Raw genomic sequence first — 121,506 nt, 5'->3', positions numbered from 1 at the left:
TGGTAAGTGGAGCTGATAAAATGGACAGTGAGTCTAGAAACAGGAAGGTGGTTTTAATGTTATGGCTGATCGGTGTATGTGTTGTTTATTTAATTTAATTTGTTATTTTACTGGGTCCATAATGACTACTGTAGCTTAAACACTCAACAGTCATACAATCCTAAAACCATTTCCATAAACCTAAATGTAAATATACACTATAATGAGTAAACACATTACTAAGGAACATAACATTTTAAAAATAATGATTATCCTAAACGGTGTGGATGTAACACTACACGCACTATAAGTAAAACAGTTGTTTTATTAAAGGTTTAATCTGCTTCCTTAAAACTAAGCAAATATGTGCAGAGCCTTACACAGCTCACAAGATCATCCTGGAATATTCATGTATAAAGCATTTCAATTTTCCAGAAGTGTGTGCTGACATTATAGTCTCTACTTTTAGGTAAAATTTGATTCTAAATCAATCTTATTGCTAGCTTCCCTCCTTAAATTACAATGTTGAGCTACATGGTCATTACAGGTTGTTAGCATCAGTTATGTTCACATCCTGAATGAAGACAAACGTGTGTGTGTGTGTGTGTGTGTGTGTGTGTATTGATTTCAAAATGCTTCTTTGTTAAATTCTGTCTGAATTAAATACATTTTTAAATATTATTAAATGTACTGATTAGTTATGCAGTTAATTGTGAATTCAGATCAGTGCCACACAATGCTCATTATGCAAAAAGAACATGATTAGAACTTAGTGAACTCAGGGTTTTCAGCTATGGGATTCAGTAGATTTCTGTGAAACTGCCAAACAAGTTTCTGTAACAAATGTGACACTTTTGAGGCATTAAACATCTGTGTAGTTACTTTTCTAGAGCACAATGTTTGTAAAAAGACCAAGGGAGTTTCTGTATCTGCATACACAGTGGTATGATGTTTTTGACAGTGCATCCCTACACATCTGATGAGTTCCCATATAAAAGCTAAGAAATACCTCCCCCTAGAGTTTTCATTATCAATAATGAATGAATTCTGTACCGTTACATTTCACAAACTTGCAGACATTGGCCGCTCAGGTGGCGCAGCGGTAAAATACACTAGCACACCAGAGCTGGGATTTCATATACATCATATTGAATCTCAGCTCTGTCATCTGGCTGGGCTGGGCGGCCACATGAACAACGATTGGCTGTTCTTCAGGGTGGGATGAGCCAGACCAGGGTTCCTCGCAACTGATGCATTTACGACCTCTGTTGGCTGATTGATGGCGCATGTGCAGAGTCGGGGAATAATGCTGATCAGGGTGTGGCTCTCCGTGCACAAGGCTGATCCACATATGAACTCGCCTCGTGCAGGTGAAAAGATGCAGTCGGTACTGCACACGTGTCGGAGGGGGCGTGTGTCAGTTGCAGAGCTCCTCAGTCAGCAGTGGAGGGTTGTATCGGTAGAGGTGAAGCGTAACGCGTAATCAGGGTAATTGGATACGACCAGATTAGGGAAGAAAATTGGGGGAAAAACTGGAGAAAAAGAGAGAGAGAAAAAACTTGCTGACTAACAGTCCATCAGCCTATTTTATGATTTCCATGGTGTGTATCAGTAATGTAAATTGTGCACACCTTGACATTTTTTTTTTTTAAAGAAAGGGCATCCAAGTGGCGCTGTGATATATTTCGCCAACCCACTACTGCTGAGATTCAGGGTTCGAATACCCAGTGGTGCTATCAGGCATCTACATACACACGATTGACTATAACTGGTTGTCCAGGGTGTGTATGTTGCATTGCACCCAGTGATTCCAGGGAGGTCTGACCCAGCAGTTTGAATACCACTGTACTAACAGATACATGCACAACTTATTAACACATGTATGCAGTAGATCACCGATTAATTCTGTTTTCAGACAAGCTGTGAAGCACAAATTCATTATTTTGGGAAAAGTGCCAAAATGGACGTGACGGTAGGAGTGTCTGTGTGAGTTCATACTGAGTCCTTTCTTTCTTTTTACAGGTAGTGTTGTGAATCTGTTTTTTTTTTTAATGTTTCAGTACTTACAGGTGTGAAGACTATGTAGAACAAAGTAGTTATATGTACTGTAAAAAATGGATGAAGTTTGGACACCCCTGGTCAATTTCCATGTTTTGTTCATTTTTTAGCCTAGTGAGTAAAGCTTTGGGCTATCAATCGGAAGATTGTCAGTTCAAATCCAGACTCCGCTATGCAGCCACTTTTGGCCCTTAACCCTGTTTGCTCCAATGACTGACCCTGCACTCTGACCCCAGCTTCCATACAAGCTGTGATATGTGGAAAAGCATTTTATTGTACTGTACACATGTGTATGTTATATATGACAAATAAAAGGTGTTCTTCTTCTAAATAAGTGAACAGATTTTCTGATGGCAACATTGTGCACACAATGCAAAATTACTGTTTATTTGCTGACCTTATTGGGAGGGGGAGATAAAACATACATTGTAACGTGGCAAATTTTATAGCACATTTAATATATATGTTTAATCCAAGTGTATTAAATTCAACAAATAAATAATATTTATGCACTAAAATGATCCATAATAAGCAATTTAGTTTGTTCTGTCAAGATATTTTAAAAAAAAATCAACACAACCAGGGGTGTCTAACCTTTGAATAAGGCTGTATATACATGATTCTGGATAAATGTTACACTTGATTTTCTCCTATGTGAATGTAAAATTGACATTTTGTAAAGTTAATAAAGTATAAATATTTGAATGTTTAAGAAGTATTTTGTGTTGTGAACATTTTTGACCTTTCTGTGTTTCAAAAAAAATAAAAAGAGTATTTTGAAAACATGGCTTGTCTGTTACTTCCAGTTTTCACTATTACTTCCATGTTTGGAGTATTTGAATTTGTAGTGAGAGGTGACTTTTGGGGAAGTTGTGACCTGATTTAGCAGTTTAGAGAAATAGATGTACATACAGGGTTGGAATGCTGCACCTTATTTTCACACTTTGTGTCTCGTACCTTAATTGTATCCTGAAAAGATTTATACCACAAGCATTTCCACCTATTAGAAGCATCCAGTCAAACTTACTTTCTGTCACTTTTTCTTCCTTGTTCTTGGTTTTTTAGTTACAAATGTATGTTCTTGCACTAAAAGTTGCGATTTAGTGAGGTAAACTTGAAGCATCTATACTGTTGTTTTGAAGGAACTGGCATATTTACTTATCATGACTAAAGCATGTTTTTAAAGTTTTCTTTTATTGATCATGGTCTTAATGACAAGTGGTCCTACCAACTATAAACAAATAACCTCAGCCCACTATAGAGTTTCATATAGTCATTTTTCCCAAAAGCAGGGCAGTGGTAGCCTAATGATTAAGGTACTGGACTAGCAATCAGAAGATCAATAATTCAACCCCCACCACTGCCAAGTTGCCACTCTGGCCCCTGAGCAAGGACCTTAACCCTTAATTGCTTGGATTGTATTTGGTCACAATTGTAAGTCACTTTGAATATAGGCATCTATATAGTGCTGTGAGTGTAAATTAGATGGGAAACGTGCATCCTTTCTACCTCCACAATCATTATGTATGTAATTAGCAGCCAGATATGTATTTCTACTTTGAAAAATGAACAATTTTAACAGGGGGTCAAAACATTTTTCCAGACTGTGTGCCACAGTAAAAACACAATATTTTGGCACCCAGGTGGATATTCCGCTTGCACACCAGCACCGAGTTTCTGAACCTCTCGGTTCTAAACTCTGTGTTGCCTCCGGTCGGCTGGGCGAAATCTAGTGGGCATAATTGGCAGTGCCTGCAGCAGATACTAATTGGCCACCGTATCTCAGGGTGGGTCTTCATACTCTGTGTAAGGACCCTGACTGGCGGAAGAGACGCCTGTGCAGGAGCAGGGGCGAGAAGAGGAGGGCTGTGTACGTGTCGGAAGAGGCGTGTACAGCGACGTGCTCTCCCCGGATGCAATCTGGTATCTCTGGTAGCAGCGGAAGACAAAATTGAGTGCGCTAAATCGGGAGGAAAATGGGGAGAAAATGCATTAAAAAAACACAATATTTTAATGGACAGTTTAATACTGTTTTAGGCATAGTAAGTTTTATAACCCTAACCAGGAACTCTGGAACTCTCTGTGTGCTCAATTCCTTGACACTTTGCTCACTGTTTGAGAGTGCCAGTGAAGTAGGTGTCCCCTTATGTCAATGCGGTGACTGACTTTAAAGATCAGTTAGCCAGCTGGTCAGGACCTACAGCAATTGCTTAACCCGACCAACCTAATGAAAGTCTACACAGATCTAATCCTAATTCTCAACCTGCAATTCTTTGTCACTTTGGTTATGTAATGCATGGCTTGTTTTTAAAGCTTTACCAAAAATAAATGGAAAGACTTCTAACTTAAATTATGTGTAATTTGAGTCAACAGGCTGTTGCTAAATTGTATACTAAAGATTTAACTGTAAACATTTATTAATAGCTAAGACAGTGGTATGTTTACCCCTTTTTCTTATTAATTACACTAATCATTTAGGAATGGCAGATAATGATGGTTGCAAGTAAAATGTTTGCCCATTCATGCTCAAAACAAAACTTCAGCTGCTCAACAGTCCATAATCACTGTGGTCTGGTTCTCCTGCAGACAAGCCAGTCAAGCAGACGCACTCTGTGTCTACAAAGCCATGCTGTAGCACATGCAAAATGAGATCTGGCATCGTCACGCTAAATAACTGCAGACTTCTTGGGGAAAAAAGGTCGACTTGAGGGCAGCATATGTCTCTCTAAAATCCCAATATGCACCTCTGTGTTAATAGTTACTTTACATACATGCAAGTCACCCAAACCACAAGCATTGATGAACCCCGATAAATGATGGACTGTGACTTTTGCACCTTGGTGATCTTTTCGATGAATACAAGGTGAACTGTGAACTTTAAACACTTGGTGTAACTTCAATAGTCTAGCTTTATAGTCTTATTTTATTTTATCCCTGTCCCAACATTTTTAAGTGTTGCAGGCATCAAATTTAAAATTTGTTCATATTTACAAAATCAAGTTTGCCAGCCAAAACATGTAAAGTCATTTATTTATACTTTTGTCAGTTAAAAAAAAGATTCAAAAGAATGAACAAATCAAACATTCCAGTTTTTATTACATTTAGCAAAATGTACCAACCTTTCCAGAAACAGGGTTTATTTCTGTGCACATAGTTATTTGTAAACAGCTGACATTTTAGTGCACATCTAGCAGCAGTGTTTGAATGGGCAGCTGTTTTTCCATGTAATGCACACAGGCAGACATGCTTGTAACCTTATTAACTGAATACTTTTGGACATAATAAATACATTTTACTGGCCAAAATCTGTAAATAGAAATGTAAAAGCAATAAATAAAACATCCTGGACACAACTGTCACACTTTCTAAATTTTATTTCATTAATTCTAGACCTGGTCTGGAAAAAGAATCAATCATTAACTTCACGGTTGATGTTTGATGGTGGTTCCATTCATACATACAAGCTGGCAGACGGTTCATCACCAGCTCTGGCAAGGAAGTGTTTTGCGCCGTCATCTCCATCAGCGGGCAGAGGGGTAACCCGACCAACAGCACAAAGCACTACCTCAGCCAGTACATGGTGCACATCAGCATCAGAAGCCTCTTCTATTACTTTAGCATGAGGAATTGTTGATTTTCAAGCCTGAAATATCACTGGGAAGTTTCATAATTCTTATACAAAATTGTCATTACAGTTTATTTTGTACTTTTCTAAATGACAAGTCAGCTACAGTTACAGCAATCAGCTAATTATAATTACTTAAGCTAATTGTGATTATCTGAAAATTAATCAACATGGTCCACAAGTCAACAATGTCATTCAGTAGGCCCAGCGGTCTATGACACTAGCCCAACACTGCTAAGATTCGAACGCCTATCAGTCGGATGGGCATCTATACATACATGATTGGTTATGTCTGGGGGAAATAGCTGAAACCCTGATGTCCTGTCTACTGCTTAGCACCCAATGTTTCCAGGTGGACCTAGAGCCGCTCTAACCCAGACCAGGACAAAGCAGTTGGAAAAAAAAAAAAACTGTGTGCAAATCACCTCAGCTGTGTGAGGAATGTTTGAATTTAGTCAGCAAGGCTTCATGGCTGCCATATTAGCTTCCTATATAGACTGTTGTTAACTGTTTAGCAACGTAAAGGTAGCAGCAAAAAGGTCCTGGGTTCGTTGTGGAGTTTGTATGTTCTCCCCACGTCTGTGTGGGTTTCCCCCGGGTGCTCCGGTTTCCTCCCACAGTCCAAAGACGTGCAAGTGAGGTGAATTGTCCAGGACTGTGTTTGACATTAAACTTGTGAACAAATAAGATAAATCTTGTGTAACGAGTAACATGATGTTAAACTCCTAATAAATAAATCAATGTGTGCGCGGGTTTGAGCCAAATCAGATTCACTGCGTGCAAGCCAAAAGCTTAAGAGTCGACTCTCTATCGACTCTTAATCCGTGCAGAATCGACTCACTTTGGAATCGACTCCCAGTCTCCACACACATCGATGGTTTTTTATATCAAATAGTTTTATTTGACGTTAAAGACGTTCGACTCAAAAGCACAACTCTGACAACACGGTATAAATCAGTATAAATACTGTATTTTTAATCTAGCACAGAATAACAGACCGAGTAAACAACGTTTAAAACATAGCCGTTAAATTATTTGAACCGTTTTGTAAATTAAAGTTACGTTAATATTTATATAAAGGTGATACGACTTTAAAGCTTTGGGTTGGCATACAAGTAATGCGACTCCCAATTTCTGTTGAAACGATCGGCATATTTTGCTCATATTTTAAAATGCATATTTTCCCTGTGCACGACCTGAAGTTGGTTCAATGAACGGAATCGATTCTAAATCTGCAGAGTCGGTTCCAAATCCGTGGAAAAAATGGACTATCAGCCCAAATTACTACTCGTTTCACTACACATATTTTACATGGAAATTATTTAATGACAAAATCGTACAACAGATTCGGCTGATATCTGAGTTAACAGGTTTACCTATTTGTTTGATAACGCTGCGTTTTTATTAACCCCGGAATGTACTAATTAACGCATAAAAATGAACTACTTGTGTATTTTAAGTCTAGTACCCGAACACATTATAATGTTTTACAAAAACAAACAATTAAACAAGCTTTAAAGCGGTACAAGCTGTAAAATAAACACCAGTCGACTGTTTAAATAGATTCAAAGTCAAGTTTAAAATGTAACGGTCACCTGTTTACCACAGAGCGAGTACAGGATCCGTTATAAAGTCTCAGCATTACCCATATATAAACGGTTTCACGTTACTTTTACAGCTTTATTTCTTTACAGCAGAATAATAAAAACTCAAACCTTCATGTTTACCTGTTTCCTTAATGAAGCGCTGCTGTTTAAAGGAAAATGACATTCAAATACTCACGGCTACAGAACCACGTCTTCAGTTCTCCTCACCACAATGAGAGAGCGCCACCGCGGCATTCAATTCACCCTACTGCCAATCAGTTTAAAGGAGGCGGGCTCTGCGTTTTCATTGGTGGAGCGCCTCTTCAGATATATTTAATTAAAGTCCATCACTAGATGGCAGCATTGCACATTTTTTTTTTCTATGTTACAGCACTGACATACAGTACACTCCTGTTTACCCAAAACCTGCTGCCCTGCGCACATACCCTCGCACCCCCTCCCCAACAAACACAAGCAGGTATACACCGATCATCCAAAACATTAGATCCCCGTATGGGGTGTGTTCGAAAACCTAGTGAGCTCTCCAGTGGCGTAACTAGGAGCTCATGGGCCCCAGTGCGAAAAAACCATTTGGGGCCCCCTCAACAAATTATATTACATATATTTAATACATATTATATATATATATATACAGTGTATCACAAAAGTGAGTACACCCCTCACATTTCTGCAAATATTTTATTATATCTTTTCATGGGACAACACTATAGAACTAAAACTTGGATATAACTTAGAGTAGTCAGTGTACAACTTGTATAGCAGTGTAGATTTACTGTCTTCTGAAAATAACTCAACACACAGCCATTAATGTCTAAATAGCTGGCAACATAAGTGAGTACACCCCACAGTGAACATGTCCAAATTGTGCCCAAAGTGTCAATATTTTGTGTGACCACCATTATTATCCAGCACTGCCTTAACCCTCCTGGGCATGGAATTCCCCAGAGCTGCACAGGTTGCTACTGGAATCCTCTTCCACTCCTCCATGATGACATCACGGAGCTGGTGGATGTTAGACACCTTGAACTCCTCCACCTTCCACTTGAGGATGCGCCACAGGTGCTCAATTGGGTTTAGTCCATCACCTTTACCTTCAGCTTCCTCAGCAAGGCAGTTGTCATCTTGGAGGTTGTGTTTGGGGTCGTTATCCTGTTGGAAAACTGCCATGAGGCCCAGTTTTCGAAGGGAGGGGATCATGCTCTGTTTCAGAATGTCACAGTACATGTTGGAATTCATGTTTCCCTCAATGAACTGCAGCTCCCCAGTGCCAGCAACACTCATGCAGCCCAAGACCATGATGCTACCACCACCATGCTTGACTGTAGGCAAGATACAGTTGTCTTGGTACTTCTCACCAGGGTGCCACCACACATGCTGGACACCATCTGAGCCAAACAAGTTTATCTTGGTCTCGTCAGACCACAGGGCATTCCAGTAATCCATGTTCTTGGACTGCTTGTCTTCAGCAAACTGTTTGCGGGCTTTCTTGTGCGTCAGCTTCCTTCTGGGATGACGACCATGCAGACCGAGTTGATGCAGTGTGCGGTGTATGGTCTGAGCACTGACAGGCTGACCTCCCACGTCTTCAACCTCTGCAGCAATGCTGGCAGCACTCATGTGTCTATTTTTTAAAGCCAACCTCTGGATATGACGCCGAACACGTGGACTCAACTTCTTTGGTCGACCCTGGCGAAGCCTGTTCCGAGTGGAACCTGTCCTGGAAAACCACTGTATGACCTTGGCCACCATGCTATAGCTCAGTTTCAGGGTGTTAGCAATCTTCTTATAGCCCAGGCCATCTTTGTGGAGAGCAACAATTCTATTTCTCACATCCTCAGAGAGTTCTTTGCCATGAGGTGCCATGTTGAATATCCAGTGGCCAGTATGAGAGAATTGTACCCAAAACACCAAATTTAACAGCCCTGCTCCCCATTTACACCTGGGACCTTGACACATGACACCAGGGAGGGACAACGACACATTTGGGCACAATTTGGACATGTTCACTGTGGGGTGTACTCACTTATGTTGCCAGCTATTTAGACATTAATGGCTGTGAGTTGAGTTATTTTCAGAAGACAGTAAATCTACACTGCTATACAAGCTGTACACTGACTACTCTAAGTTATATCCAAGTTTCATGTCTATAGTGTTGTCCCATGAAAAGATATAATGAAATATTTGCAGAAATGTGAGGGGTGTACTCACTTTTGTGATACACTGTATATATATACACATACACGTATATATATCTGCAGGGGGTTGAATACTACTTGGAGGCACTATATATATATATATATATGGTGGTTAGGGCTGAACGATATATCGAGATTTTACAATATATCGATATATTTTCATACGCGATATAAGATAAGACAATATCGCATATATCGATATAGATGTTGCGTTCCAGTTAGATCCGACAGTTCGACTGAACACAACTCGCCCCTCCTCTCTCCCTCACTGAACACAACTCGCCCCGCCCCTCTCCCTCACTGAACACAACTCGCCCCGCCCCTCTCCCTCACTGAACACAACTCGCCCCGCCCCTCTCCCTCACTGAACACAACTCGCCCCGCCCCTCTCCCTCACTGAACACAACTCGCCCCGCCCCTCTCCCTCACTGAACACAACTCGCCCCGCCCCTCTCCCTCACTGAACACAACTCGCCCCGCCCCTCTCCCTCACTGAACACAACTCGCCCCGCCTCTCTCCCTCACTGAACACAACTCGCCCCGCCCCTCTCCCTCACTGAACACAACTCGCCCCGCCCCTCTCCCTCACTGAACACACCTCGCCCCGCCCCTCTCCCTCACTGAACACAACTCGCCCCGCCCCTCTCCCTCACTGAACACAACTCGCCCCGCCCCTCTCCCTCACTGAACACAACTCGCCCCGCCCCTCTCCCTCACTGAACAAAACTCGCCCCGCCCCTCTCCCTCACTGAACACAACTCGCCCCGCCCCTCTCCCTCACTGAACACAACTCGCCCCGCCCCTCTCCCTCACTGAACACAACTCGCCCCGCCTCTCTCCCTCACTGAACACAACTCGCCCCGCCTCTCTCCCTCACTGAACACAACTCGCCCCGCCTCTCTCCCTCACTGAACACAACTCGCCCCTCCCCTCTCCCTCACTGAACACAACTCGCCCCGCCCCTCTCCCTCACTGAACACAACTCGCCCCGCCCCTCTCCCTCACTGAACACAACTCGCCCCGCCCCTCTCCCTCACTGAACACAACTCGCCCCGCCCCTCTCCCTCACTGAACACAACTCGCCCCGCCTCTCTCCCTCACTGAACACAACTCGCCCCGCCTCTCTCCCTCACTGAACACAACTCGCCCCGCCCCTCTCCCTCACTGAACACAACTCGCCCCGCCTCTCTCCCTCACTGAACACAACTCGCCCCGCCCCTCTCCCTCACTGAACACAACTCGCCCCGCCCCTCTCCCTCACTGAACACAACTCGCCCCGCCCCTCTCCCTCACTGAACACAACTCGCCCCGCCTCTCTCCCTCACTGAACACAACTCGCCCCGCCCCTCTCCCTCACTGAACACAACTCGCCCCGCCCCCTTCCTCACTGAACACAACTCGCCCCGCCCCTCTCCCTCACTGAACACAACTCGCCCCTCCCCTCTCCCTCACTGAACACAACTCACCCCGCCCCTCTCCCTCACTGAACACAACTCACCCCGCCCCTCTTCCTCACTGAACACAACTCACCCCGCCCCTCTCCCTCACTGAACACAACTCGCCCCGCACCCTCTCCCTCACTGAACACAACTCGCCCCGCCCCCTTCCTCACTGAACACAACTCGCCCCGCCCCTCTCCCTCACTGAACACAACTCGCCCCTCCCCTCTCCCTCACTGAACACAACTCACCCCGCCCCTCTCCCTCACTGAACACAACTCACCCCGCCCCTCTTCCTCACTGAACACAACTCACCCCGCCCCTCTCCCTCACTGAACACAACTCGCCCCGCACCCTCTCCTTCACTGAACACAACTCGCCCCGCACCCTCTCCTTCACTGAACACAACTCGCCCCTCCCCTCTCCCTCACTGAACACAACTCGCCCCTCCCCTCTCCCTCACTGAACACAACTCGCCCCGCCCCTCTCCCTCACTGAACAAAACTCGCCCCGCCTCTCTCCCTCACTGAACACAACTCGCCCCGCCTCTCTCCCTCACTGAACACAACTCGCCCCGCCCCTCTCCCTCACTGAACACAACTCGCCCCGCCCCCTTCCTCACTGAACACAACTCGCCCCGCCTCTCTCCCTCACTGAACACAACTCGCCCCGCCCCTCTCCCTCACTGAACACAACTCGCCCCGCCCCTCTCCCTCACTGAACACAACTCGCCCCGCCCCCTTCCTCACTGAACACAACTCGCCCCGCCCCTCTCCCTCACTGAACACAACTCGCCCCGCACCTCTCCCACACTGAACACAACTCGCCCCGCACCTCTCCCTCACTGAACAAAACTCGCCCCGCCCCTCTCCCTCACTGAACACAACTCGCCCCGCCCCTCTCGCTCACTGAACACAACTCGCCCCGCCCCCTTCCTCACTGAACACAACTCGCCCCTCCCCTCTCCCTCTCCCTCACTGAACACAACTCACCCCGCCCCTCTCCCTCACTGAACACAACTCGCCCCGCCTCTCTCCCTCACTGAACACAACTCGCCCCGCCTCTCTCCCTCACTGAACACAACTCGCCCCGCCCCTCTCCCTCACTGAACACAACTCGCCCCGCCCCTCTCCCTCACTGAACACAACTTGCCCCGCCCCTCTCCCTCACTGAACACAACTCGCCCCGCCCCCTTCCTCACTGAACACAACTCGCCCCGCACCTCTCCCTCACTGAACACAACTCGCCCCGCACCTCTCCCTCACTGAACACAACTCGCCCCGCCCCTCTCCCTCACTGAACACAACTCGCCCCGCCCCTCTCCCTCACTGAACACAACTTGCCCCGCCCCTCTCCCTCACTGAACACAACTCGCCCCGCCCCCTTCCTCACTGAACACAACTCGCCCCGCACCTCTCCCACACTGAACACAACTCGCCCCGCACCTCTCCCTCACTGAACAAAACTCGCCCCGCCCCTCTCCCTCACTGAACACAACTCGCCCCGCCCCTCTCGCTCACTGAACACAACTCGCCCCGCCCCCTTCCTCACTGAACACAACTCGCCCCTCCCCTCTCCCTCTCCCTCACTGAACACAACTCACCCCGCCCCTCTCCCTCACTGAACACAACTCGCCCCGCCTCTCTCCCTCACTGAACACAACTCGCCCCGCCTCTCTCCCTCACTGAACACAACTCGCCCCGCCCCTCTCCCTCACTGAACACAACTCGCCCCGCCCCTCTCCCTCACTGAACACAACTTGCCCCGCCCCTCTCCCTCACTGAACACAACTCGCCCCGCCCCCTTCCTCACTGAACACAACTCGCCCCGCCCCTCTCCCTCACTGAACACAACTCGCCCCGCCCCTCTCGCTCACTGAACACAACTCGCCCCGCCCCCTTCCTCACTGAACACAACTCGCCCCTCCCCTCTCCCTCTCCCTCACTGAACACAACTCACCCCGCCCCTCTCCCTCACTGAACACAACACGCCCCGCCCCTCTCCCTCACTGAACACAACTCGCCCCGCCCCTCTTCCTCACTGAACACAACTCGCCCCGCCCCTCTTCCTCACTGAACACAACTCGCCCCGCACCTCTCCCTCACTGAACACAACTCGCCCCGCCCCTCTCCCTCACTGAACACAACTCGCCCCGCCCCTCTCCCTCACTGAACACAACTCGCCCCGCCCCTCTCCCTCACTGAACACAACTCGCCCCGCCCCTCTCCCTCACTGAACACAACTCGCCCCGCCTCTCTCCCTCACTGAACACAACTCGCCCCGCCCCTCTCCCTCACTGAACACAACTCGCCCCGCCCCCTTCCTCACTGAACACAACTCGCCCCGCCCCTCTCCCTCACTGAACACAACTCGCCCCTCCCCTCTCCCTCACTGAACACAACTCACCCCGCCCCTCTCCCTCACTGAACACAACTCACCCCGCCCCTCTTCCTCACTGAACACAACTCACCCCGCCCCTCTCCCTCACTGAACACAACTCGCCCCGCACCCTCTCCCTCACTGAACACAACTCGCCCCGCCCCCTTCCTCACTGAACACAACTCGCCCCGCCCCTCTCCCTCACTGAACACAACTCGCCCCTCCCCTCTCCCTCACTGAACACAACTCACCCCGCCCCTCTCCCTCACTGAACACAACTCACCCCGCCCCTCTTCCTCACTGAACACAACTCACCCCGCCCCTCTCCCTCACTGAACACAACTCGCCCCGCACCCTCTCCTTCACTGAACACAACTCGCCCCGCACCCTCTCCTTCACTGAACACAACTCGCCCCTCCCCTCTCCCTCACTGAACACAACTCGCCCCTCCCCTCTCCCTCACTGAACACAACTCGCCCCGCCCCTCTCCCTCACTGAACAAAACTCGCCCCGCCTCTCTCCCTCACTGAACACAACTCGCCCCGCCTCTCTCCCTCACTGAACACAACTCGCCCCGCCCCTCTCCCTCACTGAACACAACTCGCCCCGCCCCCTTCCTCACTGAACACAACTCGCCCCGCCTCTCTCCCTCACTGAACACAACTCGCCCCGCCCCTCTCCCTCACTGAACACAACTCGCCCCGCCCCTCTCCCTCACTGAACACAACTCGCCCCGCCCCCTTCCTCACTGAACACAACTCGCCCCGCCCCTCTCCCTCACTGAACACAACTCGCCCCGCACCTCTCCCACACTGAACACAACTCGCCCCGCACCTCTCCCTCACTGAACAAAACTCGCCCCGCCCCTCTCCCTCACTGAACACAACTCGCCCCGCCCCTCTCGCTCACTGAACACAACTCGCCCCGCCCCCTTCCTCACTGAACACAACTCGCCCCTCCCCTCTCCCTCTCCCTCACTGAACACAACTCACCCCGCCCCTCTCCCTCACTGAACACAACTCGCCCCGCCTCTCTCCCTCACTGAACACAACTCGCCCCGCCTCTCTCCCTCACTGAACACAACTCGCCCCGCCCCTCTCCCTCACTGAACACAACTCGCCCCGCCCCTCTCCCTCACTGAACACAACTTGCCCCGCCCCTCTCCCTCACTGAACACAACTCGCCCCGCCCCCTTCCTCACTGAACACAACTCGCCCCGCACCTCTCCCTCACTGAACACAACTCGCCCCGCACCTCTCCCTCACTGAACACAACTCGCCCCGCCCCTCTCCCTCACTGAACACAACTCGCCCCGCCCCTCTCCCTCACTGAACACAACTTGCCCCGCCCCTCTCCCTCACTGAACACAACTCGCCCCGCCCCCTTCCTCACTGAACACAACTCGCCCCGCACCTCTCCCACACTGAACACAACTCGCCCCGCACCTCTCCCTCACTGAACAAAACTCGCCCCGCCCCTCTCCCTCACTGAACACAACTCGCCCCGCCCCTCTCGCTCACTGAACACAACTCGCCCCGCCCCCTTCCTCACTGAACACAACTCGCCCCTCCCCTCTCCCTCTCCCTCACTGAACACAACTCACCCCGCCCCTCTCCCTCACTGAACACAACTCGCCCCGCCTCTCTCCCTCACTGAACACAACTCGCCCCGCCTCTCTCCCTCACTGAACACAACTCGCCCCGCCCCTCTCCCTCACTGAACACAACTCGCCCCGCCCCTCTCCCTCACTGAACACAACTTGCCCCGCCCCTCTCCCTCACTGAACACAACTCGCCCCGCCCCCTTCCTCACTGAACACAACTCGCCCCGCCCCTCTCCCTCACTGAACACAACTCGCCCCGCCCCTCTCGCTCACTGAACACAACTCGCCCCGCCCCCTTCCTCACTGAACACAACTCGCCCCTCCCCTCTCCCTCTCCCTCACTGAACACAACTCACCCCGCCCCTCTCCCTCACTGAACACAACACGCCCCGCCCCTCTCCCTCACTGAACACAACTCGCCCCGCCCCTCTTCCTCACTGAACACAACTCGCCCCGCCCCTCTTCCTCACTGAACACAACTCGCCCCGCACCTCTCCCTCACTGAACACAACTCGCCCCGCCCCTCTCCCTCACTGAACACAACTCGCCCCGCCCCTCTCCCTCACTGAACACAACTCGCCCCGCCCCTCTCCCTCACTGAACACAACTCGCCCCGCCCCTCTCCCTCACTGAACACAACTCGCCCCGCCCCTCTCCCTCACTGAACACAACTCGCCCCGCCCCCTTCCTCACTGAACACAACTCGCCCCGCCCCTCTCCCTCACTGAACACAACTCGCCCCTCCCCTCTCCCTCACTGAACACAACTCACCCCGCCCCTCTTCCTCACTGAACACAACTCACCCCGCCCCTCTTCCTCACTGAACACAACTCACCCCGCCCCTCTTCCTCACTGAACACAACTCACCCCGCCCCTCTTCCTCACTGAACACAACTCACCCCGCCCCTCTTCCTCACTGAACATAACTCACCCCGCCCCTCTCCCTCACTGAACACAACTCGCCCCTCCCCTCTCGCTCACTGAACACAACTCGCCCCGCCTCTCTCCCTCACTGAACACAACTCGCCCCGCCTCTCTCCCTCACTGAACACAACTCGCCCCGCCTCTCTCCCTCACTGAACACAACTCGCCCCTCCCCTCTCCCTCACTGAACACAACTCGCCCCGCACCCTCTCCTTCACTGAACACAACTCGCCCCTCCCCTCTCCCTCACTGAACACAACTCGCCCCGCCCCTCTCCCTCACTGAACACAACTCGCCCCGCCCCTCTCCCTCACTGAACACAACTCGCCCCGCCCCTCTCCCTCACTGAACACAACTCGCCCCGCCCCTCTCCCTCACTGAACACAACTCGCCCCGCACCTCTCCCTCACTGAACACAACTCGCCCCGCACCTCTCCCTCACTGAACAAAACTCGCCCCGCCCCTCTCCCTCACTGAACACAACTCGCCCCGCCCCTCTCGCTCACTGAACACAACTCGCCCCGCCCCCTTCCTCACTGAACACAACTCGCCCCTCCCCTCTCCCTCTCCCTCACTGAACACAACTCACCCCGCCCCTCTCCCTCACTGAACACAACTCGCCCCGCCTCTCTCCCTCACTGAACACAACTCGCCCCGCCTCTCTCCCTCACTGAACACAACTCGCCCCGCCCCTCTCCCTCACTGAACACAACTCGCCCCGCCCCTCTCGCTCACTGAACACAACTCGCCCCGCCCCCTTCCTCACTGAACACAACTCGCCCCTCCCCTCTCCCTCTCCCTCACTGAACACAACTCACCCCGCCCCTCTCCCTCACTGAACACAACACGCCCCGCCCCTCTCCCTCACTGAACACAACTCGCCCATCCCCTCTCCTTCACTGAACACAACTCGCCCCGCCCCTCTCCCTCACTGAACACAACTCGCCCCGCCCCTCTTCCTCACTGAACACAACTCGCCCCGCACCTCTCCCTCACTGAACACAACTCGCCCCGCCCCTCTCCCTCACTGAACACAACTCGCCCCGCCCCTCTCCCTCACTGAACACAACTCGCCCCGCCCCTCTTCCTCACTGAACACAACTCGCCCCGCCCCTCTCCCTCACTGAACACAACTCGCCCCGCCCCTCTCCCTCACTGAACACAACTCGCCCCGCCCCTCTTCCTCACTGAACACAACTCGCCCCGCCCCTCTCCCTCACTGAACACAACTCGCCCCTCCCCCACCGCTTCAGTAATTCCTGCAGGCAGCGATAGCATGAAGACGGATAAAGACATGACAGAAGCTATCGAGGAGGAGCTGCTTAGTAAAAAGAAAAATAATGACTCAGTTATTTGGAGATGGTTCGGATTCAAAGTGTCAGATGAACAGCAGAATAATGTATTCTGTAGAGAATGCCGAAAACAAGTCCAGACAAAATCTTCGAGCTCCGTGTACCTTTCGTTTTTCACTTCAAATCCCAAAGTTGAAAAACAAGAAAACGAGTCGTTATTCGTTTCAAAAACCAATATAAACATACAAGCGCATGCACGGGCTGACATGCACGTTAGTTTATACTGGATGATATCCCGACGTCTGAGACTCATTTATTTATTTATCTTCTATTATAGTATTTCTTGTTCTCGGACAATAAACATTCAAAAATTAATACAATTGCATGAACTAACTCTGCAGTAAACAAGGAGCAAACAGCAATTAAACAACAAATAAACCTGTTAAATAATGATAAAGTGCATGAAGCAGAACGCTGATTAAAATGCATTATATATTGTAATATTTACACAGTAACATGTACGATTAGTTCTGCCTGTATTACAGAACTGAGGTCTTTATGGAAAAATAAAATATTAATGTAAATGTTAATGTTGTCGCGACTGATGTAAAATAATGTATAAAGTCCAAACATGTGAGGGGGGGTTTAACGAGAACGCTACTTTTAATGTCACACAAGCTCAGTGCAAAACACGCAAGCTCACACAAGCACAGCCGGAAACGGTCAATTTCTGTAATCTTCCCTACACACTCGCTCCCTGTGCCCTATAGTGCACTTAACATTCTTAAAAGGCCAGACAATATGTTTGTAATTCACATTACACAACAGATGAGACGTTAGAAAACAACAAACTTTTTCTTACAATAGTTTTTTTTTTTCTTAAGGAAAAATAGTTCTTGTGTAAATCTTCCCCAGCATGAATGTTAATAAAAGTGCCTGTAAAAAATCTGGAACATGTAGCTTTGTCTCAGAAGTGTCTTGTTGTTATTACCTTATGGGATGAAAAAATATCGAGATATATATCGTATATCGCCATTCAGCTAAAAAATATCGAGATATAATTTTTGATCCATATCGCCCAGCCCTAATGGTGGTGTTCAAAAAAATTGCAGTGATTTTAAAAAAGCGAATAAAGCACAAAATCATTCTAATAACTTTTATTTCCATAAATTCAAATGCACTGAAAATACTACACATTCAATTCTAAATCAAAACATTAACAAAATTTAGCCAGTTTGTGTTCATCCTTTACAGAAAATTAATAAAAATGAATATTAGGCTGTTCAAAAAAATAGCAGTGCCAGGATTTTTCTTTAAAAACTCAAAAAATTTATCTATAACAAGAAAAAATGTTTGAGGTTTCACTTTACTTTAAAATACTGAACTAATATTTAGTGACATAACAATTTTTTTCTGAGATCTGTGTGGCATGGAGTCGACCAACTTCTAGCACCTCTGAACAGGTATTCCAGTCCAGGATGATTAGACTACATTCCACAGTTCTTCTGCAATTTTTGGGTTTTGCCTCAAAAAAACGTGTTTCAGATATCAGCCCACCAGTTCTCTATGGGATTGAGGTCAGGGGATTGTGCTGGTCACTCTATTACCTCAATCTTGTTTGTCTGTAACCAAGATGTTTTGGGTCATTGTCATGTTGAAACACCCATTTTAAGGACATTTCTTCTTCAACACAGAGCAACATGATCTCAAGTATTCTGATATATTTAAACTGATCCATGATCCCTCGTATGTGATAAATAGGCGTAACACCATGGTAAGAAAAACATCCCATATCATCATTTTGTACCACCATGCTTTACTGTCTTCACAAAGAACTTTGGCTTGAATTCAGTGCTCGGGGGTCGTCTGACATACTGTCTACAGCCACTAGACCCAAAAAGAACAATTTTGCTTTCATCAGTCCACAAAATGTTGAGCCATTTCTCTTTGGACCAGTCAATGTGTTCCTTGGCAGATTTGAACCCATTCAGGACACGTCTGTTTCTTAACAACGGGACTTTGCAAGGAGTTCTTGCTGGTAAATTGGCTTCACTTAATCATCTTCTGTACTCACTGGGAACTTCAGATGTTCCTTGATCTTTCTGGAGGTGATCACTGGCTGAACCTTTGCCATTTTGGCTATTCTTCAATCTATTTGAACAGTAGTTCCACGCTTCCTTCCAAGTCTTTCAGGTTTGGTTGTCACTTTAAGGCATTTGAGATCATTTTAGCTGAGCAGCCGAAAATTTGCTGCACTTCTCTGTATGTTTTTCCCTCTACAATCAACTTTTTAATCAAAGTACTCTGTTCATCAGAACAATGTCTGGAACAACCCATTTTACCCAGTATTTCAAAAGGAAATGTGCTATGACCAACCTGTGCAACATTTGCCCCCTCCTACATTAAATAAGGGCCAAAATTGACACCCGTTCTTCTGCAGAATGAATGCTATCACCAATTGAAATCCTCACTGCTATTATTTTGAACAAGTCCCTTTCAATCAATGCTTCAATTACTCAGAATGAGCGGCATGCATGTCCTAATTGTTGGGTTTGTTTTGTTTTCATTACTCTACTACACTTTCAAGTAAATTATTTGCTATGTAGAAATATATTTTCTACTAAAAACTGATTTATCAGGTTAATGGTGTTGGACTGCTATTTTTTTGAACACCACTGTATGTGTATATATATATACAGTGTATCACAAAAGTGAGTACACCCCTCACATTTCTGCAGATATTTAAGTATATCTTTTCATGGGACAACACTGACAAAATGACACTTTGACACAATGAAAAGTAGTCTGTGTGCAGCTTATATAACAGTGTAAATTTATTCTTCCCTCAAAATAACTCAATATACAGCCATTAATGTCTAAACCACCGGCAACAAAAGTGAGTACACCCCTAAGAGACTACACCCCTAAATGTCCAAATTGAGCACTGCTTGTCATTTTCCCTCCAAAATGTCATGTGATTTGTTAGTGTTACTAGGTCTCAGGTGTGCATAGGGAGCAGGTGTGTTCAATTTAGTAGTACAGCTCTCACACTCTCTCATACTGGTCACTGAAAATTCCAACATGGCACCTCATGGCAAAGAACTCTCTGAGGATCTTAAAAGACGAATTGTTGCACTACATGAAGATGGCCAAGGCTACAAGAAGATTGCCAACACCCTGAAACTGAGCTGCAGCACAGTGGCCAAGATCATCCAGCGTTTTAAAAGAGCAGGGTCCACTCAGAACAGACCTCGCGTTGGTCGTCCAAAGAAGCTGAGTGCACGTGCTCAGCGTCACATCCTGACAAACTGCTGTCTTTGAAAGATAGGCGCAGGAGTGCTGTCAGCATTGCTGCAGAGATTGAAAAGGTGGGGGGTCAGCCTGTCAGTGCTCAGACCATACGCCGCACACTACATCAAATTGGTCTGCATGGCTGTCACCCCAGAAGGAAGCCTCTTCTGAAGTCTCTACACAAGAAAGCCCACAAACAGTTTGCTGAAGACATGTCAACAAAGGACATGGATTACTGGAACCATGTCCTATGGTCTGATGAGACCAAGATTAATTTGTTTGGTTCAGATGGTCTCAAGCATGTGTGGCGGCAATCAGGTGAGGAGTACAAAGATAAGTGTGTCATGCCTACAGTCAAGCATGGTGGTGGGAATGCCATGGTCTGGGGCTGCATGAGTGCAGCAGGTGTTGGGGAGTTACATTTCATTGAGGGACACATGAACTCCAATATGTACTGTGAAATACTGAAGCAGAGCATGATCCCCTCCCTCCGGAAACTGGGTCGCAGGGCAGTGTTCCAGCATGATAATGACCCCAAACACACCTCTAAGACGACCACTGCTTTATTGAAGAGGCTGAGGGTAAAGGTGATGGACTGGCCAAGCATGTCTCCAGACCTAAACCCAATAGAACATCTTTGGGGCATCCTCAAGCGGAAGGTGGAGGAGCGCAAAGTCTCGAATATCCGCCAGCTCCGTGATGTCGTCATGGAGGAGTGGAAAAGCATTCCAGTGGCAACCTGTGAAGCTCTGGTAAACTCCATGCCCAGGAGAGTTAAGGCAGTTCTGGGAAATAATGGTGGCCACACAAAATATTGACACTTCATGAACTTTCACTAAGGGGTGTACTCACTTTTGTTGCCGGTGGTTTAGACATTAATGGCTGTATATTGAGTTATTTTGAGGGAAGAATAAATTTACACTGTTATATAAGCTGCACACAGACTACTTTTCATTGTGTCAAAGTGTCATTTTGTCAGTGTTGTCCCATGAAAAGATATACTTAAATATCTGCAGAAATGTGAGGGGTGTACTCACTTTTGTGATACACTGTATATATATATATATATATATATATATATATATATACATATTAGGGCTGTCAAACGATTAAAAAATTTAATCGCGATTAATCTCAGAATTTCATATAGTTAATCGCGATTAATCGCATAAAAAAAAATCTGTGTAAATGTTATAGAAAACAAGGATTTTTAAGTGAAATGTTACAATTAAAATGGTGAACACATTTTATGCTAAATGTACTGATGTTAAAAACTGCTGGGACAAGAGAAAACTGTAAGGGAGTTTTATTCACTCACATACTAGGCAGTAATACTATCCAATGGTTTGATGGACGTTTCTACACGAAGTGAGTGTGTTTTGACCCTTTGGGGCTTCCATAGTTCATGGACTAACGTGCTTGACTCAGCTGTCCGGTATTCTTTACCGTAACAGAATAAGTTAATAAAGTGTTCTGCTCCCGACAACTTGTGAATATAGCGTGTATTTATTTCTTTATTATGCAAGTGCAAATGTTACGACGCTCTTTTACATTTTGTTAACAAACCGCAAATGAAAAACGGTGGCAAGTCCGACATTAAAACGTTTGTTCTACCAGTCAAGTCTCAACATGAACTAGAAATTGCGTTAATGGCACTATTTTTTTTAATCGCGTTAAATTAAGATTGCGTTAATGCGTTATTATCGCGTTAACTTCGACAGCCCTAATATATATATATATATATATGAATGATCCGACATCATTCTGATCGTGTCATTTTCTGCTCTCTAATAACGCTCTGGCCGTCTTAACCCGCAACGCACCAATGGGTAAATGTTTCAGCCAGCTTCCGGCGAAGTGATGAAGCCCTACTTTAAATGGTGGAATACCCTACGTAGTGCACCTCACAGTAACAGATAATGTGAATGGAACGCTCCTACAGAATTGGAGGTAATGATTTTAAGAACCGCTTTCTGAACCAATCAGACCTTCTGATTGTAATTTTTAGTAAGAAATGCTGTTATTTGCATGTATTTAGTTTGCAGCGTCACACAGATGATTGTCAGTGAAACTCTTGATTGGCTTTCTAACGAGTTAGTGTTTTACTTCACAACCGGGAAAAGTTTGAGGTTTTTAATTGTAAGCACATTTACAAAATAACGGATTCTATGTCTAATGGGACACACGGTTATAAATGTAATAGCATCTGGAACAAGCTAAGGTAAGCAGTATTATGGATTTTTACTGTGTTTGGGATTTTGGCCGCTGTGCAGTAATTTGCAATGAAAACAAAACGTCAGTTTAAGCTTTTAACTGGTACCTAGGAAAGTAAAGTATATGTTTTGTGTATATTATATTGACTCATAACTTGACTCGGACTCTAGCCTAAAGACTCGTGACTTGACTCGGACTCTAGCCTAAAGACTCGTGACTCGACTCGGACTCGTAGTTTGTGACTTGTGAACATCTCTGATCTAAAACCCTGGTTCCCAGCAGTTGTGTGTTAGCAAAATATGTTTAAAGTACACAGCCTGTGATTTTAGATACAATTCTGGTACAAGGTATGTACCCTACGTTCTTTGAACGAATACTAAGGAATACCTAGAACAAAATGCAGAAAGTAAAGACAAACAGAAAGTAAAGAAAAACAGCAAAAGGCTTTACACAACTTTATTTGAAGTCTGTATATAAATACACATGCACATTTCAAATGTAAACCCAAGTGAACTCGAGTGCAGCCAAACGCTGAAAGCCTTTTCATCATGCGAGGATGTCTGAATTTACCTTTACACAAGACTCCAGGCACTGGGGCATCCTTTAGCAGACCCAAAGCTACCCAAAGCTCTCTCCACCATACAAAGTTTTCTTTCCGTGCTCTTAAATACATTGCTATATTATGCTTACATATAAATAAATAAATGTATTAAATGTGCACTCACAGAGTGAATTCTTATATACAGTATTTATAAAGCCTATCAGTCTCAGTCTGATTATCCTGCGCCCACGTTTTCTGATACACAAAGCACATACAGCAGTAGCGCTGGTTTTTTAAAAATTCATATTAAAGGCGATTCAGCTACCCTCCCCAGAACCCCAAAACCTATTCAACTACAAATAGGCAAAAACGTTTCAAGAAAGGCATTAATTCACAAAATCCAACAATACTCCTTAAATACATTCGGCTGCCAATCTGGGAGAACTGGACTGGCTTATTTTTTTCTGGTTACAGCAGTCACTAGTCATTAGCCTGTGTGTTTGTAGTGTCTAACGAGTGCACGTGTGTTCAGGAAAACACAAACAAGCAGCGTGCTAAAACTGTGCAAAGTAAAGGCAACGGTCTGAGATTAGATTTAAGGCTGAGGTGATGGAGGCACATGGCAACTCTATTGCATCACCCAAATGTTCATAATCTCATTAAAACGTGTCTCTGATGTAAAAGGTGTGACTTACACTTAAAGCCTAAAGCAGTGGTAATGCTATCAGTCGTAACGTACGGTCATACCTTAAAAATAAACATATTTAATGTAGCTGAAATCCATGGAAGCAAGAGCCCCTTATTTACCAGGTTAAAGCTATCTCAATAATAGGGATGTCCAATCTAATATACTGGGTGTTAGTACCAAGTCAATTCATTGTGATGTGAAGTTTTTGGATTTAAAAGTTTCTTAAAGAAGGATTATGTTCTAATAACAAACAAAATCATTCAGTTATTTGAGTTTTATAAGTATGCTGTTTTATCTAATAAAAAAGAAAGCTTCGTACAGAGCTTAGACAGTGAAGGATTGTTTTGTTTTAATGATACATGGTCAGAACCTCAAGCATCTATCTATCTATATCCTCCTTCAGCTGCTCCCGTTAGGAGTCGCCGGTGGATCGTGACCCTCATTATTGATTTGCCACAGTTTTTACACTGGATGCCCTTCCTGACACAACCCTCCCTATTTATCCGGGCTTGGGAGCGGCACTACAATCCACTGGTTTATGCATCCTAGCGGCCAGGTACCTATAGGACAATTCAGTGTCTCCTATTATCCTGGCTGCATGTTTTTGGACTGTGGGAGGAAACCGGAGCGCCCGGAAGAAACCCACACAGACACGGGGAGAACATGCAAACTCCGCACAGACAGGACCAGGACCGCCCCAACTGGGGATCGAACCCAGGACCTTCTTGCTGTGAGGCGACAGTGCTACCCACTTAGTCACCGTGCCGCTCAGAACCTCAAGCATGTCTGTTCAAAATAACCTGCTGAAAACTAAGGCATTCCATATGACTGCATTTAAGAAAACTTAACATCCATAACTGCAGTCTTGGATGCTGCTACACATTTAGCACTTTTCAGCAACAAGCAACTTCGCTCCAGTTTGCTGGAAGTTTGTTGCTAATCAGATGGATAAAGAATGTGCCTACTGGGAGTTCTGGGGTCAGATAAAAGAAAGATCATGATCTGGTCACAACAGGCACAAGTTTGGTGGAGATGGTACTTAACATGGTAGTGGGGATATACTGTTTTGATACCAGTGAAACTGGTGCATTACAAAAAATGAACACAATAATAAAGAAGTTCTGGGTGTTGCAACAGGAATATGACTTAAGTCAGTTATTTATGACTTAAGTCAGATTTTGGTTTGACTAACCAACTCCACAATATGGAGTGTACTAAAAAGTCGTCTCCTCCAAAAAATTAACATATTTGGATGAACTCTACTAGTTGTCGAGTAGAGGTCAAACATCCATTCTACAGTTTTGCCAAAACTTGTTCATAACTTCTATCAAAAAATCAAAAATACTCAAAAACACCGCTCAGGTGGCGCAGCGGTAAAGTACGCTAGTGCACCAGAGTTGGGGTTCTGAATGCATCGCATCGAATCTCGACTCTACCTCTCCGACTGTGTTGGGCGGCAGCACGAACAACGATTGGCTGTTGTTCATGGTTAGAGGGTAGAGAGTCGGATCATAGGTCCTCATAAAATCCTCATAACTGGTGCGACTGCGGCCCCTGCTGACTGACTGATGGCGCCTGCACAGGGCTGAGGAATAATGCTGATGGGGGTGTGGCCCTCCGTACACAGTGCCCGTTTGTGTATGAACTGGACTCGTGCAGGTGAAAAATGCAGTCTGTACTGACTGTGCGTACCGGAGGGGGCAAAAGTCAGTTGAGAGGCGTCCTCAGTCAGCGGTGAAGGGTCGAATCAGTATAGAGGACGCACTCAGGGTAACTGGACACGACTAGATTAGGGGAGAAAATTGGGGGGAAAATAGATAATAAAAAAACCACCTCCTTGTTTCTACACTCACTGTCCATTTTATCAGCTCCACTTACCACATTGAAGCACTTTGTAGTTCTACAATTACTGACTGTAGTCCATCTATTTCTCAACATACCTTTTTAGCCTGCTTTCACCCTGTTCTTCAAATGGTCAAGACTCTCACAGGACCACTACAGAGCAGGTATTATTTAGGTGGTGGATGAGTCTCAGCATTGCAGTGACACTGACATGGTGGTGGTGTGTTAGTGTGTGTTGTGCTGGTATAAGTGGACCATGTCTGTGTCAGTACAGTGCTCTGAATGATCCACCACCCAAATAATACCTACTCTGTAGTGGTCCTGTAGGGGTCCTGACCATTAAAGAACAGGGTGAAAGCAGGTTAAAAAAGTATGTAGAGAAATAGATGGACTACAGTCAGTAATTGTAAAACTACAAAACTACAAAAAACTATGGTAAGTGGAGCTGATAAAATGGACAGTGAGTGCAGAAAGAAGGACATAATGTTATGTCTGATCGGTATGCCTGATAGAATTTAGAATGTTTTTATGTGAGCCAGTAATTCAGTCACACAAATAGAGAGCTATAAAATATGCTTAAAATTTCACAACTGTCAGATTTGACTTATTTTTTTTAATCCGATCGAACATTTTCTATGTAAACATATCTGACGTCAGTGTAAAAGTAAATCAAACACAACTTTCAAACGTTGACATTATGTGTCCCATGTTTGGATTGTTAATTCACTTGGAAGATATCAGTGTGAAATCAGGATTTGGTCTTGGTATCGTATCACTGAGAAATAGATTGGGACATCCCTATCCTAAAACCATTATTGAGTCTTACAGCAGCAAAAAACAAACATTTCACATTACATGTACTATCAGTGCTCTTCAAAAATGCAGTGACTATAAATTAGGCTAGAATTGAGTTCAGACTTGACATACTTTAGACATTTATGACTGTTATCTTGTGGAAAAGTGGCTATACTCAATCCTGATCCGTTTTGGTGAAAATCCAGTCCAAACATCTACTACAGAACATTGGATAGTTGTAGGATGTGTTCACATGGACATTTTTGGCATCCTTCAATTGCATACTGATCTTAATAGAAACAATACATTGACGGACAATGTGCCCCAACATTCGGCAATGCATAAAAAATACACTCCACCATTCATTTCAAAGTTGAACTATTGACAAAACATTCCCTGATACGGCTAGACCAGGTACCCAGTCTAGAAGCATTTGCATCTCAGCCATTCGTAGATTAGTGAACTGGTAAGATGCTGAACTAATCAACATTGTTTTTATATGGATTTAATATATATTTAATTCATACTTATGAGCCAAAACATCAGGACCTTCCCCAAGTAATGTTCATGGCAATGCCTTTTTCATAACAGTTGTGCATGTCACGCTCAGGTATCTAATAAATGTTGGGCTGATTGTAAGGGACTTTATTAAGGGCCAAATCTGTTATGGCCAGATGACTGGGTTCAAGAATCTAGTGAGCACCTACTGACAGTGGTCCAGGAAGAGGCAAGTTAGGAACTCTGACAGGTTGTTATGTGCCAAGACACATTGTGTAGTCACATGCCAGTCAAAGTCCCCATGCTAACTCCTGTCCATTGGGCCCGAAGGCATCAGAACTGGACATTGGCGCAATGGAAGATGGACCGGTCCGACGTATCCTGTTTTCTCCAAGATCATGTGGACTGCCCGGCGTGTGTGCAACTCTTCCACATGGAAAAAATGGCACCTGCTGGTAATGCCTTGATACCAGATACCACAGGACTCCACGTCTCGGTGGGTCAAAGCTGTTCTGACAGAATATTGGATAAGTGGTCTTATTGTTTGGCCTTATCTGCATGTATATAAAACCACCATTCAAATCTGGACCTTAAACACTGGTAGTGTCTAGTCTAGCTGGTTGGCTACTTTGTCTTTATACAGGGAACACAGTTAAAAAGGCTGGGACATCTGTAGAGCTGTTATTTAAATACCTCTGCTTGAGTTGGTTTATGTATTCCTCTGTGACGCAAAGAAGGTTTGAGCTTACAGTGCAGAAGTATTGCTACACCCTTGCACACTTGAGACAAGCAAGGGTTTGTGGCAATATTTGGAAAAGGGCATCTCTACAGCCAAATGTAAGAAAAGCAGGAGGTTGCACATGCCAGAAGGAGGTGAACGATGGTCTGAGACTTTTCTTGGTGGGGACTTAGATACTACATTGTGAGAAAAAGTTAAAAATGCAAAAGGTTCCCACTAAATAGGACGTGCCTTTACCAAACCAGCACATCACATCAATTCATGTACTGCTCGATGCCAAGAATAATCCTTGCAAGCGCAGCCTTAGTGTAGTTTAGTGTATTTTTCAGGCCATTTCTGGTAAGAATAATGCTTATATATTTGCACTCTTGGTTTATAAGCAGCTTATTGAGCAGCTGACAAAGTGAACACAAAGTGGTTGTGATCCGGTTCTGCAGTATGCTTGGCACTAATACTAGCAATAAAAACATAGTGCAAATTAACACTCTGTTAGTTTCAGTCTCGTTAAAACCCACAGATTCGGCGTCCATCCAACACTATGTACAAGGCAAAATAATGATAAAATAAAGCATTCGGTATACATTTCTCTTTCTCTTAAACACCACACTATCACAAGGCAAACCAAAAGAGCAGACCTGGTCAGGAACGTGTTCAGACCTGACTCCAATCGACTCAAATTCCTTTCGCTATCTACTTTCCAGTCAGGACTGGACGGGGGAGCCATGAGGACAACAAACTTATCAAGAAAATTTAACATCACCCTTCTGTGTTTTTGGGCCGGCATTACCCGAACGATCCAGCTCGGGCGTGTTCTGGGCTTCCTGCATTCGATATGGCTTCAGACACGGGTGCTTCCTCCCCTCACATTTTTCCTACCATGATAGTCCCACCTCAGTTGGTGTTCATGGAAATGTCATGGTTAGGCTCCAGATCTTCATCCTGCTCGTTGTCGTTTAAGTCCTCTTCTTCCTCGTCCTCATCTTCATCGCTCTGACCGTTGATCCCCCGCGCCAATGCACTTTCCTGCTCGTCTGCGTCCTCACGGTCCAGTGCGAAATAGCCTGTTCCCTTTACCGTGTCCTGGCGCTGATAAAACAGGACATACGCAGCTTTGGACTGCACACAAATTTAAAAAAGAATGAAACGTATTAATTTAGAATTTCATTGGATTACAAGCATGTATCTGTTTGTCTAGTTTAAACACATAACACTAGTAAAATTGCTTTTTAATTCTTAGGGTTCAATATTATATGAAAAATATAAAAATAACATTTACACTGATCAGCCATAACATTAAAACCTCCTGCTTGTTTCTACACTCACTGTCCATTTTATCAGCTCCACTTACCATATAGAAGCACTTTGTAGTTCTACAATTACTGACAGTAGTCCATCTGTTTCTCTGCATGCATTTTTAGCCTGCTTTCACCCTGTTCTTCAATGATCAGGACTCTCCCAGGACCACTACAGAGTAAGTATTATTTGGGTGGTGGATGATTCTCAGCACTGCAGTGACACTGACATGGTGGTGGTGTGTTAGTGTGTGCTGTGCTGGTGGATCAGACACAGCAGTGCTGATGGAAACACCTCACTGTCACTGCTGGACTGAGAATAGTCCACCAAGCAAAAATATCCAGCCAACAGCGCCCCGTGGGCAGCGTCCTGTGACCACTGATGAAGGTCTAGAAGATGACCAACTCAAACAGCAGCAATAGATGAGCGATCGTCTCAGACTTTACATCTACAAGGTGGACCAGCTAGGTAGGAGTGTCTAATAGAGTGGCCAGTGAGTGGACACAGTATTTAAAAACTCCAGCGCCACTGCTGTGTCTTATCCACTCATACCAGCACAACACACACTAACACACCACCACCATGTCAGTGTCACTGCAGTGCTGAGAAAGATCCACCACCCAAATAATACCTGCTCTGTGGTGGTCCTGTGGGGGTCCTGACCATTAAAAAACAGGGTGAAAGCAGGCTAAAACAATATGCAGAGAAACAGATGGACTACAGTCAGTAATTGTAGAACTACAAAGTGCTCCTACATGGTAAGTGGAGCTGATAAAATGGACAGTGAGTGTAGAAACAAGGAGGTGGTTTTAATGTTATGGCTGATCGGTGTATTTAATATAAGGAATGGAAAGGAAAATTCTATACAGATGGTGGGACAGTGGTAGCCTAGTGGGTAGCTTTGGGTTTTCAACTGAAAGGTTGAGGGTTCGAATCCCTGCTCTGCCATGCAGCCACTGTTGAGCCCTTGAACAAGGCCCTTAACCCTCTTGGCTCCAGGGGCGTCGTACAATGGCTGACCCTGCGCTCTGACCTCAGCATATATGTATATGTATAAATGACAAATAAAGACATTCTATTCTATACTCGGGTGCAAATACTATAACAAGTTTGAAAACCTCCACCTTTCAATAAAAAATAAAAAGCTTAAGAGTTAGAACTAAATAATATGAAAAGGTTCCTCACCACAATTTGATCCTCACTGACTGAAGATACGATGCTGTCGTCGAAGTTGTACCACTTGTCATCGTCCTTATTCTTGGCATAGGCTGTATCTGACAATGGCAAGACACTTGTGTCAATGTACATGATTCAATATACACACCTGACTACAACTGGCTGATTCCACTATGTGTGTGTGTGTGTGTGTGTGTGTATCTATATGTGTGTATACACTTACAGTGCCCCCCTCCCATTCCTCCGTAGTGGTTAGATACAGCAATGAGGTCATAGCGGCACGGGCCAGCGTTAGGGTTGATCAGAAACTCGGACATGTCCAGATCCCTGCAGATAAACGGAGCTTCAGTGTTACCCACATCAGACATGATATGCAGAGTCAAGTGTCAGTCCAACTGAACTACACCATTAGTGCAAATTAATGACCAATAATTAAGGATTTATATTTCCTATGCATTTGATTCAGGTCAGGGTCATGGTAAATGAAAAAACTTGGCGCATTAGAGAAATTCACTCTGGACAGGGTACCAATACATCTTATGCCTTAATTGCTTGCTTGCTCTCTAAAATGTAAGTGAAAATGTAGACTAGCCAGAATATTGTCTGCATCATGTTCCAGAGTGGATTTGAAGGTTATTCCACACAAATACAGATTCGTCTGTATTTGCACTATGTGAACTTTGATGACGTTTTACCATACCGCTCAAGCCAAGTGCTAAACAAAGCGGTTCATTGTTAATTTGAAATTAAATCAATACCTTTTTCAAAAAAAGCTGAACACGTTGAGTTTAAGGTAAACATCGAGTCAGGAATCAGTGTTTCATGCTAGTTTTATTGGTCTTAAATAATTGGTGGTTTTATATGTTTTCTGTCTTCTATTATTGACCATTTTGAGGATTATTTTTGTATTACCTTGAATGAAGATTTATTTTAATGTATTAGGCATGTGTAGTCTTTGTCTTTGACTGTTGTACTTTGGGCATTCAATCAGGATATGTTTAATGATGATTGGTGTCTGACATTCTTCGCAACGTCTGGTGTTGGTATGTCCATCTGGAACGGACTATTCTACATCTAGTGTAGATAACTTGGCCTGTACGTTTTCCATAACGTATTTTTGGTTCATTCCAGACACTGGGGTGAATCTTGTGTAGTTTATTGTTCGTTTGTGCGTTCCATTTAAGTTGCCATTAAAAGTAGTCATTTATAAGGGGTTTAGTGTCTGTTGGTGGAAGTTTAAGATTAATGATTTTTTGTACAGTTTGTCCACCTGCCAGCTGGTCAGCTTTTTAAATTCCCTGACATTCCGCAATGCCCTGGTATCCAGCATAGTCTAATATTTGACTTTTTGTCTGTGAGTACTTTTATGCTGCTCTGTATTTTACATCAGGTTATATAAACTACAGCAGAGATGGATCAATGTTTCCACCCAGAACTCGAGGACGACACGCATCAAGGCTTTTCTCTGTAGTAGCACCCAAGTGGTGGAACGAGCTTCCCTGCCTGAGTCATTCGCGGTCTTCAAAAGACAATTAAAAACCTACTTCTTTACTATGCACTTAAGCTGACATGTAATTACTAATGCTCTTATTTATTTATTTTATTCTAGCATTAAAAAACCCTTTGCTTTTAATAGGGCTTTCAGCAGATTTGTATTATTGGACTGTTGTCTACTTAAAGGTAATGTTCATTATGGAAGTTGCTCTGGATAAGAGCGTCTGCTAAATGCAGAAAATCTAAATGTAATGTGTAACAGAGTTGGCAGGGTCACTGGTATTGGTTTTTCTTTCTATTTTATTTATACTGGCCTGCCCCTGCATCCTATATAATTTACATATTATGAAGAGGATGCACCCGGATCAGTTCCGTAGACGCATATTGCAGCAGCAGTGAGAAGAGATCCTGTCCGGCCTTTCCCGGGCCAGGTCGATGGCTGTGCTGTGCAAGTTACAAATTAAAGGTACCATGCAATATTCGTAGGAGCTTACCGAAGAGGAAAATCCACCAGTGAGTCCAGCTTGTCCCTCATGTAGCGGCTGTAGGAAAAGCGTTTCAGATGGACCACAAGTACAGGAGGCAGAGACCAAAGGTCCAGTTTCTTAGTGGCCTGCTGGTGCTGCTTACAACTTGGGCAATACCTGTAAGCACGCACACACACACATTAAGCTGAAAGTCGAGTTTTTATCCACTTTTTAAAGACAGAACAACACGTAAAGAACATATTGTGATTTGTATGTGGAATTCCTTGATATAACCTGCTTTCAATAACAACTATGAGTAAATCATATGAGCCAAAAGAAAAACGTGAAAAAGGGAATTTGAAAACAGAAAAAATTTAATAATCAAACCGGTTAACACATCTCTTTATTTTTTTTTTTTATACTTTCCTAAATGTTAACACTAAGCCCCCCAACCGAAAACTAGCGCAGATGGCTGGAGCAGTCCCTGAGATTGCACATCACAGCAGTGGGAAGAGACCCCGTCCGATCTTCCCTCCCCGAGAACGCACGACCAGGTCGGTGGCTCTGCTGAGCTCCAACACTTTGAAGTGTATTAGCTCGTTAGGTCGTCGCACCACCCAAAACTCTTTAAGCACTATTCTCGAACTCACCATGGGTCCTCTGCTCCTAACTTTTCTTTGGTAGTGAAGAGTTCGATGCAGTCCTTTAATTTAAAGAAAGCTTTCTTTTGAGGTTTGTATTCCATGCTCTCATGTTTATCAAAGTCCTGCAACAAAAAAAAAGCCATTATTTAATATAAATGCATCAGGGTAAGGGAAACAAACACAAACCAAAAAAAAGAAAAGAAAAAAAAAAAAAAAAAAAAAAAAAACTTCTGCCAGTCTTACTTCAACTACACTGTCATCAAAGTATTTCTTCTTTATCTCAGGCTCCCAGTCCAGTGAAAGATAGGATCTGTCTGTAAACATGTAACATAAAACTACTTAATGTGAGACCACATGCTCTGAGAGTGAAGTTTTAAAAACTTTTGTGCTCAACACAATTCACAGTAATGCATGTTTGTTTGTTTGGATTTTAACGTCATGTTTCACACCCTTCGGTTTCATCCACGACAGAAACGGTAGCTACTCGTTACACAAGATTCATCAGTTCACAAGGTTATATCGAACACAGTCACGGACAATTTTGTATCTGCAGTTCACCTCACTTGCATGTTTTTGGACTGTGAGAGGAAACCGGAGCACCAGGAGTAAACCCACACAGAAAGGACTACCTGGGGATCGAACCCAGGTCCTTCTTGCTGTGAGGCGACAGTGCTACCCACTTAGACACCGTGCCACCCCATAGGAATGCATGTAATACAGCTCTATGAAGTGTACAAACTGCTATGCTTCTGTTCCAAAAATACAAAAATAATGCTGCCATTGTTTGTGTTAATCATCCCTTAAAACCCTTACATATTGTTTTTGCTGAGATACACTATATAATCAAAAGTATGTGGAAAAACGTAATAACTGAGTTGAGGTATTTTAATCACACATTGCTAATTGGTGTGCAACCAATCATACTTATTTATTTATTAGGATTTTAACGTCATGTTTTAAACACTTTGGTTACATTCATGACAGGACAGGTAATTACTGGTTACATAATATTTATCAGTTCAAGTCTTCAATGTCAAACACAGTCATGTTTGTATCAAATTTGTGTCTCCAATTCACCTCACCTGCACATCTTTGGACTGTGGGAGGAAACCGGAGCTCCCAGAGGAAACCCACACAGACACAGGGAGAACCAGACCGCTTCACCTGGGAATCGAACCCAGGACCTTCTTGCTGTGAGGCGACGGTGCTACCCTATTTAGCCACCGTGCCGTCCCCAAACCAATCATATAAAATCAATAATTTGCTTTTAACTTGGTGGCCCTTTACTTAAATCAAGATCCATTAGGACATAATTTGATGTATTTGGTGTGGAGGAACAGCCCCATAAAACACGTTTAGGATGAAATAGAAGGTAGACTATGCCTGATCAGTGCTCATTTAACTAAAGCGTTTTTTACTTTAAAATCTTGTTCCCCTATTCCCAAAAGGGGATGGGCATGGTTAATGTCCAAGGGGGGATGACCGAAACAGCCTCGCCATTTGAAAACGCACTTGTGAGTGCACTCCAGTGTCAGTCCCAAACCTGGATAAGTGCGCCTCGAAATGGCTAGGCTGTTTCAGTTATCCCCCCTTGGACACTGGGCATGCGAGTGCAATTAATGAATATAATCAAATGTGTCTTGGGGTAAATAATTAATTTCTCAATTTTTATTTAATGTGTGTTAGCAATTATTCTCAGACTAACAAGCACAGACAAAGTTCAAAGGACAAACAAGTTCGTTCATCATCTTTACATTTATTTTTTACTGGAGTCCAACCACAGTGGCAGTAAAATGCTGATTCAAGTAAGTAATCACTTACCACTGAGTCGAAGGTGTCCCTCATCGAATCGGATTTGCCGTGGCTCCTCTTTAATAAAACTCAGGTCAGTCTTGCCCATGTTGTTGAACTGGAATGTGAAAAGTCTCTTTTTGTGGCCTGTTAGTTGCTGTCCTTTGGTCATGTTTTCTAAGCCTATCCCGTTCTCCAGCTCATTGTCCCCACCCACCGAGTCCTCTGACTGGCTGTTATCATTCTCCGACGGAAGATCCTGGTCCTGACTGGACTCGTCATCCTGCTCATCGGTCTCCATTTCACCTAAAATCAGAGAAACTATTATGTAAACTTACAAAAGATCTGTGTGTAAATTTATATGAAATACAGTTTATTTTGTACCAATCTTACATAGTTTGTAACAAAATGCTTAAATAGAATGCTCCATGCGTTGTTAGTAGTGGTCTTTCTGCATTCTTTATTTAAGAATTAAAGAGGATTAAGGAAATTCTCATACGGAAATAAGATAATAATTAGCAGTAAACATTCCCAGGCAACGTTATGACATCACAACATATATAAAAACCACTCATTAGCCAGAATACTATTAAATACTATGCAATAAAAGGGTAAAAAGAAAAAAATTCAGCCTAGCCAAACAATCGTCTAATGACTAAGATTTTTGTGTCATCTATTAGTACTAGTACAGGGGGGGAATAAATGCAAAAATCTGCATAACATCTGCTGAATGCTGTAAATGTAAATGACACCTTGTTTGCGATCTAACTGGACATAATAATCATGCTTTTTGCGAACAAAAGAACCTTAGATTAAAGGATGCATTCAAACCGCATGCTTACTGGGCGAGCCCTCCTCCAGTATACCATTGGTGGCGTTGCCATTGATGGCGTGATGTTTGCCTGAGTGCGTCTCGTCGCAATCCTCCTCATCTGGTGCTGAGCGCACAAAACGACTGCAACACAGAGCAAACAAAAACAACACCCATCTCTTTTCATGTCCAAAAGCATTTGACTTACACAAATTAACCTGTTCAAATAAATTCTGGAGTGAAAAGAAGGGAGCCGTACCTCAGGCGGAGGAGCAGCAGGTTGTAAAACTTCTCCTCGCTCAGAGTGCGCGGGACTGTGACGAGAAACGGCAAGCCGAAAAGCGGTGTACTGCTGTGGTTGTAACCAGACTGCTTGTATTTTTCTCTGAGGTGGACAGGGATCACTACATGCTCTGTGTCCTTTGACCGGTTTATTCCAACCTCAAACCTGAAATAAAGAATCAGAGACCCAATTAAAAAAAAAAAGGTCAAATTTTGGTCTTTCTATACATCTCATTCTAATATGGGTAATTTAGTAATGTTGGTGCATTACATCTTGAGCAACACGATAATTGTTTTGCAGTTTGTTCAGCAGCAGGCTGGCCGCACAATGCCGCTCACCCGTGCCTTTGTTTGTTTAACGTCATGTTTTACACTTTTTCTACATTTATGACAGAAACGGTAGGTACTCGCTACACAAGGTTCATCAGTTCACAAGGTTATGTCGAACACAGCCATGGGCAATTTTGTATCTCCAATTCACCTCTCTTGCATGTCTTTGGACTGTGGGAGGAAACCGGAGCACCCGGAGAGAACATGCAAACTCCACACAATAAGGACCCGGACCACCCCACCTGGGGATCGAACCCAGGACCTTCTTGCTGTGAGGCGACAGTGCTACCCACTGAGCCACCGCGCCGCCCCCCCGTGCCTTTGAGCCTGTCGCATTATATACATGCTGACTGTGCCACTGATTGCTCAGTTCAAAATAATAAACACTGCTGACGATACTGACAGTATTGACGGTTTATTCACATGCAGTTTTGTATGAAATAGATTTTAGTTTAGACAAAAACGCTCTGCAGTGTCATCATGTGGAGCTGTGAGAGGATAAAATCCCAGCTGGAGCCTATCCCAGCTTTTCAATGGGCGCAAGGCACACAGTAACACCCTAAATGGGGCGCCAGTCCATCGCAGGGCAGACAAACACACACCCATTTACCTACACACACCCATTTACCTACAGGGCAATTCAGTGTCTCCAATTAACTTGACTGCATGTTTTTGGACTGTGGGAGGAAACCGGCACTCCTGGAAAAAACCCACGCAGACACGGGGAGAACATGCAAACTCCGCACAGAAAGGACCCGGACCGCCCCGCCTGGGGATCGAACCCAGGACCTTCTTGCTGTGAGGCGACAGTGCTACCCACTGAGCCACATCACTAGTCGATATGCCATATTTTTTGTAATGCTGGATTTAAGTGGTAAAAACCAAGCATCAAAGAAGCAAATGTGGACACTGGGTGACACTCAAGGTAGCGCAGCAGAAAGGTAATTGGCCTCACTACAGAGGAAACAATGGCACAGCCAGTACAAAAGCGGTTTTCATTTTAGCCATACATTTAACCAATAATACAATTTCTATTTCATTTTAATGTTTTTCTATCGCTTTATCTGGTCACACTTGAGACAGAATCACTGGGCGCAAGGCAGTAATACACCCTGGACAGAACACAATCCATCATGGGACCTGGGCCATCCCTCTCGCTCTCAGACACAGCCAATCATGTCTGTATGTAAGCACCAGACTGGCCAATAGCAACACTGGGGATTTGAACCTCGGATCCTAGCGGTAGTGAACTAGTGCAATTCACAGTGGCACCACTCGAGTCCTTAATTATATCTAATAATCTATTTAAATGATACGTTTTTAGTTATGTACACTCTTTTGATCCTGCCATAACCGTGGATTACTAGTATTTCTATTATAGAGCCAATCATGAATGTTCACAGCCAGTGTGATTTAGATTCCTTCAAACCACAGTGGCATATGGCTGCTTTGTTAATCCACTTGAATAACATAAAAGCTGACTTAGTTCTGTTTACTGTACGTACTGTTCATCAGAACTGCCACGTTCACAATCACACTGCTTTTTAATTAATAAAGCACAGATTGGTTGTGATGATGCACAATTTAACAAAGTTTTTTCATTAGTTATTAACCTTGATTTAATACTTTTATGCTGTTAAAATGTCAGAAACACACAAATAAATAAAAAAATGCTTACACATAGATGTCATCCCTTTCCATTATACTGCTCAGGTTCTCATTAGAGGCAAAAATTCTGTGGAACCGGTGGTTGTAGATATCCGTGACAATCATCTACTCAGACACAACAAAATCACCTGCAGTTATTTTTAGCAACATTTTATTTACCAAAAAGAGTCTGAGCAGAGCATCCGATTGTTTACCTTATCTGCAGATACTCCAGACAGGGCCAAAAGAGAGGCACAGAGGTCTGAGATGCTGCCGACTTTAGGCACCGTCAGCTTATACTGGAACACAAACACAAACCTTAAGTCAGATAAATTTTTCTATCAGCCAGTCTGGTCAAATGTTCTGTATTTTTAAAAAAAAAGCCCATAAAGGATTTTTAGAAATTATAGTGTAACTTTGCCTGAACCTGCACCGTCAAGTGCTAGTCTGCAGGTAATCCAATTCATTTCTAATTTACTTGTACTGTATAGTGCTTTTTTTACAGAGGACATCGTCTCAAAACAACTTTACAGATTCTAGGAACAGAAGAAGTGATTGGATCCCGGACCCAGATCTCAGCTGTGCTATCGGGTGTCTATACACAGACATAATTGGCTATGTCTGGGGAAACTCAAGCACTCTGTCCAGGGTATTCCTGCTTTGTACCCAGTGTTCCCTGGTAGACCGGACCTGCCGAGACCAGAATAATGCAGTTGATGAAAATTAAAAGAATAAAACAAGGGAACAAAAACCCCTAATGAGCAAGCTGAGAGCAACAGTGGTAAGTGAAAACTCCCTAAATATTACAAAAAGAAAACTTGAAAGAAACCAGATTTAACAGGATCATTTATTTTTCACATATGGCCTAGAAAATAACTGGGTTAATTAAAAACAGATTAAATAAACATATTACAAAACATACAATTTTAACAAATAAAAAGCATAACGAGGGTGATTGGACTTTAACCTTCAGTTCACTCTGGACAGACACTCACAGTCTGCTGGTCTGTGTGACTTAAATCCGAATGGATCTCAAAACCTTTCCGAGCTGAGAACAAAAAAGTCAAGTTTGAGCCAAAACTCAAGGTACAGTGGCTATAACTGAGGCCCTACCTAAACCTAAACTATTTGTTGTGAAATTCAAAATTTAAGGTTTGGGTTTTACCATTTTTTATGATAACATTTTTCATTCGCGTAGCATATGAAATATGAGGCACAATATGCAATATGAGGCGGTCGTGGCAATCATACTGTAATTAAGTTAATGTAAGAGACTTTTCTGTGGTGTAGCGTGCTGACAATGTTTGATGTGTGTTTACGTATTAAGAGCATTTTGTCCCTTTGGGGGATTCCATAATAAATGAAAAAGTGTGCTTCTCTACACATGTGATCATCTCTCTGTAGTCTATTAAATGACTACTGTGAAATGTGGCACTTTTCTTTAACAATCACTGAAATCTGTGATTTTTGAATAACAAGATCCATGGAATTACACATAAAAGCACATTTTCCCATGAATTTAGAAGGGCCCTGAATTGTTGCCCTAAAGTGTTGTTCAAGTGACAGTCTGTAATCCCCAGTAAACCTACATATCAGAAGTGTGTTCAGACTTACAGCTGTGAAGGTTTTGAGTAATGTGTGCACTGCATTTATCTACCTGCATGGGTTTTGTTAGGGGGTCTAGTCGCACCAGGTACACCTCCAGTGTTCGTTCCTTCTTCATTGGGAGAGGCAGTGTTAAGTAGCAGAAAGGGTCGAAGGTCACAGAGACCTTCGAGCAGACAGGACACACCAGGGTGGACTTGAAAAGGCCGTGAAAAATGTCTACAATGATGGAGTTGTTTCTCTTGATGTGATTCTCCCAAGCCTCTTCAGCTACTACCTGAAAATTTAGCACTTGGATTTAGTATGAACTTTATCTTAATGAAAGTATTTAAACCTAAAAACAGTTATTACTTTTGGAACGTGGAAACCTACGTATGTTTGCATTTTATACAGAGTTGCAGAGTAGTAGACTAACCTTACATACAAATGTGCTTATCACAGAACCTAATACAGGCTAGCCAAGTCTGTTTATGCATGTGTACTGATGAGCCAAAACACTGGGACCACCCATCCAACATGCTGTCAAACGAGCTCTGATTTGCTGAGACAAGGACTCCACAAGACATCTGAAGGAACGCTGTTTTAGCTGGTACCAGGACATTACCAGAAGGTCCTTCGGCTTCTGTATGTTCCAAAGTGGATCAAACTGGCATCCTAGTGCCATTTCCCACATCAATAAACAATACCCACATGCCCAGCCATCCTTCTCTTATTGCTTGAATGTCCAGTGCACTTGATCGTGTAAAAGAAATTAGCATGGGCACAGTGAGGAACTACATGTACCTAAATTCAGTCTTAATATATCAGTGACCATGCAGTTATAATTACAAATTAGGAATTGCCAGGCAGTTTTTTGGGGAAAGGGTCCGAATATTTTGGCTCATCAGTGCTTAACAGTTCAGTCATTTTTCTAAATTCTCATTTAGCTTTGATGACATCAAGTAATTGCATCTAATGGCATGCATCAAAAGAAAAATTGTAAGGAGACAGATGTTACGGTACCTTGTCTGGCCTTCCGTCTGCATCTTTGAGCTGGATGTAAGGCTTTTTCCTAATGCGGTTCAGATCCTCATGCAGGCCGTCCAGCAGGAAAGCCAACAACTCATGGGAGTCCTGCTGCTGATAGCCTGAGAACTGAGGGGCAAATCGGCCCACTTGGGTCTGAACAGACAAAACAGAATGCAAAGGGGTGTGTTGGAGGAGCAGCTTAACTTTTTTTTAGCAAAGAAAACAATCCTGCAAGTCCAAGTATTTATAGTCGAGCAAACTATCAGATCATGTTTTGAATTTCTTACTGTTTAAAATTAGAATTACTAAATGTTGTCTTGACAAAGAGAAATCTGCCCTTGATTGTAAAATGGTAAAAAAAAAATTATTATTATTAAAAAAATCCAGTGACTACAGAACTTGACTTGTTTGTTTGTTTGTTTATTAGGATTTTAACGTCATGTTTTACACTTTTGGTTACATTCATGACAGGAACGGTAGTTACTCATTACACAAGGGTTATCAGTTCACAAGGTTGTATCGAACAGTCTTGGACAATTTAGTATCTCCAATTCACCTCTCTTGCATGGCCAACCAGTTTAACCAAGGATAACCAGTGAGTACATACAGATAACCAGGTCCCACTGCTATTTTGCTGTTGATTTACTTAAAACTGAGGTGTAAAGAAAAACTGGCCAACCAGTTTAACCTGGGAAACCAGTGAGTACAATACAGTAAGAAAAAGCTCTAAACCCATATAAAATTTATATTCTACTACACTTACCTTAAAAGGTCTTGGGGTGACATAGCTGTATTTGCCAGACCATAGCTGTTTGATAAGCTCAGCATAAGCCTTCGCGATCTCTCCTTTCATTCCTAAAGGGTTGTCCTCATTCAGCTCATCTTGATACTTGTCCTTTAGGAAGTACTCAGTGAGGGGAGGAATATTACTCAAGCACTGCAGAACATAAAAAAATATAGTGAGAAACTGCAAGCAAATAAAGTCTCCAGACACCCAGTACAAACTGTCCAATTATGTCAGCTGCTGCGAGGGCCATCAACACACCACTACAAAGCCTCAGCAGGCTTCCAGTTAGGATCCACCTACCACCACCACAACATCCCAATTATCCTTTTGCTAAAACATAATTGGGTTACAACAATGTAACAAACAAAAATCATTTTACAACAGAATGCAACAATATGGGCACCCCTGGGTAAATGACAGAGGTATACATGTATTCTGTGCTTTTTGAACACTCGCTTTAGGTCATTTTGCTTTTCATGAGACCTACATTAGTACCTATTCTCGCTAAATGAAGAAATCAGATGAATTTTGCTTTTATAGAAAAAGGCTAAAAGCAAATCTAGTGTTTAGCACTGGTTCTGCAGTGAGCTGTTCTAGAGACAACAATTTAATTTATTAAAGCACATGTCTGTAAATGTGTAAATTAATTCCACTGCATATTTGATCAAACTAAAATACAGTGGTACCTTGAAACTCAACATCAGTTGGTTCTGGGAGCGGCGTTGAATTTCAAGGTATTTTTTCCATAAGGATGTTTAGAAAACCTGTTAATGTGTTCCATGGTCCCGTGGAAGTGCATATATTTTAGACTAATGTAAAATAAGAGTTGTTTTTTACACTTATACACTGAAAATAAACAAATATATAATAAAAAAAACACTGAAACACTGTACTAAAACAAGCGAGGAGTTTCATTTGTGGAAAGATCTTATGAGCAGTAATAATAAAGAGAGGTTTAGTGTTTCTGTATCGTTCTGTTGTTACGTTAAGCTTTTTTTTTTTATCGATAAGCGTTTTAGACTCTCTCTGAAAAGCTGATTCTTACAATTTCTCAGCACCCCGACTTGTAACACAAGTTTAAAAGTGAAACAGTGAGGAAAATCCAGATAAGAGCCGCTCAGGTGGCGCAGCGGTAAAAAGACACGCTGCAACCAGAGCTGGATTCTGAGTACCTCGAGAAATCAAGAAAATCTACATGAACACAGATACATGTGGAGCTTTCAGAGTGGATTTGACAGTTATTCCACACAAATGCAGATTTGTCTCATATTCACACTTTGATGACATCTTACTGCACCGCTCAAGCCAAGCGCTGAACAAAGCAGCTGTTCATTGTTAATTTGATTAAAAAAAAAAAAAAAAAAAAAAAGCTGAACACGTGGAGTTTAAGGTAAACGTTAAGTTTAAGGGTACAAATTCTCAACAAAGGGCGTTAAGTTTCAAAGATTTTGAGTTTAAGAAACGTTGAGTTACAAGGTACCACTGTATCTAAAAAAAAAAAAAAAACAAGTGTTTAACTGCCTTCACAAACAGAAACCACCAATAAACACTTGCACATGTCTGAAAGGCTGCAAAACCAAAAGATTTCAAACAGGATGTGACGTGTAAGACTTCATGAGTTTGGTGTGGAGGAACTTCAGTGGGCTGCAGAAATCCCTAATCTTATTAACGTAAACCTTTGGGATGATACAAAACAACAATTGTAGGCCAAGTCTTGTAGTTGAACATCAACGCCTGACCTTACGAAGGCTCTTTTGACTAAACGGACACAAATTTCAAAGGTATTTCAAAATCTTGTGGACTCTCTTCCCAGAGGAATGGAGGGCTTATGAGCGCCACCTACCAATATGATGAATTGTGTGGGTATGCAATTACTGCCTGTAGACTATCTGTTGCTTTGTATACCCTGTCACCCCATTGTTCCCCATTTATCAGCTGAAAAGAACTTCTATAGGACCCACACTGACCAAATGTTATTTGGGTGGAGGAGCAGTCTCATAAATGCAATGACACCAACATGGTAATGATATAGTGTGAGTGTATCAGGTGCAGCGGTGTTGTTGGGATTTTTAAATACCTTAATGTCAATATTGGGAAAGGAAGAAAATATATAAGAGAGTTAAACGAATAGAAAACAGCTCTGGTCTTGAACTATACACCTACAACCAGAGATAACAGGTAATGTGTTCCTAATAATAAAGTCTAAACGGGGCACTCAGGTGGTACAGCGGTAAAACACGCTAGCACACCAGAGCTGACATTTCAAACTCGTCGGTTCGAAACTCTGCCATCCCGCTTTGCTGGGCGCCTACATGAACAATAATCGGCTTATTGTACATACAGGGTGGGAAGCCAGATAAACCTCATAACTGATTAAATAATGACCTCTGCTGTCTGATTGATGGCGCCTGCACAGAATCGAGGGATAATGCGTTGATCAGGGTGTGGCTCTCCGTACACAAAGCTGAACCCCATATGAGCTGGTCTCGTGCAGGTGAAAAGATGCAGTTGGCTACTGCACACGTGTCGGAGGGGGCGTGTGTCAGTCTCGGCTCTACTCTGTCAGGAGTGGAGGTCAGCATCAGAAGAGAGAAAGCATAATGCAATCAGGTGATTGGATATGACTAGATTGGGAAAAAAATGCAAAAAAAGCCTAAACAGCATTAAATAATCCCAGCAACACTGCTGCACCTGCTACACTCAGACAAACACATACTACAAAGTTTGTTTGTTTATTAGGATTTTAACGTCGTGTTTTACACTTTGGTTACATTCATGACAGGAACGGTAGTTACTTGTTACACAAGGTTCATCAGTTCACAAGTTTACATCAAACACAGTCATGGACACTTTAGTATCTCTGATTTACCTCACTTGCATGTCTTTGGACTGTGGGAGGAAACCCGAGCACCCGGAGGAAACCCACGTGAACATGGAGAGAACATGCAAACTCCAAACAGAAAGGACCCGGACCGCCCCACCTGGGGATCGAACCCAGGACCTTCCTGCTGTGAGGCGACAGTGCTACCCACCGAGCCACAGTGCCACCATAGTGTTATTTCAGTGCTAAAAATGGTCCATTGTTCAAACATATTCTGGTTAGTGGAAGTATTACGGAGTCCAATTTTATTGTTAAACAGGGTACAGGTAGTTGACATAGTGTTCAGAGCAAGAGATGGGCTATAGTCAGTGACAGTATACCGACAAAGTTCATCTGTATGGAAGGTGGACCATAGAAAATACATACTATATACACTGATCAGACATAACATTATGACCACCTCCTTGTTTCTACACTCACTGTGCATTTTATCAGCTCCACTTACAATATAGGAGCACTTTGTAGTTCTACAATTACTGACTGTAGTCCATCTGTTTTACTACATACTTTTTTAGCCTGCTTTCACCCTGTTCTTCAATGGTCAGGACCCCCACAGGACCACTACAGAGCAGGTATTATTTGGGTAATGGATCATTCTCAGCACTGCAGTGACACTGACATGGTGGTGGTGTGTTAGTTTGTGTTGTGCTGGTATGAGTGGATAAGACACAGCAATGCTGCTGGAGTTTTTAAACACCTCACTGTCACTGCTGGTCTGAAAAAAAAAGTCCACCAACTAAAAATATCCAGCCAACAGCTCCCTGTGGGCAGCGTCCTCTGACCACTGATGAAGGTCTAGAAGATGACCAACTCAAACAGTCCTGTGGGGGTCCTGACCATTGAAGAACAGGGTGAAAGCAGGTTAAAAAGATATGTAGAGAAATAAATGGACTACAGTCAGTAAGTGTAGAACTACAAAGTGCTTCTATGTGGTAAGTGAAGCTGATAAAACGGACAGTGTGTGTAGAAACCAGGAGGTGGTTTTAATGTTATGGCTGATGGGTGTAGGTGTAGGTGTACCTAATAAAGGGCTCAATGAGTGTAAAATACAATGCATTGATGAACGACCTCCCCAAAATAGCAGTGTTGGTAGATATTGAGGAGCTGAACGCAGGTCCTACCTGTGTAGCAGAGTTCATGAAGCAGGTGTTGCCCAGGTTGGAGAGGCCACACAGGCCTGCTTTCTCACTCTGCCTGCTCTGTTCCGTGTAATCATAGTTGTTGAAGGCTGGGTATGGTGAAACGCTATAGCTAGAGTTCTTCACACTGCAGTAGAAAAGAGAGAAACAGAAGAATAAGAAGTGTGCAGCATGACCAATTCAAACAATCAGAACAGATTGTGAAAGAATCTGCCGCATCTTTACAAAAAATAAAGGCTGACTAAGTTTACTGAAGCAGGACCAAAATAACATAAGCCTGAACTGATCCCAAGCAAAGCCCAAACATTAAATGCAAAATCTGAACAACTAGCTTTGTCCTTCCGTATCAAGGGTCGAGAGAGAGAGCACATGGCTTTGCAGCAGACCTCTGGTTGCAGTGCACGCCTCGCTCCCATTGATCAGGTTGCGTGGTGTCGGTACTCAGCACTCTCTCCAGCCTCTCCGGCCTCAGGCACCACCAGCAACACAGGAGCATCTCCCCTCGGCCGCCATGCCCCCACAAACCCGCAGAGAGAGAGAGAGAGAGAGAGAGAGAGAGAGAGAGAGAGAGGACGAAGGCAGAAGAAAAACTGAGCAGCTCCCGGTCACCGCTGAAGCAGGGGAGCTCTGCAGGCCGGGAGTGTCATCCTAGCTTGTCCTGTCCCTTACGTCCCGACAGAAAGAAAAGGAGGGAGAGGGGCGAGGATATTTATAGCAATGACAGCAGCAGAAAGCTACTACGGCAGCTTCAGGAGCCGGTGAGATGAACGCGAGGGGGAGGGAGGAAGAACGAGAGAGAGAGAGAGAGAGAGAGAGAGAGAGAGAGAGAGAGAGAGAGTCCTTGCTGAGGTTGCAGTACGCTAAGCAATTCAGGTGCTTGGGCAATCTAGATGAAACTCCAGAGGACAGTCTTCCGTGTGACTAAGCAGTTCTGTGGAGCTCAACCTTCAATCTTACAATCCAATAAATGGAAGGAAGACTACAGATGTAGAGCGAGGCCACCTACACATTGCACCGAATAGTGCACAGAAATGAGGGATCACTTGCAATCCGATGTGACGGTCATACATAGAAGGAAAAGTTCAGAGAGCAAAACTGCAGAGAATTGAAAAATATGATGGGAAAACAGTGGGCATTCGAGTGGCAATCCAGTGGTGCAGCGATATATTGTAATAGCCCACTAATAATGCTATCAGACAAGATAGGGTACGGTGAATTGGCCAAAGCCTGTGGTGAACTGGTGACCTAGCCTTTCCGGCCGAACAGGACCTGCAGCGATCCTGGCCAGGATAAAACTGTTGATTATAATGAAATGAAAAATGAAAAAAAAAAAGCAGAAAAGAAAGAAAGGCTGAGAGCACATGGTGGTTGTTCAATATATATATATATATATATATATATATCAGTGACAATTTCTCTAAGATTGCAAGGGAAACTCAGCTTCCCCTAAAATGTCAAAAATTAAATGGTCAAATATGTACAGTTGTGTTAACCTTTCATTGACTACAAATGCGTTAGAACACGTTCATCTTGAAGACGAGTTCATTCAGAATCAGCTACTTATCACAAATTTTGTTAACTTAACTCATACATTCCCGGAGCGTCAATGCATTTACCCGCAGACGCTGAGCGTCTCTTTGCTTCTATGGGGCTGCATGGGCGGGACTTCGAAACTCGCCGGTCATTGGATAAATGCCACGATTTTGTCCCGTCCCCGGACGCTGAGCGTCTCTGGGGGTGAATAGAGCTGTGGGCGGGTCTGGACGCTGAGCTTCTGCAAGATGATTGGAGGATCAGTCGAAAGGCTGAATCCCGTTTTGATTGACAGCTGTCGCTGGGAGCTTCAGTACCATCGCGGATTTTGTCGGAAGACAAACTGCAACCCATTTCATGCCATTTTCTTGAAAACTAACAAAGGGGAGAATTGATACATTTATATATAAATAAATTGACAAATTTTATGATGTAAGCCGACAATGAGCTTCCCCTCTTTCAAAGACAAGCAGCCGCCACTGGTGTGTATATATATATATATACTACCGCTCAAAAGTTTGGGATCACTTGCAAATTTCCCTCTTTTCCAAAGAAAAACACATTTTCATGCAATTCACAAACAATTTAGTCCATTACATAATTAATTTAAATGTATCAGATGATTTTTAAAGAATGAAAATGTTTGCATTAAAGCCTATTTTTGTATAGAGGCCTAGTTTGCATATAGTCCTATTATCAGCAATTCTCAGTGCTCTGCCTTAATCTCCTGGTATGGCTGCCAATCCAAGTTAAGAATGTTATTAGGCTAATTGATTGTTAGGAAACCCTTTTTCAGTTTTGTTGCACAGCTGAAAAACTTTATACTAATAAGGGAACATAAAAGAGAGCACGACATTCCAGGTTAGTTTGGTATCTGAAGCATCAGCAGTTGTTGGCTTGCTTACAGGCTCAAAATGGCCAGAAAGAAACAACTTTCTTTGGAGACTCGTCAGTCTATTGTCGTGTTAAGAAAGGAAGGCTACTCAATGCGAGATATTGCAAAGAAACTTAAAATATCTTACCATGCTGTTAACTACTCCCTTCAGAGAGTAGCACAAACTGGCTCTAACAAGGACAGAAAAAGGAGTGGGAGGCCCTGATGCACAACTGTGCAAGAAGATAAATATCTTAGACTGTGCAGTTTGAGACAAAGACTCACAGGTTGTCAACTGACAGCTGCACTAAATGGAACCGGTCAAACACCAGTGTCAGCATCAATGGTGAAGAGGTGACCTAAGGATGCTGGACTTCATGGCAGAATTACCAAGAAAAAGCCATACCTCACACTGGCCAATAAAAAGAAAAGACTGCGATGGGCCAAAGAGAAAAGACATTGGACACTGGAAGATTGGAAGAAGGTGTTGTGGACAGATGAGTCCAAGTTTGAGGTCTTTGGATCAAACAGAAAAACATTTGTGAGGTGCAGGAACAATGAAAAGATGCAAGACCAATGCTTAATGCCATCTGTCAAGCATGGTGGAGGCAGCGTGATGGTCTGGGGATGCTTTGGAGGTGGTAAAATAGGAAATTTATATAGAGTGGAAGGGATTTTGAAGAAGGTGGCTACCACAAGATTTTGCAACGCCATGCCATACCCTGTGGACAGCACTTGATTGGGGCCAATTTCATCCTACAACAGGATAATGACCCCAAACACACCTCCAAAATGTGTCAGCAATATTTAAAAAATAAGGAGTCAGCCAGAATTCTGACTGTAATGGAGTGGCCAGCACAGTCTCCAGATCTGAACCCTATTGAGCTGTTGTGGGAGCAACTGGACTGTATGGTACGGAGGAAGACTGCATCAAGCCAATCCATGTTATGGGAGATGCTCCAGGAAGCATGGGGTGAAATCACATCAGATTACCTCGAAAAACTGACAGCTAGAATGCCTAGGGTCTGCCAGGCTGTAATTGCTGCAAAAGGTGGCTTTTTTGATGAAGGCAAAATCATTCAGTCATCATTTCCATTAAAATAAAAATGTCTTACTCTGACAATGTCTGCATGTCCTGTTTATTTGCTATATTTCCTAATCTCATGTGTGTTTCCACTGAAAACAAGAAAATTTCACAGTGATCCCAAACTTTTGAGCTGTAGTGTTTATACTGGTGCTGGTCATAAAATTAGAATATCATGAAAAAGTTGATTTATTTCAGTAATTCCAGAATCCATGTTGCTTGAGGTCCAGTGTAAAGTTTCCACAGTCAGTGATGGTTTGGAGTGCCATGTCATCTGCTGGTGCTGGTCCACTGTGTTTTCTGAGGTCCAAGGTCAACGCAGCCGTCTACCAGGAAGTTTTAGAGCACTTCATGCTTCCTGCTGCTGACCAACTTTATGGAGATGCAGATTTCATTTTCCAACAGGACTTGGCACCTGCACACAGTGCCATAACTACCAATACCTGGTTTTATATATATATATATATATCAGTGACGATTTCTCTAAGATTGCAAGGGAAGCTCAGCTTCCCCTAAAATGTCAAAAATTAAATGGTCAAATATGTACAGTTGTGTTAACCTTTCATTGACTACAAATGCGTTACAACACGTTCATCTTGAAGACGAGTTCATTCAGAATCAGCTACTTATCACAAATTTTGTTAACTTAACTCATACATTCCCGGAGCGTCAATGCATTTACCCGCAGACGCTGAGCGTCTCTTTGCTTCTATGGGGCTGCATGGGCGGGACTTCGAAACTCGCCGGTCATTGGATAAATGCCACGATTTTGTCCCGTCCCCGGACGCTGAGCGTCTCTGGGGGTGAATAGAGCTGTGGGCGGGTCTGGACGCTGAGCTTCTGCAAGATGATTGGAGGATCAGTCGAAAGGCTGAATCCCGTTTTGATTGACAGCTGTCGCTGGGAGCTTCAGTACCATCGCGGATTTTGTCGGAAGACAAACTGCAACCCATTTCATGCCATTTTCTTGAAAACTAACAAAGGGGAGAATTTATACATTTATATATAAATAAATTGACAAATTTTATGATGTAAGCCGACAATGAGCTTCCCCTCTTTCAAAGACAAGCAGCCGCCACTGGTGTGTATATACAGGGGTTGGACAAAATAACTGAAACACCTGTCATTTTAGTGTGGGAGGTTTCATGGCTAAATTGGACCAGTCTGGTGGCCAATCTTCATTAATTGCACATTACACCAGTAAGAGCAGAGTGTGAAGGTTCAATTAGCAGGGTAAGAGCACAGTTTTGCTCAAAATATTGCAATGCACACAACATTATGGGTGACATACCAGAGTTCAAAAGAGGACAAATTGTTGGTGCACGTCTTGCTGGCGCATCTGTTACCAAGACAGCAAGTCTTTGTGATGTATCAAGAGCCACGGTATCCAGGGTAATGTCAGCATACCACCAAGAAGGACAAACCACATCCAACAGGATTAACTGTGGACGCAAGAGGAAGCTGTCTGAAAGGGATGTTCGGGTGCTAACCCGGATTGTATCCAAAAAACATAAAACCACAGCTGCCCAAATCACGGCAGAATTAAATGTGCACCTCAACTCTCCTGTTTCCACCAGAACTGTCCGTCGGGAGCTCCACAGGGTCAATATACACGGCCGGGCTGCTATAGCCAAACCTTTGGTCACTCGTGCCAATGCCAAACGTCGGTTTCAATGGTGCAAGGAGCGCAAATCTTGGGCTGTGGACAATGTGAAACATGTATTGTTCTCTGATGAGTCCACCTTTACTGTTTTCCCCACATCCGGGAGAGTTATCATTTCCCTCATCACCTCATCATTTCCATTAAAATAAAAATTTCTTACTCTGACAATGTCTGCATGTCCTGTTAATTTGCTATATTTCCTAATCTCATGTGTGTTTCCACTGAAAACAAGAAAATTTCACAGTGATCCCAAACTTTTGAGCTGTAGTGTATATACTGGTGCTGGTCATAAAATTAGAATATCATAAAAAAGTTGATTTATTTCAGTAATTCCATTCAAAAAGTGAAACTTGTACATTATATTCATTCATTACACACAGACTGATATATTTCAAATGTTTATTTCTTTTAATGTTGATGATTATAACTGACAACTAATGAAAACCCCAAATTCAGTATCTCAGAAAATTAGAATATTGTGACAAGGTACAATATTGAAGACACCTGGTGCCACACTCTAATCAGCTAATTAACTCAAAACACCTGCAAAGGCCTTTAAATGGTCTCTCAGTCTAGATCTGTAGGCTACACAATCATGGGGAAGACTGCTGACTTGACAGTTGTCCAAAAGACGACCATTGACACCTTGCACAAGGAGGGCAAGACACAAAAGGTCATTGCTAAAGAGGCTGGCTGTTCACAGAGCTCTGTGTCCAAGCAGATTAATAGAGAGGCGAAGGGAAGGAAAATATGTGGTAGAAAAAAAGTGTACAAGCAATAGGGATAACCGCACCCTGGAGAGGATTGTGAAACAAAACCCATTCAAAAATGTGGGGGAGATTCACAAAGAGTGGACTGCAGCTGGAGTCAGTGCTTCAAGAACCACCACGCACAGACGTATGCAAGACATGGGTTTCAGCTGTCGCATTCCTTGTGTCAAGGCACTCTTGAACAACAGACAGCGTCAGAAGCGTCTCGCCTGGGCTAAAGACAAAAAGGACTGCTGAGTGGTCCAAAGTTATGTTTTCTGACGAAAGTACATTTTGCATTACCTTTGGAAATCAAGGTCCCAGAGTCTGGAGGAAGAGAGGAGAGGCACAGAATCCATGTTGCTTGAGGTCCAGTGTAAAGTTTCCACAGTCAGTGATGGTTTGGAGTGCCATGTCATCTGCTGGTGCTGGTCCACTGTGTTTTCTGAGGTCCAAGGTCATCGCAGCCGTCTACCAGGAAGTTTTAGAGCACTTCATGCTTCCTGCTGCTGACCAACTTTATGGAGATGCAGATTTCATTTTCCAACAGGACTTGGCACCTGCACACAGTGCCAAAGCTACCAGTACCTGGTTTAAGGACCATGGTATCCCTGTTCTTAATTGGCCAGCAAACTTGCCTGACCTTAACCCCATAGAAAATGTATGGGGTATTGTGAAGAGGAAGATGCGATACGCCAGACCCAACAATTCAGAAGAGCTGAAGGCCACTATCAGAGCAACCTGGGCTCTCATAACACCTGAGCAGTGCCACAGACTGATGGACTCCATGCCACACCGCATTGCTGCAATAATCCAGGCAAAAGGAGCCCCAACTAAGTATTGAGTGCTGTACATGCTCATACTTTTCATGTTCATACTTTTCAGTTGGCCAACATTTCTAAAAATCCTTTTTTTGTATTGGTCTTAAGTAATATTCTAATTTTCTGAGATACTGAATTTGGGGTTTTCTTTAGTTGTCAGTTATAATCATCAACATTAAAAGAAATAAACATTTGAAATAGGGCTGGACGATATGGCTCAAATTTATATCACGATATAACTCGGTCGATACGATATAATTCCGATATCGATATGAATAATACAAATGTCAGAAAAACTGCCAGGAACACCAACATTGAAAGGCTGTACCTGCAAACCTCTGAACCCTGCAAAAGTCTATGAAATCTCACCCTTTACAACTACATAATATTTTAGAAATAATAATAATAATAATATTAATAATAATAATAATAATAATACAAATAAATTAGCTTTTACCTTTTACTTGTATTCAGCATTTGTATACAGACAAAAACACGACATCATTCTCAAATAAACATAAGCTTTGACAATATATAATATAATATATTAACATATGTCTTAACCAGAGGTGGAAAGAGTACTAAAATATTGTACTCAAGTAAAAGTACTATTACTTTAATGAATTTTTACTTAAGTACGAGTAAAGTTACTAGTCTAAAAATCTATTCAAGTAAAAAGTAACTCATTTAAAATGTACTCAGAGTAAACGTTACTTAGTTACTTTATTAACAGCAGGGGGGGGGGTCTCTTCTGTGTAATGCAAACAGGACAAGTGGATATAAATCTCACAATAGATGTTTTTAATTCAAATATAATAGAAGAAACATGTTGATACAACATTTAAAACATTTAGGGATGTGTAATGTGTCATTTTAGTCCCATAAAACTTTTTTCAACTGTATAACCACTAGTGATGTGTCGTAGAATTATTCAAATCTATTGAACGGCCCTTTAAACTGAAATAAAGGATTCGCGCTTCTGGGAGTCGTTATGTATATATATATATATGTATATATACGGCTCTTTAAAGGAACCGAGACAAAAGATTCGACTCCCCGTCGCAGAATTCACTGCAGCAGTTTCCCAGACGCGATTTCTTTAGCGTTTATTATTTTACTCAGTTACGGATCTTATTTAAAATGTAGCGAATTACAATTCTTAATACAAAACATACTTAAGTAAAAGTAAAATTACAGGCTGTGAAATCTAGTTTAAAAAGTACAAGTACACAAAAAAACTACTCAACTACAGTAACGCGAGTAAATGTAATTCCACCTCTGTAAATGTTACTTTCCACCTCTGGTCCCAACTTTAATCCACAACATGGACTGATTATTATCTGTATGTAAACATTTTCGAACAAAAGGGCTTATAGTTGCTGCAGAATTTGCTATATCAGGTGTTGTGCTTGAAGTCTTTCCTCTCTTATCAACTATTTCTACTGCTTCTTTTTCAGCTGTGGATGCTCGTTCACTCACAGCTGTTGAACTCATTTAGCCGCTAATATCCACCGTGTTGTAGGTAGTGTAATCAGAGCCGTAACGCTGAGCACTGGCTTCGTGCCTGTGCCGTATGTCATCACGCACTGACGTTGCATATCGATCGAATGTGTTTAAAAATCATATCACCGTTATTGAAACATTTTCTATCGCGATATACAGTGTATCACAAAAGTGAGTACACCCCTCACATTTCTGCAGATATTTAAGTATATCTTTTCATGGGACAACACTGACAAAATGACACTTTGACACAATGAAAAGTAGTCTGTGTGCAGCTTATATAACAGTGTAAATTTATTCTTCCCTCAAAATGACTCAATATACAGCCATTAATGTCTAAACCACCGGCAACAAAAGTGAGTACACCCCTAAGAGACTACACCCCTAAATGTCCAAATTGAGCACTGCTTGTCATTTTCCCTCCAAAATGTCATGTGATTTGTTAGTGTTACTAGGTCTCAGGTGTGCATAGGGAGCAGGTGTGTTCAATTTAGTAGTACAGCTCTCACACTCTCTCATACTGGTCACTGAAAGTTCCAACATGGCACCTCATGGCAAAGAACTCTCTGAGGATCTTAAAAGACGAATTGTTGCGCTACATGAAGATGGCCAAGGCTACAAGAAGATTGCCAACACCCTGAAACTGAGCTGCAGCACAGTGGCCAAGATCATCCAGCGTTTTAAAAGAGCAGGGTCCACTCAGAACAGACCTCGCGTTGGTCGTCCAAAGAACCTGAGTGCACGTGCTCAGCGTCACATCCAACTGCTGTCTTTGAAAGATAGGCGCAGGAGTGCTGTCAGCATTGCTGCAGAGATTGAAAAGGTGGGGGGTCAGCCTGTCAGTGCTGAGACCAAGATTAATTTGTTTGGTTCAGATGGTCTCAAGCATGTGTGGCAGCAATCAGGTGAGGAGTACAAAGATAAGTGTGTCATGCCTACAATCAAGCATGGTGGTGGGAATGCCATGGTCTGGGGCTGCATGAGTGCAGCAGGTGTTGGGGAGTTACATTTCATTGAGGGACACATGAACTCCAATATGTACTGTGAAATACTGAAGCAGAGCATGATCCCCTCCCTCCGGAAACTGGGTCGCAGGGCAGTGTTCCAGCATGATAATGACCCCAAACACACCTCTAAGACGACCACTGCTTTATTGAAGAGGCTGAGGGTAAAGGTGATGGACTGGCCAAGCATGTCTCCAGACCTAAACCCAATAGAACATCTTTGGGGCATCCTCAAGCGGAAGGTGGAGGAGTGCAAAGTCTCGAATATCCACCAGCTCCGTGATGTCGTCATGGAGGAGTGGAAAAGCATTCCAGTGGCAACCTGTGAAGCTCTGGTAAGCTCCATGCCCAGGAGAGTTAAGGCAGTTCTGGGAAATAATGGTGGCCACACAAAATATTGACACTTCAGGAACTTTCACTAAGGGGTGTACTCACTTTTGTTGCCGGTGGTTTAGACATTAATGGCTGTATATTGAGTTATTTTGAGGGAAGAATAAATTTACACTGTTATATAAGCTGCACACAGACTACTTTTCATTGTGTCAGAGTGTCATTTTGTCAGTGTTGTCCCATGAAAAGATATACTTAAATATCTGCAGAAATATGAGGGGTGTACTCACTTTTGTGATACACTGTATATCAATATCGAATTATTGTCCAGCACTAATTTGAAATATATCAGTCTGTGTGTAATGAATGAATATAATATACAAGTTTCACTTTTTGAATGGAATTACTGAAATAAATCAACTTTTTCATGATATTCTAATTTTATGACCAGCACCTGTATATATTAGGGCTGAACGATTTTGCCCAAAAAAAAAAAAATCTCGATTATTTTTAAATTATTACAGATTCTCAATTACGATTTTTTTGTTCTTTTATAACGTAATTGAAAAAGACTCAAATTTCTTTTTTTTTTTACATTTTAATTTAAAAGACTGCAGAAGTGCAAAAATAGTAACAGCACCGCCGATAATTATTCTTTCAAGGAACTCAAACTTTATAACAATAACTGTATAACATTAATTAACAATAATTAAAACAAAATAGAAATCTTAATTAGCTATATCCTTTTCAACAGAGGTCACTAACAGGCGGGACCGCGGTCCGGATCCGGACCCAGAAGCTGTCCCATACGGACCCGGACCTACAGCCAAAACAGAAAGTTAGGATTTGAAACCTGACGGAGCGCTTCTATTTTAACCGGCGCAGCTTTTGTAGTCTTTACGGTAGCGGTTTAGCGGATGAGAAAACGCACAGACCAATCACGTGACACCACTCAGCCAATCAAGTCTGTGCATTCCAGCCGGTAAACACTGCGACTCTACAGTGCAGACAGATGAGAGAGTTAGAGGCGAGTTACATGTGGAAAGACGGTGGAAAGAAAAAGAAAGATAGCGAACGTAGAAAAAACGAAGAGAGAGATACAGACGACTGTGCAGGAGAAAGTTGAGAAAAAGACGAGTGAGACAGGAGACAAATGGCGCTCTCCAAAAAAGAAACGTGTACAGCGAAAATACAGCATTTAATCCGTGATGGAGAGACTCATTTCTGTTCTTACTTCCCACTGGAGCACAATTTATTTTTATTATTATAGAGAAAGGTTTGATAAGGTGGGGCGGCCCGGGTCCTCTCTGTGTGGAGTTTGCATGTTCTCCACGTGTTCGCATGGGTTTACTCCAGGTGCTCCGGTTTCCTCCCACAGTACAAAGACGTGCAAGTGAGGTGAATTGGAGACACTAAATTGTCCATGACTGTGTTCGATATAAACTTGTGACCTGATGAGTCTTGTGTAATGAGTAACTACCGTTCCTGTCATTAATGTAACCAAAGTGTAAAACACGACGTTAAAATCAGTTATTACAGTCAGTTATTGATTACATGCAGATGTTGATACAACTACTAGGCTATTTATATAATATATATCAATATATATGTTATATATATATACTGTATATATACTGTAGTTAAACATTCCGGACCTTTGCTTCAAGAAATTTTCTCTAACTGGACCTCTTTACATTTTAGTTGAACACCCCTGCTTTATAAGAATAACTCACAAACAACTCACTTTAAATAATGTGCAGCAGAACCTCCTTACATTAAGAAAAGTGCAAAAGCATATAAGTTATTTACAGGTTTCTTAAAAGGAACACAAGCCTGTTTACTGTTTCCACCACTGAAGTGAGTCTGTATCAGTATCTACACTGGGGGGGCATCAAGTAATCACTCAGCTTTGATTTTGTCCTCTTGTGACTGGGGGGTGGATGGAGGTCTTAAGATCTGCTTCTAACAAAATAGACTACAATTCCCATGCTCCCACGGACTGTCACGTGATTATCACATGTCCCCGGTCAGACAATACTGATATTGCTCATCGGCTCCGGAGTTTTGATTCATTTCAGCTGTGTTCGATTCAGTCAATCTTAATTAAACTCTTCTGTTCGTGTGTCTCGTTTTGCCGATCGTGTTTGCGCTCCTTATTACTGAATCTAACCGTTACCGTGTATGACACTTGTCTTCCGTTTACTGTATTAGTTTTCGCTGGTTTTGTACACTGTTTTTGCCTTTTTGATATTAAACTTTCCTTGATATATATTCCTCGAGCATCTGCTCAGTTCCTGCCTCGTGACATTTTGGTATTTTAATTAAAATATAAAGTATGTATACAATCGCGATTGTGACATTTCTAACATCGGTTGAAAACGTTCATTCGAATTAACCGAATTAATCGTAAAAATCGCCCAGCCCAAATATATGTGTGTGTATGTATGTATGTATGTACTGTATGTATGTATGTATGTATGTACGTATATATATATATATATATATATATATATATATATATATATATATATATATATATATATATATATATACTAAGGGCTGTCAAACGATAAAAAATTGTAATCACGATTAATCTCAGAATTTCATATAGTTAATCGCATTTTTTTTTTTAAAAAGGAGGTGGTTTTAATGTTATGGCTGATCGGTGTACATACACAAAAACTCATTCACAATCAACACAGTCTTGTTCCCTGGGTTCTGACAACTCATACTAGTGACTATATTACTTGCATCTTTGCACAATATTGCATTGTTTTTGCACCTTATTCTCACCTTATTCTACCTGCTGCTATATAAACCCTACGCTGCTAACTGGATATCAGAATACGTTTTTATTAGGGCTGTCGAAGTTAACGCGATAATAATAACAACGCGTTCCAGTGTTGCCAGATTGGGCGGTTATCCGCCAAATTGGGCGGATTTTGTTGGAAAGCAATTTAATAGCATTTAAATAACACTTCTGTTTAAAAGAAAATATTCAGTTTTAAGAAGCCCCAGCATTGTAGAAGGCTATTAAAAGTAAAGTCAATTTTCAATGCTGATTTGGCTTAATAGTGTTGGTCAGTCTGTATCATATTCTTGAAATGATAAAGTATTGCAAAGGAATATCTTTGAAATTCTTCCTCATAATGCTAAGGTTGCTATATTTTGGTTTTTCACTTGTCAGGGAAAATTAAGAGAGAAAAAAGCTTATTATTATCATGCGTGTGATATACTGTATATCATTTACGTGATCTGCGTATCACGTTACCACTGTGTGTTGTACGTCAATGAGCTGATATGTGTATCAGGTGACCAGCGGGTAACGGCGTGCTATGTTTAAGTGTGATGCTCCAAGTTGTGGATTAAGCAATAAAGACAAACACGTTCTCCACATAACTAGTGTCATTTGTATTTCGTGGTTAAGTACAAAACATAACAATGCGGGTCTTCGTGATGTAATTCTACATGGCACTCACTGCCTGTATAGGTACATTTTTCCTCTATAGAATTTGCGTTAACGGCGTTAAATTGAGATCGCGTTAATGCGTTATTATCACGTTAACTTCGACAGCCCTAATATAGATATATTTACATATATATATTTTTTTTTAATGCATTTTCTTTTCTTTTTCTCCGACTTTTATCACGTCCAATTGCCCGATTGCATCATGCTTCCTCTCCACTAATGCCGACCCCCGATCTGATTTGAGCAGAACGAAGCTAACCCACGCCCCTCCGACACGTGGGCAGCAGTTGTATGCATTTCGTCACCTACACTAGACGAGATCAGCTGCAGACCAGCTCTGTGTATGGAGAGACACACCCTGATCAACACACTCCTTTCCCGTCTCTGCGCAGGCTCCATTAACCAGCCTGCAGAGGTCGTAGTTGCATAAGTTATCCGGCTAATACCCCACCCCTATATGAATAACAGGCCAGCCGGCAGGCAGAGCTGAGACTCGACACGATGTATTCGAGATCCCAGCTCTGTGTTTTTACCACTGCGCCACCTGAGCAGCGCACATGGTGGTTGTTTACCTGCAGTTCAAGCAATGTTAACAACCAACCTAATCCCCAATAGATTCATGGGTAATTATTCATCAGATTCTATTTTAGCAAAGTGCCAGTCCAACAATTTTTTTATGCAAGTTTGGCGGTGAGTCATAACTCATCTGTGCTAGCAAAGACTGAGCCTTTGGTTAAAACTCATTTTACACCCAGTTATGACTTGTTACCAATTCACCTGTTGATTGTGGAATGTTTTACAGCAGTGTAGATTGGACATTGCATTAACCTTTCTCTCTTATTTTGCCCCAACCTTAGTTCTAAATAAGTTAAGCTCTAAATAAGTTTATATTTACAATATACAATCAAATTGGTCAGTAAAACATGGGAAATTGTCCCAACTTTTCTGGAAATGGGTTTGTAGAAAAAATATGGAAAAGTGTTTTGCTTATGAATATATTTTGTACAATTGTGCATGAAGTGAACAGCATTTGTGATTGGGCCGGCATAGAACCAAAATAGAGCCAGAAGGGTGTGTGTTTGCGTAGTCATGTGTATGTAGAGTTTGAGTGCAAAAACACTGTGTATGTAGGAGGTGTAAATAATTGTGCTATATAAAGATTGTGTGCAAGTAGTGTGTATGTAGTAGGTGGTGCAATTACAGAAATGGAAAATAATTAGCCCATTTGCCTGGTGGACAAGTGACACAGTAGTCAGGTGTATGGACGTGTATGGGCAGATCAGCATCTTCTTGCAACCAGAATAAAAACACTTAACCTGTACAGCAGGATGTTTCAAACCCTGGGACACAACCCTTGGGTGGGTTTGAGAGCCAAAAAAATGTGTTGCAGAGAAAAATAATAATAATTAAATCAACTAATTTTACCACGCACAAACACAAAATAAACCTGTACATGAACATACCCTTGTGGATGCTTTACATTACATCTTGTAAAACACAGCAGGACCAGATTGCCACCATTTTTATTAATTAGGTATAATTCGTTTTCTGTATCATTTTAATGCAATGTTTGTGTTGCCTGGATCATGATAAAAATCTTGGACAAAATGTGGGTCAGTTGGAAAAAATTTTTTTGAAAACCCATGCTGTACATGACTAGGTATACACTGATCAGCCATAACATTAAAACCACCTCCTTGTTTTTACACTCACTGTCCATTTTATCAGCTCCACTTACCATATAGAAGCACTTTGTAGTTTTACAATTACTGACTGTAGTCCATCTGCTTTGTTAGCTTTCATGTCTGTTCTTCAATGGTCAGGACTCTACAGAGTAGGTATTATTGGGTGGTGGGTCATTCTCAGCACTGCAGTGACACTGACATGGTGGTGGTGTGTTAGTGTGTGTTGTGCTGGTATGAGTGGATAAGACACAGCAGTGCTGATGGAGTTTTTAAACACCTCACTGTTACTGCTGGACTGAGAATAGTCCACCAACCAAAAATATCCAGCCAACAGCACCCTGTGGGCAGCGTCCTGTGACCACTGATGAAGGTCTAGAAGATGACCAACTCAAACAGCAGCAATAGATGAGCGACCGTCTCTGACTTTACGTCTACAAGGTGGACCAACTAGGTAGGAGTGTCTAATAGAGTGGACAATGAGTGGACACAGTATTTAAAAATCTCCAGCAGTGCTGATGTGTCTGATCCACTCATACCAGCACAACACACACTAACACACCACCACCATGTCAGTGTCACTGCAGTGCTGAGAATGATCCACCACCCAGATAATACCTACTCTGTAGTGGTCCTGTGGGGGTCCTGACCATTGAAGAACAGGGCAAAAGCAGGCTACAAAGATATGTACAGAAATAGATGGACTACAGTCAGTAATTGTAGAACTACAAAGTGCTTCTATATGGTAAGTGGAGCTGATAAAATGGACAGTGAGTGTAGAAACAAAGACAAGGAGGTGGTTTTAATGTTATGGCTGATCAGTGTATAATCTTAGTGAACCAAGAACTGTCCTTTATAATCATTGTTACACCATAATGCCTCTGAGGGCTCACACACTAAATCTGAACAGACATCAACAAGTACACTCAAGTACACTACAAGGCAGAGGCCCCTATACTTATATATTTTCCCCTGAATCGATACTTAAATATGCCTAAACTGCCATGCCACTGAATTGCTCCCAAATTTTTAGAGGTCGCCACAGAGGATCATTCAACCACATATTTGATTTGGCAGTTTGAACGCTGAATGTCCTTCTGTTTATCCAGACCTAGGACCTGCACTAAGGGTGCACTGATGTGTGTCCCTGCAATGGCTAGGTTTACATACCGTCACATGCCTTCTGTATTTGTGAGCCTAGACCGGGATTCAAACCCCCTAAACTGAGGCACTGTTGATACCAGCAGTGTGGCTCTTACCGTTACACCACAGAAATTTTCCAACCCACTATAATGCCAAGCATTGCCAGTACAGATTACCATACATCAACTTTAGCCATGGTGTTTAAAACGATATGTACTATTTTATGCACACATCCTTTTTTTGCTATATGACTCTTCTTATGCACAGTTCAACACAGAGAATGCGAACATGTTAGAGCACAGCATGAAATACAGCAACTAATACGATTTTATAAAGCATAAATTCAGGCAGAAACTTAGTAACACATAAGGAGAAATCCAAACGCATGCAATAAATAGATGTGGAAAAAACGATGGTGAAAGGTGAAAAAGAAAAGCCCATCACTGTCAGACGTGGTTATGTGAGTCATCTATCTACACCTGAGGACTATCCCTCAAGGCCTGCGTGTGTATTAGCATGCAACAGTGTAGGAAAGTGGACGAACACACAAGAACTAGTGAACTACTCTGAACTAAGAGGAAATTTTACACCCGTGCTAACATTAGCGTGGCTCAGAGGGTCAGTGTGTATGCTGACTAGTGATCATCCTGTCTTCATATTCACCATGTGCTGAAAAGGGGTGCTAATCTTTACAAAAAAAAAATCCTGATTCTTTTTGTCTCACTAGCTTATAGCCTTTTGCAGTTAAATATTTCTGGACAACAAGAAGAATCCAGATCTAGCAGTGGCTGCAATGTAGTGGCTGCAACCATCCAGGCATCCTGAAAATCAAACTATGTCTCCAAAAGCAGCATGTTACACTTTCTAATATGCTGACTTTGATGGTGCAGCTGTAAAATAAGATACTACCTACTGCCTACTACTACTAAGATCCGGGGTTTAAATCTCATTGATGCTTCTGGACTGTTGAACATCTACACAGACACAAGTAGTTTTGTCTGGGAGGAAGGAGGGGCAGTGAGGGCTGGTGGATGGCCAAACAGTGCTGATCCCAAGCCAAAATAAAATAAAAGGGTTGCGCCAGGAAAGGCATCCAGCATAAGAACTGGGCCAAATCAGGTATGTGGACCAGAATGATCTGCTGTAGAGACCCCTAAATACAGAAGCAGCCAAAGAATGAAAAAAATGACAGGATTAAACTGCATATTCTGCCAATATCTTTGACCAATGCCTTTGAAGCGTATGTCATTAGACGATGGTTAACTGATAACCAACACATTTAGAGCGTCCAGTCAAAATATAAAACACAGCACAGAAGGTTTCGTATAAACAAGTCTCACTTGTTTTACTGCTTAATACCAGTGTAACAGTAAATGTGGCAGTAACATGAACATAAACATCGTGAGCATAACCAATTCGTTTTCGAGTTCAAATCTCAGCAGTGCCATCAACCAACTGTGTATCTACACAGACATGATGTGGGGATCAGCCCTGCAATGATTGTTTAGGGTATTCCTGCCATGTGCCCAGTGAAATGGACCCTGACCAGGATAAAGCAGTTGATGGAAATGAAATGAAATGAAAAAATGAAACCCGTTGTGTATTGCTGAGTAATTGCTTTGCATTTCAGCTTATTCAGCTTTCATATATTTAAATAATCAGTTATGGTAATTAATAGCTATTCTTCATATAGTGTGTACTACTATTTGATATAGTATGTGGGGACCAATACTGCAGCAGGTAGTGTCTGTGTGGGTTTCCGCTGCAACCCTCATCAGGATGAAGCGTTTCAAAAACTAAAATTTGTAGGTTGACAGACCTACAGACAAGTGTCAGTTGTCCTTTTTAGTCCTTATTGATAAGTAGGTTAGATTACGGATTTCTACCTTTAACTGAAGCTCACTGCATTTATATTTCCAGGTGAAGCTATGCAAAAGTTTAGCCTTTAAACTTTGGCTAAATTAGCTACCTAACTATAATTTTATAACCATACTTAAAATGGATAAAGTAGTGCTGCACTGCAAAGACCCCCAGCACACACAGAGACCCTCATCAAACCGGCAGAAGAGCACAGTGGTTTTGTCCCAATACTCCGATCTGTTCCCTCGCTTCTTTCCCTTGTGCTCTTTCAATTCTGCGAGCAGCCAAATGAAGCAGGCTCGCTGTTAATAAAGCACAGCAGATTCATTTCAATTCAGCTGAAGTGTAAGTCAGCGGGCAGTGGTAGCGCACCGGTTATGGTTCTAAACTAGCAATTGAAGGTTGCTGGTTCAAGCCCCATCACACCGAGCATCTGCTAAATGCAGCAAATGTAAATGCAAATGAATATTTGATCAGGTATTGGTATTGACAGAGAAATCCATTTGTGCTGACTGATAGAAAACAAGGGAAAGAAGGCTACTTGGACAGAAACACACACCAACCCATGCTGTCCTTAAGCATCTATAATAAAGGCATCTTTCTGTAATTCCCACCCTCTAAAACATGCCCAATTTGGGGCTTACTTCCGGTTGCTGAAGCTGCTGTTATGATTGTTTGTGAGAGATGAAGGGGAGATCTTTGGCAAAGCAGAGAGATTGGAAGCATCAGATGACCTTTAAAAGATAAACATATTAAAGATTAGAAATTTTTTTTTACTGAATCTGAGTTTTTTGCCTCAAAATGGAAGGAAGTGTAATTCCTCTTACGGAATATATAATGCAGGTTAGGACAGCAACAGAAGGCCAAATGATAATGCACAACATGACAAACAGTAACTAACAGAAAAGGATGAAATAAAGAACTACGAAATGGGTCCTGCATGGGCTGTAAGAGGACGGAGGATTTGGAGGATTTGATCATAATATACAAAAACCAGCAGAAATAAAGAGCTTTAAAGCTAGTTTCACTAAACAATCATGTGCACAATACAAGACTGAGAGAGAGATGTTTCAGTTTCCACATATAACTGCAAAAAGCAGAAGAGAATAACATGCTAATGACTTACTTCATTGTGGAGGAACTTTGAGGCCATGTTCCATCCTCATTTTTTTGCTCTATAACTAAAACCTACAAAGAAAAGAGAATTCAATCACATCCTGAATACTCAGATAAAACAGATTTAAATCTGTGTTATTTAATCCAAATAAGGTAACACGTCAGAGACAAGCTACAAACTTTGTACACATTCAATTTCCTTGGCTTCTTCCCGTTAGGGGTTGCCGGCAGATCATGATCCTCATTATTGATTTGGCACAGTTTTTATGCCGGATGCCCTTCCTGACACAACCCACCCTATTTATCCGGGCTTGGGACCGGTACTACAATGCACTGGTTTGTGCATCCAAGTGGCTAGGTAACTACAGGACAATTCAGTGTCTCCAATTAGCCTGGCTGCATGTTTTTGGACTGTGGGAGGAAACCGGAGCACCCGGAGGAAACCCACGCAGACACGGGGAGAACATGCAAACTCCACACAGAAAGGACCCGGACCGCCCCACCTGGTGATCGAACTCAGGACTTTCTTGCTGTGAGGCGACCCCACCGTGCCGCCCACAAACTTTGTACACATTATAATGAATAATTCATTAATTTCATAATTTAATATTCAATAATAAATAATATTAATAAAACAAAAAAGGCACTCGAGTGGATTGAAACTCGAGTGGATTGACATTGGGCTTTTCCCAATGTTTTGCAATGTGTGTGTAGGAATTTGTGCCCATTTAGTCAAAAGCATATACAAAATACTACTATATTCCACCAGCATTATGGTAGAACACTGCTGATCATTTTACACCAACACCACAAGAAGGCAAGGGGGGGGAAGGGGAGTACACACCGGAGTACACAGAGAAAACAAAGAACCCTATTTCCCCAGAATGCATTTTAAGCTGAGCCATTGTTTTGTTTGTTTTATTAGGATTTTAACGTCATGTTTTACACTTTGGTTACATTCATGACAGGAACGGTAGTTACTCATTACACAAGATTCATCAGTTCAAAAGGTTATATCGAACACAGTCATGGACAATTTAGTGTCTCTAATTCACCTCACTAGCATGTCTTTGGACTGTGGGAGGAAACCAGAGCACCCAAAGGAAGCCCACGCGGACACGGGGAGAACGTGCAAACTCCACAGAGAAAGGACCCGGGCCACCCCATCTGGGGGTCGAACCCAGGACGTTCTTGCTGTGAGGTGACAGTGCTACCCACTGAGCCACCATGCTGCCCTGAGTCATTGTACCACCCTAATATACAGTCCTCTATCAATGAATCTTACTTGGTGCTGCAGAGTTGTCTTTGATTTCTCCACATAAACATATAAAGTAATAAAGTAGCCATGTCCCATATACCAAAGATGATGATAAGTTATTTATTAATACCTTTATTTAGTAGAATTTTTACGTCATGCGTTACACACTTTGGTTACATTCATGAAAGAACAGGTAGTTACTGGTTACACAGGATTCATCAGTTCAGATGCAATATCAAACACAGTCATGGACAACTTTGTATCTCCATTTCACCTCACTTGCACGTCTTTGGACTGTGGGAGGAAACCCACGCAGACATGGGGAGAACAAGCAAACTCCACACAAAAAGGACCCAGGTCGCTCCACCTGGGAATCGAACCCAGGACGTCCTTGCTGTGAGGTGACAGTGCTAGCCACCATGCTGCCCCTAATCAAGTTATATAGTGGCTGAAATTTCCACTGCTGACAAGTAAATAAACATATTACTCACTCTAAATCTAGTCATCTCCTAACCTCTTAGTTCAGAAACTTCTGAAAACAAATCTTACATACCGCATACACTCTGCTAATAGTGCATTTGATAAACTATGGGCTCAGTGTAGGACTCCAAAGAGTAGACCCCAAAACTTAAGACTAGCAAGGTTATCACATAGTACTGGAGAAAAAAGGTGCAGGACTCTCTCTTACCTGGCCCTGGTACAGACCAGCATCCTGAACGGTGCTGTCCGGTTTGTTCAGAGGCTCAAACATGTTGCTCATGTATTTGTTCCACAATCTGGTCTCCTTCTCATCAGGAATGCTGAACAGTTTGCGCATCTCTTTTTCAATGGTATCTGCGAAGGACAAGTCTTACATTAGTCCTGAGTTAATTAACTCCACACAGCTGAACACTGATGGTCCACTTTCTCAGTCACCTTGGTTCCAAAGACACATTTCCTATTACTTTTCTGCGTAGACGTACATGACCAGTTTTCTGATTAATCAGAATCTCATAATTACTTTATCACTGTGCTGTAGTGTTTATGTCATGATGGATTTAAGGTTGACTGAAACAGTTCAGGGTTTTCATTAAAAGTAAGAATCTGTGCTTCAGTTCTGTCTGCTTCACATAAACAATTCATCTTATTGGCAGCGCTTTGAAAAGATCAGCAGCAGCAGACTGAACTTTGTACACACAGACAACTGGTAAAAAGCAGCAAATCGACACTCTGGGTACTACAGTGGCAGAGTAAACACCAACGCCTCACTCCATAGGTGACAATGGCACAACCAGCGCAAAAGTGGTTTTGCCATGTAACATGTGAGCGCAAGCAAGTGCTTAATTGCTTGTACAGTCGACCCTTGACTTGACTTGGTTCCGAAGGGCTGTTCTTAAGTCAAAATGTTCGTTAGTTAAACCTATTTTTCCCATAAGAAATCATGTAAACAGAATTAATCTGTGCCAGACCTCCCAAACCACCCCTTACCTAACCTTTCTAATGTCTTAAATGGTCTTTTTTGCGATAAATACAAGTATATTTTCCCTTAAATCTTAAATTATAAAATAGACATTCCTGTAATAAACAATAATGAACAACAATACACAGTAGTACTGTACCGTACATAAAACACATCACATTTCAGTACAGTATGTGTGCTGTACCATACACCATAATCAATTTCCTTCTTTTTATATAAAATGTATCTACCAGAAACAACAATAACTCTCATATTTCTCTATTATTTCCTTCTTTATTTTAGTAGTATTGTATTTTGTAGGTAATTGCACGAAAGAAACAATACTTTACTGAGCCGAATTCCTTCTTCTCTTTCTCACTCAAATGTCCCCTCTGTCTGATACACAGTGACACCTACTGGCAGGAGTAATTATACAACACAACAAATCGTGATTTTTTTTTTATTTTTTCACCACTACGCTTCCTCTGCACATTCTTTAGGGCCATTTTAATATTGAATTTAACAAAATATAAAGAACACCGTCCACTGTCCGAATGTTCGCTCACTGTATATATATATATATATATATATATATATATATATATATATACATATACAGGGGTTGGACAAAATAACTGAAACACCTGTCATTTTAGTGTGGGAGGTTTCATGGCTAAATTGGACCAGTCTGGTGGCCAATCTTCATTAATTGCACATTGCACCAGTAAGAGCAGAGTGTGAAGGTTCAATTAGCAGGGTAAGAGCACAGTTTTGCTCAAAATATTGCAATGCACACAACATTATGGGTGACATACCAGAGTTCAAAAGAGGACAAATTGTTGGTGCACGTCTTGCTGGCGCATCTGTGACCAAGACAGCAAGTCTTTGTGATGTATCAAGAGCCACGGTATCCAGGGTAATGTCAGCATACCACCAAGAAGGACAAACCACATCCAACAGGATTAACTGTGGACGCAAGAGGAAGCTGTCTGAAAGGGATGTTCGGGTGCTAACCCGGATTGTATCCAAAAAACATAAAACCACGGCTGCCCAAATCACGGCAGAATTAAATGTGCACCTCAACTCTCCTGTTTCCACCAGAACTGTCCGTCGGGAGCTCCACAGGGTCAATATACACGGCCGGGCTGCTATAGCCAAACCTTTGGTCACTCGTGCCAATGCCAAACGTCGGTTTCAATGGTGCAAGGAGCGCAAATCTTGGGCTGTGGACAATGTGAAACATGTATTGTTCTCTGATGAGTCCACCTTTACTGTTTTCCCCACATCCGGGAGAGTTACGGTGTGGAGAAGCCCCAAAGAAGCGTACCACCCAGACTGTTGCATGCCCAGAGTGAAGCATGGGGGTGGATCAGTGATGGTTTGGGCTGCCATATCATGGCATTCCCTTGGCCCAATACTTGTGCTAGATGGGCGCGTCACTGCCAAGGACTACCGAACCATTCTGGAGGACCATGTGCATCCAATGGCGGTGCCGTGTATCAGGATGACAATGCACCAATACACACAGCAAGACTGGTGAAAGATTGGTTTGATGAACATGAAAGTGAAGTTGAACATCTCCCATGGCCTGCACAGTCACCAGATCTAAATATTATTGAGCCACTTTGGGGTGTTTTGGAGAAGCGAATCAGGAAACGTTTTCCTCCACCAGCATCACGTAGTGACCTGGCCACTATCCTGCAAGAAGAATGGCTTAAAATCCCTCTGACCACTGTGCAGGACTTGTATATGTCATTTCCAAGACGAATTGATGCTGTATTGGCCGCAAAAGGAGGCCCTACACCATACTAATAAATTATTGTGGTCTAAAACCAGGTGTTTCAGTTATTTTGTCCAACCCCTGTATGTATGTATGTATGTATGTATATACAGTGTATCACAAAAGTGAGTACACCCCTCACATTTCTGCAGATATTTAAGTATATCTTTTCATGGGACAACACTGACAAAATGACACTTTGACACAATGAAAAGTAGTCTGTGTGCAGCTTATATAACAGTGTAAATTTATTCTTCCCTCAAAATAACTCAATATACAGCCATTAATGTCTAAACCACCGGCAACAAAAGTGAGTACACCCCTAAGAGACTACACCCCTAAATGTCCAAATTGAGCACTGCTTGTCATTTTCCCTCAAAAATGTCATGTGACTCGTTAGTGTTACTAGGTCTCAGGTGTGCATAGGGAGCAGGTGTGTTCAATTTAGTAGTACAGCTCTCACACTCTCTCATACTGGTCACTGAAAGTTCCAACATGGCACCTCATGGCAAAGAACTCTCTGAGGATCTTAAAAGACGAATTGTTGCGCTACATGAAGATGGCCAAGGCTACAAGAAGATTGCCAACACCCTGAAACTGAGCTGCAGCACAGTGGCCAAGATCATCCAGCGTTTTAAAAGAGCAGGGTCCACTCAGAACAGACCTCGCGTTGGTCGTCCAAAGAAGCTGAGTGCACGTGCTCAGCGTCACATCCAACTGCTGTCTTTGAAAGATAGGTGCAGGAGTGCTGTCAGCATTGCTGCAGAGATTGAAAAGGTGGGGGGTCAGCCTGTCAGTGCTCAGACCATACGCCGCACACTACATCAAATTGGTCTGCATGGCTGTCACCCCAGAAGGAAGCCTCTTCTGAAGTCTCTACACAAGAAAGCCCACAAACAGTTTGCTGAAGACATGTCAACAAAGGACATGGATTACTGGAACCATGTCCTATGGTCTGATGAGACCAAGATTAATTTGTTTGGTTCAGATGGTCTCAAGCATGTGTGGCGGCAATCAGGTGAGGAGTACAAAGATAAGTGTGTCATGCCTATAGTCAAGCATGGTGGTGGGAATGCCATGGTCTGGGGCTGCATGAGTGCAGCAGGTGTTGGGGAGTTACATTTCATTGAGGGACACATGAACTCCAATATGTACTGTGAAATACTGAAGCAGAGCATGATCCCCTGCCTCCGGAAACTGGGTCGCAGGGCAGTGTTCCAGCATGATAATGACCCCAAACACACCTCTAAGACGACCACTGCTTTATTGAAGAGGCTGAGGGTAAAGGTGATGGACTGGCCAAGCATGTCTCCAGACCTAAACCCAATAGAACATCTTTGGGGCATCCTCAAGCGGAAGGTGGAGGAGTGCAAAGTCTCGAATATCCGCCAGCTCCGTGATGTCGTCATGGAGGAGTGGAAAAGCATTCCAGTGGCAACCTGTGAAGCTCTGGTAAACTCCATGCCCAGGAGAGTTAAGGCAGTTCTGGGAAATAATGGTGGCCACACAAAATATTGACACTTCAGGAACTTTCACTAAGGGGTGTACTCACTTTTGTTGCCGGTGGTTTAGACATTAATGGCTGTATATTGAGTTATTTTGAGGGAAGAATAAATTTACACTGTTATATAAGCTGCACACAGACTACTTTTCATTGTGTCAAAGTGTCATTTTGTCAGTGTTGTCCCATGAAAAGATATACTTAAATATCTGCAGAAATGTGAGGGGTGTACTCACTTTTGTGATACACTGTATATATATATATATATATATATATATATATATATATATATATATATATATATATAGAGAGAGAGAGAGAGAGAGAGAGAGAGAGAGAGAGAGAGAGAGAGAGAGAGAGAGAGAGAGAGAGAGAGAGACGGTCGGAGGGAACTTGACATGATGTCACATGTTTTCACGAATTTCTGTTCTGTTCACAATCTGAAATTTGTTCGTACGTTAAGTTAAAAAAGATCGTTCATAACCCAAAATGTTCATATGGTAAACCGTTCGTAACTCAAGGGTCTACTGTATTTGTATTGTATTCACTCACAACTGTTAAAATAAAAGCATGTGTTAAATGCCATAAGTGTGAATGTAAAGCAGGAATGAATAACAATGTTTATGTGTATAGTGCATTTTACATTTTCAGTCTGAAGTGCTTTCAACAGTTTTTGTTAAACAAAAGCTTGTGTGGTGCAGCTGCAGTCTAAGGAACTAGTGTTCAAATCTCAGCAGAGCCGCCATCCAGGCCAACCACACAAACACAATTGCCTGTGTTTGAGAGAGGAAAGGTCGGATGGGGACTCTTCCTGTTGCCTCTGATGTATGCACTAGTCCAGGCTCCTGTGCGAGTGGGAAACTTTAGTGTATCTCGTAAAGTAAAGCGTATCACCCAACACAGCCCCCTCCAAATCTCTAGCTTTTCTTTAAAATACCTGTAGCCCCACCCTCTGGACTAAACCAGCATTACATGCAGGTATTCTTAAGGAAAACAAACACATCCCAAAGTCACAACCTAAACATATTAAGTATTTAGATAGTACCGTCTTATCATTATTTACATGCATGTTAGATATCCTATCAGCATTAGAACATTAACAGCTTTTTGTCCTTCCAGTTTGACCTGTACACCCCTGTCCCTGTGTCTTCTCCCAGGCCCACAGACCCATCATGAGGACCGAATGACCAGCGCCACCATTTCCCCTAGGAAACTGGTAAGTGAATATTTCTTTCCATAATTTAAGATAAAATGCTCAGTCATCACGTAGTCTTTCAGTCTTTTGTATTTGCTAGCTAGTGCTTTGCATCATCACATTGGGAACAGGGGGGGAGGGTAAAAAAACATCAACAATGGTGCAAACACATTATTGCGTATTAATCATACGCCATAATCACATTCCAACCCAGAAGCTTAATGACAAATACGTACCTATTGTGTCCGCTTTACTGAAGCGCCTTGTGATGACGTTGTCCATATTGCTGTCTTCACATAGTTTCAGCTCTGTGAGGTAGACCTCGACTTTGCAGTGCTTCACAAACATTCCCTGCTCAACCACCTACGAAGAATCAACAAAGATGTACATGGGAAATAGGCATTGGTTATTTGGATAGTCTGTATTTACTGCAAAAATTCTTTACAAATCAGGTAAGCCGTAACTTGCATTTTTTCTCGTAGAATAAAAAAATATATATATTTCTCTTATTTATCAAGTAATTTGCGATGAATAAATGACACAAAGAATAAATTTTAACAGCCTAGAGCAAATCAATTAAAACTTTATTGTAGAGATAGAACTGTACACATAACAATGGAATTGAACAATTCATCAGTAATGCTCATTTGAACCCAACATTACAGCCTAAGCCAAAGCATTTTAACTAGTCCGGTTAAACTTTCTTTACTACCTTCCATCTACCTTTTTTTCACTGCATTCACAGCAGCTTAGAAACTTCCGCCCTTTAATTACTAACACATTAACATTTTATAATCACACTCGCATGTACACACTAACCACTAACTCTCATCAAAATGAATTTTAATATTTTCCAGTGGGAGTGTGTGTTTGATTCATACATGATTATGTATGTATGTATATATGCTGTGTGAGATGTGATTTGTTGAAACAATGTGTGATTATAAATTAGGTTTGCCCATGATTCTCTGCATTTCTGCACTCAGTGTGATTTAAAGATACCTTTGTATCTTTATTAGAAAGACCTGTGCACCTGTTAATTTATTTAATTACCTATATGACCAGTTCTATGGCAGAAGCACAAAGCACTGATTAAAAGATTCAATTAATTTCCACATGAATAAAAAAAAAATATTCTCTCAGGCTGTTGATGCCAGATGGATGGGTTTTAATTTAAAGCTGTTAAACTCCTGGGATTTTTGATGTGTGTGAGTAAACATGGTGGTGGTATAAGGGTAGGGTTCAGGTCTATAATGTGACTGCTAGGACCTGTCAGGCCTTCTTTACATTACTATATTTTTATAATGTTTTAGTTTAATCAACCACTTTGCTCTGATCCAACTGTTTCAACAATCTGTTTTCATTGACTTTCTAAGATATTTCCACCTCATTTGCTATAGAAAAAAATAATATTGACCCGTGGTAGAAAAAAATAATATTGACCCGTGGTGCTTAGATAATAATCAAACATTTAAAAATGCAAAAAGAAATTTGTTATTTATTAGCATTTTTCTTCAGCAATAAATTACTCTCTATGTTAAAAAGCAACACTTCTGACCAAAGCAATAAGCTGTTATTAATATATGGCCTTCTCATGGTATTGTGCCTAGATTTAATGCTACAAATTTTCATGCACAACCAGTCAACATTACAGGCATCCAGGCTTAACGACCAACAACAGACAACAGATGCTGAAAAGTTTCATGATGAAGTTCGAACTGACACCAGGGGAAGAGCTGTTGTTCATACAGGGTAGAGAACCAGATAGGGACCTCATAACTGATGCAATTACGACCTCTGCTGGCTGATTGATGGCGTCTGCACAGAGTAGAGGAATAATGCGATCAGGGTGTGGCTTTCCGTGCACAAGACTGATCCGCATATGAACCCGCCTCGTGCAGTTAAAAAAATGCAGTTGACTACTGCACACGTGTCAGTTCGCTCTCCTCAATCATGGGTGGGGGTCAGCACCAGTAGAGAGGAAGCATAACGCAATTGGGTAAAAATTGGACACGCTAAACATTGGGAGAAAAGGGGAGAAAATGCATTAAAATAAAAATTGTACCGATAAATGATGTCCAAGGACGAACCATAACTGACCAAACAATAATCAAATGACAATGAAATTAATACACAGAAGAGCTCCACAAACAAAGCATCAGTTGTCAAGACTGATAATCTCAACTACAAAGAAGAACCTTCAGTGCTTGAAGATAAAGTAGGACAGGTCCTGAGATCACTGCTAAGAAAGAAAGCCAGAGGAATCGATAAACCACAACAGAAAGATTTTAAGACTCTTAAGATTTGGATAAAGTGCTAATCAAATTATGTTAAAGAGTAAACAGATGGGACTTCGGCTCAAAATAAAAAAGGCAGGAGTCATGACAACTGAAAAGACTAACGCATTTACATTTGATTGAGAACATGTTACACGAGTGGACAGATTTTGCCCATTTTGATCAATTATTAACACCAAAGGATCCAGCAGTCAGAAAATCCAACAAGAATAAATGAAGTGGAAAAGATCTTCAGATTTCTTCAGACTACGTTTTTTGATATGGTTCCTTATAGATGTGAAAGCTGAACAATCAAAAAGCAGGACAGGAATAATACCAACAGCTTTGAACTTTAGTGCTGGCAAAGACTTTTGAGAGAACCTAGAATGCAAAAAATACTAATGAATTGATCCTCGACCAAAATTAAACCTAACCTCTCACTCCAAGCCCAGACAATTATGCTTGAAAATCCTAAAAGTAAAAGAGGAAGAGGACGGCCAGCTACTAGGTGGATGAACACAATTAGAGGAACAATGAACAAGCCATCAAGAGGCCAGAAGAACCAAATAGAAGTCAGGATGTTCTGGAGAAACAAAATATGGTCCCAAGGTGTTGACAGGAACTAAGGGTGAGTGAATAACAGTAGTGTGAACTTTTACTCTGGAGAAATCTGGAGCTCTGCTGTCAATTCAAATCAACTGTCAGCTGTTGGAGACACATTTTAATGACATTTAAAGACAACTTCTTTGTCGGTTACCGGTTAAGCATCAACATCCCTTGTTGACGGGTATTATCTTTTTAACAGGAGTCACAGTACTGGAACACAAAATGTAGAAATATGAATTTAACTAGCCATTTCATTGCTTTATTCTAGGATTATTGTTTAATTAATGTTTAGTGTTGCACCACGGGTCTGAGAGTAACGCAATTCCAATCCTCTGTATGTCCTGTACACATCGCAGTATTGACAATAAAACAACTTTGACTTTTGACTTATTTGCCGTCATCGCAACAATTCCTGTTGTTGGCAGCAGTTTGAAAAGGTCAACGGCAAATCGGATTGAGCTTTGAGAACATTATACAGCAAATATCGCAAGCCAAATCTGCACAATGCGTGGCGCTTAGGGAAGCGCAGCACCCTCTCACTCCATAGAAAACGAGGGCAGAGCCGACACAAGTGCAGTTTTGTCACATATCATGTAAATGCAGCCTGAATGCTCTACACACATAATGTTAACTGAAACAAAACAGTCCAAAAACTGTCATGCCAATTATTTTGCATAGCTTGCTTGAAAAAAGGGGTGGTAGAAAAACACAAAACCTATTGGCCTATACTATAGACTACTATGAATAAGTCTTCCCCCAAAACTCCAGAATGCTGGAGACTGGTCCAGGGTGTGTGGCCGCCCTGTGTACTTAAGAAAAGCAAGATAAGCTACAATAAATAGAAACCGTTTCAACAAACAAACAGTTGTTAACCACAACAGAGAGAATCAGGCGAAGTCAGGGAATGCTGGTTAGCACGTCATAATGGCAGTCGGTGTGTTGTAACAAGCAAATGAGAGACTCTTAATTTAGCAACCGAACACAGAGACAGCTGAAGCGTAGCCTGCTATTCATTTCACACAGCCACGGTCCTAGCAGCACACACAATAAAACAACAGAACAAGAAATTTCCTCTGTCTTGGTTCACACTTACCATCTTGTACAGGGGCAAAAACTATAAACCAACCGCACGACCGATACAACTCTGGACTGAGCTAAATACAAACACTTGAAACACTTGATCTTATTTTAGCACTCTCTAACTCACTCCCTCTCTGACCTCAGTTAGCATTCCTCCTTTATACAACAAGGCAACCAAAAATCTAAATTTCAGGCCAAATCAAGGCCAGGACGACAGCTAGACTCCAGACGACCACCATTCATGAGCAGAATCAATTTCATCAAGGAGAAAAAAAGAATAAACCTCTTGCATGTTGTGCCTAGCGGATCGCTCCATGTAGCATTTCAGTCATCCAGAGTCCCTCTGAAAATAGAAACACGTCGGCCACTCAATACCCCCTGCGACTTACATGGCAAAAAGGGGAGGAACGAACAGGCCGGAAAGACACCCCAGAAGCAGCCATGATGCCATGACTGGGTACATTTGAAGAAGCAGCAAGGGTGCTAATAGAAGTGTCAAAGGCTAAAGTGGACATGGCAGCGTCAGAATGTGAAAAGTTCTAAGAGTTCTTAAAAATGCTAATAAACTGTTACGCAACCCATATAACACTGCAATTCAGGAAAAAATACAACAAACAATGTTCTATTAAATGAAATGAGACCTATTTGTTCCACAGACTCTTGGGACATTCGCGATAAATTGTGATTATAAAAATTTTTAATTTGTTCACTCGTTCACCCTTATTTAATTATTTTTATTAGGATTTTAACGTCATGTTTTACACTTTGGTTACATTTATGACAAGACAGGTAGTTACTGGTTACACAAGATTCATCAGTTCAAGTTTTTAAAGTCACACAGTCATGGACAATTTTGTATCTTCAATTCACCTCACTTTCATGTCTTTGGACTGTCGGAGCAAACCAGAGCTCCCAGAAGAAACCCACACAGACACAGGGAGAACATGCAAACTCCACACAGAAAGGACCCGGACAGCTTCACCTGAGAATCAAACTCAGGACCTTCTTGCTGTTAGGCAACACTGCTACCCACCGTGCCACCTTTCACCTTTACTTAACTGACAGTACAAAAGTACAAAAGCATGATTTTTAAGTTTTGGATGGCCAACTTGACACAAAGATTGAATTAAAAATGTGATATTTTTATATAACATGTCATTACATATGTCTCTGTGGATGGTAAAGGCTTGGGACTGCCAGTGTGAAGGTTAGCGGTTTAAACCGAAGCTCTGCCGAGCTGCCACTGAGTGCATTTACATTTACATTTTCAGCATTTAGCAGACACTTTTATCCAAAGCGACCTACAGTACTGTGACAGTATATTATCTAAGCCAGTGGTTCTCAAACTGTGGTACGCGTACCACTGGTGGTACGTGAAGCAGCACGAGGTGGTACGCCAGATAATCTCGGGAAAGTAATTACATGCAACGAAAAAATAAATCATTTAATAATTATAAATAAAAAAATCAGTATAAATCATTATAAATAAAAAGTTATCAGTAAAGTTATAAGTAAAGTTATCAGTAGCTCTCTTGCTTTTGTCAGAGCAGATCTGCGTTTGAAGCTCACTGATCTCGTTCCTGACATCACAAGGCTGCTCCGCTAAACACGCGCACTCACTCACATGCTCAGTGGTAACTGCATATATACTAGTGATGGGTCGCTCACGAACGATCCGATTCTACTGAACGGATCTTTGAAATGAACGAAAGGAGCCGAGTCATTTATTTCTGCACAGTTCTTATTGGCTGTAATCCACCCATTCAGCTTCGCATCAGTAGAGGAAATTGATCGTAAATTGTAATAAAAGCTGTTTATTGTCGATATTCAAATCCGAAACACTTTCAGTATCGCGGAGAGCGAAACACACACACGAGCACACACACACACAGAGAGCTGGTAGTATAATGACAAATAATTGAGAAATAAACTATAAACTTGTTTAATTCTGTTAAATCTGATTATTTCATTGTGCTTATGTTTTAAAGCAGAAACAAACAGTCACATCTCTATACAAGAGAGGATTTTTCTGAAACTTAATGAAATACAACCACAGTCTGTCTCTTCCCTGTAGTTTTGAAATTAAGCTTTCTAATTTAAGTGATGTTTGAATTAGGCCTACATTTATGTTAATATAGGGCGTGTCTTATAGTTTACCTAGTAGCGCGATGAGTCACTCTTTGAACGGCTCTTTGAAAGGAACCGAGCCAAAAGATCCGGCTCCCGTCGAGAAGCCATAATTCCCATCACACACACACACACACACACACACACACACACACACACACACACACACACACATATATATATATATATATATATATATATATATATATATATATATATATATAAACACACACACACACACACACACCTAATTAATTTGTGCCATATGTGGTTCTGTGATGAGAAACCTAGGTGGTACTTGGAAGTTTTGGTTTGATAATGGGTGGTACTCGGTCTAAAAAGTTTGAGAACCACTGATCTAAGCAATTGAGGGTTAGGGACCTTGCTCAGGGGCACAACAGTGTCCGCCTGGCAGTGGTGGGGCTTGAACCAGCAACCTTTGGCTTACTAGTCCAGTACCTTAACCACTAGGGCACAACTGTCCCTGTCCCTGAGTGACCGTCAGTTGTTGCTCAGCTCAGTTGTTTGTCTGATAAATAAATGTACTATTTTTAAAAAGGAAAAAAAGCAGACCTACCATCCGGGCGATTGGTTCCTGGCCTTCAGTCAGCCCATACCAACTGACTAACTTATTCCAGCCCTCAGTAGGCACGAGGATGTAATCCAATTCATCGATAAGGTGCTCCTTAATGGCAAGAACATCACCATCTAAGATTACACAGACAAGCAGGTAGTGGTCAGATGTGTGGCAAACATTTTCATGGACAATCATGTTACATAGGAGGAATGAGACAGAATGCATTTATCATAACTGCTACCCCAACTGAGAATTAACACCTTAAAGAATATATGTAGAATTTGAAATGGGTGCTAATCGTGTCGGAGAATAAGCATTAGAACAAGAATACATCACAGCTCATGTTAAACCTGTACTTACATGTTATATTTCTTTATTAAATTTTAATGAATATCATGCAAACAGAAAATAAATACCCTAGATAACAATATCATAGAATAGAAAAAAACACATTGGAAAATTTTTAACCACCAAGCATTTAAGCAATGTAGTGTGGAGAGTTTTCAGTGTTTCAATGGAGAAGAATTTAGGTACAAAACATGTTCACATGTATGCTGCAAAACAGCTCAATAAAAAGTGGAATACAGTCAGGCAACTGGATACAACTAGATTGGGAGGAAAATTGGAGAAAGTGCAAAAAAATTACATGGCATTTGACCAAGGGTAGCCAAACTGTGCATGTGTGGAGAAACCCAAAGATGGCAGCTGACAGACACTCACCATCTAATTTGTATCTCCACCATGAACAGTGGAATATTTATTTATTAGAATTTTAACATCATGTTTTATACACTTTGGTTACATTCATGACAGGACAGGTAGTTACTGGTTACACAAGATTAATCAGTTCATGTCTTTAATATCAAACACAGTCATGGACAATTCTGTATCTCCAATTTACCTCACTTGCATGTTTTTGGACTGTGGGAGGAAACCGGAGTTCCCAGAAAAAACCCACGCAGACACGGGGGAACAGTGGGATAAACTGCCTAAATACAGCATAAGCTTGTAGAGACGTTTCTAAAATATGCAGCTGTAATTGCTGTCAAAGAAAATTTTACAAAATAATCAATGAACTGTCTGGATACCTTGGAAAATAAAGATTTTTTATTGATTTTTGGTCACCACAGTGGATTATTCTGGCCCACATACCTGCATTAGCACAGTTTTTATGTTGGACGCCCTTGCTGACATAATATTCTTAAAAAATGACCTCTATAGTAGGAAATCTGAATAATCTGAATATTCTGAACAAAAAAAAAAAAAAAAACACATGCAAGATGAATCTGCTGAAGCTTCAACCACATTTAATGCATGCATCTCAAAATGTAACTTACCTTTAAGGAGACCTGAGTTGTCCACCGGTCCAGGGTAGACATTCTGATCTCCCATCTGGTACTTGTCCCAACTGTCAAAGCCCACATACTTCTTCCACTGTTTAAACCAGTGACTGTCTATTAAGTACCTAGAAGATAAAACAGAAAGGTCACGTCTGCTTGTTCACATCTGGATTCATTAAAACACCATACATAAACATGCATCACAGTTCAGCATGATAAATTAAGATAACACAATAATTTCAAAGAACAAATGTTTTTAGGTCTTTCAATAAGAGAACCATGGCAAAGAAAGCAAAACACTCATTGTAAACTGTGTAGCTTCAGCATACAGCTCAGGAATTTAATCCATATCCAAACAACCAATGCTTTACAGCTCTAGATAGCTCCTTTATAGCAACTCTGTTTTGCCTACTTATGGCCCTTAAGGCCCTGTTCTCTTAAAACAATACCATGATGTGTGATGATGCCATATGAAAGTGATGTAATTCCGACATACTGGTTGTAGCAGGTAAAAAAATGCTGACTTGCTTAAAGTCTTAAAGCAAGATTGGTCGCATATTTGGCAAGTGAACATTTAGAAAATGTGCAGACACAAATTTATTTCCAATGTGGCATCACATGGACAGTGTTCTATGAGCTCCAGAGCCTTCAAAATACAATTAACAGTTAAACAGAAAAAGCAGAGAAATGTAAAAGTCTCTCCATTAGAATGTGTCTCAATCACATCAGACACATTCAAAAATCTCCTTCGGGATGAATAAAGTATCTATCTATCCATCTATCTATATCATCTTGCAGTCTGGTTTTAATCACCACACCACAGACAACAATACATACAATCTAAAGCATTACAAATGTAGACTGATTAAACAACAAAGGAACAGACAAGCAGACAAACAAACACAAAAGAATAAACATAACCGTATGAGGTATAACAACTGAAAACAGAAATATACAGACAGACAAATCTGATGGAAGCAAAGGAAAAACTAAAATATACAAAAACATGTCAAAACCTATTGGAGCCATTAAAGCAACTGAACAGTTTGAAAAATTGACTATTTACATCACTCTGGATGAATTTTAGCCCACATCTTAACAGAAATAAAGCTTATGGGTATGCTCTGCTCAAAATACCCTTATTAGGTTCAGGGCAGGACTTCGATTCTGTCAGACATTTAAATGTCAATTTGCTTTCCTGTTTTAAATTGTTACCTTGCTGCATAACAAAATTTCACGTTAGCTCAGACACATACCTTTCATAAATTGTTCAACAAAATCAAAGTAATGGCATGTAGCGCTGATGTAACAAACCATTCCAACATCACAATATCACTGTTACATTTGACTGTTGGTACATAAACACACAGACAGTCAGACAGACAAAACAAAGACACAGAGATTCACACAGACATAAAGACAGACACACAAAGAGAGACTGACAGACAGTGACAGACAGAGACGGACAGACAGAAAGAGACTGACAGAAAGAGACTGACAGCCAGAGACGGACAGACAGAGACAGACAGAAAGAGACAGACAGAAAGAGACTGACAGACAGTGACAGACAGAGACGGACAGACAGACAGACAAAGGCAGACAGAGACAGACAGAGACAGACAGACAGAAAGAGACTGACAGAAAGAGACTGACAGAAAGAGACTGACAGAAAGAGACTGACAGAAAGAGACTGACAGAAAGAGACTGACAGCCAGAGACGGACAGACAGAGACAGACAGAAAGAGACAGACAGAAAGAGACTGACAGAAAGAGACTGACAGAAAGAGACTGACAGCCAGAGACGGACAGACAGAGACTGACAGACAGAGACTGACAGGCAGACAGAGGCAGACAGAGGCAGACAGAGACGGACAGAGGCAGACAGAGGCAGACAGAGACGGACAGACAGAAAGAGACAGACAGAAAGAGACAGACAGAAAGAGACTGACAGAAAGAGACTGACAGAAAGAGACTGACAGGAAGAGACTGACAGAAAGAGACTGACAGAAAGAGATAGACAGAAAGAGACAGACAGACAGAAAGAGACAGACAGACAGAGGCTGACAAAGAGACAGACAGAAAGAGACAGACAGAAAGAGACAGACAGAAAGAGACTGACAGATAGAGGCTGACAAAGAGACAGACAGAAAGAGACAGACAGAAAGAGACTGACAGATAGAGGCTGACAGATAGAGGCTGACAGACAGAGACTGACAGACAGAGACTGACAGACAGAGGCTGACAGACAGAGACGGTCAGACAGGCAGAGACTGACACACTAACAGAGGCAGACAGACAGAGACTGACAGAGAGAGGCAGACAGACAGACAGACAGACAGACAGACAGACAGAGACAAACAGACACAGAGGGCCAAAAGCCTGAGACAACTAGTAAAAACTATTCTAATTTAATAAAATATTTTTGGGTTTTTGTTTTGACAAATAATATATTCTATAAGTAAATATATTCATTCAACTAAAAAGTTGAGTCTTTAAATTGAGATGTTCACAACTTAGGAGTATTTGGTATGTTCCTTTTTCTTTTTGCTGTAATGCAATGTACTTAAGCTGCCATAACAGGCCAACAAGTAGCTTAAAACTGAATGCAACTAAATGCTTGGATTCTGTCTTCAAGTACCCTCAAACATGCTAGAAGACGTTCAGCTAGAATGACTCTGGAGAAAAGTTCATGACAGTCAGGACTTCTTGATCCGCATGTGGTTGCACAGCTTTGATGTTTAAAATTTCTAACAAAAATGGGCAGCATGGAGGCTTAGTGGGTAGCACTGTCAAACTGTCACAGCAAGAAGGTCCTGGGTTCGATCTCCAGGTGAAGTGGTCCGGGTCCTTTCTGTGTGGAGTTTGCATGTCGCTGTGTGGGTTTTCATCCAGGAGCTCCGGTTTCCTCCCACAGTCCAGAAGATACAAATTTGTCCATGACTGTGTTTCATATTATTTGTTTTTGTTTTATTAAGATTTTAACGTCATGTTTTACACTCTTTGGTTACATTCATGACAGAAACGGTAGTTACTCATTACACATTACAAGACTCATCAGTTCACAAGGTTATATCGAACACAGTCATGGACAATTTAGTGACTCTTATTCACCCCACTTGCATGTCTTTGGACTGTGGGAGGAAACCGGAGCACCCGAAAGAAACCCACACAGAAAGGACCCGGACCGCCCCACCTGAGGATCGAACCCAGGACCTTCTTGCTGTGAGGCGACAGTGCTGCCCACTTGATTGACATTAAAACGTGTGAACTGATAAATGTTGTGTAATGAGTAGCCACCATTTCTGTCATGAATGTAACCAAAGTGTGTTTGTTTGTTTATTAGGATTTTAACGTCATGTTTTACACTTTGGTTACATTCATGACAGGAACGATAGTTACTCATTACACAAGATTCCGACACGCTACAAGGTTATATCAAACACAGTCATGGACAATTTAGTATCTCCAATTCACCTCACTTGCACGTCCTTGGACTGTGGGAGGAAACCGGAGCACCCGGAGGAAACCCACGCAGACACGGATCGAACCCAGGACCTTCTTGCTGTGAGGCGACAGTGCTACCCACTTAGTCTTGTTTGACATTAAAACTTGCGAACTGATGAATGTTGTGTAAGCAATGTAACCAAAGTGTGGAAACATGACGTTTAAATCCTAATAAATAAATAAATGCAATAAAAACATTGTGGTTTAGTCAGAAAATATATCATAGAAGCATTGTTGCTGGTGGTCTCAGACTTTTGACCCACACTGTGTGTATATACAGACAGACAGACAGATAGATGTTGTGTTTGGTGTCCAGACACCTGTTTGTCTACCCTGTCTGGTATCTTTTTAACACTGTAAATCTACTTATTTTGCTTCTTTATCTACACATGTAAAGAGAACGCTTCATGTCTCGGTTGGTTGATCTGAGAGCTTTTTTGACAGCTGACAGTCTCTGGTCTCCGCCCTGACTGCCCATGATAGACGCAGCGACCGTTAGCTGACTAGCTAATGACTACAGCGTTTTAGCTCCGGATCATTCACCACACTTAGTTTTGAACTATAATGAAGTGAATTATTTGTGCTGTTGTTAGACTCGAGTTCTACTGAATACAGAACAACAAACATTCTGATATTAAAGCTAACGGAGGGGTAAAGAGCAACTCTGCTATCAGCATGTTAGCCGGCGAGCTAGCTGTCAACACGGGCCGCCGTGCAGATTTGAGAGTAAATACAGGCGGTGAGAGAAGAGCACACAGCCCGCTACACACTACTCTAACAGCGGACATGCTGGACATCACCGCTCACCATGTGTCCCCTTTCCGGAGCTGAGTTTTAAGCAGCGCTGCGACCTCTGCTCTCTGAGTCTCCAAATCCGCCGCTCCTCCCTCCGCCATCTTTCCTCTCACCCTGAGCCGACTGCATTCTGGGATACCAGCAGCAGAATTCACTCACGTCAAGCTGAACGGGACGAGGAGAATCAGCCAATCAGAACGCGGATTGGAGCGCAGCTTGGAGATGCGTTCTGATTGGCTCACGCTAGTTTACTGGCTCGTGCCAGAGCCGTAGATAGAGAGAGTTGCGACACTCCTTGATCTCGCCGCCACGCGGTCACGTGGTTCATGTAACCCTCCAATAGTTCCAAACAAACCCGGCGCTGTCATGTTCTCATATGGGACAGGCAGCAGTGAGTGAAATATTAAACATTAAATAATAAACATTTGTACAATTTCTGGGTATTTTCACCTGCCTTTACATTTACTGCATCTGCTTTAATATCAATTTGGTATATGAAGTGGAAGATTGATGTTTATAATGACTTAATAGGTCGTTCTTGTTAACACACAGTACATTATATTAGCATACATTACATAATGCGATATCATTAAGTAGTAGAGACAATATACAGTACAGAGATTAAAGAGTTTTTTATGTTTTGTTTTTTACATAAACTAATCTCCCTTCACTTTCCCGAGGATTCATAATAATAATCATTTTGGTTAAACACTAAGCCATGTGGCTGGATTCATAAGGTTTACCTGCACTGAATGAACAGATTCATAAACACACTACCGTACCAATACCTTTAACATTATAGTGCAGGTACATGAAATAGCATTAATTCATGTCTTATTTCATGAGTAAGTAATAATTTATTCCTACATGTAATACATGAAGTAATTCATAATTAATATGCACTAGTTCATTTTGTCTAATGTAAGTGGTGGACAAGGTACACAAACCATGTAGTTGAGTTGAAGTAGAATATCCAAGGTGAAATATTACTCCAGTAAAAGTAGTAATAAAAGTAAAAATACTCTTTACCTCCACTAAAGTACTAAACTAAATTTACCTTCAAATGTACTTAAGAATGAAAGTAAAAGTAGCATGATTTATTATGGCTCTGATGTTTTATTATCATTTCTGTAACAAGACTCTTGATTAATCAACTTTTAATTAATCAATTTTAGGTGAAAAGACTCGTGTCAATAATTTAGCTTAGCTGACTAAGCTAAATTCAGTTATACCTATTAATTAAGATAAACATGTAACATTTAGTGCTGAGCAAATGCTAAACAATAACAGTATTAAGTATATTAATGACATCAAATTCATTATTTTTTTAAAACAAAGCAACAAACAGCTAAAAATGCTTGATAAGTAGTGGAAATGAATGGGGCTCTATGGGATGTTTGGAACTATACAGAGCTCCACAACCCGGAAGCTGCACAGAAAATATGTCCCGCCCCCTTTCCAACGGTTCCCTATGGGAGTGTCGCCTCTCTGTTCTCTCTACCACTCTGGCTCGTGCCTACGAAAATAAATAAATACAATTAATACATTATAATAAAAAACAACAATGTATGACAGTAGTAAGTTATAGAAGAATGCCTTTTTTTTGTCATATATATACACCGATCAGCCATAACATTAAAACCACCTTCTTGTTTCTACACTCACTGTCCATTTTATCAGCTCACTTACCATATAGAAGCACTTTGTAGTTCTACAATTACTGACTGTAGTCTGTCTGTTTCTCTGCATGCCTTCAGGACCACCACATAGCAGGTATTATTTAGGTGGTGGATCATTCTCAGCACTGTAGTGACACTGACATGGTGGTGGTGTGTTAGTGTGTGTTGTGCTGGTTGCTGCTGGAGTTTTTAAGTACCGTGTCCACTCACTGTCCACTCTGTTAGACACTCCTACCTAGTTGTTCCACCTTGTAGATGTAAAGTCAGAGACGATCGCTCATCTATTGCTGCTGTTTGAGTTGGTCATCTTTGAGATCTTCATCAGTGGTCACAGGACGCTGCACACGGAGCGCTGTTGGCTGGATATATTTTTGGTTTGTGGATTATTCTCAGTCCAGCAGTGACAGTGAGGTGTTTAAAAACTCCAGCAGCGCTGCTGTGTCTTATCCACTCATACCAGCATAACACACACTAACACACCACCACCATGTCAGTGTCACTGCAGTGCTAAGAATGATCCACCACCTAAATAATACCTACTGTGTAGTGGTCCTGGGAGAGTCCTGACCATTGAAGAACAGCATGAAAGGGGGCTAACAATTATGTGGAGAAACAGATGGACTACAGTCAGTAATTGTAGAACTACAAAGTGCTTCTATATGGTTAGTGGTGCTGATAAAATGGACAGTGTGTGTAGGGGGGTGCTGGATCCTATCCCAGCTTTTCAATGGGTGCAAGGCACACAGTAACACCCTGGACGGGGAGCCAGTCCATCGCAGGGCAGATACACATACACACACACACACACACACCCACTCACCTATAGGGCAATTCAGTGTCTCCAATTAACTTGACTGCATGTTTTTTGGACTGTGGAAAGAAACCGGAGCTCCCGGAGGAAACCCACGCAGACACGGGGAGAACATGCAAACTCAGCACAGAAAGCACCCGGACCACCCCGCCTGGGGATCGAACCCAGGACCTTACAAGAAAGAGCAGTCACAACAAAAATATATCAGCAATTCCCCGAAATAACTATATACTGCATATGCTATTATACAGCAGCCACTAATCCAAATGGCTGAAGCTTGCACGTGCTACCTTTAAAACACACAAAGCCAGTCACTCATTACAAGCTGTGGCTAATGTGATGTCACTGGGCAAATTAAAACATATTAGGTGACGCTCACTGCCCTCACTCATACACATAAACATGGCAAGCATTGCAGAAATTATAGGAGAAACAGATTAAATTAATTCTATATTTTTTAAGGTGGGAGGAAACTGGAGTACTTATTAAAGTAAACCCATGTGGAGCCAAAAATTATGTTGCTGTGCTGCACCATGCTCTGCTTTTGCAGTGTACCTTGTAAAACTAATTGCAGATAATTGCACTAATTGCATGTTCTTCTCCTTAATCATCATCAGGATTTGGTCATTCGCCTCTATGGAAGTCACACATTCTTGTCCAGCAGAACTGCTCCTGGTAGGTTTCCTTGGCTTTTAGGCCCCTAGTAAGCAGCTAGTTTATCTCATGTAATTTTCCTAATATAAAACATGACATGGAGAGCATCATAAACACATTTCATGCATAAACTCATGCCCTGATTAAGTGTCGTTTTTACATTTTAAGCAACGTCCCAATACTTTCACACTGCCCATTTCCACCATAACTACCTTGATGCAGACAAACACCAACCACAGTACAAAATTGCCTCTTCTAGTCAAGGTGATAAATGCCAAACATTTTTGTTATTGCAGTTCACTATACCGAGAGCTAATCAAGCATTGCTGTCCTTGCATGAAGCTAGTTTGAGGGGCAAAGTGTCTATATACGAGGGTTCTTCAAAAGGTTTCAAAAACAAATGACATCACTTTTCTACATAGTCACCTTTCGATGCATTTGTCCCAGCGTCATACCATCTTAATGCCATCAGCAAAAAAGCACATTGGTTGAGCGTGTAGCCACTGATGAGGCGCTGCTTTCACATCATCATCACATGAAGATCTTCTTCCCCGTAAAGCTTCTTTGAGCGTCCAAAAAGGTGGAAATCAGATGGTGCAGACTATAATCCGGACTATAAGCTCTCTCAGTCTCTCAGACACGACCAACTACTACTCTTCCTACACTCATCTTTTCCAACCAAAATATAAAAGTGCAGAAACTTGCCACTTAGCCACCGTGCCGCCCTTATTATTTAGGTTCCATATATAGTAAATGTTCAGTCCAGCTCCGCTGATCCCAAGTTACATCCATGTATCTTGCTACTGCTTCTTGTAATAAAGATTGACCATTTTCATCGAGTTCGGAGAGACGTCCTTCCTTCCTTTTTTTCCTTACACTTGCTTGATACGAGACTTCAGCTCCTCGCCAGTGTCTGCTTCTTCTGTTCATGATGCGCCTTATATTTTTAATAGGATACAGATCTGGACTACAGGCAGGCCACTCAAGCACATGCACTGTTAAGTGACAACAGTTTTTTTAAAGTACTCCCGAGCTTATGTGGCTGTATTTAACACAGTAGTTTGATTATTTCTCATGTAATGCTGTCTTAGGGCTCAAAGGTCACACACATTCTACTATGGTTTCTGGCCTTGATACACAGACTTTTTCACAGATATTTTCACAATATTATTTAAGTCTGGGTTTTGGCTGGTATATGTAGCTTCATATTAATTTTATAACATGAAAACACAAAATGACAGGTAAAAACAAAATGTTTTTTAATCAAGCTTGAATCCATAAAAACATAGCTACAATGGAAACTAGCATGATGGTTCACTCATATTAGCTTCACTGTTAAACATAAAACAAATTAAGTAAACAAATGACAAGCATATTCTGTACTGAAAACAAAACACACACCAAAAGTGACAGGAAATACATTTTAATTTGTAAACCCTAGACCTCATAAAGACTCAACAGTTTTTAATTCATGTTATACAGTTGCTGATCAGAACGGTGGTGCAGCAGGTCGTGCAGGTGTTCCCACAGCAACATGGATTCTGGGATCATAAATTAAATTCTCAGGATCTTCAAGTTTCGACATACAATTTTGTTTCTATGTGGATAAAGGGACTCTAGTTTTCTTCTAAATGCAGAAGAGAGATCGGATACTTCAATTGTCCCCATTAAGTAAGTACGTAAATGGATCACCGCTTTTTATGCCTTTTGGGCAGTGTTTCCTGGGGCATTCCCTTGCCAACTGCCCTTAAGGTTCTATTATAGGTGAATTTTAAGACAACTAGTTTTCTTTTCTTTTCTCATAACCTAGAAGCTCTTTGAAATGATTGTCTGTGGTAATTGCAGATGTGCTACAGATGCATTGGATGAAGATTTGATAAAAAAAATTGGAAGAGGGCGCTCAGGTGGCACAGCGGTAAAACACCCTAGCACACCAGAGCTGACATCTTGAACACGTCGGTTTGAATCTCAGCTGCCATCCGGCAGGCTGGGCGCCTACACGAACAACGATTGGCTGTTGTTAAGGGGGGGAGGTGCAGGACGGGATCTCATAACTGATGCATTTACGACCTCTGCTGGCTGATTTATGGTGCCTGCACAGAGACGAGGGATAATGCATTGATCAAGTACACAAAGTACTCTCTGTACACAAAGCTGATCCACATATGAACTCTCCTTGTGCAGGTGAAAAGATGCAGTCGGCTACTGCACACGTGTCAGAGGGGGCGTGTGTCAGTCTTGGCTCTCCTCAACCAGGGTGGACATCAACATCAGTAGAGAGGAAGTGTAATGCAATCAGGTAATTGGATACGACTATATTGGGAGAAAAAATTAGGGAAAAAATGCCAAAAAATTTGAAGAGAAAGGAAGTCTCTATAATTTAGTGTCCATCTGATGAACTGGCAGTAAGCCGTCTTTGTTATTACATGGAGTTGATTCCTCTGGAGCAAAGACAGCCAGTAAACTAACCTGCTCCTTCCTGGTTTTGGGTAAATCTGTGGACGGTCTGATCAAAGTTTGTATCCTCTGGAAAGAAAGAAGAAGAAAATGGTCACTTTTTAATACAGTTGTATTGCAGACAGTCTCTGATTTGTGTACAGTATTTAAAATAAATATTTTACCTCTTTTAGGGTTCCTTCTGTCCTGAGAATTTTGTAGATCATGCACACAGGAATGCAGAGCATGGAGGAAAGAGCCAGGAGCCAGCCGACTGCATAACCCCACCAAGGATACACATACTCATTGTTGTATTTAAGGGGTGTGTATTTAATGAGGGAGAAACCAAACGTTCCCTGTACAGACAGAACAGAACATTGATTTATTCATTTGTCTTTAGTAACTGCCTGATCCTAATCCTAACCATACCCAGAAGCAAACCCTGAAAAAAAAACAGAAAAACACCCTGAACAGGGCAACAATCTGTCACAGAGTAACAATAACCCACATACTTGCTCCATGACTCCATGACTTGCTCCATGACACACACAAGACAAAAAATTAGAAGCTATTTGAACTACTGGCATGGTTTAGGAGACTGGAGGAAATCCATGGAACTCTAAGCTTTACAAAACCTACACTACCTGCTGCACCACTACGTCACCCAGAGTAGTACATGTTAACTGGGTGTTTACCTAGGTACAGTAAAACATACACATATACATCACATGTCAGTGGATCTGGTAACTGTTTTTCTTCTCTGATTGAATGACTGAATCACATAAAACTTTTAATGAATGTGAGTTGGTTTTTCTGTTGGTTCAAGATGGTCCCCCCCTTATCTTACAATCTAGTCATTTCCCATTTCTGATTGTTAATCTGCTGCTGCTTGAACCACACCGTATTATGTAAATACATAATATGTATTACATATTACTTGAGCTGTCATACGATTAAAATTTGTAATCAAGATTAATCGCGATTAAAGAACCAAATTAATCGCGATTAATCGCCTGGAAAAAATAAGTAAGCAAAATTTGAACAGTTATGCACATTTTTATTGCGAGAAAATGTTTACCCAAAAAAAAATACAATTATGATAAAATTATTAAATCTAAATTATTTTTAGAAAGCCAGCCAATGTCTATATAGAGTTGTTAACAGCTACCCATCTTTCAGCCAGTTATTTAAAATGACAAGTCTGTTCACATTATCTGGCAAAAGTGAGGATCTTTTCCTGTTCGTAACCCTGCCACTGAAAATAGGCACTCAGGGTACTACAGTGAACCATTTCTACAGTAGATGCAACACGTGTAACGTCCTGTCGACCCACTTTGTTAACTATGTTAAAGTGTCTACAGTCCATTGCGATCCATTTAACACCAGTGTTTGTGATGTTCCTTACGACGTGTACAGTTCATGTGCTTTCCATCCAAATTCCTCTGAAATAAAGTTAGACTGAGTCTGAGCTCATTTTGCCTGTAACGTGTATCCGTGCGTGCAGATGCCCGACCAGACAAATGCGTGCTTTAACCGAAGATGATATTAAAGCGTCAATTAATGACTAATTTTGTCTAGTGATGATTTCTCACGCTTTTTGAAAACAAAAATTATTATTTAAAATACCCGATATTTCGCAATAAGTAGCAGCAGCAGCAGCAGCTCGAGTAATTCGTTAGTCATTCTATAATTTGGGGTACATTCCATGTCCAATGATAATAATTATATTTATTCTGACTATTTTCTTTAAAAATGTCATATTTTACCTATTAATGGAAAACATGTTGTAATATCACAAAAACATTATGTGCATCCTATGCTTCATTTAGCTTGAAATTTGTCATGATGTTCCTAAATGAACAGTTTTTGCTGTGTCTGTTTTTTAAGTTGAGGGTGCCTTGGTTTTAAAATAATGAATAAAATCATTAAGGGCAACAACATCTATTTTTTTTATTTATTTCAAAAGTTTAAATACTTAAGAAAAATAATATTTTTTAAATTGAGTTTCTCTTTTAAATAATTTAAATATCTTTATTTATTAACGTCCGCAAAAGTTCTGTCAACTATGTTACTAACAGAACTCCACTCAGCAACTGAAAATGGTTTGTTCTAAAACTATGTGACCAGCATTACATGAGATCATTTATCTCTGTGGAGGGTATATTGAACAAACTGTGGTGAATGTCCTCTTATTTTTAAAAATATTTTATCTATAATAGAACATTGTCAATGAGTATATTAATTGACCGTCAACTATGTTACATACATCGTCATGGTTAAATTTTTTTTTATCATCTTAATTCAAATGTATGTTCAAATTAGACATTACTCTGTTCAAGAAATGACATGTGGTCAGCCAGGCAAGGTCTACCACTGAAGTTATGGGTCAAAATAGGGAAATTGTCAACTATGTTACCTGTCACCTAAGTTACCTAGTAGTCTACATCTACTGTCCCTTTAAAAAAAAAAAAAAAAAAAATGAATGTTTAAGCTTTGCAAATAGTGGATATGTTACACTAAAGGAATATATTAACTTGAACCACTGATTGTTCTATTGAGAGAGAACATTGTTTTTGTACTTTTTTGGTGATGTGAAATGTACCCCAAATTATAGAATGACCCCAGGTATAAACACAATGTTGCTGTGTTAAAGCAGCGCGAATTACCACAGAGACACATATTTACGTGTCACAAACATAGCCCAATAAAAATCGTTCGATTAAAAATTTTAATCTTGATTAATTTTTTTCCTCGCAATTAAAATTTTAACGTGTTAATCGTGTTAATTAAAGCAATTACCGAGAGCCCTACACATAACACATATTTATTACATATCATACATAATATGTATAATATTACATATTATACATACATATTATGTGAATACATATTATGTTATGTACACCGTATTATGTTATACACTGCACTGTTTATTTGTCTATTTTTTGTACTGAGTGCCTTGCTATCCCTTCGCTGCTGTAACACTGTGAATTTCCCCACTGTGGGACTAATAAAAGATTATCTTATTTTATCTTATCTCATCTCATCTTATCACCACATCACTTTCCAGTGCTGTATCGCATATGGAGAGACATGCAATTCTCCATGTACACCCCCCTCCATCCACTCACTCAGGTGCCCGGAACAGTCCCAGATATCCCATATCGCAGCGGAAAAAGACCCTGTCCAAATTTCCCCCCTCAGACACAGCCAACTGTGTTTGTGTGTACACCCGGCCAGCTCAGTGACTCTGCTAAAATTCTAACTCATATAGTGACGTGCTAATGTGTTAAACCTCTGCGCCACCCAAGCCCCCGAGTTCTTTTGTTTATTGTTGGTTTTCTGAAAAAAGAATTTTAAAGACATTTTTCAAATTCTAGTATTTCTAACAAATACAGTAAACATACAGCAAAATAGATTGTTAATACACTAAATTGCCAAAAGTATTCGCTCGTCTGCCTTTACACGCATATGAATTTGAGTGACATCCCATTCTTAATCCATAGGGTTTAATATGATTTCGGCCCACCCTTTGCAGCTATAACAGCTTCAACTCTTCTGGGAAGGCTTTCCACAAGGTTTAGGAGTGTGTTTATGGGAATTTTTGACCATTCTTCCAGAAGCGTATTTGTGAGGTCAGACAGTGATGTTGGACAAGAAGGCCTGGCTCACAGTCTCCGCTCTAATTCATCCCAAAGGTGTTCTATCGGGTTAAGGTCAGGACTCTGTGCAGGCCAGTCAAGTCCTTCCACACCAAACTTTATACACCTGTGGCCATGGAAGTGATTGGAACACCTGAATTCAATGATTTGGATGGTGAATACTTTTTTTGGTGAAAAAAGTTTTGTCCAAATCTAATTTGAAAACCAAAAATTCAATGATTTAAAGGGACATCTACTGTCCCTTTAAAAAAAAAAAAAAAAAAAATGAATGTTTAAGCTTTGCAAATAGTGGATATGTTACACTAAAGGAATATATTAACTTGAACCACTGATTGTTCTATTGAGAGAGAACATTGTTTTTGTACTTTTTTGGTGATGTGAAATGTACCCCAAATTATAGAATGACCCCAGGTATAAACACAATGTTGCTGTGTTAAAGCAGCGCGAATTACCACAGAGACACATATTTACGTGTCACAAACATAGCCCAATAAAAATCGTTCGATTAAAATTTTTAATCTTGATTAATTTTTTTCCTCGCAATTAAAATTTTAACGTGTTAATCGTGTTAATTAAAGCAATTACCGAGAGCCCTACACATAACACATATTTATTACATATCATACATAATATGTATAATATTACATATTATACATACATATTATGTGAATACATATTATGTTATGTACACCGTATTATGTTATACACTGCACTGTTTATTTGTCTATTTTTTGTACTGAGTGCCTTGCTATCCCTTCGCTGCTGTAACACTGTGAATTTCCCCACTGTGGGACTAATAAAAGATTATCTTATTTTATCTTATCTCATCTCATCTTATCACCACATCACTTTCCAGTGCTGTATCGCATATGGAGAGACATGCAATTCTCCATGTACACCCCCCTCCATCCACTCACTCAGGTGCCCGGAACAGTCCCAGATATCCCATATCGCAGCGGAAAAAGACCCTGTCCAAATTTCCCCCCTCAGACACAGCCAACTGTGTTTGTGTGTACACCCGGCCAGCTCAGTGACTCTGCTAAAATTCTAACTCATATAGTGACGTGCTAATGTGTTAAACCTCTGCGCCACCCAAGCCCCCGAGTTCTTTTGTTTATTGTTGGTTTTCTGAAAAAAGAATTTTAAAGACATTTTTCAAATTCTAGTATTTCTAACAAATACAGTAAACATACAGCAAAATAGATTGTTAATACACTAAATTGCCAAAAGTATTCGCTCGTCTGCCTTTACACGCATATGAATTTGAGTGACATCCCATTCTTAATCCATAGGGTTTAATATGATTTCGGCCCACCCTTTGCAGCTATAACAGCTTCAACTCTTCTGGGAAGGCTTTCCACAAGGTTTAGGAGTGTGTTTATGGGAATTTTTGACCATTCTTCCAGAAGCGTATTTGTGAGGTCAGACAGTGATGTTGGACAAGAAGGCCTGGCTCACAGTCTCCGCTCTAATTCATCCCAAAGGTGTTCTATCGGGTTAAGGTCAGGACTCTGTGCAGGCCAGTCAAGTCCTTCCACACCAAACTTTATACACCTGTGGCCATGGAAGTGATTGGAACACCTGAATTCAATGATTTGGATGGTGAATACTTTTTTTGGTGAAAAAAGTTTTGTCCAAATCTAATTTGAAAACCAAAAATAAAAATGAAACTGCCGAAACACAGGTGTCACTGTCCACAGTCAGGTGACCTTTAGATCACAATAAACTTAGAGGATTATGTAAATACAAGAAGTCTCTGCTCCAAAAAAATGGTACCTTAAAGCTTGATTAAAGTTTGTTGCTAATCACAGAGGCTTCTTATTCATGACAGACCTGTTTTTTTAGGGTTCTTAGATCACATCAGGCAATCTGGATGAATTTCCCTTTAGCATAAAGCAACAGTTTAGGATTTATGGCTGAGATTAGCCAAGAGACCCCTTTTAATATATTTTTTTTGTAATGGGTGGAGTCAAGCTAGCCCTATTTATATGAACACAAAGAACTCTTAAACTATAGTCAATCATGCCACTAAAATAAATTAAAAATTTTTTTAACTTACTACATCACCAAATTGATATCTAGGTTGCTGTATGTATATTTTTGACCCAACAGATTTTGTCATTGTTTCAGAAAACCAACACTAATTATTATATGACAAACACATACACTGTACAACTTCCTGAATGTGGGTTTGATCCTTGATTTCAGTCAGTGTTTTTAATGCATCTGTATGTTCTTCTTCTTTTCATTTCCCAAAAGTTGCTGACTGTTGAATGTATACAAAACTGACCTTTATGTGTGTGTGTGTGTGTGTGTGTGTGCGTGTGTTTGTGTGTTGCCAAGTTCACTGTGTATTGCTGCAATGAATCCAGTCTTTCTGACTGGTGGGATCACCACCACTGATGGTCTGTAACGCGTTACTTAGTAACGCGTTACTCTAATCTGACCACATTTTTCAGTAACGAGTAATCTAACGCGTTACTATTTCCAATCCAGTAATCAGATTAAAGTTACTTATCCAAGTTACTGTGCGTTACTATTTTTGTCATTTTCCTTAGTGAAAAGATATTTTTGCTTTCTTCTTGGCAGGGGCGGAGCCAGGGGGTGGCCACTGGTTGCCATGGCCACCATAAAGTAATCTCCGGCCACCCCTCTGGCCCCCCCCCCCCCCCCCCCCCCCCCCCCCCCACCACCGCTTTGCCGGCAATTTTTTTTGCGGAAGCATTTCTGCAGGCAGGAGCAGCGCACCTCAGATGAGTAGTTCTTCACCAAAACAGTGCAGTAATACACTCAACATAAATGTCAACCACCAACACCATTACAGAAGTACAGTAGTAATATTTAGTAGTATTCGTGGCGCGCTACGAGTAAAAGCGCCAGCTGGCTCTGCGCATTCCAGTGTTGCCAGATTGGGCGATTATCCGCCAAATTGGGCGGATTTTGTTGGAAAACAATTTAATAGCAGGTAAATAAAACTTCTATTTAAAAGAAAATCTTCCGTTTTAAGAAGCTCCAGCATTGTAGAAGGCTATTAAAAGTAAAGTCAATTTTCAATGCTGATTTAGCGTAATAGTGTTGGTCAGTCTGTATCATATTCTTGAAAGAAAATTAAAATTTGTTTTCCATGCATTCACACTGGCATGTTCTGGGATTCAATTGAGTCTCATCAGTACACACAAGTTGGCAGCCAAATGATAAAGTATTGCAAAGGAATATCTTTGAAATATTCCGCATTATATAACTAATAAAGTAACTTGTAATCTAACTTAGTTACTTTTAAAATCAAGTAATCCATAAAGTAACTAAGTTACTTTTTAAAGGAGTAATCAGTAATCAGTAATCAGTAATCGGATTACTTTTTCAAGGTAACTATGCTCACCACAACCTTGATCAAATTGAAGCAGTAAGGAAAAATAATGAAAAAAAAATATCTGTAAATAAATTACATAACTAAAGTAATAAAATGAATAAATATAAAAATACATTATCTCAAATTATTATCAGGAACAACTTGGGAGGGGTATATCTGAGAACCCTCGTTATCTATTACTGGTATTTGTAGTCCATATATTGTACATGTGTTTTTCAAATGAATATTTCCCTGGATGAAATGAATATTTAAGTACTCACTATGCAGGTGATTGGAGTAAAAAACATCCAGCAGTACTTAATCAGAGGGCCTGGACGATACCCAATCATGTCCTCAATGTTATCGTAGAAACGATCAGCACCTGAAAATAAAAACATTGGCATCAATTACCATGCAACATTTTCCACATTTACTTAAATCTAAAGATCTGTGTTAAAGAAAGGCATTCCAAACACGTTTTATAAAACTCCATATACATAAATTGTTTCGGATAAAGTGGCCGCTCAAGTGGCACAGCGGTAAAACACACGCTAGAACACCAGAGCTGGGATCTCGAATACATCGTATCGAGTCTCAGCTCTGCCTGCCGGCTGGGCTGAGCAGCCACATGAACAACGATTGGCCTGTTGTTTAGATAGGGGAGGGATTTTAAGCCGGATAGGGACTCTCCTCTAACTAATGCAATTATGACCTCTGCTGGCTGATTGATGCCGCCTACACAGAGACGGGAAAAGAGTGCTAGCAAGGTGTGTCTTTCCGTACACAGTGATGATCCGCATTGCACTCATCAAAGTGTAGGTGACAAAATGCATACGGCTGCTGCCCACGTGTCGTATATTATATTATATTATATTATATTATATTTATATAATTAATATATTCATTATATATATATATATATATATATATATATATATATATATATATATATATATATATATATATATATATATATATAAATGGCTTGTAAGCTAATAATGTGTCCTGGGCCTTTAGAACTAATGATAGGCTGTTGACAGTTATAACATTTAAATAATTCTATTTAATTTTGTGGTATGATTGACCATAGTTTGTGAATTTCCTGGTGTTGCTAGGCTGTTGTGATGTGGTTGGTATTCTATTCCAGGTGGCTAAAAGGGTTTTGCTAAGAGAAGGTTTTGGTATTTTAATTGGTTACCAATGTGTTGCTAAGTGGATGCTATAGTACTTCAGGTGGTTGCAAGAATGTTGCTATCTGGTTGTACCCACCAATATATAACTTACCATAAATCCAAGCAATGCAGACAGTCTCAAATATGGCCATGAAGAGCAGACACATGCCAGATGCTGCATAGTAATCAAAGAGTTGGAAGACGTACATCCCACCCTGCTCAACAAAGTAAACAAAATACACAGGGCTCAGAGATTTTAAAACATTATAGCAATAATTGAACATACGCAGCATTAACTGGCTCATGATCAAAAACATTCAGGGCTCAGTGGGAGCGTTTAAAAAAATCCATACAGTATTGTAATTTTACTACCCATAGTCAACCAGAAGGTGGGTTTTCTTCTAAAATTCTAACTGTTAATAAATGTTCTACATACTTAAATATTATTTAACTTTGATATTCTGTCTCACACTGGACATCTCAAATATTTGTGAAATAAATTGTATTCAGTTGAGCCAACACTGGCATAAAATTCAAATAAATAATAAAGGGTAAAAAATTTAACATTACTACTTTTACATTTACTAAAAATATGAGATTTAAGAACATTTTGACAATTTGCATTAACATCCTCCTCGAATTTAAAGACTTTGTATGGTCTGTCAATATGGTAGAGCAGCGGTCCCCAACCTTTTTTGCACCACGGGTTGGTTTCATATAAGAAATAATTTCATGGATCGGTGGGGCCGGAGGATTTAAAATAAAATTATACGACGACCATAACAAAAAACACACAGAGCCTAACAATACTACTCACCAATGATGCCAAAAATCACCAAAAATCAGCAGGCATGTTTACAGATGGGTTGCAGATCCATTCAGTCACATTTCATGAGTCATTTGTAATTGGTAAGTAACGCTCAAAGTTATCTGAGAATCCGTTTTTTTCAAAATAAAACATCTTTTAGAGTGTGATTGTCAATAAAACAGAAAAAAATGATTTATTCTTTCTGTGCAGCCTGGTAAATGACCCACAGACCGGCCCAGTGATTGGGTACCACTGTGGTAGAGTCTGTCCATAGAACAGATTTAGTCATAGATGTACATACAACAAGTCAAAGCACAAAACTGAATAAGCACATATCTGAAAATGGATGTCAAATCACCTCAGAGGGTCATAAAGTTAATTCAGCTATGTATATGATTGAACTTATATGATATACTTATATTATTCAACATATAAACAGATAAAGCAAACAGATATGAACGATTACCACACAGTGTGTCATTTTAAGGCAGGTAATTCCTAATAGTTTTACATACCACTTTTTAGCCTTAGAATGATCACTAGTGTGAAGGGCAGTAAAAACAAAAGTACAGCACTGTGTCTGATCATTTTATTCTTAGATCCATAAAAACATTCCACATATTTTCTTGTTGACTTTGGGTACACTGAACAAGCATACTGTATTTTTGTGTGGCATAATTTATGAAATATTTATTCATGACCCAGTACAACAACAACAAATATGGAGCTAGAATGAATCCCTTTGGAACAACCTTGCTACTAGTTTTACTCAAAAGAAGGAAATAAACTATTTAACAACATACCATTTTTAGCCTGACTAGTAGTATACATGAAGAATGATCACTAGTGTGAAGGGCAGTAAAAACCAACAGTACAAGCACTGAGTCTGAGGTCATGTACTACAAAGGAATTTCGCCAGTAACTCAGCAAAGCAAAATAACTCTGATTTGACAAATGTAACAGTTCTTACCTCCATCAGCATAACAAGGCCCATGAGGTAGGACAGGAGGCACACCACAAGAAGGAAGAGCTCCCTGCGGTACTTACGACGAAATACAGTTGGATACATGTCCACAATGGCTGTAACCAAGCTTTCAACGCACACGAACTACGATAAAAGATATATAATACAGACTGTAAAACAATCATTAGTGAAGTTTAAGTAAAACAAGTGGTCATAAAAATTAATCTGACTCATCTGTACATTTTATTCCTAAAATAAAGTTCTGCTACACTTAACCAATTAAATGAGTTCAGCAACTGTTCTTTTATTTCTGTAACTAAGTGATGAATAAGCATAATTTGTTTTTAAAAAAATTTTAAAATGATACATTATTATTATTATTACTATTATTATTATTTTGTGCCGTCAAGTCAATTCAGACTCCTAACGACTATATGGATATTGTTTCTCCAAGAGCATCCTGTCTTTTATTAGGGTCTTCATGCTTCTCAATGGCTTCTTTGTTATTCCTCCAAGTGGATACATCCATCTTGTTGCTGGACGTCCTCTTCCTCTTCTGCTGGGATTTCGAATACATCGTATCGAATCTGCCATCAGCTCTGCCATCCGGCTGGGCTGGGCGGCTATATGAACAACGTTTGGCTGTTGTTCACAGGGTGGGATGAGCCGGACCAGGGTTCTTCATAGCTGGTGCAATTACGACCTCTGCTGGCTGATTGATGGCGCCTGCGCAGGGTTGGGGAATAATGCTGATCAGGGTGTGGCTCTCCGTGCACAAGGCTGATCTGCATATGAACTCGCCTCGTGCAGGTGAAAAGAGGCAGTCGGTACTAAGCACGTGTCGGAGGGGGCGTGTGTCAGTTGCAAAGCTCCTCAGTCAGCAGTGGAGGGTTGTATCGTTGGAGGTGAAGTGTAATGCAATCAGGGTGATTGGATACAACTAGATTAGGGGAGAAAATTTGGGGGAAGAGATTCGGAGAAAAAGAGAGAAAAAATTGCCACCTTAGTCACATAGGAAAGTTGTCTGAATGATTAGAGGTAAACCATGAATCACAAAAAAACTGCAATGATATAGAAGCTGCTGAAACACAGATGTGACTGTCCACGGTCAACTGAGCTTTATTTAGCCATAGGGCTTAGAGACCGTTTTCACATTAATCATAGTTGCTGCTCTTTGTGTAAAATCTTTCATACTGGTGCTTTTTTTAATGCATTTTACCCCTTTTTTCTGCCAATTTAGCATAGCCAATTCGCTGGGGACACAGACGGCGTCCAAGGAGGGTGTGTTTTCATCTGACACACACTCCTTCCAACATATGTGCAGTCCACCAATCCTTCTTATTCCCCCATACTTCGGTGGATTTGGGTGTGAGATCTCTTTGCTCCTCCACTTCCTGTACAGGCGCCCTGGGCAACCAAGGTCCTTACATTTGGCGTTGATAACCCAACACCTTAGTCCGGTCTTTCCCACCCAGCATTAGCCAACTGTGCCTGCTAGCAGAGCCAAGATTCGAGATTCAAAACCGGGTGCTCAGAATCTGGGCGCGTTTTATCCCGCTGCCCCACCTGGACACCCCATACCTGTGGTTTTTTAAATCTAGATTGACTGTGGACACCCTACAATGTCATCCTATTCATACAGACACAGAGAAGTCAATAGCTCGCATTCCACATAGCTAAATCAAATTGTAGGAATTTATATCACACTAAATGTGTTGCTGTATGCTGCATGCATATTTGTCCCAGCATAGTTTTAGTAAACTCTTTATAAATGTGATTAAAAAAATTTTTGTGGACAAAGAAGTATCATTTAGTCACAGAAAAAAGAACAGTTGCACAAATTGTTAAACTAAAGTGTGTGTTAAAGTGTTTGTATGAATGTCCTATAGACAATTTAAAACAATTCTATTGAACTGCATTAATACAGACAAACTTGTTGGTAGAATTACTCACCTGGCTGTCTAGTCCCAGGAAGATGATCATAATGAAGAAGCAGCAAGCCCACAGAGGAGAGAAAGGCATCAGTGAAACTGCCCGGGGGTACGCAATGAACGCAAGACCCGGACCTAAAATACAAAATATACAAGTATGAACCCTTTCTGAATATTTAAATGTAATCACTAACATACATGTAGGAATGGAAATAAGAACCAGTAACTCAGGTAGCATTTGTATCCTGATTACTGATCTGATCTCATGCAGCCATCCACAGGATATGAGGGTTTAATAATAATATAAGCATGGTCAAGGTCACTGTGCCACCATACAACATTAGGTGCAAGGCAGTAATACACCCAGAACAGCCACAAGTGCTTTCATACTTACTCACTCACTCACTCACTCATTCACTTCATGGGCATGGTGGCACACTGGGTAGCACTGTGCCTCACATCGGGAGTCCAAAGACATGCAGTTAGGCCAATTGGACCTACTAAAAACTGCCCTATGTGTGTGTGTGTGTGTGTGTGTGTTTGTCATTTACATTTTCGGCATTTAGCAGATGCTTTTGTCCAAAGCGACTTACAGTACCATGACAGTGTATTGTCTATGCAATTGAAGGTTAAGGGCCTTGATCCAGGGTCCAACAGTGGCAACCTAGCACTGGTGGGCTTGAACAAGTGACCTTTCGATTACTAGTCCAGTACCTTAACCGCTAGGCTACAACTGCCTGTTTGTCTTCTGATGAAATGGCGACCTGTCCGACCAGTGTCGCCCATTAAATCAGAGCCACCGCAGCCCTGAACAGGATAAAGCAGTGGTAAAATTGTGAATTGCTAAGACCTCTGGACTAAATTTGGAAATCTCTGTCATAGCCAGACAATTTTGCTGCTGAGCCATAAGTTTGGAACGTCCAGACAGTACTCTCTATGACGTCTCGAGGAATGGTAAAGGTCTTGGAAACCGTCTTATACCCAACACCCTTTTAGTGCAATGAAATGATTCCCTTCTTAGCTGCTTATTTTCTTTGTGGGGTTGAATATTTCTGACGGCAAATAAAATGATTTAACAAGAGATTTTAATTTTGTATTTGGAATAATTGGGCTGCAAAAGATCCTTTTGAGTCTGGTTTTCTCCATGCACTTGGGTTTTATCCCAATATCTAAAACATTTAATAGGTAAACTGCCACTAGAACTTGCCTAAGTGAATGGTTAAGTGGGTTCTGGGATGGATTGGTGCCCTGTGTCATGCGACCAGGGTATATGCGTGTCCCTGAACTCACCCTAAGCCAGACTATGAAAAGTAATTTATAAAAATAAATAAATGGATGAAAAAATTGTGACTGAATTGTTTATATAGAAGACTGTAAACAAAACCTATAGCAAACTTAGTGTTGGATTTTAAGATGAACAGGCGAATCTGGTCTGTCTGGATAAAGGGGTCGTAATAAACGTTCACACAAAGTATCAAAGCCTTCTTAAGCTGACTGTTACACATTGAGCCTCAAGCAAAAAGGGAATGATTTCCCATAAATAAATATTTTCGAATATTAATATTTTAATAACATTATTTTCAAGTGGAAACCCACCAGATTCTGCCACTTCTGAAATGGGAACATTCTGCTCAAATGCCATGAAACCAAGAATAGAAAAGATGGCAAAACCAGCCACAAAGCTTGTCCCACTGTTTAGAAAGCACAATGCCAAGCAGTCCCTGTAAAATAAAAACTTATATTATTAAAAGCAACAATAACAGTACAACTACCTAGAACTGTCTATTTTGCAGTAATAATAATGATGTTCATACGTGTATTAAAAGCTGTAATTAATTTAATGATTTAATTTAGTTCATACTTTTAATATTTACCCATTTTAACACAAAGTCAACAGAGCTACAGAGCTGTGAACTACTAGAGAGCTAAAACAACAGATACAGATAAACAGACAGTAAGACAGAAAGATAGATAGATAGATAGATAGATAGATAGATAGATAGATAGATAGATAGATAGATAGATAGATAGATAGATAGATAGATAGATAGATAGATAGATAGATAGATCAGAAGTGATAGTACACACTACAAATTATGTATTTATTGTATTTCTACTAATACAACAAATAGTATCTTAAAGGCTGCACTATAGTACCTATAGCAGTTGTTGTTGTATTTGTTGTAGCTTCCCAAAGCTGTTAGACTCCCCAAACAGATGGCATAGGAAAAGAAAATCTGGGTCCCTGCATCCATCCACACCTGATTACAAATATAAAAATCAAACATTGATGTAAAATGGTTCAGACAGAAACATACAGTTAAAGTGTGAGAACATGCTCACTATATTGCCAATAGGATCTAAGCACCTGACCATAAGCTTAATGGACATCTCAATCCAAAACCTTGGGCACTAATTTTGCTAGTCTAACAGTCTTCACTCTTTTGTCTGAGTGAATTTTCTTCCCATGTAGTCATCAGTGGGGTCAGTCGCTGCTGTTGGGCAAGATGGACCGGCTCATAATCAACTTTCCTTACGCTCACCCTCATGCTGAGAGAAAATTTATTTGAATGTATCTCTAAGCCCAGCGAGATGTAAAGCTCGCTCAAATGCGGACAGTGTCATCTGTGTTCCAGCTGCTGTGTTACTACGGTTTACCTGTGGATCAGCTAGACGTCGCAGGTCAGGGAAGAGATAAAACTGGATTCCTATGCCAGCCCCGGGCAGTGTCAGACCTCGAATAAGAAGCACCAACAGCATGAGGTAGGGAAAAGTGGCAGTGAAATACACTACCTGCCAAGAGATTAAAAACAGTTTATTCAATTAAGTCAGATAAACAATGCTAATTCAGTCTGTTTTAGTCTCAGCTCAGTCTTACATGATCAGACTTTGTTAAAAGTCAGATGTGCAGTTTTACCTACGCAAAACACTGCAAATAGCACATTTGGGCTCTAAAAACACCTCTAAAGGAACTGACTCAAATAGTAAGCCTATTTAAACATTTATTGCTCAGTTACGTTGTTTAGCCTCTCTTATAGATGAAAAACTTCTGGCTTCTAATGAGGGGAAGGTTTTTAAAACTCCGTGGGTTTAGCCTTTGCTCTGTTTGGGCAACACGGTGGCTAAGTGGGTAGCACTGTTGCCTCACAGCAAGAAGGGCCTGGGTTCTATCCCCAGGAGGGGCGGTCCGGGTCCTTTCTGTGCGGAGTTTGCATGTTCTCCCCGTGTCCGCGTGGGTTTCCTCCGGGTGCTCTGGTTTCCTCCCACAGTCCAAAAACATGCAGCCAGGCTAATTGGAGACACTGAATTGTCCTGCAGGTACCTGGCCGCTAGGATGCACAAACCAGTGCATTGTAGTGCCGGTCCCAAGCCCGGATAAATAGGGAGGGTTGTGTCAGGAAGGGCATCCGGCGTAAAAACTGTGCCAAATCAATAATGTGGATCACGATCCGCCGGCGACCCCTAATGGGAGCAGCCGAGGGAATAGATAGATAGAGCCTTTGCTCTGTTTCAGTACTGTTTGTAGCCAAATTTTGCAAAGACTTTCCCTAGACAATATTGTTAAAGAACATGTCTGGCCCGGCAAGACTTTTCTTAACCCAGATCATCTATGGTTAGTTCAAGCTTTACTACTCACTATTAACAAATTATTCTTATGAACTTTTCGAATAAGAGGGTTGTGATTGTAAATAAGAATAAGAAATGTATCACTTCACATGTAAAAGACAAACCTTTCCAGTAGATTTCACCCCCTTCCAGATACAAAAGTAGCAGAGGACCCAGGCGATGAGCAAACACAGGGCTAAATCCCAGTTCAGGGAGCCCATTTGGTCGATACCTGAAGATAGCCGCAGCACCCTTCTCCTGTTTACATACAACACAATGATGTTACAGAGATCATTTAACATCCAGAAACAGTCTGGGTTTAATGATACAAACATGTGTGGACACCTGAACATCAACCTGTGTGACATCCCATTCACAAACAATAGGCAGAGCTGCTGTATTTTAATAATAACGGTTAATGCTAATGCCAGTATTAGTGGTTAATGCTAATCCCTTTTTTATATTACTGGTTAATGCTAATGCCAATGTCAATATTAGTGGTTAACACATGCTATTTTATTATAATTGGTTAATGCTAATGATATTTTAATATTTTAATAATGGTTAATGATAAGTGGTAAATGCTATTTTTAATATTAATGGTTAATGTGAATGCTTTTATTAGAGGTTAATGCTAATGCTATTTTTTAATATTAATGGTTAATATGAATGCTGATAATAGTGGGTAACACTAATGCTATTTTTTAATATTATTGGTTGATACTAATGCTAATATTAGTAGTAAATGCTAATGTTAATGGTGTTATTTAATATTAATGGTTAATGCGAATGCTAATATTAGTGGTCAATGCTAATGCTAGTTCATATAATTGGTTAATGCTAATATTAGTGCTTAATGTTATTGCTTTTTTTATATTATTGGTTAATGCAAATGCTAACATTAGTGGTTAATGCTTTTTAAAAAATATATTAATGGTTAATGGGGGGCGGCACGGTGGCTCGGTGGGTAGCACTGTCGCCTCACAGCAAGAAGGTCCTGGGTTCGATCCCCCGGCGGGGCGGTCCGGGTCCTTTCTGTGCGGAGTTTGCATGTTCTCCCTGTGTCTGCATGGGTTTCCTCCGGGAGCTCCGGTTTCCTCCCACAGTCCAGAAACATGCAGTCAGGGTAATTGGAGACACTGAATTTCCCTATAGGTTGCCCACAACGTGAGTGAATGGTTAATGGTTAATGCTTATGCCAGTATTAGTGGTTAATGCTATATTTTAATATTAATGGTTAATATGAATGCTACTAGTAGTGGTTAATGCTAATGGTGTTATTTAATATAAATGATGAAGCAAATGCCAATATTTGTTGTTAACACTAATGCTATTTTTTAATAATAATGTTTAATGGTAATATTTGAGGTTAATGCAAATGGTATTTTTAATATTAATAGTTAAATTGAATGCTATTTTTTATATTAATGGTTGATGCTAATGCTAATATTAGGGGTTAATGCCCATGCTAATTTTAATATTAGTGGTTAATGTTAATACTAATTAAGTGGTTAATGCTAATGCATTTTTTTATATTAATGGTTAATGCTAATATTAGTGGTTAATGCTAATGGTGTTATTTAATATTAATGGTTAAAGCAAATGCCAATATTAGTGGTTAACACTAATGCTATTTTTTAATATTGATGGTTAATGTGAATGCTAATATTAATGTTAGTGGTTAATGTTAATACTAATATAAGTGGTTAATGCTTTTGCATTTTTTTCAGATTAGCGGTTAATGCCAATTAAAAGTAATTCCTTTTCTTCAAAATGCAAACATTGCAGAAGAAAAACAAAAACTTGCCCTATAACATTACTATGTCTATTACATGCAGGAGGAATCAGTACCAGACTTAACTCCCAAAAACCAAAATAGTGGAATAAACTAAGGGGTGCAGGATTTATTAATGAATAGGCCTAGGAAATATAATCAGTTTTTTTCTCTCTCCTAATGTAATAGACTCAGTGATGTCACTGGTCCAGCTTTCTTTTGCTTGCTTGTTTCTGCTTTTCTAATATAAATATAAATATAAATATAAATATAATATAAATGCACTTTACACTTTAAAATCAGACTAAAAGAAAATTGGGAAATAAGAAAGTATGTTAAAATGTATTAATTTTTTATAGTTTGGTTTTAGTCTATGATAGGACACTGAATTTAGTACTTACTCCCAAAATTCAATGACAGGAGAAGTAGCGTTGGCAGGTGCTGTAAAGTTGACTGAATCATTCCTCTTCTGAAACTCCACACAGGTCTCTGTCAAATAATCCACATGAATATAAAAAATAAAAGTGTAATTATGAACTACACAGTTCCAGCTGAAATGAACTTCAGTTTGTACAGATGATGTTCTTACCCAGATTCCATTCGTTGTGGCATGAAGACCAAGGCAGATCCCAGGAGAATGAAAAGTAGAAGTAAAAAATAGCCCACGACAGAACAATAATGTAGTAGAAGTTTAATAAGGACACGATGACCTGTGTTCCATAGCCAAGACCTAAGAGGAGCAGAGTGAAAAACAGAAAAACAGAATCAGTGACGGAGAGAAAAGACATAAACAGTATTATCATAAGTATGAGGACGCCACTCTTTAATATTGAGTTCCACCATAGCTAACAGGCATATAAAATCAATTATGTCAAATAAATCATATGCTTTGAACGTTAGTTTTGAGCCAAGCCTTCTGGCCCATCATCAGTACCTGACCTTGCAAATGCTTTTTTTTTCTTTTTGAATGAATGGCCACAAATTCCCACAGACACATTTTAAAATCCTATGAAAGAGTGAAGGCTGCTGGGATAGTGGCCTCTATATTAATGGAATGAGATAACCACCAAGCTAATAATAATAAGTTCAACTTATATAGCGCCTTTCACCAAGCTCAAGGTCGCTGTACAGTAATAGAGAGCATGATCATACTTCACATACTTAACAGATGCATGATCATACTTCACCTGGTACTTTGTTTACCAAATACATTTTTTTTATAGAAGGGAATGAAGAATTGTGTTACCCTCAAACAGAGGGCTGATTTTCCTCCAGCAGGTGATGCCTCCTTCACTGGTGAACTGGCCCAAAGCCGTTTCCAAGAAGAAGACAGGAATCCCACACGTAAACAGGAAGATGAAGTAAGGAATGAGAAAGGCACCTGGATTTGTGAAAGAGGAACAGGCAGTATTAGTATAATTAGGTTACGCTTATTATATTTCTCACATCATTAGATTTACTCAATCATCAAATACATTTGGATTTCAAGAACCAGAGGAGATGTACATTTACAGCATTTAGAGGACACCTTTACTGTATTTAAAGCAACTTACAATTGTTACCAGTTTTAGTTACTCATACTTAACGGACTCTTTCATTTACTCTCTCTTCTGCTTGAGCATGATACATTATTTATTTTATATATTTTGGATTTAACTGCACGTTTAACACATATCTGTGTCACTTTTTTTTGTTTTGTATTTATATTTTGGGTCCATTTTATACTTTAATTTCTGTTTTTATGGCTGCATGACCGTTCCAACCGTTCTTGTGTTGTTTTGGTAAGGACTTTTTTATGGTTCCAGGCTTGTGCAGTTGCTGTCTTTCCTTTGTGTATTTAGGACATTCCGTCAGGATGTGTTTTATTGTGATGAGTGTTTGGCAGGTTTCACAGGTTGGGGGATTTTCTCCTTTTATCAGGTGTTGGTTTATTATTCTGATGTGATCAGTTCTGCATCTTGTATGTATTACTTGATCTATGCATCTTTCTTGGTGTGTCCTTGGCTTAAGGTTGATGTTTGGGTGTATCTCGTGGAGTCTGTCTGTGGTCTGTGTGCTCCATTAGGTTTACCATTCGTCCCTGGTGTAGGTATTTATCAGTGTCTGTTGAGGGAATTTGATGCTTGTTAGGTTTTGTCTTGATTTTTTCCTGGCAAGTTGTTCCCACTGTGTCCTGGTATCCAGCATTACCTTATACCGTATTTCTGGTCAGTTCGATTGTTGATTTTCCTTTGTATAGTATTGATAATAGGGTGGTCTGGTGGGCATGTTTTTAATGCTTTAAGGCATGATTTTGTATTTTGGATTGCTTCTGCATATTTAATAATATCTATTAGGATTTTATCATCATGTTTTACACACTTTGGGTACATTCATGAGAGAAAAAGTAGTTACTCATTATACAAGATTAATCAGTTCACAAGTTTAATGTCAAACAGTCATGGAAAATGTAGTGTCTCCAATTCACCTCACTTGCATGTCTTTGTCTTTGGAAACCAGGGCTCCTGTAAGAAAGCTCACGCAGACACAGGACAGAAAGGACCCGGACCTGGACTGCCCCACCTGGGAATCAAACCCAGGACCTCCTTGCTGTGAGGCAACAGTGCTACCCACTGAGCCCCTTCTGCATATTTAAAGGCCATAAGCAGGGCATGGGATTCTGCAGTATAGATGGAGCTAGGTAGGGGCATGGCAGTAAATAAAAAGAAACCATGTGGACATGAGAACATCTTTTCATTATATTTCTCAATAGCAAGAAGGCACCTAGTCTGCCAGCTGTGGCACCACACTGAATGGTTTCTTTCATCTGCTCCCACATATACGGGCCATAAGAGTGGATAATTTTTATTCGAGATGCCCTTGTGACGCAACCCTCCTTATTTTATCCAGGCTTGGGACCAGCACTGAGAGCGCACTGACAAGTGCATTTCCCAATTGCTAGGCTGTTAGGTTATCAATGAAGCCATGCCTTGTGCACCATGCTGTATTCATAATTTATTAATATGAATATAATCTAATATTAATAGTAGGATTTGATTTATTATCTTGTAAATAATTCATAAAGTTTGGTGGTACAGATGCAGACTGGGTGCCACACAGCAACCTGGGTCTTTGGGGACCTGGTTTTGGATTTCCTTTAGGTACTTCAGCTTTCTCCCAGGTCACAAATCATACACATGTTGGCACTAAAACTGAGCAGGGAAATCACAGGGAAACACAGCCGGAGTGTATTCCTGCTTTGCGCTCTGTTTTTTACCACCTGAAGACTAAATAATAATTAGTGAAAAAACATGCTGCGAAAGGGGTTGTTGGCTACAGATTGCTAAAGATTTAGCAGACAGCCATTAAAGGAACATGGTGGGACACTAAAGGAAGACCAAATCTGCTGAATGAGTGGTCAGATTTCAAAACCCCAAAAACAGCTACAACTAACAGCTGCATGAGAAAACGGTGCCTCGAGTTCGAGCAACTGGTGTCCTTCTGAACTTTGGCATGTGACCTTAAGCCTTTAAAATCCTTAAGTAAGGAAGCCACTGATAGTGCGGCACAAACCTGATGGACGTTCAAAAACATTGATTTCTTGATAACACAGATCTATAGCAAACAGAGAAACTCTCTCCTTATTTAAACTTTTTTGCAGTAAACCTAGAAGAAAAAAAACTCACCTCCTCCATTCTTGTAGCACAAGTATGGGAAACGCCACATGTTTCCCAGACCAATAATGGACCCAGCTACAGATAGCACAAATTCCAGCTTGTTGCTCCATTGACCTCTGTCTTGGATCTTCTCCTCACCTTCTTGACCACTGACCTCAGTGGTATGATTTGTGTCGGCTAGATTTTCAGGAGAGTGAATTGGAGTGTTGTTAAGCATCTCGGCTGATATTACATTAAAACACTGACATTGTTTAATGTGAAGACTTGTACAAACCCAATTCCAAAAAAGTTGGGACAGTAGGTTAAATGCAAATACAAACGAAAGTAATTTATCTGTCCTTTACAGCAGTGGGCCCCAACCACCGGTCGGTCATTTATTACTGGGCCACACAGAAATAATAAATAATTAGAGATCGCTTCAAGAGCAATTAAGAGCAATCGTTGCATCAAAAAAAGCTTAGGATTCACTCTGATTTTCCATTCTATAGTTCTTCTATTTTAAATATCCCGCCCCTGCTGGTGAAACCGGTCTGTGGTGCAAAAAAAGTTTGGGGTCGCTGCTTTTTATTTTTATTAATTTTTTTAATGCATTTTCTCTGTTTTTTTAGCGCGTCCAATTGCCCGATTGCATCATGCTTCCTCTCCACCAATGCCAATCCCTGCTCTGATTGAGGAGAACTAAGCTAACCCATGCCCCCTCCGACACGTGGGCAGCATGACGAGTGCAGTGCAGCTCAGCGTTGTGTACGGAGAGACACACCCTGAGAGCACTCTTTTCTCATCTCTGTGCAGGCGCCATCAATCAACCAGCAGAGTAATTGCACCAGTCATGGAAGAGAGACCCCATCCGGCTTAGTCACACCCATATCTGAACAACAGGCCAATCGTTGTTCATGTGGACGCTCAGCCTTAGCCGGCAGGCAGAGCTGAGATTCGATACGATGTATTCAAGATCCCAGCTCTGGTTCCAGCGTGTGTTTTTACCGCTGCGCCACCTGAGCGGCCTGGGGGTCGCTGCTTTACAGGTATTAAACTGGAAACAGCACATATTAAATAATTCTAATAAACCTAATTAACATTATTATTTTGGTAAATATGTTCTTATTTGGGTAGCACTGTTGCCTCACAGAAAGAAGGTCCCGGGTTCGATTCCCAGGTGGAGTGGTCCAGGTCCTTTTAGTGTGGGGTTTCCTCTGGGAGCCACATCCATATTCCACATTCCACCCACATCCATAGACATCAGTCAGGTTAATTAGAGATACTAAATTGCCCTAGATCTAGGTGCATGTGTGTACCCTATGATGGACTGGCAACCTGTCCAGAGTGTTTCCTACCTGTCGCCCACCTGAATTGTACCCACCACGACCCCAAATAGAAATCTAAAAGTCCAGTACAGCTATCTATAAATCAGGCCTTTGTAGAGAAGTGCAAACCGAAGCCACTATTTAATAAAAGGCAGATGGTAGCTTGCTTGGCATTTGCTAAACACCATATAAAGGACAGTTTAATTCTTTTAAATGTAAAGAACTCAAACTCTCTCTAATGAGATAAAAATTGACTCATTGTACAGAAAGCAAGCATTATCTCTGACTAAAAACTGGCACTGCATATCAAGCTTGTACCATCCATACAGTGAAACATGGTGGTGGGAGCATCCTGATATGAGGTGCTTCTCCGTGGTAGGGACAGGGAGACTGGTAAGAACTGAGGGAAGGATGGATGCAGCCAAATACAGGAACATCCTTGAAGAAAACCTCTAGACGCAAGCAAATTCAGACTGGGGTGACAGTTTAGCTTTTAACATGACAAAGATCTGCTATGAAGTATGGGATAAACCGCCAAAATCAAGGTGTGCAAAGCTTTTACAGTATACAAGATGAGCTGCAGCTGTAAATACAGCCAAATAGGCCTCAACAAGGTATTCAATAAAGGGTCTGAATACTTAATACTTTTTCTAAATAAGAGATTTCAGTTTCTGATTACTATGCAAAGCAGAAGCCACATAAATCAGCAAAAAATTCTCGCCACTCAGGTGATGCAGCGGTAAAACACGCTAGCACACTAAAGCTGAAATTTTGGTTCGAAACTCAGCTCTGCCATCCGGCTGGGCTGGGCGGCTACACGAACAACGATTGGCTTGTGGGAGCCGGAGCCGGAGCCGGGACCTCATAACCGATGCAATTACGACCTCTGCTGGCTGATTGATGGCGCCTGAACAAGAGTCAAGGGATAATGCGTTGATCAGGGTGTGGCTCTCCGTACACGAAGCTGATCCGCATATGAACTCACCGTGCAGGTGAAAAGATGCAGTCGGCTACTGCACACGTGTCTGAGGGGGCGTGTGTCAGTCTCACTCTCCTCAATCAGGAGTGGAGATCAGCATCGGTAGAGACGAAGCGTAATGCAATCGGGTAATTGGATACGACTAGATTGGGAGGAAAATTGGTGCCTTTTCTCTTGGCTTACTTGTTGCAGTCACAACATTTAGAATGTAAGTATTAAAACAAAAAACAATAAAACTGTCAGATCTTTTAAAAAAATTATAAAAAAGAATTGGCAAATCATTGGTGTCTCTTCTTATTGATATTTTTACTGTCCCAATTTTTGTGGAATAAGGGGTTATAAGTGAAAAGCAAAGGCAGTTACAGTGTGACTAAAGAATCACATGATTTTTTATAAAACACGGTTGTTTACAAGCAGACTGGTTCATCTAGAAATTATAGTTTGATGCATATACATGTCTTTTCTAGATATCAGGTACATTAAACAATTGCATCCACAGTCCTCATACGGACTGTATCAAATGGGTTAAAAGCCCTGCTTGTGAAGGTGCAAGAAGTGGCAGCAGTCAATAATCCAATACCTTAACCACTGAGACTGCACTGGCACAGACACTAGGCAGGACTACACCCTGAACAGTGAGTCATCCACTACAGTAAACCACATTCAATCATATCTAAAGGCAATTTAGAACAGAATCCAACTTGTACATTTTTGGGAGACATGATGGAACCAGAATACCGAAGAAGAAATCTTATGCAGGGAGGGAAAAACAACTCAAAGTTTTTGTTGAGACAGCCTAAAATGGTTAAATTTTATTTGTTTACAAATAAAATGATAATCTTTTAAAGCCATGCCACAAATATCAACTTATTAAGGAGTATAGACTACACCAATTAGGCATAACATTATGACCACCTTCCTAATATTGTCTTGGTCCCCCTTTTGCTGCCAAAACAGCCCTGACCCATCAAGGCATGGAGTCTGACACCTTTCTATCAGAACCAGCATTAACTTCTTCAGCAATTTGACTTACAGTAGCTTGTCTGTTAGGTCGGACCACACGGCCCAGCCTTCACTCCCCACGTGCATCGATGAGCCTTGGCCGCCCATGACCCTGTCGCCGGTTTACCACTGTTCCTTCCTTGGAACCGTGCACAGCCCTCCTCTTCTCGCCCATGCATTCTGCACAGGCACAGGTCTCTTCTGCCAATCAGGGTCCTTACACAGCGTATGAAGACCCACCCCACACATAGTCCGGTCCTTACTCTGCAGATACGGTGGCCAAGTAGTATCTGCTGCAGGCACCGCCAATTATGCCCGCCAGATGGCCCAGCCGACCGATGGCAACACCGAGTTTCGAACCGAGGAGTTCAGAAACTCGGTGCTGGTGTGCTAGTGGAATATCCCGCTGCGCCACCTGGGCGCTCCTTGGACCACCTTTGATAGCAGTCGTTTAGCCATCACAATTTGGTGCTTGTGAAACTCACTCAAATCCTTACGCTTGCCCATTTTTCCTGCTTCTAACACATCAACTTTGAGGATAAAATGTTCACTTGCTGCCTAATATATCCCACCTACTAACAGGTGCCGTGATGAAGAGATAATCAGTGTTATTCACTTCACCCGTCAGTGAGCATAATGTTATGCCTGGTCGGTGTATTTCTCTATTTAATTTCTTAACAATACCAGTATAAATCCAAACCTCAGCTCTGGAAAAGCTGGGACATTTTGTTTTTTTTACTATGTATTAGAACAACATATTTCCAATGTAATATAAACAGATTTAGACTTTGCTGCCTACAACACACTGAGAAAAACTAGGACTGATGGAGTCATGTTTACTACATTACATGATTGTTAATGGTTTTTGAAGTGTAGATACTAATTGCAGTTTTGCAAGGGAAAATTCCACTTGAAACAAGACTTTAGTGGCTCAAGAGAAAATCAAAAATACTTGTTGTAGAGCATTTTACAAAATGTCCCAACTTTTCTGGAAATGGAGTTTGTGTGTACACTGATTAGACATAACATTATGACCACCTCCTTGTTTCTACACTCACTGTCCATTTTATCAGCTCCACTTACCATATAGAAGCACTTTGTAGTTCTACAATTACTGACTGTAGTCCATCTGTTTTTCTACATATTTTAAGCCTGCTTTCACCCTGTTCTTCAATGGTCAGGACCACCACAGAGCAGGTATTATTTGGGTGGTGGATCATTCTCAGCACTGCAGTGACAATGACATGGTGGTGGTGTGTTAGTGTGTGTTGTGCTGGTATGAGTGGCTCAGACACAGCAGCGCTGCTGGAGTTTTTAAACACCTCACTGTTTTTGCTGGACTGAGAATTGTCCACCAACCAAAAACATCCAGCCAACAGCACCCTGTGGGCAGCATCCTGTGACCACTAATAAAGGTCTAGAAGATGACCAACTCAAACAGCGATAGATGAGCGATCGTCTCTGACTAATAGAGTGGACACAGTATTTAAAAACTCCAGCAGCGCTGCTGTGTTAGATTCACTCATACCAGCACAACACACACTAACACACCACCACCATGTCAGTGTCACTGCAGTGCTGAAAATGATCCACCACCTAAATAATACCTGCTCTGTGGTTGTCCTGACCATCCTGAACAGCATGAAAGGGGGCTAACAAAGCATGTAGAGAAACAGATGGACTACAGTCAGTAATTGTAGAACTACAAAGTGCTTCTATATGGTAAGTGGAGCTGATAAAATGGACAGTGAGTGTAGAAACAAGGAGGTGGTTTTAATGTTATGGCTGATCAGTGTATGTCTGTTTTTGTTTGTATAAATGAAACATACAGTATGTGCTGTACAAAAGCTGACAGCACTGGTCAGGGACTGCAAATACAAATTTGTAAAACATTTTTCACTTGATTTGTAAGGACGTGTGTGGAAATCATGGAATTTTAACAAGCCTGTAATCCCAATATATTTAAATAATCTCAAAATGTCCATTATCTCTATTTACTCTGCTGCTCCCGTTAGGGGTCGCCGGCGGATCGTGATCCGCATTATTGATTTAGCACAGTTTTTATGCCGGATGCCCTTCCTGACACAACCCTCCCTATTTATCAGGGCTTGGGACCGACACTACAATGCACTGGTTTATGCATCCTAGCAGCTAGGTACCTACCTATAGGTAGTGGTGGGCGGATCGATCCAAATATCGATATTATCGATACCAACGTGGGTATTGGTATCAGATTGATACTAGTGTGATGGGATCGATACCTTAGTTTTACTTTTTCTCCGCTACATTCTCCCGTTTCATCAGAAAGTAAAGACGTGTGTGCACACTCCGCTCCTCTCACATTTTACATGCACACCTCGCTCCCCTCCTGCTCTGCTGTGTTTTGTTGTGGTACCGTCATGTTGTTATGTTGTTAAAATTCTAACAAACATCAGTACACTGGTATTTGGAAGATTGTAGGTTTTGAATACTTTGCTTTGCAGATACAGAAATTGGGCAATTTTATGGAAATAATAGTGTAAACTATACGTACGTAAAGTACGGACGCACCTTATGCACTTTGCGCACCCTACGCAAATGAATAGCATCGATTTTTTATTTTAAATCGACCAAGACACGTGTATTCGGTCACTATTAAAAATTTACAAATGTATTCACCCAGCAAACACAACTATGAGTTAGCCGCTTGGTGGTGATACGCCATGATGGTAATGTTGTGAGAAAGTAAAGCACCAGAAACAAGAAATCGGAGCGCTTTAAACTACTGAATTTATTTACAACCCTACTGAGAGCAGCTATTTAAAAAAATTATGTATTACAATAATACACCTCAAGTTCATGAAAATTTATTCAGATTTAGCAATTTGATGATGCATCTACTTTAATTATTAAAAAGTATCGGTATCGGATTGGAATCGGCAATACTGGCCCTGTATTTACTTGGTATCGGATCTATACCAAATTTTGCAGTATCGCACACCACCACCTATAGGACAATTCAGTGTCTCCAATTAGCCTGGCTGCATGTTTTTGGACTGTGGGAGGAAACACACACAGACAGGGGGTGAACATGCAAACTCCTCAAAATGTTCATTATATTAATTATACACTGATATATTACACATTAACATATAAAGAGACATATTCCAGTCAGTAGCTCTGCATGATTTGGTAGAATTGTTCCTCCCCAATGTACAATGTACAGTTCCTGGCTACAGCCTTAAATTTTATTTATTTCTGCAACTGTTTTATTTCTGTGATTAAATGAGGTTCTGTTCTTTAATAAGTTATTTTACACGTGTATGGCCGGTTGTCTGAAATTATCTGGTTGAAAAATATGCAAACAGTTCAGATTATGAATTTAATGGTGTAAAATTCAGATTTTTGTAAATTTGTAAAGTCTGATATTGTAATTTAAACATGTGACATGGCCTACTAACTCTTTTTAGTATTTGAGACTGACTGCAGCCCAGGTGTATGTAAACTTTTGACTAGGCCTGAACTTTAAGCCAACTTCCACATCTGTTTAATTTATTCAGCAATGCTACAAGATACAATCAAATCAGACATTTCAGTCAAAACAGAGCAGTTCTACAGCTTACCTTTCATTCTGCACAAATCACAGATCCAGTCATTAGAAGTTGAACAGTCAGGCTTTAGCACAGACTGAAAGAGAGGGGGCACATTTGGCTCTGTGATCCAGCCTCAACGGGACTGTCCCTCCCACTGAAACACCACCCCTCATTCATTCCCACACACACACACACACACACACACGGTTGCTCCTTCAGCTCTAGACCAATAAGTGTTTACAACCAGTCAAGTAAGAACTAATGTCATTCTGATGAACTTTAAGGACTCAATATATTTGTATGTTCTTTCAATTTATAAGTATATATACAGTGGTGTTAAAAAAAAAAAAGCACTCCAACACCATTAACCTGATAAATCACTGTTTTTAGTAGAAATGCTATTTCTACATGGCAAATAATTTACTTGAAAGTGTAGTAGAGTAATGAAAACAAAACAAACCCAACAATTAGGACATGCATGCCGCTCATTCTGAGTAATCGAAGCATTGATTGAAAGGGGGTTGTTCAAAATAATAGCAGTGAGGAGTTCAATTGGTGATAGCATTCATTCTGCAGAAGAACGGGTGTCAATTTTGGCCCTTATTTAAGGTAGGAGGGGGGCAAATGTTGCACAGGTTGGTCATAGCGCATTCCCTTCTGAAATACTGGGTAAAATGAGTTGTTCCAGACATTGTTCTGATGAACAGCGTACTTTGATTAAAAAGTTGATTGTAGAGGGAAAAACATACAGAGAAGTGCAGCAAATTATCGCCTGCTCAGCTAAAATGATCTCAAATGCCTTGAACTGAAAACCAAAACCTGAAAGACTTGAAAGGAAGCGTGGATCTACTGTTCAAATAGATTGAAGAATAGCCAAAATGGCAAAGGCTCAGCCAGTGATCACCTCCAGAAAGATCAAGGAACATCTGAAGTTACCAGTGAGTACAGAAGATGATTAAGTGAAGTCAATTTACCAGCAAGAACTCCTTGCAAAGTCCCGTTGTTAAGAAACAGACGTGTCCTGAATGGGTTAACATTTGCCAAAGAACACATTGACTGGTCCAAAGAGAAATGGCTCAACATTTTGTGGACTGGTGGAAGCAAAATTTTTCTTTTTGGGTCTAGTGGCCGTAGACAGTATGTCAGACGACCCTCGAGCACTGAATTAAAGCCACAGTACACTGTGAAGACAGTAAAGCTTGGTGGTACAAAATGATGATATGGGGATGTTTTTTATACCATGGTGTTACGCCTGTTTATCACATACGAGGGATCATGGATCAGTTTAAATATATCAGAATACTTGAGATCATGTTGCCCTATGTTGAAGAAGAAATGTCCTTAAAATGGGTGTTTCAACATGACAATGACCCAAAACATCTTGGTTACAGACAAACAAGACTGAGGTAATAGAGTGGCCAGCACAATCCCCTGACTTCAATCCCATAGAGAACTGGTGGGCTGATATCTGAAATGCGTTTTTTTGAGGCAAAACCCAAAATTGCAGAAGAACTGTGGAATGTAGTTTAATCATCCTGGACTGGAATACCTGTTCAGAAGTGCCAGAAGTTGGTCGACTCCATGCAACACAGATCTCAGAAACAATTGTTATGCCACTAAATATTAGTTCAGTAATTTAAAGTAAAGTGAAACCTTAAACATTTTCAGTCTATACATAAATTCTTTGAGTTTTAAAAGAAAAATGCTGCACTGCTATTTTTTTGAACAGCCTAATATTCATTTTTCTTAACTTTCTTTAAAGGATTAATACAAACTGGCAAAATATTGTTAATGTTTTGATTTAGAATTGAATGTGTAGTATTTTCAGTGCATTTGCATTTATGGAAATAAAAGTTATAATGATTTTGTGCATTATTCGCTTTTTTAAAATCACTGCTATTTTTTTGAACACCACTGTACATATAAATACATTAGGCTTCCCACATGAGAACTGAACTTGGTTAGAACATATTATTTGCTCAGATCCAAGTCCACATATTTAAGATCAATGACCTTACACCAGCTCTCTGTTCAGGCTGCACAGAGGTTGATCTTTTACATATTATATACTAATATTTTATTCTTTTTCTTTATTTTTATCAACCACTTTATCCCACCCAGCACTTGGATTCGAACCTGGATCCCAACATATGGGCTAGTGTAATAAACAACTGCACCACCTGAGCACCATTTACATTTTCAGCATTTAGCGGACATCTTTATCCAGAGCAACTTACAGCACTGTGACAGTATATATTGTCCAAGCAATTGAAAGTTAAGGACCTTGCTTAAGGGCAACCTGGCAGTGGTGGGGCTTGAACAAATGACCTTTCGATTACTAGTCCAGTACCTTAACCGCTAAGCTACAACTGCCCCACTACACTTATTAAATCCTCAAACTGATTAAATATTTGTACACGTTTACTGACATTTTTGTGGCATAGTGGTAAATCATCCTAGTCCACTACTGATTCAGGGTTTGAATCGCAGCAGTGCTTTGGCTGTGTCTGAGGAGCAGGTGCGGTGGCCGGGCAGCCTTCAATTAGAAGCTGCACTTGTCAGTGCACTCTCAGTGCCGGTCTCAAGCCCGGACAAAAATAATGAGGGTTGCATCAGGAAGGGCATTCGGGATTAAAATCGTACCAAATAAGGTATGTGGACGCCTAAATATAGGAGTTTTTAAATACTGTGTCCACTCACTGTCCACTCTATTAGACACTCCTACCTACTTGGTCCACCTTGTAGATGTAAAGTCAGAGACGATCACTCATCTATTGCTGCTGTTTGAGTTGGTCATCTTCTAGACCTTCACAGGACGCTGCCCACGGGGTGCAGTTGGCTGGATATTTTTGCTTGGTGGACTATTCTCAGTCCAGCAGTGACAGTGAGGTGTTTAAAAACTCCAGCAGCACTGCGGTGTCTGATCCACTCATACCAGCACAACACACACTGACACACCACCACCATGTCAGTGTCACTGCAGTGCTGAGAATGATCCACCACCCAAATAATACCTGCTCTGTGGTGGTCCTGGGAGAGTCCTGACCATTGAAGAACAGCATGAAAGGGGGCTAACAAAGCATGTAGAGAAACAGATGGACTACAGTCAGTAATTGTAGAACTGCAAAGTGCTTCTATATGGTAAGTGGAGCTGATAAAATGAACAGTGAGTGTAGAAACAATGAGGTGGTTTTAATGTTTTGGCTGATCGGTGTATACTTCCTCTGTTTACTGAGTGTTTTCATTCACCTTTGTACACATTTAAATATTTTTTAAGGTGGGGGTGCATGTAAGTGTGATTGTATCTATGAAGAAAAACTGCTGCCCCACCTTTAACATTACTTTGACGTACTTCAGTTTGTATTGACTATCAGATTGATTTATACACAAGTGTTACACAACGTTCTGCCAGAATTTGCGTGCAGCAACAAGTTCAATCATTCACATCAAGTCAATCATATTCCTTAATTTGAAAAACAAATGAAACCACAATCTGTCCTGGTTTTACTAGGAAGAGGTTTAATAAAGTAGAGCAAACAAAAACAGCCACTCATAAATCGCTACAAATCTATTTACATCATAAATATTTGACCTACTACTTACAACCATTTATACTAGTCTTAGTCTAGTCATACTGAGTGACGAGTTCTGTTCTGCGGCAGCTGAACAACCAAATAGTGAGAAGTCTGAAGCAGATCAGCAGTGCATTATGGGATACTGTGGAGTGGATCCGGTGCATGTCGGCATACAGTTTTGGGGGCATCAGTTATGCAGGTTAAAAATAAAACTGTGCAAACATACACCGATCAGCCATAACATTAAAACCACCTCCTTGTTTCTACACTCACTGTCCATTTTATCAGCTCCACCTACCATATAGAAGCACTTTGTAGTTTTACAATTACTGACTGTAGTCCATATATTTCTCTGCATGCTTCGCTAGCCCCCTTTCACCCTGTTCTTTAATGGTCAGGACCCCCACAGAGCAGGTATTATTTAGGTGGTGGATCATTCTCAGCACTGCAGTGACACTGACATGGTGGGGGTGTGTTAGTGTGTGTTGTGCTGGTGGTATGAGTGGATCAGACACAGCAGCGCTGCTGGAGTTTTTAAATACTGTGTCCACTCACTGTCCACTCTATTAGACACTCCTACCTAGTTGGTCCACCTCGTAGATGTAAAGTCAGAGACGATCGCTCATCTATTGCTGCTGTTTGAGTTGGTCATCTTCTAGACCTTCATCAGTGGTCACAGGACGCTGCCCACGGGGCGCTGTTGGCTGGATGTTTTTGGTTGGTGGACTATTCTCAGTCCAGCAGTGACAGTGGGGTGTTTAAAAACTCCATCAGCATTGCTGTGTCTGATCCACTCATACCAGCACAACACACATTAACACACCACCACCATGTCAGTGTCACTGCAGTGCTGAGAATGACCCACCACCTAAATAATACCTGCTCTGTGGGGGTCCTGGGAGAGTCCTGACCATTGAAGAACAGGGTGAAAGCAGACTAAAACAGTATGAAGACAGAAATAGATGGACTATAGTCAGTAATTGTAGAACTACAAAGTGCTTCCATATGGTAAGTGAGCTGATAAAATGGACAGTGAGTGTAGAAACAAGGAGGTGGTTTTAATGTTATGGCTGATCAGTGTACAGTCTGACATGAAATCCAGTCAATATGTGGGTGTTAAAAGTGAACACAGGGTCAGGTTTAGGTTTGGGTTTAAGCTCCATCGAACAATTTGTGGGCAAAACAGCACATCAGACATAA

The 121,506-nt window shown here is 41.4% G+C and overlaps 2 protein-coding genes across 5 annotated transcripts; both read right to left on the bottom strand.

The window, feature by feature from the left end:
* Positions 1-28,031: 28,031 nt before the first annotated feature.
* Positions 28,032-83,473, bottom strand: LOC134324865 (ubiquitin carboxyl-terminal hydrolase 15-like). Of its 4 annotated transcripts, none has more exons than XM_063006748.1 (22): positions 83,385-83,473; positions 79,071-79,198; positions 77,734-77,864; positions 71,304-71,430; positions 65,842-65,987; positions 63,906-63,967; positions 63,424-63,513; positions 45,047-45,191; positions 41,021-41,194; positions 40,252-40,410; positions 39,302-39,526; positions 37,860-37,943; positions 37,676-37,770; positions 35,645-35,833; positions 35,417-35,529; positions 34,605-34,880; positions 33,027-33,097; positions 32,790-32,905; positions 32,167-32,316; positions 30,402-30,505; positions 30,188-30,276; positions 28,032-28,825 (listed from the first exon to the last, which is right to left on the bottom strand). In XM_063006748.1, the coding sequence occupies exons 1-22, from the start codon at positions 83,471-83,473 to the stop codon at positions 28,601-28,603; spliced, it is 2,988 nt and encodes a 995-aa protein (XP_062862818.1). In that variant the 3' UTR covers positions 28,032-28,600. The 4 variants fall into 4 exon arrangements, with proteins under 4 accessions (XP_062862818.1, XP_062862826.1, XP_062862833.1 ...); XM_063006756.1 differs by having other exon boundaries at positions 35,441-35,529; XM_063006763.1 differs by lacking the exon at positions 63,424-63,513.
* A 4,285-nt stretch (positions 83,474-87,758) lies between these two features.
* LOC134315742 (sodium- and chloride-dependent GABA transporter 2-like) lies at positions 87,759-116,808 on the bottom strand. Its single transcript, XM_062996450.1, has 15 exons — positions 116,762-116,808; positions 109,884-110,051; positions 107,465-107,599; positions 106,808-106,948; positions 106,620-106,707; positions 104,570-104,702; positions 103,497-103,631; positions 102,996-103,099; positions 102,435-102,559; positions 100,861-100,973; positions 98,914-99,051; positions 97,248-97,350; positions 96,245-96,345; positions 89,138-89,308; positions 87,759-89,042 (listed from the first exon to the last, which is right to left on the bottom strand). The coding sequence occupies exons 1-15, from the start codon at positions 116,766-116,768 to the stop codon at positions 88,890-88,892; spliced, it is 1,815 nt and encodes a 604-aa protein (XP_062852520.1). The 5' UTR covers positions 116,769-116,808; the 3' UTR covers positions 87,759-88,889.
* Between the last annotated feature and the right edge of the window lie 4,698 nt (positions 116,809-121,506).

Source organism: Trichomycterus rosablanca, chromosome 1 (assembly GCF_030014385.1).
Source record: "Trichomycterus rosablanca isolate fTriRos1 chromosome 1, fTriRos1.hap1, whole genome shotgun sequence".
In the NCBI taxonomy this organism is placed as follows: Eukaryota; Metazoa; Chordata; class Actinopteri; order Siluriformes; family Trichomycteridae; genus Trichomycterus; species Trichomycterus rosablanca.
This window is presented reverse-complemented; position numbering and strand designations above follow the sequence as displayed.

Coding starts and splice junctions, on each gene's coding strand:
- LOC134324865 (XM_063006748.1), bottom strand. CDS start 83,473: ATGGCGGAGGGAGGAGCGGCGGATTTGGAGACTCAGAGAGCAGAGGTC. Junction 33,098..34,604: donor GGGACACCTTCGACTCAGTG/GTAAGTGATTAC, acceptor ACATGTTTACAG/ACAGATCCTATCTTTCACTG. Junction 30,506..32,166: donor CTGGTGGATTTTCCTCTTCG/GTAAGCTCCTAC, acceptor GTTTATCTGCAG/GGATCTGGACATGTCCGAGT.
- LOC134315742 (XM_062996450.1), bottom strand. Junction 103,100..103,496: donor GACGTCTAGCTGATCCACAG/GTAAACCGTAGT, acceptor ATTTGTAATCAG/GTGTGGATGGATGCAGGGAC. Junction 99,052..100,860: donor TCCTGGGACTAGACAGCCAG/GTGAGTAATTCT, acceptor CTTTTATCGTAG/TTCGTGTGCGTTGAAAGCTT.